We start from the raw sequence: 120,598 nt of genomic DNA on the forward strand, positions 1-120,598 counted from the left end.
TCTGTGAGAAGCCCTGAGGTGGTCTTCATGTCTCTCTCTCTCTCTGTGTGTCTGTGTGTGTGTGTGTGTGTCTGTCTGTGTCTCTGTCTGTGTCTCTGTGTGTGTGTGTCTCTGTGTGTCTGTGTCTCTGTGTGTGTGTCTCTGTGTCTCTGTGTGTGTGTGTGTGTGTGTGTGTGTGTGTGTGTGTGTGTGTGTGTGTGTGTGTGTGTGTGTGTGTAGGCTGATGGCGTCATGGCGTCATGGCAGCGTGGACTCTAAAGCGGAGCTGAGCACTCTGCTGGAGCAGTGGGAGAGAGAACAGCAGGGAGGCACAAGCGAACTGCTCAACATACTGACCAAGTGAGAAATGCTGCACTGACTGTTACTGCCCCGTATCACCTGACCCCACATCAGTTACTGTAGACGAGCCTGTGCAGTGTCACCTGACCTCACATCAACAGTTACTGTACAACACTGCGTTAGACTTGCCACCAGACCTTAAATACATCTCGCTAAAGGACACCTGGGGCCTGATGTGTGTGTGTGTGTGTGTGTGTGTGTGTGTAGGCTGATGGCGTCTGCCGGGGATGGCAGCGTGGACTCTAAAGCGGAGCTGAGCACTCTGCTGGAGCAGTGGGAGAGAGAACAGCAGGGAGGCACAAGTGAACTGCTCAACATACTGACCAAGTGAGAAATGCTGCACTCACTGTTACTGCACCGTATCACCTGACCCCACATCAGTTACTGTAGACGAGCCTGTGCAGTGTCACCTGACCTCACATCAACAGTTACTGTACAACACTGCGTTAGACTTGCCACCAGACCTTAAATACATCTCGCTAAAGGACACCTGGGGCCTGATGTATAAACGCTGCATATGCACAAAATGGGCATGGAAATGTGCATACGCAATTTTCCATGCACATATTGGGATTTATAAAACACAAACTAGACATACGCACTCTTTTACTGGAGTGAGCGAAATAAGGAAGCAAACAGATTGATTTTAAAGTCTGTTTGACATGCACGTTTAGATTCATTATTCAGAGTGTCATATTCAAGTTAAGCACTGAAATACCATGAAATTATTATCCAGATATTACAACATTTGTATATGAATTGAAACAGAAATTTTTGCAGTGGATGTGCTGCTTTCGAACAATTTTCCTAATGTTTTAATCACAGTGAGGATTGCTTGGCGTATGACAATTCTGCTTTAAATTGTGTTCTAAATAGCAAAACTCATGTTCTGAGAAAATACTTTTGCACGAATAATGATCATTGATGTGAACGTGATTCGTCTGATGGGTTCGGAACACAGACGGTAACGACAGACAGAAGCATGCGCTCGCTGATCAAACGGTCCATTGGCTGGGTTGAACAGGTCCGATGATGAACTGCTCACAGGTGTCGCGCACAGACAGCAGCCTAATGATAACCCCTTTGGCGCTCTTCCCAATATTGTGACAGACACCATATTTACAAGAGAGTATTTAAAGGAAAATGTTTTGTTGTTGACGCGGTGAGTCAGACAGCTACACTGCAAAAAAATAATCTCTTTCCATTAAAATATAGGCTATAAACATTCTAAAATACATGTTTAACTTTTAGGCAAATTGCATATATTAGAATAGTGATGTCTCAAAACGCAATTATAGTCCGAATATCATATTTTCCTAATGTGTTGTAGGCTACCCTTAACTGCATTAAACATGGTGTCACATGGATGGGAATATGCATGGGAATGATATGCAGATGACGTTATGCATATTAAAACTAGGTGTTGTAAGCTCCATAAATGGCTATTTCGGGGAGGAGTCGGGGTGGAGATGCACGTACACTCCAGCTCGGTGGTTAACCATGCACAGCTCAACACTTGCACGTTACACACTTTATCCATTTTATGTGAATATTGTTATTATAATAAATATTATTGTTATTATAAGTGTCCAAATGCCAGTCTTTGTGAGTGCACATGTAAAGAATTGGTTATGTCTTAAGTTAACAGACCGTTTGGAAAATAAAGTATCGATGCCAAACATTAAGTCATGCTGGACTAATAAATAAATAAAAGACTAAAATAACTGTTATGGTCTTGTTCTATTTAGTTTGAATCATATTTCTTCTGGGTGCTGTGGCGCTTTATATAAAGTGTCTATAAGTAGATATTTTTGTGTCTTGTCTATATGTGAAGGGCTGCTTAAAGTCTCTCTGCAGTCACCAGTTTTAATTATTACAATTTTAATATTGACACCGACAGTAGGTATATTAGGCTGCTGTCACTTTAAGACCAAATCTGAGCTCCTACATTTGTACAGATCTGTTTACAACCGCTGAAGACATAACTGACTGTGTTTACATGAATACTCACCCAGACAGATGTTTTAGTGTGTGTGTGTGATCGTTCCAAGAGCGATAAGCCATGAAAGAGAACTCAGTACTTGTGCATTTCTTTATCCCTTCTAAATGCCAATAACTACACTGTCCTGCACGCAGAATCCTGCACAGACATTTAATTACCTCGATATGATATTGGATTGATTCATTCTTATTGTCACGTGATATATGTCATCCTGTTGCCTGGCCCTACAAATATATTTTGATGCAGTGTTTGGCTGATCTTGAGTGTTTGGTTTATTTCTGTGCTTTAATAGCTAGTGAACTCATACGTGATGAGTAGCCGTGAGGTGGCGCTGAACACGGCTGCATGCAGACTGCTGCTGAACATCATGCCTGGCCTTGAGACGGCTGTGGTCTTTCAAGAGAAGGTACTTTGAGCCTTGTATTTATCCATCAGAATCAGATCAGGGGTTATGTAGCCTCACAGCTGTGTGTGTGTGTGTGTCCATGGCAGGAGGGGATTGTGGAGCGATTGTTTAAATGGGCTCAGGAGGCAGAGCAGCCCCTCCGAATCTACGCCACAGGCCTGCTGGCAGGAGCCATGGAGAACCAGGACATCGCCGCCAACTATCGCGAGGAAAACTCTGTACTGGTGAGTTCAGGAGCAGTGCACTTCTATACGCTGGAATAAATCGCCCCATGACACGTGTGCATTAGATCTGTGACAGCCCTGAGTCTTAGCTAGGGGTGTGTGATATGACGATTTTCTGCTTTTGAAGAAGTATCGTGCTTAGGGGTGTGCGATATATATCGTCTGTGATCATATCATAATTGTTGTTTTAACTAATAGTCTAGAAGGTTAGACTAGTGTGCGTACGCATTTAGAGAGTGCTCTTTCGCTGCATGATTCAGTCTATTAAAATACACTTAGAATGATCACAAAATTCAAGATATGGGGGCAGAAAATGTGTGTGTGTGTATATGTGTGTGTATATATATATATATATATATATTAGTTAATCAGTATCACACAAAGAGTGCCGTTTCTTTTCTCCAAAAATCAACATGATTTAAAAAATGTGGTATTTATTTTATACGGTTTAATAAACAAGAAGTTCATAATTAGAGATTTACATTTTAGACAGTGTTTTGTTCCTGAATGAATCAAGCGTTTAAATGATTCGGTTCAATCGCAGTGACTTGCTTATTGAAAGTGAATTGCTGCCACCTGCTGGCGGTTTTAATTTCACATTTAAAGTATATCTTCATTTTTTAAAAATAATTTCAAATATCAGTATTCAATATTTTGTTTAAAATATCAAAACATTATTTATGCATTTGTAACTGAGATTCTAAATGAGCTACATTAAACGGTATGTAAATGCATCTAAATGCCGCTTCAGATGCAACTTCTGTGTTTTGTCTGCATTGCAAAGATTAATTTTGTTGATACTGATTTCATTTGTTTGGGAAACAGCCAAAATATCATCATCATTTTCTTTTTCTTCTTCTTATTATTATTATCCTAATTAACTAATTAAATGTAAGCATTTGACTCAAAAGATGATGCACAAAAATTGCTTTAAATGCCCATAAAAGGTAAAAATACATTTAAACTAGTTGAAAAAGATTAATTTCTATCACTGCTGTGAATTGACCAGTACACAGAATATGAAGAATATCAAAACTTTAGGAGTCCCTAAGATATTAGACTTCAGATGCAACTTCTGTGTTTTGTCTGCATTGCAAAGATTAATTTTGTTGATACTGATTTCATTTGTTTGGGAAACAGCCAAAATATCATCATCATTTTCTTTTTCTTCTTATTATTATTATTATCCTAATTAACTAATTAAATGTAAGCATTTGACTCAAAAGATGATGCACAAAAATTGCTTTAAATGCCCATAAAAGGTAAAAATACATTTAAACTAGTTGAAAAAGATTAATTTCTATCACTGCTGTGAATTGACCAGTACACAGAATATGAAGAATATCAAAACTTTAGGAGTCCCTAAGATATTAGCACAACAAGACATTGCACATTTCATTCATTTCATTAAACATTTCATTCGCATGCTGTTCTGACATGCGCTTTTTCTGAGCGCCAACACATGAAGCGTGCACACTAAAAAACGGTGTTGGACTAAATTAATTTTATTAAAAGTTATACTGTCGAAACACAAAGTTTACATGTAGTTGGTTTACATCAAGTCTGTTTTTTTTGCGTGTTTCAAAGCGAAGCGCACACATTGTTCACTCAGGCGATCAGACCTATGAAATATTAATTTTCATTTATTTTACAGTGCAACTGTTTTACAATATGTGGCTATTACTGTCGTTGTTATTATTTTATTCTAATTTGCTTGGCTTCCTAAAACCCCAGTGTGGATGTAATTTAGACTGAGACCGTAGATCACAAATAAAAAGAGGGTCGCCTTTAAAGTTCAGCTACAAGTCAATTCACTGACTTCTTTCTGATTTTAGTTTTCTTAGTTAAGAATAAGGGTCGGAGCTCTTAATTTTGAACTCTCAAAGTGCACTAGATTGTTCATTTTAAGGTTAAATTATACTATTTAAATTTTGTTCCCAGTTCTCCAGACAAACTTCATTTGTCTTTTTTCTTTTTAAATATCGTATTGTAGACTTCATATCACAATAAATATCGTATCGTGAGATTTTGATATTGTTACATCCCTAGTGTAACCAAGCAATAGCAGGTCCACTTTTTGATTTTGATAGTAGGGAAAAAATCCTATGGAAGTGTGTTTGGTCACCCACCTTCTTCAAAACAACATTTATTTTCAGCAGAATAAAGAAACTCTTTCAGGTTAAAATCAACTTGAGAGTGAGTATGATAGTATAAAAACACTATGACAGATTTGACAGACAAATTACCATTTTTGTGTGAACTATCCGCTTAATCTTAATAAAACGGCAAAACACAAAGTAAAACCACTCGCTGCTCATGACCATACAGTTGCTTTAATGTGAATCAATGTATAATTTATACAGTGACGTGTGTGTGTGTGTGTGTGTGTGTGTGTATATATATATATATATATATATGTATGTTTTATATTTGTTCATTCAATGTTTTGAATGCACTTGCTAAACACCTTCTGTATCAGAAAAATAAAGCACTGTTTGATTTATTTGTATATTATGTGTACTTGTAATGTGTATCTTTGTTCATATTTTTCAGTTGCAAAGGTAAAATAATAACAAAGATTATCTTCTCCCACTTGGTATGTATGTATGTTTTATATTTGTTCATTCAATGTTTTGAATGCACTTGGCTAAACACCTTCTGTATCAGAAAAATAAAGCACTGTTTGATTTATTTGTATATTATGTGTACTTGTAATGTGTATCTTTGTTCATATTTTTCAGTTGCAAAGGTAAAATAATAACAAAGATTATCTTCTCCCACTTGCCATTTTTTTAAATGGTATATTTTGTTGCTTTGTTTTTATAGTAAAACCTTATAGTAATAGTAAAACCCACATGACACAGTATCGTGATAAAATCGTGATATTATACATCTAGTCTTAGCTAAATGAGTGGCATTAACGCAATTATTATTTTTTTATTTAAAGCTGTATGGCTTTGTATGTAGAAATTAAGAGTATGTAGTGAATATAAAGATGAAAAAGTATTTATTGTAAGGCAAAATTAAAGAAATTGGATTTGATACGGATGTCTACAGTTTTTGCTTTTGATCATTGTAATATATGAAGACGCATAATACATTTATATTTACGTTTGTTACCGATGCAACTTCATATTGCATGAGAGGAAAGCCTGAGTGCAGTGATGTGAAAGAAGCTAAATTAGCACAGCGATGTAGAAAATGTTATGCTGATGAGACCTCATTATTTAAAAACTTTTGACCTGTCACCATCAAGTTTTCCAGGGATGAGTGCACTAAATAGATGGTAGCCTTAGATAGTGACATTGAATAGAACGATATCCCTAGCTACGGTTAATGATGGTTTGATAAGTGTAAATATAAACATGCTGTTTGTGGGCGGAATACAGTCTTCGCTAAGAAGCTAAGAATTTTTTTGATGTTTGAACTGATGCTATTAGTGCTATTTAGTGTCCATATAATTGAACGGAAGCTCAAAAATCAGTGTTTGTGTTGCAGGTTCCTTTGATGCTGCAGAGGCTGAGGGAGCTTCAGGAAAAGGAGGCAGAGAACAGGAAGGACAGTAAGCGTCCAAGCAAGAGTCTCGCTCCACTGCTGCCCCTGGACGAGGAGGCCGTGGATGGAGAGTTCGCTCCTAACGCTCCTAACTCCGAGAATCACGACTCGAGAAGAACCGACTCGGACGCTGAGCTGCAGCCCGTGTCTGCTGCGAGGAGCGTGGGGAGAGGTAACACAGGCATGAAGGGCCTGATGAAGCCCGCTGCAGCACTCCCTTTAGAGCTGGACGAAACGGACAGCCCAGGTGAAGTCATGAGGAACTGGAGGAAGAAGGAGAACGGTGGCAAAGTAAAGCAGAAGCTGAACTTCTCGCAGCCAGAGCCGGAGCGCAGCTTCAGTGAGCTGTCCAACAGCAGCTGGACTGAGATGAGCCCGTGGGTGATCGGAAATAACTACCACCTGTGCCCGCTCACACCTGGAATAGAGCAGCGCCTCATCCTCCAGTACCTCACCCCGCTGGGAGAATACCAGGAGGTGATTTCAACTTTATATGTAGGAAGACATATAATCATGGTCACATGACCAAATGAAACGATAGGTCTTCTGGGCAAAATAAAAGGTTTTAAAATATATTTGTTTTGGGCACATTACATGTTAAACAAACTAAAACCGAAAGCACAATACAAAAAAGTCTAAACCATCAGTCAGACGACAGAAGGCATGTAGTAGATTGTTTGTGACCGGTTTTCCAGCAAGGCTTGATCATTTAGAGACCTTAGAAATCGTCCCTCGTACTAAGTTATAACAGTGTTACCATGACAAGCCTACTCGGTGAAGTCAGTTTTTTCAGTGATATCGTCTCTCATACTGGTCATAAGAAAAGAAAATACCAAATTAAAAAATAAATAAATTGGCATTTATAAAGCCAGTTAAACTTTGTTTGTATATTAAAACACACGCATTACTGTCAGTGATCATGTAATGGGAGTAATGATGGCCCCAACACCCCCCACATCACCCAGCTTTAGGGGACAGGCATTTGTCAACTTCAAGTCTAAAGATTCAGTATATCTACCGAATATACCTAGGAAGTAATGAATACTGAAAAAGTTTTAGAATCTGCAAACATATTTTCCAAACATTAGTTTTATCACCAACAAAAACTAAGCTAAGCTGTGAACAGAATCTGAGTTTGCGTTCAAACACACTTTATTCTGACTCCGTGGTGTTTCTTCCCCGAGTAGTTCCACTTCTTAAGCGGTCTTTAAATATTCAGTGTAATGTTTTGCACCTCTTTCAGTGCAGGAATAAAATCGTGTTTGTAGACCATGGTGCATCTTTCAAGAGAACGTTACTGGTCACTCTCCCTTCTGTTTTTTTTCATGTCATTACGATTTCTTTGTTTTTACACCTGTGCAAATGTCCTATTTTATTATATTAGGATGTGTGAAAAACAATCAATAGCAGAACTGAGCTTGATGAGCTTAACGAGTTTGATTCCTGTGTTTGTGTGTGCAGTTGTTGGCTGTTTTCATGCAGCTCGGAGCTCGTGAGCTGCTGATGCACTACATGGACCTGAAACAAACAAACGACGTTCAGCTCACGTTTGAAGCCCTGAAGGTACCTGAAGGATGTCACATGCACTGCAGCTCAAAAGTTTGGACATGCCTGACTGAATGTTTCTCGTGATCACGAAAAGATTTATGCGTAAAAATTAAAGTTAAAACACCTTTTAGTTAAGGTGCTGTAAGCATTATATTTTAAGCTCAGTTTTGCCATAAAAATAGCCTTTAGACCCTCTAACTCTAGCACTCTCTATTCTAACTCCATTTGATCTCTTTATTATAAAAAAATCACCCTCTAACACTAGCGTTCCCTATTCTTTTTTTTCTATAAAAACCCTAGTGTACTGCGTTAAGCTAACTGAGACTTGTTATAGCACTTGCATATCATTGCTCTTTTGTTAGTTTTGATTGCTTCTATTGTCCTCATTTGGATAAAAGCGTCTGCTGAATGACTAAATGTAAACGTAAAATGTGGAATATATTCATGCTAAAGAATGAGTAGTTTTGTCCTCAACTTTTGACTGGTATATTAATAAAGATCTTCAGACTTGCACCAAACATACCGTCTGAAAGCTCCTGAGAAACTCTGCTCAAGTGCACCGAGGGCAGAAGCTGCTTTAAACACAAAGGATGCTCACACCACACATCTTGATGACCCCATGATTATTTGACTGATTTTTATTCTGTTCTTGGGTATCCATTTACTTGTCCTCTCTGTCTTTCAGTATCTTGCGTCTCTCCTCCTTCATAAAAAGTTTGCGGCCGAGTTTGTTGCGCATGGCGGAGTGCCAAAGCTACTGGAGATCCCGCGACCCTCCATGGCTGCCACCGGCGTCTCTCTGTGCCTCTATTACCTGGCATACAACCAGGATGCTATGGAGAGGGTAAGATGCTGTGCTGATACGGTGATCACAGCCAGAGCTCTTCTGTGTCTTACTGTTGTCTGTCTGGTTCCTCCGGCTGTGTCAGGTGTGTATGCTGCCGCATTCGCTGCTGTCGGAGGTGGTGAGCTACACGCTGTGGCTCCTGGAGTGCTCTCACGCCTCCGGCTGCTGCCACGCCACCATGTTCTTCTCCATCTGTTTCTCCTTCAGAGCCGTGCTCGAGCTCTTCGACCATCAGGACGGGCTGCGGCGGCTCGTCAACCTGGTATGCACTTCTTTGTGTTTGCATAGGGATCATTACGGTGAGAGAGCTCAGCGTGCTGCAAATACATGCAACACAAACAGAAACATGCTGCAAATAAGCCACAGACCACCTCGGAAATGTTTTAGGGAACTGCAAAGTGATGAACATGGCTGGGACATATTTATCAATGTTTGCTCTGAAAGGTGAGCTTTTTAATTCAACTTCCTGCTCATATGAATCCTTATAGCTGCTGCTTTTTGGATATTGTAAGCCTAAATAAGCTGTCAAAATACACAATTGCTGTACCTGTGAAAGATTATGTAAGCTGGCGAACTTTTACAACTTCCCGTATAAAAATTGACCATAGCCTGTGGTTTTGCTATTAAAATGTATTGATTAATTAATAAATGCATAAAAAAAAAAAAAGGTTGCTATAGTTAAACCATGGTAACCATGCATAAATTAACCATGGATTTACTACACTAACCATAGTTTAACCATGGTATTTGTAGAACTGTGATCATACAAATGGTAATCAATATGGCAAAAAAATAAAAGGGGGTTAATTTTCGTTTTGTTGGGATAATTTTGTTGTGGCCTGTGCTACTTTCACGTTTCTTCATTTGTTGGTGTTGTGAGTATTTGCAGCACAAGTGCTGTCAATCTGATGAAGCCGTTTTCTTGAATTAGAACGACAAAACAACAAAAAGAGATACTCCACCCAAAAACACCAGTTACTTGACACCAAAAACTGTTACTTCAGTGGAACTTATTTTGAGAAATGTCTCCGTTTTAGTTTTTCTACATGCATTGCAAGTCAATGGGCTCCAGTGTTGTTTATCATACAGGTTTGTAAGCACATGAGGGTGAGTAAATGATGACAGGACTTTCATTTTTGGGTGGAGTGTTCCTTTAAAGAGAAGCGGGTGTAGTGAAAGATGAAGGTCAGCCTGGAAAAGGGCTGGTGGTCATTGATAAACTGGGGGGTGGTGATGATATGAGGGGAGGCGGGTCCTTTGCTACCAAGTTCATATTTCTGTACATACACAACCAGTCAAAAGTTTTTGAACAGTAATATGTATATTTTTAAAGAAGTCTCTTCTGCTCACCAAGCCTGCATTTATTTGATCTAAAATACTGCAAAAGCAGTAATATTGTGAAATGTTTTTACTATTTAAAATAACTGCTTTCTATTTGAATATATTTTCAAATGGGATTTCAAAGCTGTATTTTCAGCATCATTCCTCCAGTCTTCAGTGTCACACGATCCTTCAGAAATCATTCTAATATGCTGATTTGCTGCTAAAAAAACCCCATTTATTATTATTATGTTGAAAACAGCGGAGTAGTATTTTTTTTCAGGTTTCTTTGAATAGAAAGTTCAGACGAACAGCATTTATCTGAAATGGAAATCTTTTGTAACATTATAAATGTCTTTATCATCACTTTTGATCAATTTGAAGCATCCTCTTTTTATTATTATTATTATTATTTAGAATTCATATTTTTCTATATTTAGTAGTGTAAGGCTTATACGTTTCTTCCTTTGTTCTAAATGGTATTTGGTGGGTTTAGATTTTGCAAATTGTGTTGGAAGGACAGAATATTTTCCCCTCTCTCTTGTAGTTATGTTGTATGACGTTACCAAAATGTCGTTAAAGGTTTGGGTTTATTTGCACGTACAAGAGTAATAGATGATAAATGTGGATAGTTATTCTAATCTGGTCAAGACTGGTATTGAGACGGACACACTGATTGGATGCAGAGTTTGCCTGAACTCTGCTGTAGTCTGTATGTTTCGTCAGTGTTTATTACTCTCTGTCCTTCTCTTCTCACTGGGTGTTTGTGTTTTGTAGATTAGCACTCTGGAGATTTTGAACCCAGAGGACCAGGGTGCGCTGTTGAGCGACGATGAGATCTTCTCAAGCAGACAGACTGCAAAACATACCTGCATGGCGCTGCGCAGGTATTTTGAGGCTCACCTGGCCATTAAAGTCGAGCAGGTCAAACAGTCGCTGCAGCGTACAGAGGGAGGAGCGCAGATTCACCCGCAGCCTTATTACAAGGTACATCTGTTTAACACACTACTGCTGTAATGCATTACACTGCTAGATCCTTACTACAACAGTCATATCACTGTGTGCCTGATTATGTTGTGCATGGTTTGTTGTCTGAAATGTACTTCGTGGTTTTCAGTGTTGGGGTACCGTGTGTTACGTAATCCGATAACTTACATATACATTTTTAAGTAACTAGTAAAGTGACGCATTACTTTTTAATTTAGAAGAAAATATCTGACTTTTTCAAATAAGTAACGCCAGTTATTTTGTTTTCACATTATATATTGACAGCTGTCCTGTCCTCACGGTGACAGAAATCAGGAGTCAGTGCAGAGCGTTGTGTGTGAACATGATCTTACTGTAGATCTAGACTAAATATCAACATGTGTTTACTCATCTCACTGCACACAAACACATTCAGTGTTCCTCACAATCAATAAAAACAGTTAAAGGCAAGCTCAGAATATGATACAAACCTGCAATAATTAAATGTTAAATAACGGAATAATAAAAAAATCCCATTTTATTAACCCATGTCTTTGCTCCTGACCTTCGATGATCCAATGCAGCCATACTAATGAACAATTTACTTTAGATGAACAATATTTGTTTCTTTTATATTGCTGAAGAGTGTTGAACTTTCGTCTCCTGAGTGCGTCCTTGTCTTTATGTAATTCGGAATGCACAACTGAAAGGTTCAAGCAAACCCTTTACTGTACAGACGTGAATTTACATTTCCTTCAGCCTGAGGCCTATTCATTTCACTTTTGGTGTGAATTTCACTTTTACATTTGCCAACAATAGAACTTTTTATATTAAAACCAACAAGCAAGCCCAGCACTGATGAGAAAAAGTAACGCTATAAGGTAACAGTGCATTACTTTCCATAAAAAGTAACTAAGTAACGCAGTTAGTTACATTTTTAGGGAGTAACACAATATTGTAAATGCGTAATAATGTGTACTCGCTGTGATGTCCCGTGTTACTTTTCAATGAATTGAGGAATTTAGGAAAGAACTTAAACTTGGAAATCTTGTCAGTTTGTGCAAGGCCTGCTTTGTACGCAAAAAATTTGGTCTCTGGGAATGCTTGTATATTGTGTTGAAGTTTTTTTTTCCTTTGTAAATGTTCGTAGGCTTGCTCCTACACCCATGAGCAGGTGGTAGAAATGGTGGAGTTCCTGATCGAGTTCGGACCGGCGCGTTTGTACTGGGAGCCTGCCGAGTTCTTCCACAAACTGTCCTGTGTGCAGCTCCTTTTGCAGCTCATTTCTATCGCCTGTGACTGGAGAACATACTACGGCAGGTGAGGAGCTGCTAAGAGTGGTGTGGGAGTAACGGATGCAAATGGAGCCTCGCATAGTTACTTTGATGCAACAAGTTATTTTGTTTGTTTTGCTGTAAACATAGTGATGGTAAAACGAATCTTCCTGTCCTAGAACTTTTTATATTAAAACCAACAAGCAAGCCCAGCACTGATGAGAAAAAGTAACGCTATAAGGTAACAGTGCATTACTTTCCATAAAAAGTAACTAAGTAACGCAGTTAGTTACATTTTTAGGGAGTAACACAATATTGTAAATGCGTAATAATGTGTACTCGCTGTGATGTCCCGTGTTACTTTTCAATGAATTGAGGAATTTAGGAAAGAACTTAAACTTGGAAATCTTGTCAGTTTGTGCAAGGCCTGCTTTGTACGCTAAAAATTTGGTCTCTGGGAATGCTTGTATATTGTGTTGAAGTTTTTTTTTCCTTTGTAAATGTTCGTAGGCTTGCTCTTACACCCATGAGCAGGTGGTAGAAATGGTGGAGTTCCTGATCGAGTTCGGACCGGCGCGTTTGTACTGGGAGCCTGCCGAGTTCTTCCACAAACTGTCCTGTGTGCAGCTCCTTTTGCAGCTCATTTCTATCGCCTGTGACTGGAGAACATACTACGGCAGGTGAGGAGCTGCTAAGAGTGGTGTGGGAGTAACGGATGCAAATGGAGCCTCGCATAGTTACTTTGATGCAACAAGTTATTTTGTTTGTTTTGCTGTAAACATAGTGATGGTAAAACGAATCTTCCTGTCCTGTCAGCCGCTATTCTGTGCTCGTAGCGCGTGCTGTACAAATGCGGCGGTGCACACTGTGAGAAAATGCGAAGCGTGTCAGATCTGCGTCACGTTCAGCAGCGGCAGCTCTTAAAGTAATAGCAGCCAAATAACCTAATAACCAGCTGCTGTGATGACTGTTCATCAAAGAACAAAAGAAAAAAGGATTTTTTTGTAGCTTTAAGGATTCATATATATTTAATTTAGAATTTAGTGTTTGATAACTTTATTCAATTTCTGTCTATTTCCTACTTGCTGAAGGGCACAGGCAAATATGACATTTATTATAATGGGTTTATGTGAAGATTGTTTGTAGTTCACTTAAATTAGTTATTTTTTTAAAGTCTAATAAATGTAAAAATTGATAGCTCTCATTTATACTGTAATGTTGAATGGCTATAGTCAATGGTTAAATATTAGGAAAAAAAGAAATTTCCGAGAGACATCAGTAGTTTTAGTATCAGTGATACTCGCCTTCAATATATATATATATATATATAATATATAGTGTTTATTTCTACATTAATTTGAAGATTGAATGTGAAATGCAATGTAAAAGTATATTTAAAAACTGTAATGTTAGGTGGGAATAATTGCTATTAATTTGAGAAAAAAATGTGCCATTTAATTAATTTCGATTTACCTAATTAAGATGTCTCAAAGGCTTGTTGTTTTTGTTTTCATGCACAGCACTTTTTGTTGGGAACGCTTAATCGTTATAGAACTGATAATGTGAAATTCCGTTATATCGCCCGCCCCATGCTGAAATATTCTTGTGATACTTGTGTACGTGATTTTAACCTTTTTTTAAAACATTTAAATCATTACTAAATGCAAGTTTTTTTTCTGGTGAATGTGTGTTTCAGGGCTGACACCGTGAGGTACGCTTTGGATATCTTGAGCATTTTGACAGTCATTCCTAAAACGCAGCTGCTGTTGTCGGAGAACGTCGCTGTGCTGGATGAGAATGGCTCCACCATCTCCACTGTTGGTGAGAATCTGCTGTTCTGATGATAATGCACTTGGAAAAACACATGGACAGTGTTGCTTCTACTTAAACAAGCCCATCTTCATGCACTTATGTTCTAAAATATATAGCAGGAGTTAGTTTAACCATTAACAGTCTCCCTGAAAAGGAACATGTCTAGTTTAATGGCATAGACATTTGAGGGAAACTTTTCACGCTGTGCTTAACCGAAGCACAGCGTAACTGAAGCAGTGTTTCACGTCAGTTTGAAAGGGGTTCACACCACTTAACCCTAGGCCAGGGGTGGCGAACGTTGGTCCTGGCGAGCCGCAGCCCTGCAGAGTTTTGCTTCAACCCTAATCAAACACACCTGAACAAGCTAATCAAGGTCTGAACGGTTATTAGGAAGCTACAGGCATCTAGCGTGCCGCCGTTCACTCCCGTTTCTGTCGCGACGCCTCCTTCTCCCGCCGCTGGCATCCCACGGACTCCTCGGCTCACTAACGGAGTCGCGGCCCGTCTGGGTGGCCACACCCCCCACGCGCTTCCTCATCACCAGCCCCGCCCCTCCACCTCACAGGCTCCGCCCCCTCCACCGCCTGCAGTCTCCCTCCACAGTAATGGCTCTCCGCTTATCGGACGCATCGTGTTCTCACGGGAGCGGCCGTCACCGTGTTCAGCTGCAGGAGGGAAGAGGCCAAAAGTGTTGCGGCAGAAATCTGATCATGGTGCTTTCAGCCAGAGTCCGGCCATGAAAAAGCAGCTGGACAGACATCTGCCCTCTCCACCAACTCTAGACAGGTGTGCCTCCCTTCATTCAGACTGTCGTTTCATACCCAAGTTTTTAAGCCCATGTCAAGTTATGAAGTCTGCATTGTACTGTGAAAGCATGCTGTAACTCTTTGAACTAGAAAGTTCCTCCATGCTGCAAAAAAGTTGTTGTTGCAAAAATGCCTCATGAGTTGCGCGAACACATGACTGCCCTTGTTGGTAATCAGCTACTTTGAGAATAGATACTGTTAGTCTTAAACAAAAGGTTCTCCCAAAAATGAAAATCGTCATTGTTTTCTTCGAAACACAATTGAAGACGTTTTTAATATTTTTGCAGTTTTGTTCCTCCATTGAAAGTCCACACTACCAAAATGTTCACACAACAAAAAGTTGATATGATCGCATTTTGATCCAGGTCTTCTGAAAAAATAAGATCACTTTACACAAGGAATGGGTTTAATTTAGGCTTTTTTATTATATAGTAAACATTGATCAACATGCATGCATAGAGCACATCAAATATGGTAAACCGTTTTTTTTTTTTCTATTCTGTTGATACTAACCCACTGCTTTTTCTGTCAGTTGTATGTTACTGGACAGTGACTCTATCCAATAAAATTTGTTGAGCTTGCATAAAAGTAATTATTAGATGACACTGTGGAAGTAGGCACTATTTCTGAACACTGGAAGCAATGTGTAAAATCTGTCAAACCATGTGTGGTTACTTGCTTTTGTAGCACTTGCTGCTTTCCATATCCTTCTGAAGATTTTCCACATTTAAATGAAGTTTTGGGGGGACAAACATATTTTGGCAGTTGAGTTTGGTGTTAATGTATCATGCATAATGGTGTCATGTGTTCTCATTTCCAGTATCATAACAGAGTATTTACGAGAGCAGCACGCCCGCTGCAAGAACCCAGTGACCACATGTCCTCCCTTCAGCCTCTTCACACCGCACCAGTGCCCAGAGTCCAAGCAGAGACGCCAGGCACCCACCAATTTCACTCCTCGCCACACACGCAGGGTCGTCTACCCCAAATACGGTGGGGTTGATGGAGGCTGTTTTGACCGGCATCTCATCTTCAGCAGGTACAGTTACACTGATCACACTGATGCTTTGATCAGATATGAAAATATGAGTCGGTCAGTAGTAGAGAAGTAACGATTACCGGTTTGGCGATAAATCATGATAAAAGTCCCCACGGTTAGTATTAACGTTTCATATTTTAAGTAAACCTGTAAAGTTCATATATTAAGTAAACCCATTAAAACCGTATTCGCTTACTGTGATTTGAACAACTCTGGATTAATAAATACTATCCAGCACAGTTTTAAGTAACAGTCTCACATGTGCACAGCACTCAGAGTAGTTGCGTTTTGTGTGAAAACATGGCGTAAAGCTGCAAGGTTTTGTAAGAGTGCTAAGCGAATTATACAACTGAATATATAAATTAATTATATGAATGTACCTCTGAAGGTTCTGACTGTCTTCAGAAAAGATTTGATGGCATTTTGTTTTCATCTTCGCTCCATGTAATACCTAATAAAGTAGTGTTTTAATCACAATGCTGGTTAACTGGGAACAGCTGTAATTCTGCTGCTCCATCAGCGCCACCTGCTGTCAGAGAGTGGATCTACAGAGACTCGCATTCAGTCTGTGTACAGTTTCCGTCTGGACTAAATACAGACCAGATTTACACGCCCTGCTGTAAATTCTGACCGGATGATGAAAAACAAGCTAATGTGGATTCTACACATTTAAACAATTCGGATAAAATGCGTATAATCATTTATTAATCAGTTATCATTGTGACTTAACCCTTTTCTTTAAAGGCTGAAATGTGAGGTTTACCATTTTATGAAACCTTTTCAAAGTTTTATTGGAACATTTCCTACATGTTATTAGATTAACTTTTGTCAGTCATGTTGTCATCTAAAATCCGTACATTGATAGTTTTTTTTTTTTTTGGTTTGTTTGTTTTAATCATTTTATTTGTTGTTTGTTGATTTTTAAATATAAAGCTTGGTGAAACGATTGTGTCGGTACCGGTTTAACATTTCCAGCACATTTAAACAATACCGTGATAATTTTGTTCACTGTAATCGTGATAAGAAATTTTCATACCGTTACATCTCTAGTCAGTAGCCGGCACGGTCCTATCTGTAGTCCTATCTGTATTGTTTGTTAATGTTGTTGTCATTATTAATGAGTTAAGCTCTTTTTCGCCATCTTGAGTTTCATCTTGCTAATCGAGTGCTGTTTGTGACCATGTGTGCAGGTTTCGGCCCATCTCTGTGTTCAGGGAGGCTGAGGAGGATGAGAGTGGCTTCATGTGTTGTGCGTTCTCAGCGCGAGAGCGTTTCCTGATGTTGGGCACATGCACCGGACAGCTCAAACTCTACAATGTGTTCAGTGGACAGGAGGAAGCCAGCTACAGCTGCCACAGCTCAGCCATCACACACCTGGAGCCCTCCAGAGTAAACACACACTCACTCACTCATGCATCTCGAGTTCTTCAACTTTCTCGGCCCAGGGCTCTAATACAACAACATGCACTGTACAAAAAAAAGGTTGACCAAACTCAAAAAAAAAAAAAAAAGGCAACCTATCGCAACTTAAAAACTTTAGTTCATCTAATGAAAAGTCAGTCTACTGAGTGTTAAAAGAAGAAAAAATATTTTTTAACATTTTATAATGCTAATCTTACCTTTAGAATGATGTTTTTCAAATCCTTCTACATAATATGGGTAGTATTGGCCTCTTTAAACTAAAGGCAAACATTTATGCAGATGACTATTTTAAAAGTTGGGAGAACATTTGGATATGTTGTGAACAAAATACTTGAGTATCTTAGTAAGGTAAACAAAACAACTTTTGCTTTCGACATGTTTAGAGTATTTTTGTTCAGTTCACACGAAAAATGAAACTTGACTTCTACTAAAAATTCTTTGTTCGGGCTACTTTTTTACATTGTAACAAATCCAACTTTCAAAAAGTTATACTAACCAGTGTGCTTTTAGTTGTGCTTTAACACCTTTCAAGTAGTACCCTGGCTATGATAGATTCTGCCTGTTGTTGCATGCGAGTTTTGTGGTTATATAGTTGGCCTGTAATTGCAGTATATATTGGTATTTGGTTGGCATGGTCCAGTAAGGCAGAGCTTGATACACTGAATGCTTTGGCAGTTCAAGTGATTCATGCACATCTGATGGTGTTTTTCCTCTTCGTAGGACGTAATTCTGCATAAAAGCTGCTCTGACCCACATCAGCCATTAGTATCAAAGTTTGCAGTTGTAGTTGCTGTGTAAATGCGTTTTTACGGTAGATGCTGATATATTTTCTGTGTCAGGACGGTTCCCTGTTGTTGACTTCAGCTTCCTGGAGTTATCCTTTATCTGCGCTGTGGGGTATGAAGTCCGTATTCATCATGAAGTGAGTCAGCATGCCCATAAGCGGCTAACTAATTGTTAAAAACTTGAAATTATTATTTTTCATTTTTTGATTATTGATCACCCCTTTTTTTTCTAGGCATTCATTCCTGGATGATCATTATGTGGAGTTCAGCAAACTCTCTCAGGACAGAGTCATAGGAACAAAAGAACACATCGCACACGCAAGTCACCCTTTTACTCCGTTTTGTCTTTGTTTTCCACTGACCTTCCGATTTAGAATATCAGCATATCAATGTGTTAAATAACATGCAACATGCAGTTTTTATGATCCTTTTATGATTGTTAACGTTTTGTGGATTCTGCATGGTGGATGTAACTCTTTGACCTCAGCTGTGTATAATAATTATGTTCCAGCCTGTTGTCATGCATCTTTGTGTATTTCTGCAGATATATGACATTCAGTCTGGACAGAAACTCCTGACCCTCAATAACCCTGACCTAGCCAACAACTACAAGCGCAACTGTGCCACGTTTAACCCCACGGATGACCTGGTCCTGAACGACGGTGTCATGTGGGACGTCCGCACCGCTCAGGCCATCCATAAGTTTGACAAGTTCAACATGAACATCAGCGGCGTTTTCCATCCCAATGGTTTAGAGGTCATCATCAACACGGAGATTGTATCCTTTTCTGCTCGGCGAACCACTGGCTGTGGCTTGTTATTTGATGATGATGATGTTTGTTTCTGATTCTTCTGTTGTTGTTAATGAGATTTTAGTTAATTTGGTAATTACTTGATAAACAATAGTTCATTAATTATTGTACAAAAGGGTGCTAGGGTGTTACTTGGATGATGTGTTAATGAGACCTCTTTAAAGGGTGAACCTCTTCTTGCTGCATTGTTTCTGAAGCGGTTTGCTTTAACTCACGCTCCAGTGGGATTTGAGGACGTTTCATCTTCTTCACACAGTACCAGCGCTAGATCAGTGTCGGATTGTCTTCAACAACAATGGAACTGTCATTTATGGAGGTGAGAGACGCGCTCTCTCTCTCTCTCTCTCGCACTCACTCACTCACTCACTCAATCACACACACGCACTCACTCACTCACTCTCACACACACACACGCTCTCTCTCTCTCGCGCACTCACTCACTCACTCTCACACACACACACGCACTCACTCACTCAATCACACACTCATGCACTCTCTCTCTCTCTCTCTCTCTCTCGCACTCACTCACTCAATCACACACATGCACTCACTCACTCACTCAATCACACACGCATGCACACACACTCATGCACTCACTCACTCTCTCTCTCTCGCACGCACTCACTCAGTCACACACACACACGCACTCACTCAGTCACACACGCACGCGCACTCACTCAGTCACACACGCACGCGCACTCACTCAGTCACACACGCACGCGCACTCACTCAGTCACACACGCACGCGCACTCACTCAGTCACACACGCACGCGCACTCACTCAGTCACACACGCACGCGCACTCACTCAGTCACACACACACACACACACACACACTCATGCACTCTCTCTCTCTCTCTCTCTCTCTCTCTCTCTCGCGCACTCACTCACTCAATCACACACATGCACTCACTCACTCACTCAATCACACACGCATGCACACACACTCATGCACTCACTCACTCTCTCTCGCACGCACGCGCACTCACTCAGTCACACACGCACGCGCACTCACTCAGTCACACACGCACGCACACACACTCTCTCACTCGCACACTCACTCGCGCATGCGCGCTCTCACTCACTCGCTCACACGCGCTCAGGATTTTTCTGCCATTGGTCTCTGCAGATCATCTAAAACCCTTGTCAGGTTGGATGGGGACCTTCGGTGGACATTGTCAGATCTTTCTAGAGATGCTTGTTTTGGTTCGAGTCTGGCTCAAGGACATTCAGAGTCGTCCCCAAGCCACTCCAGTATTGTCTTGTCTTTCTCAGGGTGATTGTCCTGTTGGAAGGCAAACTTTCAGCCCAGTCTGAGCACTCTGGATTAGCTTTTCGTTAGCAATATCTTTGTAATTTGCTATGTTCGGCTTTCCCTCTACGATGACCAGTACCCCTGGTTTCCTCCAGGCATGACACTTGTTGGTTAAACAGTTCATACTCCCTTTCATCGGACTGGAGAATCTTGTTTCTCACAGTCTGAGAGTCATTTAGGTTGTTTTTTGCACATTGCAAGCAGCGTTTCACGTGTCTTGCACTGAGGGAGAGTCTTCCGTCGGCCCACTTTGTGACGGCCCGGATCGGTGGAGTGTTTCAGAGACTGTTGTTCTTCCCAGCTCCAAATAAGATCTCTTGAGCTCAACCAGAGCATCAGTTCTTGGTCACCTCTTGAGGCAGCTCAAGATCCTGCCAGGTGTTGTGATGATGCTGCGGATCTGACTTTTAATGCCCTGCTCTCTGCATGGTTGAATCTGTGATTTATTCTGTAAATTGCGTGCTCTCTTGCTTCGGATGAGATGTCCGTTGCATGTCGATGCCATGACATTTTGCTGATGTTCTGGAGTGTGTTGTAGCCATGTTGCAGGCTGACGATGAGGATGACATGATGGAGCAGCAGATGAAGAGTCCATTCGGATCGTCCTTCAGGACCTTTGATGCCACTGATTATAAACCCATCGGTATGACTCTATCTTCATTCTCTCTTCTCTCCATCTCAGTTCATATATATTCAGCTTGTGTAAAAGTTGCAGAGAATGTTTGATTTCGCTGTCTGTCAAAATATGTATTTCTGTAACTAACAATTAAGCAGACAGATGCATCTTGTAAGATATGCACTTGTAAAGGAATTAGACATTTGTCTTTACAATGGAGAGACAAATTTAAAATGGTTTGATTAGTAGCATGGCACATGCTTTGAAAATGACCTAAAATGTCTCTGTAACAAGGTTTTTGTTAAGATTTTTGTAAGATGGGAGATTTTGATGATGGTCTGTTTGCTTTCTCAGCCACCATTGATGTGAAGAGGAACATTTTTGACCTGTGCACAGACACTAAAGACTGCTATCTTGCCGTCATTGAGGTATGGTGTTTTTCTTTTTTTCATTATTTATTTGGTTAGCTAGTTATTGTGTTATGCCAATAATACCTCCACTCTGGGACTTTGTACTTAAATTTTTTTTTTTCGTGTTCAGTTTAACAACATTGAATAAAAAATGTAAATATCTTTACAGTACTAAATTCTACAAAGCTACGATTCTACTTTTATTTGAACACTGCATCCATGTCATATGTGACCCTGGACCACAAAACCAGTCATAAGGGTCAATTTTTTTAAATTGACAATATTTGGCTGAGATACAATTATTTGAAAATCTGGCATCTGAGGGTGCAAAAAAAATCTAAATATTGAGAAAATCATCTTTAAAGTTGTCCAAATGAAGTTCTTAGCAATGCATATTACTAATCAAAAATTGAGTTTTGGGCTACGATTCTACTTTTATTTGAACACTGCATCCATGTCATAAGGGTCAATTTTTTTAAATTGACAATATTTGGCTGAGATACAATTATTTGAAAATCTGGCATCTGAGGGTGCAAAAAAAATCTAAATATTGAGAAAATCATCTTTAAAGTTGTCCAAATGAAGTTCTTAGCAATGCATATTACTAATCAAAAATTGAGTTTTGATATATTAACGGTAGTAAATTTACAAAATACCTCCATGGAACATGAAATAAAGTAAAGTAATATTAACTTGGACTTTAGTATCCTAATGATTTTTGGCATAAAAGAAAAATGTATAATTTTGACCCATACAATGTATTGTTGGCATTTGCTACAAATATACCTGTGCTACTTATGACTGCTTCTGTGCTCCAGGGTCACACACATTCATCTTGTACACCAAAACTCTGTGTGTTGTGTGAATGTGTGTAACAGAATCAGGATTCAATAAATATGGACACTGTGTGTCGGCTGTATGAAGTCGGTCGCCAGAGACTAGCTGAGGAGGAAGAGGATGAGGAAGATCAGGTGAGACTGATGCAAACCACATCATTTTTAATCTTGTACACCAAAACTCTGTGTGTATTATGTATGAATGTGTGTAACAGAATCAGGATTCAATAAATATGGACACTGTGTGTCGGCTGTATGAAGTCGGTCGCCAGAGACTAGCTGAGGAGGAAGAGGATGAGGAAGATCAGGTGAGACTGATGCAAACCACATCATTTATGTTTTAACCGTTTCTGTGTAGAAAACTGAATTACGAACTCATTAATTGTGTGATATCAAAACTATTTTAACTATTAGCTGTGGAAGCTTTTGACCAGTCATTGCAGTGCAGCCTAAATAGTTAACATGTAATAAGAGAATGTATTGACCTTCGCTATCAGTGGTAGAGCCCGACCGATATATCGTTTTGCAGATTTTATCGGCCGATATGAGCCTGTCGCAGATATATCGGTATCGGCGAATATGCCACCGATATGAATTTTTTTTTACAGAACATAAAGCGCAGATAAAATGCTTGGAAATGAAGTAATTACATGGTTTGTCCAGCAGAGCGCACTCCATTGTTTGCTACTGGTGACCTGGATGAAACGCTTTAAAGCTTAAGTGTATGGAATACCATTGAAACTTTGGACGGTCATATCTCCGTAACGGCGCTGCGAATCCGCACCAAATTCGGGGATCCTTTCAACTCGATGCCGAATTGAGTGTTCGTCTTGAGGCCCCCTTTCGAATGAGACCACCCTCGCGTCGATAGCCCCTGGGGTCCGGGAAGTATGGGCGGTTAAATTCGAGGTCGGGTGCCGACCGATCTGGTTGACCGGGGGGCTACTGACGCACAGAGGGTGGCGTTCGAGAGGGCTCCTGGAGCTGAAGGGATCCCCTGAATTTGGTGGAGATCCGCCGCCGCGTTCACGAGATAGTGACACCAGCCAACACTTTCACTTCAGTAAGGAGGTCTCTTGTTCAGGCAGCAGCATTCACGCGTTGTCTTATTCGACCATAAGTGCCCTGCGAAGTGGACTTCACATGAAATTCCACCATGATTCCAGTTCCAAGGGAACGTACACGTTACATTCAAAGGGCATTAAAGTGCGCGAGACATTAATTTAAATGTGTATTTATTTACAGAGGTATATTATTTCACACTTCTCTAGTAAGTTTCGTCTGTGTGTGTGAAGACATTAGCGCAAATCTGTGAATGAATGTTCCGAAGTGAAATAAAGTTGAATGGAAATAGTTGAATAAACTTCAACTTTACTGTTCAGTGCACTGATGTCAGACTCATTTTGGATAATACAATTTATTGTTAAATGCCCTGCCTCCATTACATGTCTTTGTCACGTCATTATAAGCGTTTCATCACCACATTTGAGTGATCAATTAAAACATTTTTTTATGTATGTATATTCTGTATTCTATATATAGTACCAACTAAGTATGCAATGATAGACTTGATGTTCATTTTAGTTTTTGACCACCTTCACCATTCTTTTTAGAGAATTTAAAATGAAAATTTGCAATGTCTACAAAAAATGCCACTTCTGCTTGTGAAATGCACTGCATCGTACCACTCAAACTTAAGATCCGACTATATTGAGGTTGTTGTTCAGAAGCTTATGCAGAGCAGCAGGTGCTACACAGAGCTGCAACAGTTTGACCGGTTTAAAGTTTTTCTGGAAATCGGGAATAAGAGGATCTGCTCTTCTTACATCAGTGAGGCTGCTCACTTTAAACTTGATCTTAAGACGTTTGTTTCATTCAGGAGGAGGATGATCAGGATGAAGAGGATGACGATGACTCCGATGATGACATGGATGACATCGATACCGACCCGCTGCTGGCAGAGCTGGAGAACGAGAACAACGGCGAGGAAGATGAGGAGGATGGCGAGCAGGATTTTTCTCCGTCTGATGATGAGGAAGTGGCTCGCCTGCTGGATGAAGAGGCGGATGATGATGATGATGACGATGACGATGACGACGAAGATGATGACGATGATGAGGATTCTGATGACAATGAGCGAGATGTGGAGCTTGTACTAGATAACAGTGAGTGACGACATGCACGCACACGCACTCACACTCTCTCACTCACGCGCGCACACACACACACTTTCTCACTCACTCACACTCACTCTCTCACACACACACACACACACAGACATGCTGCTCACTGCAGAAACCCCATGCAAAACCTTTGATTTCTATATCACACACATGTGAGCTCAAAAGAAGCTAAATGAAAAAATAACAAACAATACTGGAGAAAAGTGTCATGCTTTATAAAACGGGAACATTGCCTTGTTAATGAGAGATGTATGTAATCTTGGGGTGAGAGAGGTGAGAGCTGCCGGCTCCCTACTTGAGCTCATGGTGTCTCCTGTGGCGCGCGCACACACACACACTTTCTCACTCACTCACACTCACTCTCTCACACACACACACACACAGACATGCTGCTCACTGCAGAAACCCCATGCAAAACCTTTGATTTCTATATCACACACATGTGAGCTCAAAAGAAGCTAAATGAAAAAATAACAAACAATACTGGAGAAAAGTGTCATGCTTTATAAAACAGGAACATTGCCTTGTTAATGAGAGATGTATGTAATCTTGGGGTGAGAGAGGTGAGAGCTGCCGGCTCCCTACTTGAGCTCATGGTGTCTCCTGTGCAAGTGTATTTAAATTATAAATTAATATTTTTATTAAGAATTGAGTGTTACAATTATGTATGCATCAATATAGGATTTAGCACCAGTAACTTATAAACAACTTGGTGTGACCTTAATTATCTAATTAAGCAAGCCACTGGAAATCACATTTTCTCAAATGAAGACTAGCTGTCACTAATAATATATACAGTACATGCTGAATTATGACACAGCCAGTTTGAATATACATGATTTAAAGTTGCTCTCTCAGGCATGTCCATTAATTATTATTTTTTTTTATTCAAAGGCTTGTTTAAATGACATAACTGTGTGTTTATTGTATACCAACTGTATATTATAATGCTTGCCTTTTCTTATTAAACAGGACCGTTAACTCTTTTTAAAAAGTTGTCATCAAAATATTCTGTGAGCCATGAAAGTTTTGTGAAAATGATCAAAAATGCTGATGTATGAATAATCACTAATAATATATACAGTACATGCTGAATTATGACACAGCCAGTTTGAATATACATGATTTAAAGTTGCTCTCTCAGGCATGTCCATTAATTATTATTTTTTTTTATTCAAAGGCTTGTTTAAATGACAACTGTGTGTTTATTGTATACCAACTGTATATTATAATGCTTGCCTTTTCTTATTAAACAGGACCGTTAACTCTTTTTAAAAAGTTGTCATCAAAATATTCTGTGAGCCATGAAAGTTTTGTGAAAATGATCAAAAATGCTGATGTATGAATATCTGAACGTGCAATAAATCAAAAGAATGAACAGAGCTTGTGCGAAATTAAATGCCAATGAAAACACAAAGCCATAAAAATGCCATCAATGGCGGGGAGAGTGGTAAAAAGACTAATGGAGAGGGAGAAAGGGAGCTTGAAACCTAGGACTTCCAGGGTTTCACTGCAACGATGCTCAGTGGCCTCAAAATAAAAACTCTGCTTTCCACACTTAGTTCATACATTTTTGTGACTGCACCATCAAAGTCATTCCAGTAGGAGTTATTTTACACCACGCAGATTGTGGTCATGTGATTTTAAATGACTTCTGTGTGAGCTGTTCTTTATTCATCTCCACACTAGTGACTGAGCAATAGGCATGTTTGCATGTCCGATGTCGCTGAAATTTCGCTAATGTGACCGCACTTATATCATCTAAACAGAAAAACTAATCTTCGTTGCTGGTGATTAAAGTCATATGTGATGTATCGATCAACCAGTATTGTTGACGGCTACTGTTAGTGCGCTGACGTGAAGTTTTTGCTGCTTTTCTTTCATTACTGTCATTCATTTTCTTGCGGCTTTCATTTTTCTGAAACGCTGTTGTTCTTCCTGTAGCAGACAGCTCCGATAACTCCGACCTGGAAGATGACATCATCCTCTCCCTGAACGAGTGATCCTCAAGTGCTCAGTGAGAAGATCTGAGAGAAATGTCACAGGAGGGCAGCAGCTGATGAGTGTCAGGTCGTGGTGTTGGATGGTCCATGTGCACGCTGCCCCAAACATGACATCTACGCACCTGCAGGAAAATTGTAAACAAACATAGTTTTATATAAGGACATCTCATATGAAACGAATGTAATTTGTCTGATGTTTGTTTTTGGTAAAGTTCTTTCTACAGCGTTGCCCTCTTTGAATATCGGATCATTTTGAAAGAACATGTACTGATGGATTTCGAGAGGGTGGCATCCTTTCAACACTTGGCACATGTGCACCCGTGTTGCATTCATACATTAGCGTGTTTTGTGTTGTTTGACCGCTGTCGAGAGGGGTTCTGGGTAGCTCCGATACACTGTTTGCATGCGCAGATATGAACGTCTGGATGTATGTATGCTCTCCACCTTTGACCTGCCCAGCACTCCTCGAGTTTGATTTCATCTAAACATCTGAAAATCTAGTTGCTTAGACGTTTAGTTCATCCATTTTTGCTTTTTGAATGGTAGTTTTGTTAGCCATTGCATCGGTTTCATTTTACAAGAAAGCGCTTTTAAGGCCCTTTTTGTCAGCTGATTGGATTGATATGTTGCACCACATTTAATGAGCAATAATTTCCGTTGATTTGTAAATTCACATAAAGGACTGTGAAGGCCTGTGGTACCGCTGACCTGTGCTCAGATCTGCAGCGGCGTTGGCTTCTCTTTTGGAGGAAGTTACCAGTTGCACTTGCAGATGCACCTGTTTGCTTCTTAAACTGCATTTCACATGAAGTTAAACATCTTTAAGCATCCGTGTACAGCCTCCATTTACTTTATGGTTTGACTTTTTTGTTCATGCCTTTCCAAAGTAAAGATCCAAGGCAACATTGTGTACAAAATGTATTAAAAATATTTTTACTATAAATGTTATTACAATAAACCAGAGTAAATTGTTGCTTAGTGTTTTATAATTTTTTTTTATTTTGACCCCTTAGATTAACAAAGCTGTCACTGTCATCAATCTCTGTTCACCATACATCTGAAAATACTGCATTACAGTTATTACTTTCACTCTCAATTTGACTAAAACCTTTGCCTGTTGTAGTTTTATCTGCCTGGATCTCTTGCATTTAATCCACTCAACTTGTTTTAAGGTCTTTTGCACTTAGTTTTTTCTCACCTTTTGTACTAACAAAACTAGACATTAGTCAGCATCGCCTGTTTGGGGCTATGTATTCAATTATTTGACACTTAATATTAAACATGTATAAAAGTATTTGAATTATGTAAAAAAAACAAAAACAAGTCACATAAAAAAATATATGGGCAATATAGCAAGCAAACATTTCACCCAAATCAATTCAGGTTACATAATATGAAGCAATGCATATATTGTTCAGAAGGTCACATTCTACTAGGACACCTGTGTGACCTTCAGGGGAAATGAAGACCCATGAAACTGATTCTTTCCCCTGATTGTAGTGGTGAAAGATTCAAAGCATCAACAAACATATAATGCACACCTGTCGCAAAGCCTAGAAAAGTAATGCTTTTTTTTTTCTTTTTTTTAGTCGGCTGAAAATTTGTCTTGAGGATTACATTTTTAAGTTCGGTTTTTCACCTAAACCATAACCAAGTGGAAGCCTTTGGCCAGTGGCTTGTGCATTTTACTAGCAGCATTATGAATTTTTACAAAAGTGGACAATGTGAATAATAATAAACTACTCTAAATAAATTCTGCAATCTACCTCAGGGAAAACGTCAGCACAAAAACCCAATTATTGAGACTGTATTTCCAAAAAAGGCAAACAATTTATAATAATTTATGTACGATTTGTTGATATTGTACATTGATTTGTTTAAATATAAAATACAAACAATAAAATTCCACCAACATTAAGCAGGTTTTCTTATATTTAGGAAGGGGGCCTTCAATGGTTGGGAACGCTGCTCTATATCTCAATATTTGTAGAGATTTTAAACTAATTCAAGTCACATGCTCTTTAAGTACTCATGTTATGATATAACTGAGTATTAAAAATAATATTCAGAAGTAAGTAGCTACAGTGCTGTAAAAAGGTTTGCATATTTGTCACACTTAAAAGATTCAGATCAAACTAATTTTAATATTACACAACGATAATGCAAGTAAATACAAAAGGCAGTTTTTAAATGATGATTTCATTTATTAAGGGAAAAAAGCTGTCCAAACCTAACTGGCCCTACGTGAAAAAGTAATTGCCCCCGCCTGTTAAATCATGAAAGAACTGTGAGTAACCACATTATTTTAGAAAGCTGAGTTATATTTGACTAGCCACACCCAGGCCTGATTACTGCCAGACCTGTTGAGTCAAGAAATCTCTTGAATAGAACCTGTCTGACAAAGTGAAGCATGCTTAAAGAGCAACACATCATGCCGCAATCTAAAGAAATTCAAGAACAGATGAGAAACAAAATAGTTGACATGTATCAGTCTGGAAAGGATTATAAAGCCATTTCTAAGGCTTTGGGACTCCAGCGAACCACGGTCAGAGCCATTATCCACAAATGGAGAAAACTTGGAGCAGTGGTGAACCTTTCCAGGATCGTCTGGCCAACCAAAATTACTCCAAGAGCACAACGACGACTCATCCAGGAGGTCATAAAAGAACCCAGAACAACATCTAAAGAACTGCAGGCCTCACTTGCCTCAATTAAGGTCAGTGTTCATGATTCAACAATAGGATAGAGACTGGACAAAAACAGCATCCATGGGAGAGTTCCCAGGCAAAAGCCATTGCTGACCAAAAATAACACAAAGCCTCGTCTCACATTTGCCAAGAAACATCTTGATTATCCCCAAGGCTTTTGGGAAAATATTCTGTGGACTGATGCGACAAAAGTTGAACTTTTTGGAAGGTGTGTGTCCCGTTACATCTGGCGTAAAACCAACACTGCATTTCATAAAAAGAACATCATACCAACAGTCAAACATGGGGGTGGTAGTGTGATGGTCTGGAGATGCTTTGCACCTTCAGGACCTGGATGACTTGCCATAATTGATGGAACCATGAATTCTGAACTCTATCAGAAAATAGCTATGTACCCAGGAAGGGCTACCGGAAGGGGGACTGACTGAAACTACCCAGACCACAAAGAGTGGACTGTCGACTTACAACCCAAAGAGGGGAGACAGCACTGTCTAGGTAAGGGCTCAAGAGACCGCTACTTAACCATAAGCAGGGGAGCAATAACTGAGCTAGCACATAGCTATCCTCAGATATCAAGGCTCTAGGAAAGGGGACCACTCCAGGAGAGGGCTTACTGCACTGCCAGTAAAACACAGCTAGCCTCATATAGCTGTATTCAAGTAAGCCCATCCTGCCATAACAATGACTGAAATATAACCACCCTCAGATTGATATACTAAGGAAGTCCCCAATCCATGTCAGTCCCACAGTAGGCTAGCAAAGCACCGTGCTATTGACCAGGAGCTCACAAGAGGGAGATCCGGACCATTAGTAAATGATTCGCTAAGGAGCGAACACATAAGCATCATTAATCTGAGATCAAAGCCTGATGCAAGCAGTGGCCATAGCACTAGAGGGCTGGACACAGCTATCCTCAAATACCAGTTCCCTCAGATGAGGCTGAAGATTGCCCAGACCACGGAAGTGGGCCATCTACTTAAAACCCCAAAGGGGAGACAGCACAGTCCAGGCAAGGGGCTCACGGAGACCACAATTTAAAACCCTAAAAGGGGAGCAGTCTCCAAGCTGGAACAAAGCTATCCTAGAATATCAGATTCCTAGACAAAGACTTCAGCGCTTACTCAAGAACTTGTGCCAGGGGAATCCAACCTGGTTATAGAAGCTAGGCTAGAACATAGCTGCCCTCAGACCACCATATTCCAGAGCAAAGTAAGCTTGAGCTGGAGCATAACCATCCGCAGATGGCTACACTCTGGCTTAACACAGGAAGAGACATTCCCCATAACCACTCTAGGTGCTGAAACACCTTGGGAGAGAAAGCTCGCAAGCCTCTCTCCACAGAGTATTTAAATATATTCACGCCCAGCGAGGCTCTCCTCACACAATAACATGCATATTAGAGAGGAACTGCCGAGCTGAATATAGCTCCGGAACCGGTCCGCGAGCCACAAAAGCTTTGTCCTGCATCCCTCGGGAATAGGAACAAACGCGAGCAGAGCCTAGACATCGTGACTCATCATGATGAGTGCGTAACTCTGAACTTGCGTGCTCTTCGCCGAGACAACGCGAAAGCAGAACATGCCCTCGAGTGTTGGAATTCAAACACGGAGGCACACATTCCCTAAGGCGCTGCTCAGCTCGAGTGCTATCCGCGGGATCCGATAACCCAAAAAAACATCTTAAACGGTCTATCACATGCACTTCAAATAGACGGCTCCTGAAGACGGCAAAGAGGAATACGTATTCAGCAGGTGTCCTTTTATACTTCCGGGCACCCTGCCTATGACATCATGAGCCATGTAGACCAATAGACTGGTGTTGTATCACACGTGCTAAAGGTCACCGGTCATACAGGCTGCATTCCCCAATGTGCCCCCTAGGGGGACGCAGCGTGGAGTTCCCTAGAAGGGGAAACAAAATTAAGGTTTTGGAGTGGCCAATTTAAAGTCCGGACTTAAATCCGATTTAGATGCTGTGGCATGACCTTAAACAGTCCATTCATGCTCAAAAACCCTCCAATGTGGCTGAATTAAAACAATTCTGCAAAGAAGAGTGGGCCAAATTTCCTCCACAGCGATGTGAAAGACTCATTGCCAGATATCGCAAACATTTGATTGCAGTTGTTGCTGCAAAGGGTGGCACAACCAGTTATTAGATTTAGGGGGCAATTACTTTTTCCCGTAGTGCCAGGCAGGTTTGGACAGCTTTTTTCCCTTAATGAATGAAATCATTATTTCAAAACTGCATTTTGTATTTACTCTGGTTATCTTTGTGTAATATTAAAATGTGTTTGATGATCTGAATCATACAAGTGACAAATATGCACAAAAAAAAAGGATAGGGGCAAAAACTTTTTCACACCACTGTACATTTTTCAGTAGCTCAGTTTCAAATAGTTTGTCACATGTTAATACATTTTGAGTATAAAAAGACAGCCAACAGGCTGTGGTTTGTTTTTTCTTTTTCTTTTTTTCTTATTTATTTTATGTATAGATTTAGCAATCATTCATTGTGCAGGGTAAAGTCAAAACCCTTGAATTTCATAACTTGTGGATCCCCCTTTGGCAGCACAACTTCGAAACAAATGTTACTTGAAATTAAATATGGCTTTCGAAAGATATAATTGCTATCAAATAATAATTGTTAGGTTCCTAACTGATGACGAAGAATTAGAGCTAGACTCAATAGACTAGTAAATTAGTTTAAATTATTTTTAGGCAGCTAACTTGAAAACGAGTTACATTGTCACATTGTCCCCCTCCCATAATTTCATAATGACATCACCACATAACTTGTAATACCGATGTGCGTATGATAATTGAGAGACTGCCATTTAGCTGGCTCAAACCTCAACACAGGCTGCTGTGAAACATGAAAATGAGCCTCTCTCCACAGAGTATTTAAATATATTCACGCCCAGCGAGGCTCTCCTCACACAATAACATGCATATTAGAGAGGAACTGCCGAGCTGAATATAGCTCCGGAACCGGTCCGCGAGCCACAAAAGCTTTGTCCTGCATCCCTCGGGAATAGGAACAAACGCGAGCAGAGCCTAGACATCGTGACTCATCATGATGAGTGCGTAACTCTGAACTTGCGTGCTCTTCGCCGAGACAACGCGAAAGCAGAACATGCCCTCGAGTGTTGGAATTCAAACACGGAGGCACACATTCCCTAAGGCGCTGCTCAGCTCGAGTGCTATCCGCGGGATCCGATAACCCAAAAAAACATCTTAAACGGTCTATCACATGCACTTCAAATAGACGGCTCCTGAAGACGGCAAAGAGGAATACGTATTCAGCAGGTGTCCTTTTATACTTCCGGGCACCCTGCCTATGACATCATGAGCCATGTAGACCAATAGACTGGTGTTGTATCACACGTGCTAAAGGTCACCGGTCATACAGGCTGCATTCCCCAATGTGCCCCCTAGGGGGACGCAGCGTGGAGTTCCCTAGAAGGGGAAACAAAATTAAGGTTTTGGAGTGGCCAATTTAAAGTCCGGACTTAAATCCGATTTAGATGCTGTGGCATGACCTTAAACAGTCCATTCATGCTCAAAAACCCTCCAATGTGGCTGAATTAAAACAATTCTGCAAAGAAGAGTGGGCCAAATTTCCTCCACAGCGATGTGAAAGACTCATTGCCAGATATCGCAAACATTTGATTGCAGTTGTTGCTGCAAAGGGTGGCACAACCAGTTATTAGATTTAGGGGGCAATTACTTTTTCCCGTAGTGCCAGGCAGGTTTGGACAGCTTTTTTCCCTTAATGAATGAAATCATTATTTCAAAACTGCATTTTGTATTTACTCTGGTTATCTTTGTGTAATATTAAAATGTGTTTGATGATCTGAATCATACAAGTGACAAATATGCACAAAAAAAAAGGATAGGGGCAAAAACTTTTTCACACCACTGTACATTTTTCAGTAGCTCAGTTTCAAATAGTTTGTCACATGTTAATACATTTTGAGTATAAAAAGACAGCCAACAGGCTGTGGTTTGTTTTTTCTTTTTCTTTTTTTCTTATTTATTTTATGTATAGATTTAGCAATCATTCATTGTGCAGGGTAAAGTCAAAACCCTTGAATTTCATAACTTGTGGATCCCCCTTTGGCAGCACAACTTCGAAACAAATGTTACTTGAAATTAAATATGGCTTTCGAAAGATATAATTGCTATCAAATAATAATTGTTAGGTTCCTAACTGATGACGAAGAATTAGAGCTAGACTCAATAGACTAGTAAATTAGTTTAAATTATTTTTAGGCAGCTAACTTGAAAACGAGTTACATTGTCACATTGTCCCCCTCCCATAATTTCATAATGACATCACCACATAACTTGTAATACCGATGTGCGTATGATAATTGAGAGACTGCCATTTAGCTGGCTCAAACCTCAACACAGGCTGCTGTGAAACATGAAAATGACAACAGTTTAAACAGGAAAAAAACTGGGAAACCAGAGACAAATCCATATTCAAAATTGGATAAAAGTGTACAGAGAGGGCCAGACTTCACAGATGTCTTCCAAAAAAGTTAATTTAAGCAGCACCTAAGAGAAAATTAACTAGGAGTTTGAACCCACTCTACTGGAAGAACTCCTAGAGTCAATCCACACTCCTCATAGTCCTGCATCATACCAGTTATCACACCCAATGCAACATTCTCTTTTTCGTGACCAATAGCGCTGTATGGCAGCCACTAAAGCAAAGAAATAACTGATCACATTGATGCCACTGTCTCATGCGGTCATTGCAAATCCTCAAAGCCCTCACAGGACAAAGACTGCGCCCTGCAAACAAGCCTGCGGTGGCCCGTTACGGGCCCACTTAGGGCTAGCCTAAGGTGTGTTTGATTAAGGGTAGAACTAAACTCTGCAGGAAAGTGGATATAACTTTTGAATCTTCAGTCTTTTTTTGGTTACCTCTTCTCTGCCTGTGTGGATTCCCTGTACATCTGTGTATCACGAGTTCAGTTACTGTGGGACAAACAACGTTTACCAGGCCACTGGGTCACAAACATCAGATTAAAGCAGCCCAAATGCTCTTGTTACGCTTCCATGCGATTGTGTAACCAGCTCTATCTGCATCAGAAAAATGTCAAAAAATTCCAACGGCCAAAACACTTTGAAACACTTAATCAATGAATCACAACTTTATAATGATTTTATAATGGTAGATAGTGAGTGACTCAAGTAACATCTTCATCAAAGCACAGAGATCATTCACCAAAATGAGGAGCACAATCAAAGATCCTTTCAGATCCGTCTAGACCTCCTTGAGTTACACAACACCTCTACGCTCAAAATAAACTACACAGCATATTTAACTAGAATTTCCTGTCATGTTTTTGTTTCTGTTGCAGTTTTCTCTCTCCAGAAGGCTAGTTTGATTGCATTTGAAGGGTCTTTGTTGCATTGAGGATTTGTTTGTGTCACATACCTGTTAAGGACTCATTTAGCAATAACATGGCAGACCGCTGGGTAAAGATGTCCATTTTTCTATTTTCCTCCTCTTCTTTTTGTGTTTTATGCAGTTTGTCCACTGGACAGCTACACCTGAGCTGCCACTAGAGCTCACGATCCGGATAGACTTCCCAGCTAAACCGCGTTCACATACTGTTTGCTTTGCTCTGTGCATCCAGCGTGTGTCCTTGAGCGCTTCTGCTGTGAGTGTGTGTGATCTGCGTTTGTGCGCTCTCATTGGCTCCACTGAATGATGCACTCACAAACCAGGAAACAGAAGCAGGGCTGCCTTACATAATACCTCATGCTGAGGCCAGGGCCCCTTCAGGTGGGTTCACGACGGCCCTCTGCACTGTCTCCTGCTCTATCTCTTTTTTGTCTGTGTACCATCAAACATGTTAAAGCAGTTTGTTGACAGCAGCTTATTTGAACAACATGTCTTTTGCTGAGAAGTTCCGCTTTAGCATCTTGAATTTTATTCCACTTATTGCATGGAACAGAAGCATACAGACAGCCGAGATTTGCTTTGTGAGCCCTGGATTCAGTCATGAGGCCCCATATTGAGTTGCGTGCCCTACTTGCATATGGAGTAGGTACATGGTTGATGTTGCTCCATTCACACAGGACACGATTGGTCCAGTCAGGTGCATTGCAATCCTGCGCTGCTTTACTCAAGCCTGTGATTACCCAAGCAAAATGCATTTTCACATAAGAATGACATTTACATAGATTAGAGCTATTGTGTGATTGACTGTACAAATAAGTAAAACAAAAAATCTGAGCTACCTTTTTTTTTTTTTTTTTTTACAGATTGCTGGAAGCTACAGAAAATAGAAGCTAATGGATTGCTGCAATTTGCAGAAACAACTGAAACGTGGATTTGCACTTGCCATTTCATGTCATAATTATTGAATTCTGAATTAAAATCATAGGTTATACATTGTCTTGACTACTCATCAGTTAAATGTCTTGCGTCTTATATTCAACTGTGTTTTGTCAGCATTTAGTGTTCTACAAAGGGGGATGTTTTAGCCAAAACAAACCCAGTCTTCCTGAGTGGTTACTCCACAAAGCTAGTTTAGACAGATGAGCTCTTAATAGACTGTCTGACAGAAACAGTTGACAGATGGCTAGATAACTAAAGGTTTTGACAAAATATATTGAAACAACAAAAAACATTGGTTTTCCTTGTCTCTCTAATTTTGCCAACAAATTCCATCCCATCTTTCGCATGGAAAATAAGGTTTGTAAACTGAATTTAAAACCAGAATACATGAGCTCATAATATAATCAAACAAATTAGGTTAAAAAAAAATTTAATTAAGAGGGTTACCAGCGTTTGAGTTTAGGGTTAGTGGTTGGTTAGAAAATATATATATATCTGTTTAATTTAAAATATGTCTGTTGATATTTTTTCTTTCATTCCAAAAATCATTAGGATATTAATTCAAGATCATGCTCCATGAAGATATTTTGTAAATTTCCTTCCATAAATATATCAAAACGTAATTTTTGATTAGTAATATGCATTGCTAAGAACTTCATAATAATTAAGAGGGTTACCAGCGTTTGAGTTTAGGGTTAGTGGTTGGTTAGAAAATATATATATCTGTTTAATTTAAAATATGTCTGTTGATATTTTTTCTTTCATTCCAAAAATCATTAGGATATTAATTCAAGATCATGCTCCATGAAGATATTTTGTAAATTTCCTTCCATAAATATATCAAAACGTAATTTTTGATTAGTAATATGCATTGCTAAGAACTTCATTTGGACAACTTTAATGATGCTTTTCTCAATATTTTGATTTTTTTGCACCCTCAGATTCCAGATTTTCAAATAGTTGTATCTCAGCCAAATATTGTCCTATGCTATATATATATATATAAAACAGTAAATCATTCCCAAACATTAACAATTCAAATACATAATTAAATAGAATAAAATAGTGCTATCACTAACTGAGGAAATGTGAAGGTGATAAGATGCTATTGTCAAATCAAAGTCAATTTTCACAAACCCATATGTTACATGCATTAAACATTGCATCACACCAGGGGTTCCCAAACTGGGGCTCTTGTGAAAGTGATAACTGGATTTTTAGATTGAGTATTTGAATATTAAAGTTGAGTTTGACATGAAAACATACAATTAAATTAAATCAGTAACCACCTTTTGTATCTGCAATATATGCTGGATGGCTAGAGTAGACTGTGGTGTTAGAAAGAACTCCAGTATTAAAGAGGAAAGCATTCTTCCTTAACTGTGACCTAAATCTGTGAGCAATGCTGACCTAGAAATGTCAGTGATTCATATCTTACCATTATAAACATCTTCTGTTTAGCCAGTGCACATTTACAAATTGTATTTTTGTCATATGGTTTATTTACAATCTTGTGTGTGAATGGCTTTATATTACCTTTGGATTTCAAGTATGCGCTCGCTCTCTGTGTGACGCTAAAAGGTAGCAGGATGCAATGGCGGATGGTGGGTTTTAAAATAGAGGAAAAATAAGAAATTGTAGTGGTCTGTTGTGATCTCCTACTATGGACTTCTGATTGTTTGCTGCTGTAAAATGCTTTTTTTTGTATAAAAAAGCAAATGATTGCACATGTACAGCAAGACTATATGCGACCCTGGAGCACAGAAGCAGTCATAAGCAGCACAGGTATATTTGTAGCAATAGCCAACAATACATTGTGTGGGTCAAAATGATAAATTTTTCTTTTATGCCAAAAACATTAGGATATTAAGTAAAGATCATGTTCCATGAAGATATTCTGTAAATTTCCTACCGTAAATATGTCAAAACTTAATTTTTGATTAGTAATATGCATTGCTAAGAACTTCATTTGGACAACTTTAAAGGCGATTTTCTCAATATTTAGATTTTTTTTTTGTTCCCTCAGATTCCAGATGTTCAAATAGTTGTATCTCACCAAATATTGTCCTATCATCAATGGAAAGCTTATTTATTCATTTAGATCATGTATAAATCTAAATAAAGGTTCTTTGTATGGCAGTGGTGCTATATAGCACCTCAATCACCCCAAAGAACTGCTGAAGAACCAATTTGTGTGTGTGTGTGTGGCTATGGATTTTGCCTCCTTCTCAGACTCGTCTTTTTACATCAGCAGATTCAACATGTTCACAAGAAAGTACAGCAGTGCTTCTGACTTGAGTAATATTTTATGATGTTACAAAAATAAAATTACAAACAAAAAATACACATTCTGAGCAGGGCCGCATTAAGACCGCACTGGGCCCCGGGGCTATGACTTACTGCAGGGCCCCCATCACAATAATGATTCTTGATGCAATGAAATTTCATAATTTTTGTTACCAATTTCAATATCACAAAAAATAATACTAGCCTAAGTAAAAATAAGCTTACTGAAGACAAGTAAACAGTCACAAATTAGGCTACAACAGAACAAAGATCATAAAAAAATGGCCTACTTGAAAAACTTAAAGCATTGAATAATAAATATTATATTGCATAAAGAAAATGTGCAAATAGACTGAATTGTCTTTACAGTATAAATTCAATATACATTAATTCTTAATTATTTTACAAAAGTGATTCAGTCAAGGACAGTAAGTGATTTTCTTTCTGATGTTTGATTTACATTATTGACACAAATGGCAACAGTAGCTATAGTAGGCTGCTTTAGAGGAATAGTTCACCCAAAAATGAAAATTCTGTTGATGTTCTAAACCTGTATGAGATTCCTTCTATTGAACACAAAATAATATATTTGGAACAATATTAGTAACCAAACAATTGCTGGGCCCTCACGAAGTCCAGTGTTAAGTTTCCACAGTCTGTGAAGATTTGGGGTGCAATGTCATCTGCTGGTGTTGGTCCATTGTGTTTTTTGAAAACCAACGTCACTGCACCCGTTTACCAAGACATTTTGGAGCACTTCATGCTTCCTTCTGCTGCCCAGCTTTTTAAAGATGCTGATTTCATTTTCCAGCTGGATTTGGCACCTGCCCACCCTGCCAAAAGCACCAAAAGTTGGTTAAATGACCATGGTGTTGGTGGGCTTGACTGGCCAGCAAACTCACCAGACCTGAACCCCATAGAGAATCTGGGGTATTGTCAAGAGGAAAATGAGAAACGAGACCAAAAAATGCAGATGAGCTGAAGGCCACTGTCAAAGAAACCTGGGCTTCCATTCCACCTCAGCAGTGCCACAAACTGATCACCTCCACGCCACGCCGCAGTGAGGCAGTAATTAAAGCAAAAGGACCCCCTACCAAGTATTGAGTACATGTACAGTAAATGAACATACTTTGCAGAAGGCCAACAATTCACTAAAATGCTTTTTTTATGGGTCTTATGAAGTATTCTAATTTGTTGAGATAGTGAATTGGTGGGTTTTTGTTAAATGTGAGCCAAAATCATCAATTAAAAGAACCATTTCACAATTTGAGTCGAATTACTGAAATAAATTAACTTTTCCACGACATTCTAATTTATTGAGATGCACCTGTATATGATGACAGTGTCTTAATTTTTGGGTGAACTATCCTTTTAAGATCTCATCATATAATCCAGGATCTCATATAGCCTGTTATAGTGTTTACGAGGATACTCACAAAAGATGGCCATTTTGACATAACTTTTTGAGCCCCTCTCTCTCAGAATTGCTGACATTTTTACTTATCGAATATTGTTCTTTGCGCGACCATTTCCAGATTACTCCAGAACGAAGTGAAGAGTGGAGGTGAATGCAGACATACTGGGCAGCGATCACCTGATAGATACGTGTCAAATATAGAATAAATGCATTTGATTGGTAAACCAAATTCAGATTTTACGTTTCAATCTCAAATGGTAATGCATGGAATTTACGTAAAAGCTCAACTAAATAATAGCACTAATAAGTGGGGGGCTCGCTCGAGTCAATCTACTCCACAGCCAATCACGGGCCCCCTCCTTGCTCGGGCCCCGGGGTTTCAGTCCTGCCTAGCCCAATGGATAATACGGCCCTGATTCTGAGACATAAAATGAATTAATACTGAATTGTCCTTCTATTTTTCACCTCAAAATCTTGTGTAGGCTGTGGCTGATGAGCTGCCACTGATAGGATTTAACTCACAAAATAACACCCTGGTCATATTTCACCCCAAATTCAAAAATAAATTAAACAAGATAAAGACCTTAAATGAAGAGCAAGCAAAACCAAAGAATGAGATCTTGGGCAAAGCATGGTGCCAACTAGACTGTCGCTGTAGCATGATGCTTAGATGTACGTAGTTACGGTTGCCGTGATTTTGCCAAGTAAGACATGTTTCCTGCCTAGCCCAATGGATAATACGGCCCTGATTCTGAGACATAAAATGAATTAATACTGAATTGTCCTTCTATTTTTCACCTCAAAATCTTGTGTAGGCTGTGGCTGATGAGCTGCCACTGATCGGATTTAACTCACAAAATAACACCCTGGTCATATTTCACCCCAAATTCAAAAATCAATTAAACAAGATAAAGACCTTAAATGAAGAGCAAGCAAAACCAAAGAATGAGATCTTGGGCAAAGCATGGTGCCAACTAGACTGTCGCTGTAGCATGATGCTTAGATGTACGTAGTTACGGTTGCCGTGATTTTGCCAAGTAAGACATGTTCCTGGATCAACATCTTTTATTGATCCTGGAATCTGGATCAACATTACTGTCCAAAAATATAGACTAAACCCAATCCCTACTGCTAAACCTAACCCTACCCATAATTTATTCCTAAAATCAGAGGGAAATGATAGCTGATTAACAAGAATGTAGAAGCACCTAACCCCGATCGTAAGCCTAAAACAGACATTTCCTGAAAAGTTATCCCTCAATTCTGATTGGTTGGTTGGAATGCTGTTCCATGATCAACAAGGATGTTGATCCAGGAACACGTTGTACTTGGTGAAATCACGCTCACCACGTAGTTACACACACAACAAGAAAAACTTAAGTTAACCAGAGCTGAATTATAAAGCACTCCTTTAAACCAGAGTTACCTGAGTGAGATAAGAACATTCCCACTTGCTTTACAAAATCAAGTCTACACTTTGTGCAAAACATGACAGGCTTCCATAAGACATTCAAATCAGTCAATAATATTCCTGAGCTAAATCTCTTACTAACAAACCTGTTCAATGCTTACCTGATGTATAACATTTTTAATTAAATTAATGTATTAATTGTATTTATTTATTTACATCTATGTTTGAATGGGATGTCCTGTCGTAGCCAATTAAGGATAAACACTGGCAATCTATGAGGCCATTGCAGAGCAATTGTTTCAAATCCCAACCTCTATATTGTATTATATTATGCTAACTCTAATCTGCAATCTTTCTATGTGCTGCGCTTACACTCTAAAGTGCGTTTGTGATATGCATGGTGAACAAAATGAGTTATTGCGCTCGGCTAGACATAAAGTGCTGTGCCAGTCAACACCATCATGGTGCTGCAAGCATCCTGGGATTCAGTCGGTTCCCACTCTTCACATGGAAACTGACGTGCAGGGTTTGAAAGCTGATGCTTTATACTGAGAAGAAGAAAAAATGCTCCTGTGAGCCATTACTGAGAGTTCATAAGACCGCAGTAAACCACAATGACTGAGCTGCAGAAAGAAGACTAAAAGGTTTCTGGGTGGATTGCCAGCGGTAATAGCTTAATAGGAGAAGTGAGATTTTCTGCTCTAGTTTTCAAGCAGAACACGACCAATGTGACTGTAGCACAATACGAGCGCGAATCTCTCGTTCTGGTATTTATCTCATGTCACCACAAGCGAGAGCTGGAAGTATAGCCTAAATGTTGCGCGTATATAAATAAGTATATGGCTTAAGATACATTAGAGGCGTGCATGTAGTTGCTGATTCTGTGTCCCCTCCCACCCGAGCTGGAGCGCACTGAATGCGCAGGAGAGAGAGAGAGAGAGCGAGAGAGAGAGGGTGATGATGGCGGAGGAATATCGGCGCTGAGCGCATCTTTATATAATTGCGTCCACTGAGTTTATTGTAATTATAAAACATAATCGGCCTGCTCGCTAGATCCAGCCATGGGTAACGAGGCGAGCCTGGAGGGCGGTGAAGGGGCCACTATGGTGGGGATGTCGGTTTCAGCACCGAGCTCTGGACAGCTCCTGAAGCCCGTCAATGGCGCGGCGGCCGGCGCTGGAGCATCCCTCGAACCCATGGCGGGGATGAGTAGGTAAGACCAAGGCTCGCTTTCCTACCAGATTATTCTACAGCATACGCTGAAAGGCCATCGTGTCTGCATGCGTTTTCCTCCTCGAACGAGATCTACGATTTGACGGCGAGAAGCCGAGTGATTGATTGTGAGCGGAACGGAGGATGCTCAGCATCGCTTTGTGATGCTGTGATGCTTGTTTCTAGGCTACGGTCTCTGATCACGAACATAAGTGTTCAGTTCACTGCGGAGGGGAGTTAAAGACGGGGTTTCTGATGTGCTGACGTGTCAGATCCGAGAGATCGACACACCTGAGCCTCAAGATGACAAACCGAAAGGATGCTGAGAGAGAGAATTGTATATGATCGTGTCAATGAGAATTGTGCTCACATGCTTTTACTGCCACGCGCTTGAATATTTTCTCCACCGAGAATTACAAACAAAGCGTCATATTTGATGGTGGTTGTTCGTGAAATTATCAGTCATCGCTCCTTATGAGATTCGGCATGCATGCTACAGAAGTCGTCTTCAAACACATGATTTCATTTCTTAAGATTCTTGTCGTTATTGCTGGCTGCTGAAGTGTGTCTGTGCACGAGTCGATTTCTCCGAGAATCCTCATTCTGACTTTACGGATGCGAATATCGCTTCTTTCTGCAAATGGCTGTCGGTATGTGATGGAGGGTAAGAGTAGCTACAACTGTAAGTGCTTTCACATGAAGAATTGATAGCACTGCAAAACACGCACAGCAGCTCATTCATCCGTTCATCAGCAGCTCGACGGAGGAGTGACTCATATTTACATCCGAGGCTATATCTGATCTCTGGCGTAAGATGCTAAGAATAGGATGGTTATTTGTGTTTTCAGATCCCGTCACTCACTACCACAGCACATCTGTGTTTTTATTCCGTCGAGGATGGCGTGGAGAAGTGTTGATTTTCCTTTGCACTCCAGCGCGCCTGCTTCATTCATCCTGGTCGCTCCAGTTTTGTCGCCATTCAGCTTCAAAGATGGCCCACGAAACTGGTTTAAACGCTTTCATTTATGCGAAACTGTAGTGTAATCTTTTGTAAACTGTATTTGTATTGTATTGTAATTATGAATCATTCCATTAGGCACTTTAATTCCGTTTTAATAAGCTATTTTTTATAATGTAATAATAATGCAATGCTGTCACCAAATCAATATGGTATTGTCAATTGCACATATGAAGTTGCATGTCAATACAACAGTGGGTTGCAGGGATGCAGGCTCAGATCCTTGCTGTTGTCTTGCCATCAAATTTGCAAATACAATTTCAGATGTATTATAGCCAGAATTGTCTGATGATGATGATCCGAGCCAAATTTGGTGGCGATCCAATGAACACTACACTGGCTGTGTCAAATTTGCTAGTGCACTAGGCTATTTGAAGGGACAGACATTTTGTAGTGATGTCCGAACCATAGCTAACTCTACTGAGTGCACTTATTCGGTCCCATAATGCACTGCAATGCTGAGTGTACAACCGATGAACACTAGAGAAAGCCAAGAATGCAGTGTGTGGGTTGTGGCAAATTAATTCCTGTCTCACCAGAAGATGGCGTCCACAGCTGAGTCGCACAGGTGTAAGTTCCCCAATAATTAGTGTTGGGGAAAGTTACTTTTAAAAGTAATGCATTACAATATTGCGTTACTCCCTAAAAAAGTAACTAATTACGTTACTTAGTTACTTTTTATGGAAAGTAATGCATTACATTACTTTTGCGCTACTTTCGCGTTACCTTTTAAATATAAGCAGGGCTTGATTGTTTTTAATATAAGAAGTTCTATTTATAGCAAATGTAAAAGCCCTTTCACACCAAAAAGTGTAATGAATAAACCTCAGGCTGAAGCAAAAGTAAATTCACATCTGTACAGTAGAACGCAGGAGAAGAAACACTCTTCAGCAATAAAAAAACAATGAAGCTCAATTGTTAGTTTCTCTAAAGTCATTTTTGCTTATTAGTGTGGTTGAACTGGATCATCAAAGGTCAGCAGCAAAGATATTGGTTAATAAAATGGGATTAGATACATTTGTGCTATTTAACATATTTAATTATTGCAGGTTTGCGTCATATTCTGAGTTTGCATTTCACTGTTTTAATTCATTTTGATGAATGCTAAATCTGTTTTTTGTGAGTGGGATGAATTAATGCACATTCACATTTAGTCTAGAAGTACAGTAGCATCATGTTCACACAGCGCACACAATTCCTCTGCACTTACGATTTCTCCCAATATGGGGACAGGAGACTTGTCAGTCAATAACTGGGAAAACAAAGTAACTGGCGTTACTTTTTTGAAAAAGTAACTCAGAGATTTTCTTGTAAATTAAAAAAGTAATGCGTTACTTTACTAGTTACTTGAAAAAAGTAATCTGATTACGTAACTCGCGTTACTTGTAATGCGTTACCCCCAACACTGCCAATAATGTATTAATAAATGTATTAATTACAATTTGTACAAGCTAGTTTCCATGACAGATTTCAATACAGATAATTTTGTTACTCCCGGAGCTTACCACATAAGCACTGCAAGCACATCCGCATTAACAGCATTTCCATTGCCCTTCAAATTGTGCAAACTGAAATTACGAATTGAAAATATGGCTAATGGAAACGTAAATTTCGCAAAAACTCGTACATATCGCAAAAACGTTTTTTACGCTCACATCAGGTGGTTTTTCAGGCAATTCGAAAAAGGAATATGTTGCAAAACTGCAATGTATACAGTTTTTCCTCCCCCAGCATTTATATTACCTGGTGTGCATAAAAAAAAAATCACATGATCATTCTTTAACTCTTTCCCCGCCAAACACAGAATTTTTGAGACGACGCTTCCATGCCAAACATGGAATTTTTTGTGTTTCCGTGATTTTACTGTTATACACTGTTTTACACTGTTTCACTGTTATATGCTATTACGCATCTCCTGAAAGAGTTTAGAATCACTCGATCAAAAACACAGATGAGGAAGACGCAGAATCAAGCGATCTCGTATGTAAGCTTATGTATATGAAAAATAATGCGATTATCAACAATAAACAGCATATAAATGAAAACTGCCTAATGTTACAGAGTGCAATGTTGATCCAGGAAGTGGTAAAGGACTGTGCAAGCTTAGGAAGTGCTGATGGAAGCCATCTACTGCATCTTTGCTTTGATCATCGTACTGAATATTATCCAGATGTAGTATTTGATAAATATGCGATTTTCTCAGCTTTTTGCTTAAAATTTTTTTTTGAACGAAACCTATACCAACATTCAAGTATTTATAAAAAAAAGAATGCTTGAAGCTAGCATAAAAAAATATATAAAATTATTATTTTTTGTTTAAAAGTAGAGGGTCTGTTCTTTATTTTGATGTATTGCATGTTCAAATATTCATACAACAAAATATTCTAGGGGCCATGAAATTTTAGTCAAATTGCTCAAAAATGCTGATGGTGGCTGGCAACTTTTTTCCAAAAACGTTTGGATAACCCCTTTTTATACATTGCACACGTCTGCGGTGCGTTACGGCTCTGACACGGCCACTGAAGTCAATGCTTGTGTTTATACCAGCTACGCCGAGGCACACAAGCATCCCAGTAGTGGCTCTCCGTGCTGCTTTACTAAAGATACACGCATATGTCTCCTTTGATTAAAAACAATGGCTAGTGCGGTGGCTGTGATAAAGCTACCAACATTTGTCACCATGACTTATCGTGAGAGGAAAAAGTTAAATTTTAGTCGCATAACATCGTTAATGGAAACACTGCCATTTTGCAATAGTTTTAAATCGACATTTATAAAATATCACAAAAGTTTTGCGCAAATCTGTAATGGAAACGCACCTTTATTAATAAACAGCCAGCATAAAGTATGCAAAAGCGGCACCCCTTCCAGCACACTCAGTATCCAAATTCGCTCATTTTTTTCATTTGCTTAAGTGGACAAATGTGGGAAATGTTGGAGTGATTTTTGATAAGCAACTGACAATAATTCAAAATGGTGGACAGGCAGTCACAAAGGTTTGGAGGGGATTTGAATATCTCATCAGCCCTGAAAATAACTGAGTATGAGAGACCGACAATGCATGCAATGGAATAAAACAAAACAAAACAAAACTAACTTATGAAAAACTAGACTTTTCTTACTCAAATACGGCAAAGAAGTGTGGTGCTAATGCAACTCGAACACTACTCAACTTCATTTAATTCAATTTTTTGATCTGTAAAACAGGCTAATTTTTCCTGAATAAATAGGAAGAAATTCCCATTTAATGAATTGTCGTAGAGTAGCAGTAAGTTAGCTACAGACAGGCTCATCAGAATGTCATGCAGTAATTGTGCATATGCATATGTGTGTGATCCTTTTAGTGCAACCTATAATATTTAAGAGTGTGTATGAGCCTGTGTTTAAAAGGGTTTTGCATGTGTATAATAATAATAATAATAATAATACATTTTATTTATAATGCGCTTTTCTCAACCCAAAGCGCTATATGTGTATAGATGCTTTTCGAGACACATGAGAATCGGTTTGGAGTGCGGAAATGCAAGCAGTTGCCATAGTAACAAACACTGTGGTCTGCTTGTGCTAGCGGGTGAAAACATCCTGCACCTGATGCATTTACTGTATAAATATTGTATCAGCGTGTCTATTCACACTAAGTGCAAATAGCCCACTTTGTTGGCAGAGGCTAATTACACTAACTCTGCCCACCATTGCCCGGTATTATGGAGAGTAAAAACACAGATTTAGTTTTTGACGCAACCGACACAAGTTTGAATCTGCCTTTTCTGGATCCCAATCTTCTCTTTACTCCCACTGCATGTCAGCTTTTTTTTAAATGTAAATGAAGAAAATTGGAAAAAAAGAGTCTAACAATTATTTTATAGATGTATAATTAAAATCTCATTGGTCAGATGGACTGGCATATTGACCGCAACATATGAATCTCATTTTGTCACCACGCTCAAAACCATAGCTCCCTTTCTGCACCTTTGAGAATCTGTTGCTAATGCTAAAATAGCTTCTGCCATATTGTATGCTGTGTTAAATGACATGCATTTAAGCAGTTGGCTTTTATTGTGATTTTATAGTTGTTACACTCTGTTATTCTGTTAATCGGAGCATAGCTAAACTAAATTAACGTCACAGGACAAAGCATAGTCCTGGTGTATTATAACCACATAAATTAGAAATATCGTTTGATCGGTAGTGAATAAAGGCATCTCTGATTGATAAAAGACATGCTGAGGCTGCAAAATATACAAGGGCTGTCCAGGAAAGTATCCAGCCATGTACTTAATGTACAAAATATGAGTTGAGAGATGCAGTACAACCAAAACGGCCACAGCTATGGGCAGCTTCATCACAACAATGCATCACGTCTCGTGCAGAGTTGTTTTTGGCTTTTCCCAAAACTAAAATCACCTTTGAAAGGGAAGAGATTTCAAACCGGTTCTGATTCCAACAAAGTGTTTTGAACAGTGGAAGAGACGTTGGCAGAACTGTGTGAGGTCCCAAGGTGCCTACTTAGGATAAGGACGCCTCAGTCCCCTTCAGTGTACAATGCTTTTGTAATTTATCTCCATAAATATCGATTTTTTTCCTTTTACATGGCTGGATACTTTCCGGACAGACCTCATAGACTCTTTTTGTCTTTCGTGGCAGGCACCTCTAGCAGTCATGCATGATAAATCAGCATGATTCTGATGAACGAGCTTGGCAAGCAGCACAATTGCACGTACAGTGTAAAACAGTGATTTCTAATCCTGGGGGCCCACCGCTCTGCACATTTTGTACTCTTCTCTTATCGGACATACTCAGTTCAGTTAATAGAGCTTTCTCCTAATGAACTGATGATCTAAAAATCATGAACTAAGACACAAAATGTGCAAAATGGTGACTCCTCAGGGCCAGGAACTGAAATCCATTGGTGTAAAATGCTCTTAATACCTTGTATATAGTTATAACCCGATATCATGAAAGCACGTTTCAATGGCACGATTTTCTGTTTCTATTCGGTGTACTATTTATACACAGAAACCGACTTTGCCGTGCATATTATACACAATGGGTAGGATTAGGGGTGTGGAGTAGATGCATATTATATGTACGCCAAAATGCATATCATATGCACGCAAAAACTGTATTATAAGCATGTCAAAGTCAGTTTCTATGTGTAAATAGCACGCAAAATACAAAAAAAATTGTGCTATTGGTATGCATTTTCATGAGACCGGGCTCTCAGTTCACTCTCAACATTGCTTGATGTATAGCTTACTGTACTATGAGTTTTGGATAAAATAACCTGTTATTCTATCAAATAATTAGGCTGGAAGGCTGTATATCATGTATGATGTGTAATATTCATCACCACTGATAGCAGGACATCACTGTGCCCCAAAAACCCCTCAGCATCATTCACATGCATTCAAACATGGCGTGCCAAGATTTGGGTTAAAATTTATTGCGAAAAGTGTCTTTATCAGAGCAGGTCTTCTTTAAGGAAATTTGGAGCTGTGTTAGTGTGTAGCTTACAGTAAGGATTTAGCACATAGACAGCAGACTTCATTTTTTATGTGCATGATAGTTTACCACATTTTTTCCTGTTTTTATAAACTCAGTTAAGTTAGGTTTCAACACCTAAGTTACAGCTTTGCAACACTCCATGAGAACAGACTTACCTTAGAGTTGCTGGTTGAGACTCTACAAAATAATGCTGTTCTCAAGATACTGTAGTCTTACTGAGTGCATGCGACAGAGGTGGCAACTTGAGCTGCGTGAAAGAAAAGCGAAGCGTAATAAGCAGGCTGGTGTTTGGGCAAGGCTAATGGCTGGACCCAGCAGACATTTACATTTAGTCATTTAGCAGACGCTTTTATCCAAAGCATCTTAAAAAATCAGGAACATCACAAGCAATTTAACAGTACACAATTCCAAGATATAACAGTAGGCTAGAGTAGAGACGAAGTAAACTACCCATCTAATGTACTCTATGTTTCTTGAACAATACAACTGAAGCTGTGCTGCATTTGAATTCTAACTGAATTGCGGCTGGACAATAATATCCTTAGTCAGGAACTCAGCTAGACAGACTGGCTACTTTTGGCAGGAACAGAAATTGATTACAGTATATCAGCCAAAGGGTCTGTAAACAAAGACTATTGAATATTCATCAATGACATTTCATCTCACTCCCTACCAAGGAAATTCTGTTTACATCCCTCTAAAGCTGTCAGCTGGCTTCCCACCTAATAACCCCTGGGATTTTTGGTTGTAACTGAATTCAGTGACACTAATCTGAAGAAACGTCCATCAAGTTGAACTGAGCTAAGCCTTTGGCCTGGATGGCATCTGTGGACAAAGCTGATGATGTTAATGATATGTTCAACATATTGCTCAAACAAGCTTCTTTACATACTTAAAACTCACAGCTATTCCCAGTAAGCGAACATTACCAAGTAGCAGTAATTTTTCACACCAAAGTCACCATTCCATAAAAACACAATGAATTCTTGTTGGTCACAAAAAGCATCTGCATCTCGTGTTTCGGTATAATGGATCTCTGATGTTGATGGGGTGGACATGTAATATCTTCAGAAATATTCAGACAGCAATGAGCCAAAAACTTATCATTTTTGCTCTGATTAGGGGATTTAAATTCTTGAAATCTGGCAACCGCATCCATGAAAGCTTGTAGAGGCGTTACCAATGCAAGATAATTCAAATGCTGAATTAAAATAAAATGTTTTCAGGATAAATAACCAGTGAGCAAATATCACAAACAATTATGCCTAATAATTGTTCATAAATTATGCTTAATAATAAATTAATCAACACTTTTCTCATGATTAGTTCATATTGGTGGCTGTTATAGTAAAACCTCAGTAGCCTCAGGTTTCAAACAGATCCACATTTAATGCTCATCTCATATGCAAAGTTGTTAGCCAATCATAGCAGTGCAGTGGGCTTTTACATTAAAGTCTCACAGCAGACACCAAATTGCCTTCCAATAGGGCGTTTAAATCAGAGGCTAAAATTCAATGACCATTTATATCAAAATTATAACACTTTTTGATGGAAAAAAAACCAACAACAACAAAATACTAAGATTATAAGCGCACCACAGGAAACATGATAAAAAATGCATTTCATGCATGTTTTAAATTTTTACAGTATTTTTTTTTTTTTTTTTAAGTAAGATACATTCACATGGGATATAATTTGAAAGCATTACAACTAGATGTTTAAGAAACATCAGTAGATCAAGTTCCTTTTTATGTAGCAGTTCACAATAAGAACAGTAACATTAAAGAGGACCTATTATGCAAAATTAAATCAGCAAAAATGCAAAATCGCTCGTGTCTGCAATCCAATGTGACATTATATTGTGATAGGCTCCAGCCATGACTGGTTACAGAATTTACCCTATTAGCTAACGCTGTGTTCTATTTGCCTCGCAAGTCAGATTTCGGTGCTGGAAATTACGTCACAACTGACTTGACCGTGTTCCAGCACACAAGTTGGAAAACCAAGATGGACACAACCATTGATATCAATACCAATTGATAAAAGCACATAAAAAGTGGTATTTTGCACCGACAAGGCCAACATATCATGCACACCAGGGGTTGGCAACCTTTGGCACACGTGCCAACAGTGGTACGCAGAGGGATAATCACTGGCACGCAAGCAATAGGGAAAACTGCACAGCCTGTTAGGAGCTATAAATACTATTAAAGTATGAGAATTAACTTGCGCTAATCTACAGATGCGCGTGGCTCCAGCAAATCATGCGCGCGACTCCTGCTCATACGAGGATCTTCAGATCAATGCCTCAACGGTCTAACAGCTCTAGTCAATGTCAAAATAATTGAGATCTCCAATCAAATCAAAGTAGGTTTACTGTTCACCACAGCAGAGTGCGAATTCCAGCGCGAAGCATCAGTTTAGCGTTGAAAGAGAGCGAGGTGAGATGGAAGTTGCAAATCATTTAATATTAGTCAACTGTTTTACGATAGAAATGTTAAATGACCGACAGCTATATGCAGTGATGCAAACTACTCGAAGTTTTTCTCAAATATGGCTATTTTGAGAGAGAGAAATTAAAGTTGCATGTGAATTACCTACATCTGTGTCTCTCTTTACAAACAATAAAGCTGTGAGTTTATTTCAAAAAAAGCAATTTTACCTCCTCGTTGATGAGAAATATAATGTAGTGATTTAGTATCGACTCATAAAAGTCGCAGGGCAGCATCGACAACAAATTTCTGAGCTCCTGAATGTTTCTGTGTTTGCGCAGCGCAGTCTACGATCTTTGTGTGCGAGTGATGAGTGTGTCAATTAAAGCTCAGTGATTAACCTGCAACATTTCAATGCACGATTGGCCTGTCACACACATACAGTGGTGCTCAATAGATTGGCACAGCCATTAAAAATGCCATTTCATGCCCAAAAGGGTGCCGACCCCTGATGTACACAAATAGAGGTTGTATAGTATTGTGTGCACCACTGAGTTTAATACAACTAACAGAAATGCTAATAAACAATATATTACTACTGTTTCACTTCTGTTGATGCACTGAACAGCCATATTGGATTCTGAATTCATTGTTCAGTTTATCTGAGTTTCCGAGTTGGAACCCTGACTTGAGGCAGTGTTCCAGTTATTAAGTTCCTACTGGAAACTTGCAATTTATGACTTCTGAATACAAATGGAACGCACCATTAGATCCTCCTCTAAATGAGCTGTAAACGGCTTGCTATGTTTATCTACTCACTAGAGCAACTAGAAAAACACAAAAATGACTAATTTATATGGTAAACAATCAAAAGGTTCTGTTGTTGGCTGTAAGAATGAGCATAAGAATGTTCATTTACTTGTGGCAATTAAATTTGAAGGGAATATGCCGGAAAAAATAGGCAAATAATTATATGTTATGTTAACAAATTTACATCAGACTGCTTTGTAAACAAGGGTCAATACTAGGCAGGATTTGCACCAAGTTATTCATAAAGGACAGATCTACTGTATATCAACTATCCACGATCCAATTTCATATCCAGAAGATATATTGCGTTTTATACTTTGTGCATGTTTGCAGATCAGTTTGTGAATGTGCTTATCAGTATGTTGCACGGCTAATGTAAATTAAGCGTTAGCGTTAGTTCTGGCAGGTTTCGTGAGTCAAGCTTGCATCAGCTGATTCTCAGCTGATCACATCTACCTATAGGAATACGACACCTATCGCGGCATTCCTATATAAGCTCTATTCAGTATTATTCAGCAGCTTTACAGCTTGCTCAGGAGAAAATTACCCTCCTCCATCCCCAGCTCCTCCTTTCGCCACAGTCAGGACTTGGCTTTCTGATATTCCTTGCTAATCAGACTCCTTTATCTTGAATAAAGTGTTACACTTAAATATCAAATACATTAATGATATCTGCCTTGTTCTGTTCTGTTAACCCTAGGGTGGTTATTATTGCTGCTCTCCCTGCTCATTCATGACAGGCTGCATAGATGGGCAGGGAGTTTTTTTGCCCAGAACAGAACCATACCGCCAAACCAAACTTTATGCTTAGTATCTATAATTTTGACGATAGTGGTCCTGGCAGAACGTCTCGGTTCCCTCGTGACTTTCGTCGCCCTAAGCGCGAGGTCCGTCGCCGTGCGCAGTTCCTGCTGTACACCTGGGTCAGCACCACCCTCGTGCAACTGCTTCAACGCCTTGGCCTGCTGGACTTGCAGGAGGGCCATGGCGTGCAGAGCGGAAGCGGCCTGTCCAGCAGCACTGTAAGCCTTAGCCGTCAGCACGGACGAGAACTTACAGGCCCTGGACGGAAAGCGTGGATTACCTCTCCAGGCGGCGGCGCTTTGTGGGCAGAGCTGCATAGCAATTGCGCGCTCGACTGGGGGGATGTCCACATACCCTTGGGCCGCCCCACCGTCGAGGGCGGTGAGGACGGAGGAGGCACCAAGTCTGTTTCAAGACTTAGTAACCTCCTCATGCACTTCCGGGAAGAATGGAACTGGAGGCGGCTGCCAACGCCCGGCCTGCGCCCCCCAGGAACCAATCATCCAGCCTCAAGCGTTTGGGAGAAGGAGGAGGCCTCCAGTGCAGCCCGACACTCTCGGCGGCCGGGGAAAGCATAGCGGTCAGCTCTGAATCCTCATCTCAAGAGCCTAGCTCGCCCTCCGATGCAGCGATCAACATCCTGTCATTCGCCTGTGCTCCGCACAAGATGCTGGACCCCGCCCTGTCCAAGGACCCAGCACACTCGTCCGGGAACACCAGGTGGTGCGACATGCCAGAGGAATGAGAGGCCCGTGGAGACGTACTCGACGGGGAAGCTCTCTCCGTGATCCCCTGACCATGAACCGAAGTAGCCCTCCGAGAACCGGTGGAACTAGATCGGGGCATGGCAAGGGGGATACCCCCCCGTTTAATGAGGAGGTATCTAGACCGCAACGTCTCAATGGTCATGTTCCCGCACTGAGAACATGAATCATCCATGAGCGCTGCTTCAGCGTGCTGTAAGCCCAGGCACGAGACACAGCGATCATGACCATCAGATGAAGCCAGGAAGCGACCACATCCAGAAACGCACGAGCGGGAAGCCATCTTTAAAAAGACGCCTGTCGCTCGTGAAGCTCTTTTAGAAATTCTCTCTTTTTTTGAAAAGGAAAAACAATCTTTTAGAGAGAGTGCTGAAGCGCCCAGGAAAGGTTGCGGCGAGACCGCAGAATGGCAGCTGCAGCTCGCCGAGGTTTCAGCAGCCTGGATGGCAACCCCCGCTGACACGCCGTAACACCAACGCCAGCTGTTTCCAAACACTCGCGGAGATTCGTCTTGAGAAGGCTCGGCTCCGAAGCGAAAAGCTGATGTGCGTTTCCTTTTATACCCGCACTGCAGGGCGGGGTGCGTGTGGCGAAACACGCACACCAACTGTCATTGGCTTGTTTAGTTTACACTCGAAGGTGATTGGGCTCTCGGGCGAGATCCCAATTCGTCAGTCACGACTGACGTAACGTTGAACGTGACTGACTGAAAGGGAACTAAAGTTACCATTGTCTCTAATTGTATTCACAGAGACCAGAGCTATGCCGTCATTTTAATGCTTAGGAGATTTAAGATTTTCTCAACTCAACTGATCTAAACAAGAGAATAACAAAGAGTGGCCTGGGCGCTATATGTGTCTGAGAGTCGTCATGGCAGAACTTCATTTCCCCCTACATTTACAGGAAAAATAAATTATAGCAACACGCTAATATGGACTGAATTTGTATTACTGCAGAACTCCTCTGACCTGTTATCACTTAAATTGTGTGCCTTTGTTTTGATTTTCTATAATTTTGAACTTAATCTTGCATCCAATTTCACTGTGGACAAACAAGTTAAATGCAAGCAAAAGAAAAAAAAAGACCAAAGAGATGAGAAAGATTAAAGCTAGGTGTTTGAAGCCCCATCTGTGCTTTATTCTGTACTCATGCATGGAAATCAATGAAAAGCAGGCAATTACAGTGTGTGATGTAATGTGTGTATCAGGTTAGAAGCATTCATGCCCTTGAAGCTGATAAGAATGACACAATGATGCGCTCCTGTGGTCATTTTCAATTGCAAAATTAGATTGAAGAAGTAAATAGTTGAGGAAGATGAAAGTTAAAATGAGCTGATGCTGCTATTGTTGGTCAAAATAAGCGCCACACTCATGAGCTTTCTCAGCTCATTAGGTATTAATTTTGTAAGAAAAATATCCATATTCAAAATGTAACAATCACTTTAATCTAGCTTGCGTGCACTGTTGTACACGGAAGCAGTTCCGGGAGAATCCCACACACCTGCATGATATTTGTTAAGATGACTGTTTTTACATAGCCATTGTGAATTGTATGGTTACCATTTCATTTGTATTTATTTCTTTTTACATTGTCCCCAACAGCCTGTAGCGACTCAGCTCATGGGGAAATATGAATAATTAATCATAACTAGTTATAAATATTTAGATCCGTTGTAGATATTTAGCTGACCTCTCAGGGTCAACTGTCTGTCAATTCTAAGAACGTTAATTCCCTGGTTAAGGGAAATAACTTTCTTACTGTACAATTCTACAAAGAGCTTGTAGCATTAATCTGCATGATTAAGTGACTCCAGTTATGAGCAAACAATGAACCACGTCAAGTGTGATACAGATACGAATTAATAGAGACCAAACACGTCATATGTAAGGTTACATGAATGAGTGGTTCTATCATAAGCATGCATAAAATAGTCTACAATACAACAGATAATATACAAGACAGCAATAATATACACAATGACCTAAAGAGTATGTGTGTTCATTCAAAGAAAGGTCTTCCTATGAATTAATTAGTAGAAAAGTCAATTTCTACTGTGCATCTTGGATTTCCTATGGAGATTGTAGTGAGAAAGGTGTTTCTCAACATGCCATTAGGTCGTAAATGGATCTGGTCAAGCAGAGGTGTCGTGGTTACCATGGGGACCAGGGGCCTGTTCGGCTTCCTGGGGTGTTACGCATTTCGGGGGGAGGGTCCATAGGTCCTCATATGGCTTGTTAACTGAGGGGGGTTACAGAGTATTTGTTAAATATAGCTAACAAAATATATATTGTGTGTTTGATTGGTCCAGATGCTACAAGCCTAAGCATTTACATTTAAGTTTTTAGCGTATTTGACGCGTTTATTCAAAGTGACTTGCATGGTATTCAAGGTACATATTTACAATTTTGCAGTACTTGCTTTCCCTGGGAATCAAACCTATGATCTTGGCATTGCTATCACCATACTCTAAATAATTAATAGGTTGAAAAGTTGTAAATAAATCTGATCAAGGCCATAGGGTACGGGTGTCAAACTCGTGGTTCTGCAGAGTTTGGTTTCAACCCTGCTCCAAAAAATAACATACCTGTAATTTTCAAATAATCATGAAGTGCTTAATTATCAGGTGCATTTAATTAAAATTCAAGGTAAATTCGGCAGACTGTGGCCCTCCAGGAAGAGGTCTTCACTAGTCTACCCAAAACTAAGGACCCATATTTTAAAGGGTCAGCCGTGTCCAGGTCCCAGTCTATTATTTTGGCTCCCGGTTCTGTTAACATTGTGTGTAAAACCCAGGTTGATCCACAAAAACCTGGCTGTGATGATAAATCATGGAAGTGATGTGTATGTGTTTTGTAACTTGAAAAACTGTGAAATTAGGATAAGAGAGTCCAACCTCAGCCGTCAGAAGCAAAGGGGGTTATATAAGTTATAGCAAAAACAGTGAACTTCTTTGCTGTTGTTAAAAAAAGCTGAAATAAAATAAAATTTTGTGTGCAACATGCATAATTGTTTCAAATAGAGACCAAACAATACTTAGTACATGTGAACAGTATACACTTGGTTTTTGGGCTACCTTTTGGTTTGTAACTTCACTAAATATTAGTAAACCGCTGTAAGGTCCACACACTTGGCCCAACGAAGGTATCCAGTGGCGGATGAAGGTTTCTTAACTCAGTCTGACTCCATTTTAGTATGACCTCGAATTTTGGTTGAAAGGCAAATTGGTTGTTTGTTGGTCTCTAATTATTCTTGCATTTGATTATTGTAGTTAACTCTTTACTTTGTATTTTACCCGTTCATTAGGAATCTATGTCGTTTAGGATGCCTCACGGCGGCCACTATGCGTGGGCTCCACGATCACAAAACTCGCCATTCTAATCCTTATTCAGAGGTTTGTGGTTAATACTATTTAATATACTTTAAATAGTAGGTCTGTTTAGCCCCCTACAGTTACCCATGTAATACTCAAACATTAATCAGCGGTTCTTCTAGACCACCTTTGTCTAGACCCCGACAGCTAATATAGCTATGTACAACTTAATTAACACTCAAAGTATTAATCAGCGGTTCTTCTAGACTCCCTTTGTCTAGACCCCGACAGCTAATATAGCTTTGTACAACTTAATTAACTCTGAAATCATATACATGGTTACCGTAACTGAGTACAACTTAAACTATAAGGTCAAGCTGTTAGTCAGAAATCTAGAATCTCACCTGATGCGCCCCATGCTTCATCTAATCCTGAGATCTTAGTATGCACATAACCCTGGATGCAGATTTGCGGAGACATACACATTCACTTAATCTACTTGAAAAAATTATTTCAGAGTAAGTCAGAATAAATCAAATGTAACAATTTATTATCAGTCAGGTAAATATGTATTATGCCAATTATCTCCATAGCCAATTCAACGATATCAAATCAATACAAGACATCAAATTCTCAAAGACTAATCTAAGAGTAAAATACATACCTGACTTTTAGAGAAAAACATAGTGTGAAGTGTGTGGACACCCTTCACACTATGGGCTCTCTGACTACAGAATCGCCCTGACCCTTTTGCTACAATCCTTTAAATACAAAACCAAGATAAACATCCTCCAAATGAAGGCATGTAATTTACATTAACCCAGGTCTCAGACCTGGGTGGTTTTACACCTCAATGGGAACAGAAGGTAATTTGCATGGAATTGCTCTCTACGGTAATCAAAGTATCTCTTAACTCTTAGAATCTGTATTATCTTTTAGTAAGATTAAGACCATTGTACCACTTGCCCTGAAACTATTCAAATGAATTGCTTATTTGCATTCATATAGAACATTATATTCTTGACCATTATGAGTGAGTCCAGTGGAGGGAGGAGATGAAAAGGCACTGATGCATATGTGAGCTGTGGGGTGTCTTGAAGATGCCAGTGTATTGTTTGTTTCTCAGGAGATCAAAGTATTTGAGTTTCTTTTATCCTTACACCATAGTAGATCACATATTTATTTAGAGCAGGTATTCTTGATTCAAGCCCAAACACAACATAACACAATGCATAATCCTCATAGAGTGGCATTACATGCTGCTTTGCTAAAGCTACAGGACATCCGGGATGCAATCATGTCATGATGCGTTGTTTTCAAATGGCATTTGAAAACGTTGGGAAGTTCAACCAATAGAAACTGGATCTTAGGTATGGTTGATATAATGCATAGGGATGATGAGTAAAGACAAACTGGGGAGCACACTTGGATTAAAATGATTACTCAGGTTGACAGGTCTTTATGCCAATCCATTTGATTCCAATCATTTGATTGGGTGGATCAGCCGTTAAGCTGAGTGGCACCCTGACCCTCATGTAGACATAAACGTTTTATTTATTTTTTTAAACAACTTTTTTGGCAAGGGGGAAGGATTATCCAAGGTCAGTTACAGGAAAGAAGACTACTAATGTTACATTACACAAGAAACAACGTTTTTGTTAATTAACTTGATAAAAGCAATTAGCTGTGGAATCTGTGCCGGTCGAATCCAAACGGACAGGATCCAGGTGCAGCTTTCAAATAATAGACTGTCCTGGTTGGCTCTGGGTAAAACATGTATGGCATTTCTTAGTTCTGCATGAGTCTGGGTCCAACTTTCAAATAACACACGGATCTGGGTCTGTTCCGTGTAGTACATTTCTGGGTCTCTTTCAGTACGGGCATGAATTTTTGGGCCTTTGAAGAACTCTACCTCCAGGAATTGAGTTTGGCATCCCTGGCTTAGGGTGCTTCATTCAAACCCATTGCACAGGTTCAGCCAGGAGTAGGCACTCCTGCAATGTAAGCAATGAGGTTCTTCCCGATTCAGCTCTTCTGGATTGTTTCAATTTTGGTGTCCAGGACACTGTGAGTCCGGAGACTATATATGTACACTGTGAGTTTTTAAAAGCTTAGCTTAATTGTGTGCTATAAATGAAGTGCTGTTGAGAAAGTATTCTCAGGAAACAGACTAGAGGCTTGGGCCCAGAAATGGTATCCCGTGACATGACTTAACAAGCAACTAGCATTTTCTTTAGATCTCAACAGCCATTTATAAGCACACATACACTCACAGACCACTTTAGGTTCACCTGTTCAACTGCTTGTTAACGCAAAAAATCTAATCAGCCAATCACATAGCAGCAACTCAATGCATTTAGACATGTAGATATGGACAAGATGATATGCTGAAGTTCAAACCAAGCATCAGAATGGGGAAGAAAGGTGATTTAAGTGACTTTGAACGTGACATGGTTGTTGGTGCCAGACAGGCTGCTCTGGGTTTTTGAGAAACTGCTGATGTAATGGGATTTTCACACACAACCATCACAAAAAAAAAAAAGTACAAAAAGAGAAAATATCCAATGAGCAGAAGTTCTGTAGGTGAACATGCCTTGTTAATGCTGGAAGTCAGAGGAGAATGGCCAGACTGGTTCGAGCTCATAGAAAGGCAACAATAACTCAAATAACCACTGGTTACAACCAAGATTTTCAGAAGAGCATCTTAGAATGCACAACATGGCGATGAGCTACAGCAGCAGAAGACCACACCGGGTGCCACTCCTTTTAGCTTAGTAGAGGAAACAGACTATAATTCACACAGGCTCACCAAATCAGGTTGTGTTTCCCAAATGCCTCATAAGTTCCATTGAGCTCAATTGGTAATGACAGAACTTGCGACCATAGTGCTTTTGCAACCCTGGACAAGAAAAGATGGGAAAAAGTTGTCTGGTCTGATGAGTCTTGATTTCTGCTGCAACATTTGGATTGTAGGGTCAGAATGTGAAAGTATGGATGCATCCTGCCTCGTCATCCTGCTATCAGTTGTTCAGACTGGTGGTAGTGGTGTAATAATGTGGTGGGATATCGCAGTGTATGCCCAGCTTAAGATAAGGGAGTCAACCTGTGTCCGTTCACAGAAGAATGATAGTGTGAAAGAGCTAATGATGACTTCTTTTTTTTTTTTTTTTACCTGTACTTTCACAGCAAATATTGTAATATTCTCAAATACGCTTTGTACCTCTTCCTTTTAGATTAATGTCCTGTACATTTTTGGTGATCGGTCTTTTTAGAGCATCAGTTTATTTTTGTTTATTTGATCATTTATTATAATTATCCGAAAGCACTAAATTGAGGGAATCATTTTGGCCATGAATTGTTAAAATGAGGAAAGTTTACAAATCCATGACACAGTTCCACTGTTCCAGTTCACAGGCAGACATGTTTAAATGCATGCAAAGGTTGAGAAGTACACTTTCCAGTGCTAAATCAATTTTAATGATGATCATACATTGTACATCAATACACTACTACTGCATTTATTTGATGTAAAATACAGCAAAAACAGTAATAGTGTGATTTTTTTAAATACAATTTAAAATAACTGTTTTCTGTTTGAGTATTTTTAAAATGCAATTTATTTCTGTATTGGCACATTACTCCAGTCCTCAGTGTCAAATTATCCTTTAGAAATCATTTATGACTAATATGTGATCGGATTATTATCAATGTTGAAAACATTCACATTCAGATGTACATTCACATTGGTTAACTTACTTATAACACTAAAGTGTTGAGTTTTAGTGTATCTAGCATGCAGTAGCCATGGAAGTTTCACAGATGTCAAATGCACAATACCCAAATTTGAAAACATTGGTTTTATATTGAGCTTGTTTTCCAGATTCTCTATAGAGAGAGACTACTAGTTGACAATTTCTCTCTTTCCAACACTCTGTGATCACTAATAACAAAAATCCTCACTCTGTGTTTTCTCCATGTCAATAAAATGTGCTTAGTTACTGCTCCACTGTAAAATCATTTCAGAAACACAAGATGTTGACATAAATAAATGCACAATACTATAATCAAATAAAACGTAATAATTCATTACATTTATATAGCGCTTTTCTAGGCACTCAAAGCACTTTACATAGAAGGGGGGAATCTCCTCAACCACCACCAGTGTGCAGCATCCACCTGGATGATGCGATGGCAGCCATAGTGCGCCAGAACGCCCACCACACACCAGCTGCATTTTAGTCTTTATTTGTCGGCCATTGTCTTTACAAATATGTGAACCTGTTATGTTTCCGCTTGCATTTTTCCATGTTGCATCATCTTCTTGGATATTCTTGGATCCACTTCTGTCTCATTGCCTGACTCCTCAATAGTGGTGGCGAGATGAAGCTTCATGAAGCTTTGAAGCTTTCCAGCCAGGGTTGCATTTCCCAAAAGCAATTATGGTCGCAAGTTCCGTTGTTACCAACATAGTTCAAAGGGACTTGTGACTATAGGTAACAGTGCTTTTGGGAAGTATACCTAAGATGTATTGAAAAGTAGTTCATTTCTTGAGGCTTTAAATGCACGCTTGGGACACCTGCTGGTCAATGCATATATGTATCCTTCACATCCTTTAATCACCCACAATCAGTTGCACACATTCCAATTTGTGAAAAGTAATTAGCTGAAAATGATTTGCTGTTGAGCTCTTCCAATTTCATCATGTATGCAAGACAAAAATTATTATTGAGGTGAAGGCATTTTTTAAACCACTGAGAGTGAGTGCATTAATGCTTTTGTTGAACAGAGGGAAACAGAGTTCTTTAGGCTAGTGTTGGGAGAAACAAACCTTTCAAAGCTTTGAATCAATTGCTTCACAAAATGATTCACTGTTTTGAAGTAGAGGTCTGTGCGGGACTGTTTTTTTAGTCCCGCTCCCGCAAGGTTCTATTCCTCACCCACCCGCTCCCACTATATATTCACTCTTTGTTCACCGCTGTCCGCTTAGAATAATTTTCTTCCCAACCCGACCGTTCCCGCTAAACTTAGATGGTTTCCAGAATCTCACATTTCCGCTACTGAAAGAAAGAGAGATAGGCTAACAAATAAAAGTGTAGTCTGCACAAAATTGTGTTATTTTATTCATCTTGTCAAGAGTCTTGAATTTATTGACTTTGACTTGAATTATCTTAAGACACAAAATTCGTTTAATATTTTATGCAACACAGTAGGAAAAAAAGTGTCAGAGATTGGATTGGAAATTTTATTTCTTAACTTTATTCGTCTTGTAGGGATACAATTCATTTAACTGACAAAACAATAGGGAAAAAGTGTCGCAGAGAAAAAAAAAAAAAATGTAGGTTGTACAAAAATAGCCTAGCTATTATTATTCGTCTTGTCTAAATGCACATGCTGCGCACAGACCACGCAAATAAAACGTGTGACGTTTAAAGCATGCCGCGCGTGCATGACAGTCCTGAGCGCAAGCTGTATCAGTGGTTAATAAGAATAAAGCACAGATATGCTGTTCTGAATGGACATCAGGAACGGGATATTGTTAGACCACCCACTCCCGTTGAAATTACACCAGAGTTACTGACCGCTACCGCGTTTATTCGGGAATTTAATCCTGCAGTGCAAAAAATCCGGTCGGGTCCTGCGGGTCCTGCGGGAGAGCCGCAGGAATGCAGACCTCTATTTTGAAGTGCACAAAACACCACATACTGATGACGCCTGCCGGCCAACTCAGGCCAAAGCATGAATAAAAAAAAAAGCTTTTACTGCAAATGTTATTATTCATCTGCCAACTGTCATTCTGACTGTCATGACAAATGATGATTTATTAACAAAGTTCGGGAGGAGCATGTAAGATACTTAGCCTAATTAACACAAGAGTGTAACGATCGACCTTATCGGCCGAATTACATAGATTTAAAATGGGGTCAGATTAAACTGTGTGAGGTAAAATAAGTGTTTTAAAAAGATGAGACAACAACAAAATAGAATTAATTCATAGTGTATTTACAAAATTCACAAGGAACTTAACACAATAAAACTAGAAATCCTAGGCTGTTAAAAGCACAAGAGTCTTTCAGTTCCATACCATTAAAACAGTCCTAAAGAAATCCAGCGTGCTGTAAGTTCCAATGTAAAAGTGTCCATCGGTGTATATACAGTCCAAAGAAAGTGATAATCCAAGATGTGTGAAAATACTGGAGTGGTAAATCCATAAACAACTCCACAATCCAGCGTGTAGGTGTTTGGTCAATGACCTTGTCTGTTTGTCATGCTGCCTCCTTTGTACTGTTCAGTTCCTGTTTTTTGTCATGTGATGCGTCACATGACAGGCTGACCCAGAGTCACTTAAAGATATACACACATTTAAATAGTTAAGAGGAATAAAATGGCTAAGACAACATGAAAACCTATTAAAACTCAAATATACATAAAATCATTATAATATATTGAGCAGGTTAAAACATGTGTCCTGTGTGACAGTGTCACAAGAGGAGCGCACTCAAGTTAATCAACACCAAGAGGTATAAATACAGCAGACTTACCTCTATCCATCGACGGTTTATCTGCATCCCTCCAACGCCCCATCTCCTCACTTCGAGTTCTAACTACACTTATACAGGGGGAGTACTCTGGATTCGGGCCATTCCTGAGCTCGGAGCCCTTCCCCGGACAGCACGCCAAATACGTATCACTTTACCTCAGCTAATTATATGTTTATTTGTTATTTATTTATTTAGTCATTTAGCAGACGCTTTTATCCAAAGCGACTTACAAATGAGGACAACAGAAGCAATCAATTGTAGTATTAAAACAACTAAAAAGAGATCCAAAATTAAAAGCTAAAACTTTATAAATACTACCTATACACATTTAAAAAATAAAGAGATTAAATAAAAATGACAAATGCATACAACAAAATTTCAAAACTTAACATTTAAATGAAAAACAAAAAATAAAGCTAAAAACAATTCAAAATAGTAAAGAACAAAAGGTATAAGAGTATAATAATGATTCTAACATAACACTAAGCCAAACACCAAAAAAACAACAACATCTACATATGTGTATGTACAACCACACACACACACACGCACACACACACACATATATATATATATACATACACACACATGTATAAATTCAATATATATATATTATTTCATTTCCATTTAGTTTGTTGAAGTATTAAAATAACTCAAATTAAATAAAGCTAAAAACTTAATAAAAGACCTATACAGACATAATAATTTCAGACATAGTTTAACTAAAATTAAAATAAATAACAAATACAATTAATACAAATCAAATGACAGTAGTTTATCAGTAATCCTAAAAAATAACACTGCCAAACACACATGCTGGTCTTTACACTCTTTGGTCTTCACACGAGCAGGCTGCGGTAAACTAAGCTTTTTTATACCCTATGTGAACCAGGGTTCCGGTCCGGAGATATTCAACTCAGTGAGGTGCTTTATGGGGCATTTCTAGACTTTTTTTTCATGTCAAGTTTTTATTAATGAAATGAGAAATGAGAAAACTTTGTCTTTGTTCTCGAGTACAAGTCCCGGAGTCTGGTCTAGTGCCTTTTTGACCATCAAATTGAGCACATATGCAGTACAGATGGGGTATATACATTGAACTCCTTGGCACAGGCCACCATATTGGCTGCACCATCTGTAACTAGACATGTTACTTTGTGCCTACTTCCCCATTCCTCCATGATAGCAACCTTAGCTGTTGGCAAATTTTCAGCAGTGTGAACTTGGGGAAATTTCAGCAATCCTAAAACCACAGTATTAAGTGACCCCTCATTTAAAGAGTGGCATGTGAACCTAAGATATGCATCCATAATAACTGAGGTCCACATATCTGCTGTCAGGCTGACTGTCACAGCTTTTGTGACTTGGGCCTTGGCTTCCTCCTTGGCCTCCAAGCACTCTGGTTCCACCCAGCTTTCTGGCTTCTTCTCCACCAGTTTCATCCAGCCTCCAGACTCTGTTGTCCTCACTTTTTCTGTCCAGCTCCTCAGCTTTTCCCCTTCTGCTGGCTCTTGCCCTTGGTGCATTGATCCCATGCTTTACCTGGGGCCCACAAGTCCATCTAGACCTGTTGACCCATCAGCTCCACCTTGGTTCCACTCTCCGCCGTGCTCCCACGTCAAAACTTTTAACACTTGTGTGCCTTACACTGTGCATATTTGTTTGCATATTTCTTTTTAGATTGCTCAAGAGTAAAAAAAAAAAATGCCAGTAGTTTTCTGTGAGGGGTAGGTTTAGGTGTAGGGTTATTGTAAGGGGATAGAAAATACAGTTTGTATAGTATAAAAACCATTACGCCTATGGAGAGTCCCCGTAAACCACATATGCAAGAGTGTGTGTGTGTGTGAGAGTTTGTGTTTTGTTAGTAATAAGGTTATAATGTAATAATTGACTGTATTTTTGTGTATATATTACAGTTTCTTTATATTTGTCTATTTGATTAATTTTCTTCTTTTTGATATTTATGACTGTTATTTTTTCTCTTGGTATCTCTGCTCTTAAAGGGGTCATATGATGCAATTTCAAGTTTTCCTTTGTCTTTGGAGTGTTACAAGCTATTCGTGCCTAGATAAGATCCATATATTTCTGAAGTCTTGAACCCAAAGAGATATTCTGTATAAAAGACTCGTCCACGCCTTGCTAAAATGCCTCATTTAAACACGCCCCCACATATCTACGTCACTGCATGGGAAGATTTGAGTAACACCGGCCAAATGTTTACGCAAAGAAAGAAGGCGTAACCTTTATTCTCGCTGTAGTATTGTTGTCGTGGATACGCTGTGTTTCCAATTAGGGTAAGGGCGTAACATTTCCGTCACACGCTTGAGGTATTGGGCCAATCACAACGCACTGGATAGCTGGCCAATCAGAGCACACCTCGCTTTTCAGAATAATGAGCTTTTTTAAAATTGACATGTTTCAGTAAGAAGAGCAACAATAATGTACTGTATGTGGAAAATAACATCTTTTCTTAACCCTCTAAGTGCCAAAGTCACAAAACTTGCAGCGCATCTTGCAGCCCGGTACATCATTGCAGCGCAATGGTGCCGCCGTGCAAGGTGTGAGTGTTCATGAAGCATGAAGGGTGGCAGGGGAGAACATGGTCGTAGTGTCCATAGGAGAGCTGTTGCTAGAGGTAGAGGCAGCAGGGGTAGGAGAAATAGGGCTGGAAGTAGCACTAGCTGCACCAAAGAGGTGGGAGTGGCGGTGGTACACGTGGCCGGGAGAGCCGGGAGACGTGGTAGAGGCAGCAGGGGTGATCTGGATCTAAATAGGGCTGGAAATAGTGATGACAATGGTGGCTGGGTTTATTTGAGAAATGAAGAAGTGTATCAGAACTGGATCAAATGCTTCGATGAGCCTGTTGGTAATTTAGTACTTTCTCCTGTTTTATTGTTGGTTTCCTTTTTTCTGATCATTTGGAATGAGGATAAAAAGATTAAAAAAACACATGCAAATAAGTTCAAACATCAATTCAATATCTACTATTTCCTGAATATTACTGAACCAAAAGTAGGCTACTGTTCACATGCGTTTTACTACTATATAGTATAGTAATATAGTAATAATTTAGCACTTTCTCCTGTTTTATTGTTGGTTTCCTCTTTTCTGATCATTTGGAATGAGGATAAAAAGATTAAAAAAACACATGCAAATAAATTCAAACATCAATTCAATATCTACTATTTCCTGAACATTATGAAATTCAAGATGGCTGCCTCTGATGACGTCATAATATGCAAATTAGACGAGTATATTTACACCCCACATAAACTTTCGGTCATGCCCAATATTTTTCTAATTTACAGTAGATCTCTGTCTTTAAGCCCTTTCAAGACACAAGCTTTTGAAATCTTGATGTCAAAATCCTGCATTTTCCCCAAAAATCCCTGGCGCCTAAAGGGTTAACCTTAAACCGCATAAACTCATTGCATTACACCAAATACACAAAATATTGCTATTTTTAGCATCGTCATATGACCCCTTTAATAGCAAATTAAATGATCAAATACGCTGGCCAAAACTGTTTAAACTCTTCAAAATCATCCTGAAGTTATGTTCTGCTCTAGCTTTTGAAATACTGCCTTTTTCCTGAAACTTGGTATTGTGGTACTGTAAATATTGTCGGTACCTCTTTGATAAACTCTATGATAAATTACTTGTGGTGTCCTTTATTTGTGCACTGGATTGGCTAAAACTGTCTGTTAAATGATTCAGTGTAAGTGTAGTGTATATTGATAACTGAACTGAGCTTTTTAATGCCATGGCCCACTCAAAACGATACTTAAATGAGTTTCATGTTAAGAGCAGGCTAGTTAAAAAGGTAAAGGTTGTGTCAAAGAATAATCAGACATTCTCATTCTCTCCTGCTCTATTCAGGCTGGCTGGAGGGGGAGGCCCACCATCAAGCCCAAAACTAGGCTATGGAACCGGTAGTGATCGAGGGCCAGGTGGTGACTTTGGTATGGGCGGCATTCAAGCAAGTGGAAACCCTTACAAAAAGCCAGTCCATGATGGACCTAGACATTCCCAGACTTCTTCTACACATCAATCTCAAATTCAAGCTTCATCAGGGGGCATGGGACCCACCCAAAGCCCAGGACAACATGCCTCCAGACGCAACCTCCAGGTGGACTTCAGCAGCAGTAGTGGTCGAACAGGCCGCTCACCGTCAGTGTCTCCCGATAGAGCCAGTGCACCAACTTCACCATACTCAGTACCCCAGATTGCACCGATGCCAAGCAGTAAGCTCTGTCCAGTTTGCAATACTACAGAGTTGACAAATTTTGATGGGTCACCAAACTTCAACAAGTGTACACAGTGCCACGCTACAGTGTGCAACCAGTGTGGCTTCAACCCCAACCCACACCTTGCAGGGGTAAGAATTTTGAATAAATGGGATTCTTACTAAATACTTGTTTATTCTTATTGAATATGTTTTAGTTTATGAAGATTATCTTTTAATACTCTTTTAGTTTAGCATGTGTGTTTTCTGTGGCATTCTCCTTTATTATGTTTTTCATTCAAATCATTGTTATTGACACTAAAATAAATACAATATGCAAAAGAACTTAAAGGGTTAGTTCACCCAAAAATAAAAATTAGCCTGTGTTTTACTCACCTTCGAGGCATCCTAGGTGTAAATGACTTTCTTATTTCAGACGAATCCAATCGGAGTTATATTAAAAATTGTCCTGGCACTTCCATGCTCTATCAGTGCAGTCGGCAAGTGTTTTTTCGTTCAACAGTCCAAGAGACGTTAAGTAAAGTGCGCGCATCCATAATAAAACGTACCTCACACAGCTCCGGGGCATGAATAAAAGCCTTTTGTAGCGAATCTATGCGTTTTTGTAAGAAAAATATCCAGATTTCAAACGTAATAAACAATTTTCTCTCACTTCCGGTATCGTACGTGGAAGCCGTTCTGGCGAATGTTGTAGGACGTATGCGTCGCATGCACCTCTGAGATATGCTAGTCTCACGAGTTTGATTAGAGGAGCAAAGGAAGTTTCCTTACTTTAGCAAAGGAAAACCAGTCCCCTCTTGGCTTATATCGAAATCCTCCTACATTTTTCTTTACAAATCCTCAGTTTGTACTTCTAATTCGTGACCGGCGTTTTGTTTTGTTCTCTCTCCGTGTTCATCACTAATCACGCAATGTTGACGTCCTACGTCATCCTCCGGAACGGTGTCCGTGTACGACAGATACCGGAAGTGAGAGAAAAGTGTTTATTACGTTTGAAATATGGATATTTTCCTTACAAAAATGCATAGATTCACTACAGGAGGACTTTATTCACCCCCCCCAGAGTCGTGTGAGGCACGTTTTTATTATGGATGCGCATACTTTATTTAACGTCTCTTGGACTGTTGAACAAAAACACCCATCAACTGCAATGATAGAGCTTAAAAGTGCCAGGACAATTTTTAATATAACTCAGATTCGTCTGAAAGAAGAAAGTCATATACATCTAGGATGCCTCGAGGGTGAGTAAAACACAGGCTAATTTTTATTTTTGGGTGAACTAACCCTTTAAATATTAGATGGTGAATGATATAGATGGATAAATTTGAGTTTGAGGTGTTGAGCTGTTTGATCATCATAAGTCTGTAAGAAGTGCCCTGCAAGTCAATCGTACCTGTGGGAGATGCCGCAGGAAGCATGAGATGAAACTTCACCTGAATATCCTACTAAATTCACTGCTATAATGCAAAAGGTCTGCACAGTGAGAAGGTAGTGAAAAATGCAGTATTTATTTGAAATCAAAATAATATTAAAAATGTACTGTGTATTCACTGTAATTCTTAGACATTTAATGTGTCCTTGGTCAATTTTATTTTTCAAAAACCAAATTTAGAAATAAAAAGTGATACCAAGCTTTTATATTGAGTGTATATCTGTTGCTGAGTAATGCGCTAATATGTGTTTCTTCAACAGGTCAACGAGTGGCTCTGTTTAAACTGCCAGATGCAGCGGGCTTTGGGAATGGACATGACAACACCACGTTCCAAGAGTCAGCAGCAGATACATTCTCCTTCTCATCAACCTAAGGCTGACCCTATACCCAAGACCCAACCCTCAGCTCATCCCATGCCGCAGCTACAAACTCAAAACCAGACACAGATGAAAATTCAGCCTCAGACTCAAACCCAAGCTTTCCAGAGACAGATGGGTCCCACTGGACCTAACCAGACTGGACATCACAGTGGGCCACAAACTAGTCTCCAGACACAAAAAGAACAACCACAAGCAGGAAATACACAATCAGGTTCCCAGTCAGGGCCCAAGAATACCCAGAGACAACGAGGCGAGATATTGGGACCAAAAAGTCCCGAAAGGGTGGCCCAAACAGTCCGGATTCCTCATCCAGGGGCAGTGCCTTTACCTGGCTTAGCTAAGGCACAATCACAGTCTGATCTGGGGCGCAGCACTCCAGTACGGTTTGGAGGTCAACCCGATAAGATCCGAAGTGCTGGAAGCTCCCCGGCTCATCACCCAACATCCCACGAGGCTCCTCAAGATGGTTTAACTAAGCTGTTTGGTTTTGGGGCATCTCTTCTAAATCAGGCAAGCACCCTTATTTCTGTTGATCCTCTTCCTGGATCCTCACCGCACCCCTCGCCTGCCCGTAACCAGAGTGCCCAGGGGACAAAGGTGATCTTTAGTGATGCTAATGCTGGAGCTAGTGCTAAAACTAATGCAGGGCCACCCGGCACTGCCAAAACAGGCCCAGGCGGAGTGACATTCCCCAAAGGTCCTGGAGCCCCTCTCCAAAAACAGCCTCTGCAGCAGCAGTCACCAGTGCACTATCAAAAAGGGCTGAAACAACAGCAGTCGCCGACACACCATCAAACAACACCGCAGCAGTGGCAGTCACCACTAAAGCAGCCTCCACCTCAGTCAGTTAGTCAGAAACCAGACGTTACCTGCCCACTATGCAAGACTGCATTCAATGTTGGAACAACAGATCCACCAAACTACAGGTCATGCACCCAATGTCGTACAGAGGTGTGCAATCTTTGTGGTTTCAATCCCACACCACATCTGGTGGAGGTAAGGAGCTGCACAGATCTTACTCATATACTGAATGTAATGGACTATTCCTATTCCTTTTTTCTCCCCTCGGAGAAGAACCCATTTCCTCTCTTAAATCCTTGTTTTATAAATCCTTGTCTCACTTAAATCCTTGTGAGAACAAGTGCCAACCAAATTCCTTTCAGAAAAAAATATCATAAATACGTTTCATTCCACCTCTTTTTTTTATAAAAAATGGGCAGAAAGCAGCTTTTAATTTTCTGCTGGCAGTAATGTGCGTTGTGTGAATCATAGGTGATGTGTTCTTATGGAGCAAATTTTGTGCCAATATTAATCAAACAAATCCAGTGTTTTGTAAATAAACACAATCTGCTTTACAAAGAAAAACTCAACTTTCAAGCAAACACAAAGTGATTTGCAAATACAAAACTCTATTTGAGAGAAAATGCAGGTTTGGACAAATATATGTATTGTGTGTTACAACTGTGAGACTCATTTGCCTTTTTTATGAGGAAACTTGGCTTGATTTTCTCACAAATGCGTGCAGGCAGATATTCTTACATGCGTCAAGGCAGATTTTCTCACAAATGCAATTGAGCAACTTTCTTTTCCAAAAACAGCAGATGGCGCTGTCGGTCAATTTACGCTAGTCTCCCGAGACCCGAAACACCTGTTTACCTTTTCAGAGTATACAGCAGACCAACATGAGTGGGGAACAGGTGAGTTTCTGTCTTACTATATCTATAATTAACCATTTAGATGTTTTAACAAAGCGACCCTACTACAGTGTCAGTGAAATTCACAATAAGTGCTGTAAAGTTGTTAACATGATTGATTAGTTCAAAAATCAGTAGTGACATGGCTAAACATTTAACTAGGCAGTCTTTCCCAATAAAAACTGATCCATTCTCCGTACCGCTTATCCTCTGCTGGAGGAAAACAAAACTAGAGATATTTCGTATTGCTTGGCGGGAAAGTACCCTATCCTAAAGAAAAGCATTACAACTGCTAGATCTGATTACTTTTTGTCTCTTTTAGAAGAAAACAAACATAACCCCAGGTATTTATTCAATACAGTGGCTAAATTAATGAAAAATAAAGCATCAGCAGAAGTTGACATTTCCCAACAGCACAGCAGTAATGACTTTATGAGCTACTTTACTCCCAAGATCGATACTATTAGAGATAAAATTGTAACCATGCAGCCGTCAGCTACAGTATCACATCAGATAGTGTGCTATACATCCCCTGAGGAACAATTCCACTCATTCGCTACTATAGGAGAGGAAGAGTTGTATAAACTTGTTAAATCATCTAAACCAACAACATGTATGTTAGACCCTATTCCATCTAAGCTCCTAAAAGATGTGCTTCCAGAAGTCATGGATCCTCTTCTGACTATTAATTTGTCATTGTCATTAGGATATGTCCCTAAAACCTTCAAACTGGCTGTTATTAAGCCTCTCATCAAAAAACCTCAACTTGAAACCAAAGAACTAGTTAATTACAGACCGATCTCAAATCTCCTTTTGCTGTCCAAGATACTAGAAAAGGTAGTATCCTCACAATTATATTCCTTCTTAGAGAAAAATGGTATCTGTGAGGATTTCCAGTCAGGATTTAGACCGTATCATAGTACTGAGACTGCTCTCAGTAGAGTTACAAAATGACCTGCTCTTATCATCTGATCGTGGTTGTATCTCTCTATTAGTGCTACTGGATCCTAGCGCTGCGTTCGACACTATTGAACACGACATTCTTTTGAAAAGACTAGAAAACTTTGTTGGCATTAATTGAAGTGCATTAGCATGGTTCAAATCGTACTTATCTGACCGCCATCAATTCGTAGCAGGGAATGAAGAAGTATCATATCGATCACAAGTGCAGTATGGAGTACCTCAAGGCTCAGTACTAGGGCCGTTACTTTTCACGCTTTACATTTTACCCCTGGGAGATATCATCAGGAAACACGGTGTTAGCTTTCACTGTTATGTTACGACCTATGCTTTCAATGTCAAATGCAGAAATGTTAATTCATGCATTCATGACCTCAAGGTTTGATTATTGTAATGCTTTATTGGGTGGTGTTCTGCACACTTAATAAACAAACTCCAGCTGGTCCAAAATTCTGCAGCTAGAGTTCTTGCTAGAACCAGGAAGTATGACCATATTAGCCCGGTTCTGTCAACACTGCACTGGCTCCCTATTAAACATGGTATAGATTTTAAAATCTTGTTTATTACTTATAAAGTCCTTAATGGTTTAGCACCTCAGTATTTGAATGAGCTCTTATTGCATTATAGTCCTCCACATCCGCTGCATTCTCAAAACTCTGGCAATTTGATAATACATAGAATATCAAAATCAACTGCGGGCGGCAGATCCTTCTCCTATTTAGCGCCCAAACTCTGGAATAATCTACCTAACATTGTTCAGGAGGCAGACACACTCTGTCAGTTTATGTCTAGATTAAAGACCCATCTCTTTAACCTGTCTTACACATAACACAAGAAGACATTTCTAATATTCAAATCCATTAAAGGATTGTTAGGCTGCATTAATTAGGACAACCGGAACCGGGAACACTTCCCATAATACCCGATGTACATGCTACATCATTAGAAGAATGGCATCTAAGCTAATATTAGTCTGTTTCTTTCTTATTCCGAGGTCACCGTAGCCTCCAGATCCAGTCTGCATCCAGATCAGATGGTCACTGCCGTCACCCGGATCCAGTCCGTATCCAGCCCAGATGGTGGATCAGGACCTAGAGATGACCTCGACAGCCATGAATGTCAGCGGAGACCAGGACAACTAGATGAGCCCCAGATACAGATCCCCAGTAAAGACCTTGTCTCAGACGGCCACCGGGACAAGACCAGTCGAGTCCTCTGCTCAATGTGACTTTGCTACAGCCTGGATTTGAACTGCTGGTTTCGTCTGGCTAGAGGAGAACTGGCCCCCCGACTGAGCCTGGTTTCTCCCAAGATTTTTTCTCCATTCTGTCACCGATGGAGTTTTGGTTCCTTGCCGCAGTCGCCTCTGGCTTGCTTAGTCGGGAGCACTTAATTTCCAGCGATATCGTCGACTTGATTGCACAGATACTATTTAAACTGAACTGAGCTGGATGATGACATCACTGAATTCAATGATGAACTGCCTTTAACTGAAAATTGAGTGTTTACCATTGTAATTTTGCATTAATGACACTATTTTCCTAATTAATCCTGTACAGTTGCTTTGACAATCGGTATTGTTAAAAGCGCTATATAAATAAAGGTGACTTGACTTGACTCTGCTGGATCGCGGGATATAGAGTGTATACATATGTTGATACAATTGTTCAACATTCAAAACAATGCAGGGGTATAACAATATATCATGTCACAATATATTGTAATATTTAATACACGAGTTTCACAATTTGAGTTGAATTACTGAAATAATCTAAACTCTAATTTATTGAGATGCACCTGTACAATATCTAAAAGTTTTTACATGTTGTAACACTGTGCAATCATTTGTGTCTAAAATAATTATGTATTTTTTTGCTAAGCAAAATTATGAATATTTCTCTTCTGGTGTCACTCTTGTCCTGTAAATTGGGCAGAAGGATCAAGTTCACGCTGATATAATACTAAATTCAGCATTTTAATAAACAGTGGTTTACCAGTATTTCAGAATGATTTTAACAATGTAATGATTAGAAAATAATCTTTGGGGTCGAAGCTGGCTCGTTTGGTCACGTTTTCTTGATGACCACGAAAATAATGAAAAATGCAGATATGAGTATGGCATCGATTGAAACTGCAAAGGGTCTGCTTTTATTTGTGTATAGTCATAATAACAACAAAACAATGTGCTTTTGTAAAATAAAAAAATCAAACAGGGTGCACTATCTGCCGTCTCGGCCTCCCTGAACTTACTTCACAGGCACATGAATAAAACAACCTGAATCTTAGTGAATACGTGCCTCACGTACATGATACTTATATGTATAGAAGGCTTATCGCTAATGTGATCCCGCCTCAGCAAATATTCTCTGCTTTAATAATCCGTATGAAAGTAAGGAGAGGTAAAGTTTCTCCTGTCTCACCTCATTATCGCTAATGTGATCCCGCCTCACACTGAGCGCTCTGTTCACATGTTAATGATCTGAGATCAGCCAGGTAAACATGTAGATGCCCCCGCAAAATGGCATCAAAACGTCAAGCTTCATCATAGAATTTAGCCTACTTTCTTTTTCTGCGCGTTGGATGATGGCGTGCTACACGGGTGAAGACACACTCTGGACAGCGAGGACTCTTCTTAGAGTGACTCAGATGATGAACGTTTGCATTTTGAAGAGCCACTAATATAATTCCTGACAGTAGCCTTTTATTCTTAACTTCATGAGTTAAAATGTTGCTCGACCATATATAAACATATTTTTAATTGGATTTTTCCGAACAGGCAATTGTCAGACTAAAATCTCCTTACAGGTCGCTTTTAGTTTTAAATGTTGTACAAGGCGTGTATATAAACTATGCTATATATAAACATAAATATGACAATAAACTGTGATATCCCTTACGAAAATTAAAGTTGGTTTTGCTATAGTAAAACTGTGGTTACCATGTTTTTTTTTCAGGTGACCATTTCTATAATGGCAGCTTTACTACAAATACCATGGTATTTATTTAGTAAAACCATAGTTAATTTTTGTAAGGGATATTAATGTTTAGATTATATTTTGGTACATTTATATAGCTGAATCACAATAAAGCTCATCTGAACTTAAACTAGTTTGATTATAGTAGCCTATTTGTATAATTAGATTAGCCTACTCCTTTCAGTAGGTTGTCTATGTGTAGTTTTATACTTGTTTAAACTTTTACTGCAGAGGTAGTTTACAACATTTCTCTCCACTGTAGGCTATGTCTCAACATATATAGCAGAATGACAATAAATCTTACTTGACCTAACGTAAAAATAAAATTCAAAAAGCTTTTATTTTTGCTACAGAGTTGACACTATCCACAATATATTGTGACACAAGATGCAGTGTAAGATTAATTGTGCAGTGTAGTCAGATTTTTATTAACGGGAGTTTTTGCGAGATTAATTTCTGATTTGAAGTCTTGATTTACTACTAATGCGTAAAATAGAAAGAAAATGCATAAACGCATCTCCGACGGTTTTGTCTGTGTAGCCTATAAGAATAGGCCTAAGTTGTGCAATAACGGTTTTAATATATTCTATTCAATAACATTGTTAACTGTTTTTATTTATAACATCTCCTGCTTTGCTTCTGTGAAAATGAATAGAGACATCAGCCTTAAACTTTGTTTTTGTCATTTACATCAGTTATAATTTTTATAAAATACACTATATATTTTTGTGTCAGTACATTAATGGCACATTTGAGCAGCATTAGTAAACTGTGTAAATATAAAGAAATGCCAAATCACATGCAGGTTTTTTCAGACCGGAGACCATAATTGTGTAACAATTTATTTTATTATGATATGAAACATCCAATTTTTCTTTCAATAATGTCTTTTAAAGTTTTGCAAGAATTTCATGATATTAAAAGTTTTATTAGTTGTCATAGCAAGTTATTTTAAAAGTAGGATGGCTCACTTTTTATAACATGACTGAAATTTTTACTTGAATTCGTAGTTTATTCTTACATTTGGAAACCTAATTGTTTTATAATTACTATCATTATTATTTTAGTTGTTTCTAGAAGTAGTAATTTTGATAATAGTCAACTGAAAAAATATAACAACACACACAGTTTGTCCACAGAATAATTACACATTATTAAATAAAAAGCAGCCCCGCACGAACCTCTACCTCCGCCAGCAGGACCTCAGTTTCAGACTCAGTAAAGTTTTTTTCTTCTTCTTCTTTCTTTGTGCTCGTCATTCTCAGGCATAGCAATTCGGATATTGGCGTGTGCTCTTTTATATGGTAATGATATTAATTAGGGGGCGGTTACAAGGCGGAGATCTGGCACCAGTCAGCTGCGCACAATTTCAAGATCATTTGTGATTTATAAATGTCACATCTGGAAGAGAGGCATACGCATGTGTTCTTGCGCGCACGTTCGTTTTCTCTGAATCACACTTACGCACTTTTAAGAAATGATCTTAGAACAAATTTAGGATGGTTTATACACAACATTTTATAAATGAGGCCCCAGGTGTTTCGGGTCTCAGGAGACTTGCGTAAATTGACCGACAGTGCCATCTGCTGTTTTTGGAAAAGAAAGTTGCTCAATTGCATTTGTGAGAAAATCTGCCTGCACGCCACGTGCATATTTGAGAAAAAATCAAGCCAATTTTACTCATAAAAAGGCAAATGAGTCTCATAGTTGTAACACACAATACATATATTTGTCCATACCTCTGCATTTTCTCTCAAATAGAGTTTTGTATTTGCAAATGCGTTTGTTTGAAAGTCGAGTTTTTATTTTTATTTGCAAAACGCTGGATTTGTTTGATGAATATTGGCACAAAATTCGCTCCATATGTTTTGTGTTCACAGAGAGAGATTAGCAGCTTTACAAGCTGCTAATGATAATGCATTTGTCATTTTCTTGTGTTATGATGTGAGCGAGCCCAGCTATAATCAGTTTGTCTAGATGACTTATCATGTGTCCATATGAGCAAGTGAAAGGATGTGGATATCAGACCTAACAGTATGTGCATGTGTGTGCAATGTTGGATTTAGGCATCTAGGGAGCTGCCCAGGGTGGCATTCAGAATGCAAATTTATGCAATCAGGTTTACTCATAATTTACGCCCATTTACACATCATGTGATTTCACCATGTGGGTCACCTAACTTTGTCAGAGTGGGCACCCCATTTCTAGTTCATGAACTAGACTGGCCACTGCTCTGTGAAGCCAGAGGTAGGGGGACTGGGGGAACAAAAATGACATTACATATTAATAAACAGTTCATACAGTATACAATTATTTTATTATTAAATTATTATTATTAAGCATCTTTTTAAAATGTATTACATACAATAGATTCTGACATTCTGGCATTCATATTTGTTTCTCTTCATTGGTTGGTATTCCCTACTTTTGTAAGTACCTAATAAAAAATAAATGAATGTAGTTCCTACAAATGTAGTTTAGCAAAACTGTATTTGTAACACTTTGTAACAAGTAATTGTTAAACTGGTTGTATTGGCTGAATCACTTTGCAGTGATTTTTAGTAACACTTTACTTAAAGCCTTTACATATAATGCATTATAAAGTTATTTATAATGTGTGCTATAATGCTTTATATCTTTTTTATAAATAATTATAACCAAAGTTAAAATGCATTGCAATATTAAGTTTGTTTGTCGTGTGTTTTAATGCATTATACTTTCTAAAGGTGTAGCAATGAATGAGATAAGTGTTATAATGTGTTAAAACTGTGGTTACAAATATTCATGAGATCATACAATGCATTATAAGGTGCATTACAGGGCATAATTCATGAATTAAATCTACTTTTATAAAGCATTATATATAAAGGCTTTAAGTAAATGTTACCTACACTCTTAAAAATAAAGGTTCTTTATTGGCATCAATGGATCCACAAATAACCTTTACCATCCATGGAACCTTTCTATTCCACAAAAGGTTCTTTACAGTGGAAAAAAGGTTCTTTAGATTATTAAAATGTTCTTCACACTAAGAAAAAATGGTTCTTTTAAGAACTGTTCACTGAAAGGTTCTTTGGGGAACCAAAACGGGTTTTTCTATGCATCGCTGTGAAAACCCCTTTTGGAACCTTTAAGAGTGTAATTTTTTCACACCTTCTCAGCATGTCTTATAATGTGTGCCATGCTTGTAAGAGATCGCTTGGCAGAGAGAGAAATGCTTCTTGCGTACTGGCAGCTGGTCTGCTCAAAAGACATTGAAACTGAATCTGCAGATGTACTCTGTCTGTCTCGCTTTGCATGACGCATGTGTTATTGGGTAAAAGGAGTGATCCAGGTTTCTTTGTATTTTGTTCTCTTTTCTTGAATTCTTGGAAACATATACCTCTCTCAGAGTAAGATCTGTACCTCATGTAGACCTCAATGTGGAGGATGTGCTTGTAATTGGTAAACAGTTTTCTTTTGATAATGATGTGCCAGCTTCATGAACGAACAAGCCTGTTGTAATCATTATGAACAAAAACATTTGGCCAGTCAACTGATTTGAGAATAGGTTTGGAAGAGTAATATTGGACATTAAAAGTGCATTATTGTTAAATGGAATAAAGAAGAATTTAAAATATTTTTTTAGGAACATAAATGGAAACCTTTTAAATCTTGAACTGTATGACAAAGAATAAACAAACCTTTAAAGGGGTCATATGATGCGATTTCAAGTTTCCCTTTCTCTTTGGAGTGTTACAAGCTGATTGTGCATAGATGAGATCCCTGAAGTTGCAAAGACTAAAGTTTCAAAACCAAAGAGATATTCTTTATCAAAGTTAAGACTCTGCCACGCCCCCTTAAAACGGTTCGTTATAACATGCCCCCACATATCTGTGGAAATATTTGCGTTGCCGCCCAAATGTGCATGCAAAGAAAGAAGGCGTGGTTTCAGTAACCGCAGTTATTGAAGCAGCATGTCAGGGAGACGCTGTGTGTTTCTAGGTGAAAGCAAAAGCACTTTATTTGGCCTTCCGAAAGTAGATGCATTTAGGAATCTTTAAGATTACTTACAACAGAACAGCAATGCATTTTATGGACGACCGTTCGTGAACCTAGGAGAGGAGGTAATTCTGACTTTGCTATGACAATCTGGCGCTTCTGAATCAGCTACTGTAAGTATGTTTTGTTATTAGTTTAAGTATTTACTATTGACTGTTCAAATGGGAGTTTTGGCATTGTGTGTGTGTGTGTGAGAGAGAGAGAGAGAGCATGCGACTCTGTTCCCCTATGATCATAATAATGATCTTTAAAAAAGCATCATATGACCCCTTTAAAAAACAGTTACTAGCACACATGCTGAAACAACCGAGTTTATAGACAATAATGATACGAGCTAAATGAGCAAAAATAGACGCAATAGAGGAAATGTGTCAGGCATTATGTCTGTGAGATTCACTCAATTTCAACTGAGACTGATTAACTTTTGCTTTCAACAGTGACAGAGGAGCAGCTAGAAGAGGGATTGATCCTTAGTTCTATGACTCCAGAGTTTGGCATAAACTGACCCTAACAAAAAAGAAAGAAAGGTTTCTGTTAGTCCTGTTTTGATGAAGAGAGCTCTTGTAGACGCATTTACATTGACATTCTGAATGTTTATAGTAACATATAGTAACAAAATCATCCCCTTACTCCATGCTTAGATCTGTTGTGAGCAGAAAAAAATGCACATATGAACATCATTTTGATGTTTTATGCATTCCAAATGCATCAGTGCTTTGAGAGAAAGAGTGCCAGTGAATTTTAAGTATCAGGGCCAGACAAGATGCAGTGTTAGACACATACTGAACCCTAAGCATACGTCGATCGATAGTTTGACTGTATTTGCATAGCAGCTTCATTCATCTGAACTACAGGAATATATTAAACTAAATAAAATCCCCCACAATACAAAGACATGCAAGGCCGGTCAATTGGAGACTGTAAATTGACCACACTTGTGAGTAAGTTTATGAGTGTGTCATCCCATGTTTCCCTTCCTATGGCTCGAGATTCTGAGATATGCTCCAGAATCCATGCAACCCTACATAGTACAAGCGGTTTGAAAAATGGATTTCATATATTTTAGCCAAATTTGCTTTACTGTCCATGTTGTGAGTAACCACTTAACCTTGTTGACAGAGATATCACTAACATTTCTGAAAAACATGTTCTGATAATTAAACTCTCCCTGTACAATTTTGTTTATTTGCTGTGCTGTGCTTTCATTCACACACATCCTAGACATTCTTAAATGCTAAATGACATTGCAGTGAACTCATTAAGAAGATACACTGAATCTGGCTCGGTTCACACAAATTTGATGGCAATTGCTGAATCAAAGCCAGTTTCTTTTTTTTTTCTTTTTCTTTTTCTAAATGTGTGTTTTTTTTATTATTTGAATTTAATTGAATAACCGTGATAGTCCTAATTTGAATAGAAAAGAGGTACATTAATTTAGAAAATAATGACTTAATTTAAATAAGTAAGGATATGCAACTTCTTAGTCAATATTTTCTTACTGTATATTTCTTCTCTATAGTTGCATGAAATGAAAATTCACCTGATTTTGTTAGTGTATGTTATAGACCTTGTGAATGATTCATCCATACAGTATATAGTCCATATATAGTGTTCAATCAGAATAGCTCAATCTTTCTGTGTAAAGTCTTGTCTCTAATGCTGTATGACAGACTTCTCCAGTAATTTAGTTTGCTTAAAGCCTGCCTTGACTGCAAACTTGCATTTATTTTTGAGTGCATCTCAAAATGTCTGCCAATGGATAGAACTAAGTCCCCATGTTTTTCTTTCTTTCTTTCTTTTTTTGATAATCTGTTACACTCGGATGTACAATACAGAACACAATATGGAAGAAACTGTTATCAAAAAACATTCACTGAATAATTTATTCATTCATGTATTCACTCAATATGTTGTTAGCAACATTGTTCTTAGTTTTTTTAATTACTTTTTTATATTTGTTACTTTGTGTGTGTGTGTGTGTATATATATATATATATATATATACATGCACACACATTCCAGTTTCATGATTTCTAAGTATTGAACTTCCCTGTTATTTTGCAGAAGAACGAATGGCTCTGTCTGAACTGTCAGACTCAGAGACTGATGTCTGGTGGACTTGACCCTCTTCCAGTTCTACCTTCATCACCCAGCCGTCAACCAGCGGGTTCACCTCGGCATCAACAACTTTCCAGCAAGCAGCAGCAAGGGCTTCAGACAATGTCATCACAGCAGAAACCTCCTGTTTCTCAACAGAGTGGTTTCTCTTCCCCCATAGCCAGACCAGCAAGCGATATAAAAACTTTTACACAGCCTGCTACAGCTACAAAACCTCCGGTGTCTACCACTGCTGCATTTGCTGGTAAAGAAGAGAGGAAGGAAACTGCACCCAAACTAGATAAATGGCCTGACCCTGGCGATAGAGACAATAAACCAACTCAAAAGAGAGGAACAACAGAGTCAATACAGATACCTTCTAAAGATGAAAAGAAAGAATTACAGAGTATTACCAAATACTATGAGGTAAGCCATCGGGTCATAGTAATTTACCCATCATCTTTGCAAATTATACATTTACGTAAATAAGGAGTGTAAGAAATGTTTTTGAAAATTTGTTAATCTTAAACATTTTAAAAATTAAAATAGCTTTCACAAAGAGGCCAAAGTGAACAGGTATATCTTTTCAATGCTTGTTGCATTGTATTATCAGATTTTCAATGAACCAGGCAAATGTTTTTTTTTTATTTATAAAGAGAGGGCTCAGTGCACTAATTGATGGAGTATCACTCAGCCCAAGGAAGGTGTAGTTTTTAGAATCTAGTCAGCTGTTTGTGCTTGATTTTATTGTGTGAACTGTCTAAGTGTATTTGTATTTGTAAATTTGTATTTATGTGTTTTTTGGTCTCCTAGGAAACCAGCAAGACAAACAGCAATCATGACCTATCACGAAGTCCACAGAGTTTGAGTGATACTGGCTATTCCTCTGATGGAATCTCCAGTTCACATAGTGAAATTACTGGCCTTATCCAGGAGGAAGAGCTAAAAATGAGCGAGAGAGGTCTGACTGGACACCATACACCACCAAGTCCATCTGAGCTGATTAAGCTGGAGAGCTCCATGCGACCTCTTCTAGAGTCTACATTTTCATCTGAAGGGGAAAGAGCACAGGACAAGAAACGTGGAAAACAGCAACATGGTGACATCAGGAAACATCAGTCTCGCTCAATATCAATTAGTCCAGAGGAATATGACTCAGATGAGGACTTTGAAGGCATTATGGAAGAGGAGGAAGATCCAGCTGAGGAAGAGCTTAGAGCAATTGCTGCTTTAGGGGATAACAGTAGCCATAAAAAAAGAAATTTAGAACCTGAAGAGATTACTGATGAGGAGTTTATGAGAAGGCAAATTATGGAGATGAGTGCTGATGAGGAAAATGAGGATGAGGATGAAGAAGAGGAAATGGAAGAAGATGATGATGATGAGGATGAAGGCTATGGCTACAAAAAGCTAAAAAAGACTCAAAAGCACATCAGTGACTCAGGAAAAGAAAAGCGCCGTCTAACTTATCACTCTAGTAGCTTTGAGGAGGATAGTAAAACAACTAGTGATGTATACAAAGGATCAGCTGAAGAGGACCTCATGGCCTCGCAAGGAGGCTTACGCAGATTTAAGACCATAGAATTGAACAACACTAACAGTTATAGTCGAGACATGGAGTTAAACAATGACAATGACCTGAATCTCGACCGAGAGCCTGAGCTGGAGATGGAAAGCCTCACTGGTTCTCCAGAAGAACAGTCAAGAGGGGAATATTCCTCCACCCTCCCACCAACCACCTCTAGCTATACCTCAGGGATATCCCCTACTTCCATATCATCTATGGAAGATGACAGTGACAGTAGTCCTAGTCGGAGGCAGCGGCTGGAGGAGGCAAAGCAGCAGAGGAAGGCCAGACATCGCTCCCATGGCCCTCTCCTTCCTACCATTGAGGATTCCTCAGAAGAAGACGAATTGAGGGAAGAAGAAGAACTTCTAAGGGAGCAGGAAAAGATGAGAGAAGTGGAGCAGCAGAGAATACGAAGCACTGTCCGGAAAACGAAACGTGACAAAGAAGAGCTAAGAGCACAAAGGCGCAGAGAACGATCCAAGACTCCCCCAAGCAATCTATCCCCCATTGAGGATGCTTCGCCAACAGAGGAGCTAAGACAGGCAGCCGAGATGGAGGAACTCCACCGGTCCTCTTGCTCAGAATACTCTCCTTCAGCTGACTCAGATGCTGAGGGCTATGAAATTTCATCAAACCTGTACAAATCTGGTAGTGAGTATAACCTACCAACCTTTATGTCACTTTATTCTCCTACTGAAAAACCACAAACTACATCATCTACAGCTGCTATAACAACTTCCTCTAGTGGCAAACAATTAAAAAGTGCAGAAGAAGTATATGAAGAAATGATGAGGAAAGCAGAGATGTTGCAGAAACAACAAAAGCAGCAGACACAGCAGCAATCAGGCTCAGGTCTGATTTTACAACAGTACAGCACAACCACCTATCAAGAGTCAGACATTAGAAATAGACAAGATATTGAGGATGAATATGATTATCCTGATCAAGATGATCTCCACTATGAGACTGAGGAGACAGTTGATATCAATGAAGAGATCCGCCAGACCTCACAAAACATTTCAAAACAGCTGGATGACCAAATGGAGATGGATGTGTCCTATTCAGAAAAGCAGTTACTAGATACAGGCTCAGCCTTTGCCAAGTTACTGGAACAAAGCAACGCTTTACTGACTCCTGGCACAAGTCCCACCCAGCTCTCAGCACCAGTATCATTTGCTGAAACTGGGACAGGAGGACGGATACCTGATGTCAGAGTAACCCAACATTTTTCAAAAGATGGGTCCAAAGATAGACTTAGAAGTCAAACTGGTAAAAATGGTATTACACCAAGAGTTGCTGCCACAACTATTGCTGCTTATGGAGTGTATGCCAGGGATACTGTCACTGTCTCTCATACTAGTGCCAGTCAAACAGTGTCCACCACACAACCCAACTTATATGATCGGCAAACTACCACAACCACCGCTGGTGTTTCAAATGTGTCTCATAAAATAGCTGCAATCACTCAAGCCTACAACCAAAGAGAAAGTGCTGCAAGGAAAATGGCAATCAGCAAAGGAGTCCAAATGAGGGATAATTCAACATCATCAGAAACTATAATTGAATCTGGCCCAAGTTCAATTAGGTGTTATACTTACCATGAAAGGAGTCCACCGCTTTCTCCCACTTCATCTCCTCTTCATAGTCCAACAAGATCTCTGTCTAGGAGAACAGCTGACCTTTCAACTCAAACGTTTAGCCCTTCAATGTTAGCTTCTTCAGGGAATGCTTCTCACACCACTTTGGTTATGGCACAGGGTACTCAGACTTCACATGGGGTTGTTTCACCCAGCCTTTTCAGACAGCAGTCTTCTCAAGATACCTATTTTATTGTTAGAACAGAGCCCACTAGTCCACCAAAGCCAGTTACAGTTAACACAGCAACATCTCCTTTGTCTTCACCAACAAGATTTAGCCGCCAATCAACATTTGATGCCTACTCACCTTCTGTCAGCCCTCCTGATACTCCACCACATCAGTTATCACCCCAACATGGTTTCTACAAAAACTATGGAGCTGAAAAAATTCATGTCGGAACTAGCATGGTCACCACTGCTAGCATGTATACACGTGGATCACTGTCAATGGAAAACATATCACTTTGTCGGATTTCGACAGTTCCTGGTACTTCAAGAATTGAGCAAGGACAACGGTTACAGAGTGGAAGTGTAGTAGATCTACGAACTGGAATAAAGCCAACACCAATTATTATGACTGACCAAGGAATGGACTTGACTTCCTTAGCCACAGAATCTCGAAAATATTCTGGGTCTGTTGAAGGAAGCCCCATTCGTCAATCCACAACTATTCAGCCCTTAATAATGAACCTGAATACGCAGGAGCAACTGCATGTTGTGACATCAACAGCAACAACTGTCAGTGTTACTGTAGCTGCATCTATGTTCATGTCCCAGCCTAAGCACCCTGTGCTGTATTGTGATCCTCTTGAAAACAGATTTGATTTTGGCAAAGATATGGGAACAGTAGTTTGCCTGGCACCAAATAAGCCACCACCAGTTGATCCATCCATACCAAAGATCGATGCTAAGCTGGAAGACCTGAGTATCCAGCAGCAGCAGTTACTTAAACAGCAGCAGAAGCTTCAAGATCAACAACAACTTCTTGAGCAGCAGCTTCAACAACATCATCAGCTTCAACAACAACAAGCTGCCTCTTTTGCAAAGTTGAACTTGTCTAGCCAACTACCTCTATTCAAAAAGGATATGCTTGTCACTCAAAAAAGCACTGCCACAGAGGTCAATGTCATCTCGCCGGGTATGACATCTGAGGTTTATAGTGTTGGAGGTCCACTTGAGTTAAGGGGAGAGCAAGCAGAGACAAGTATCATTAATCTAACAAACGTCAAGCCTCAAGGGATGATGGTCCAGATAGATGGCACTGCACAAGGAGCCACTATAACACAACTAATCAAACCAGAGGAAGGCCAGGATGCAATGAATTTAACAGGGCAAATAAAATCAGAAAATCAAGTAACTTGTTGTGATATGGTATATAACTTGCCATTTGGCGGCAGCTGTGTGGGTGGTCCATTCTCCCAGAAACCAGTCACAGATGAGACTTCTAAGCCATCATCAAGAGCACCTTCCTCACTACCACAGCTCTATCAACAACATGGTTTATGGCAAGATGGGCAGACATACCAAGATTACACAATTAAATCATACACATTGCCTCTCCCTGGACGACTACAACCATCAATGTCTGAAACAAACCTTGCAGAGGCAGGGTTGTCATCATATTCAGCAAAGCTTGATCCCCAATTTCATGCCTCTGGGGAATTATTCACAGACACAGTAAAGGATGGCTATGATGGAGGTTACCTTGGAATCGGGCTTCAGTATGGCTCCTACACAGATCTTCGTCAGGGTGATGTTGCAGATCTTCCAATTAGAAGGTACAGCTCCCTGACCAACATCAGCTCAGATTATGGATATTTCTCAGGTGATTTTGCAGAATCTAATCTTGCCCAATACAGTGCTACAACTGCCAGAGAGATAAGTCGCATGTGTGCAGCCCTTAACTCCATAGATAGATATAGTAGTAACCCTGACATACTACAGCTGGGCAACGGAAGAAGTAGTGGTCCACCTAGTAGAATTAGTCTGCCTCAAAGTCACAGACCTGGTTTCAAGTACAGCCCAGATGGAAAGCCTCTTTCCCACAGTCAAGCGCTAACTGATCTAATCAATGCAAGACAAGCCAGTCTTCGAGCTATGTATCCATCAGCTATTAGATCAGCTGACGGCATGATCTATTCAACTATAAACACACCAATTGCATCAACAGTTCCAATAACTACCCAACCTGCACCTGTGCTACGGCCTTTATTAAGCGGGGTATATAGACCTTATCCTACACCAAATATGACACCAATACCCCTGGCAAGCCTAACTAGACTGCCACTAGATCCAAGGACTGGGCAGGCACCTTTCCAATGTTCTACACCTAATCCTCTCCCTGTTACAACATCAACAAAAGTTTCTGAGTCTCCAGCTATCACAACAGTCCAAGATGCCCCATTGTACCTTGGTAAGTCTCCAGTAAGCCTAACAGTAGCTGGAACAGTAACACAACCAATTCAGCCTTCTTCTGTACCTGCTGGTCCTATCACATCAGCACCTATTTCAACACCAGTGGCCATGGCAATGAGCCAACCTGATATCCAGTTGCAACCAATAAATCTATCTCAGCCCCACCTTCAGGCCAAGTCCACTTCCCAGCCTCCTATACAACACCAACTACCAGTGCAGGGTCATCCTATTGCTTCCAAAACACAGCCACCCCCATCATCTCAAGGAGGTAGAACCACTGCTGCTGCTATCAGAAGTATTGCTCCAAACCAAGAAAAAGGAACAGAGGAAAGACTGCATCAACAGCAGGAACAGCTTTTGCAGCTTGAGAGAGAAAGAGTGGAACTGGAAAAATTGCGACAGCTAAGGCTTCAGGAGGAGCTTGAGCGGGAGCGTGCAGAACTGCAGAGGAATAGAGAAAAAGAGCAGATGCTAGTGCAGCGAGAAATTCAGGAATTGCAGACTATAAAGCATCAAGTTTTGCAGCAACAACAAGCTGAGAGAGAAAGCCAGTTGGTCCTACAGAGAGAGCAACTAGCTCAACAAAAACAGCAGCTTGAGCAGATACAATCTTTGCAACAACAGTTACAGCAGCAGCTTGAAGAACAAAAGAGACAAAAGACTGCCACACCTATTGCTGCAGCCAGTGCAAATACTCAAATCCTCAGTGATCAATCTGGCAGAATATTTCAGCCGCAGGAATTGGCCTCTGATATGCTGTATAGTGATGTTCAGGTTTATTTAAGACCACTACCAAATTCTACATCAGAGATATGCTTGAGAAATAGTGAAAATCAGACAGAAATCAGGTCCATGCGTAAACAAAGATCAATGCCTCGACTGCAAGATGGAAATGATGGAGAAGTGGCAATGTTTTCCTTGCCCCAAAGGCTTGTAGACTGCAGTGTGCAAACTGATGATGAAGATGGAGAGGAGAGGTACCTGGTATCAAGAAGACGACGGACTAGGCGCAGTGTGGACTGCAGTGTTCAGACAGATGATGATGAAGACAAGGCAGAGTGGGAGCAGCCAGTTAGACGTAGACGTTCCCGTTACACAAGACATTCTGGTGAATCTGGTGTTGACCATAAATCTGAAGCACCTCCTTTTACCAATTCAGCTGCTAAGACAGCATCTTCCAGCATTGCCATCCAGACAATTCGAGACTGTTCTTGCCAAACTGAGACAGAGCAGCTGGTTAGAGTATCTCCAAGCATACATGTCACCATGCCAGACCCCAGCAAGGTTGAAATTGTCCACTATATTTCTGGTCCTGAGAGAACACAGAAGGGTCAAAGCTTAGCTTGCCAAACTGACCCTGAGACACAGTCTCAAAGCATAGTTATTCCACAGATTAGCATTGCTACCACTGTCAGTCCCACCAGTGTCCAGTTAGTTGATTCTGCAGATCCACTCTCTCCAGGTCAACAGAGTGCTGTGAAGTTTGGAAGGCGGAGACCTGATCCTTTGGAGTTTGGCTACCAGCAGCATCACCTGCATAATGAGTCTTTGTCCAGCTTGATCCGGCAACAACCTAAATCTCCACAGGTGCTGTATTCTCCTGTTTCTCCTCTTTCTTCTCCACAACGCATCATAGAAACATCATTCTCTTCTAGTGAGAGGCTGAATAAAGCACATGTCAACCCGCAGCAGAAGTCCTGTATTGCTGAGCCATCACAGAGACATCAGGCCCTTCCCCGCCCAATGAAGAATATTCAGAGATCTATGTCAGACCCTAAGCCTCTCAGCCCAACTACTGATGAAAATACCAAGGCTAGGATTTCACTTTATCAACAGCAAGTCCTTCAGAGTCAGGTATGGGTAATTCAGTATCTCTTTGATTTTAAACTTGCACTGGCTTACTACAAAGGACAATATGAACTTGTTAGAACAGTATGACTTGGATTAGAACAGTATGACTCAGGTGGTGTTGTTTCCATAGTTTATATATTGCATATACAGACAGTTTAATTATTTCTTGACTATAAGGTTGTAATGTGATATGAAGTATTCTGTCTGTTTTTGCAAGCCTGAGATGCTAAGAAATGGCCAGCTTTTATATCCCTTGGACTCTACTTTTTTTTCTTGTAGTAAAATTGGTGTTGTTGATTGTTTTGATGTTGTACAGTATTTACTTGTGATGAATAAATTACTTTTTGTCTGCTTGTGTCACAGACAGTTTCCTTTTGTTTTGAGAGAAATTGTATTGTCGTATATATGACCATCAAGGCAAGATAATATACTTCAGAATCACATTGATTTAGATAAGAATCTTTATAGATGCATGCCCTTACATTTTTCTATAACAATAAACCAGTAGTCTGAGCAATGCTAATAGTTATGTGTGAAACTCTAATATATAACATTGTGTTGTCCTCTGTATTTCATGGTCCTGGCTCTTTCACTCTTCCTGGACCCTGTGTCATTGCAGCTGGCAGCCCTGCAGCAGAGCTCCCTCCTAAGGAAGGTGAAGAGGACCTTGCCCAGCCCCCCACCAGAGGAAACTCATCTGCCTATGGTCACCCCTAACCTATCCCACATGCTTGTGCCCTCTATGCCCTCTCTGAAAGGGGGTTCTCGTTTAGCTGCAAAGGCCAGTCTACTTAAGGACTTGACCCATGAGCTGAAGGCTGTTGAACAGGAATCTACAAAGCTACGTAAGCAGCAGGCTGAGTTGGAGGAGGAAGAAAAGGAAATTGATGCCAAGCTTAGATACCTGGAGTTGGGCATCACACAGCGAAAAGAAACATTGGCAAAGGAAAGAGACAGGAGGGAGCTAGCATACCTGCGCTGCATGGGTGATTCGCGAGACTATATGTCAGACTCTGAACTCAACAATCTTCGCCTGACAGCTGGGGCCACATCCTTTGACAACAATGGGCTAATGACAAGACCTAGCACGGCACCACTCAGCCAGTTTACCTGTGAGCTGAATACTGCTGCCCAGTTTCCCCCCACATCATCTTTTGTGTCGTACCAGTACCCCCAAAGTCTCCAAACGGCACCTACCCCACAGGCCTCTACACTGCAGAGCACAGGTTTCAACCAACCTCCCTATCCATCAGTAACCCAAGCTCAAGCTCTCCCCCAACCCACCCCTTTGCAGACTTATCCAACCCTATCTTATCAGGTCCAAGGGCCATTTCCTTCCCAAGTCTTCCCACAGAACCAGCCTCCATATCCAGCAGACACTTCAGTGCCACCTCCAGCACAGCCAAGCCAACCAGGGTTTCAGCCTACCCTACCACCTACTGGTCCAGTCCCTTATCCAACCCACAGTACACCATACCCAAGCCAGGCACCCCCCTATCCGGTCAGTCAAGCGAGCACTTATCAGCCACAGACAGACACTCTCACTTTTCACCAAAAGCCACGACAGACATCGCTTGCTGACCTTGAACACAAGATGCCCATAAATTATGAGGTTATAAGCAATCCTACAGTTGTAGTAACAACCACTGCCCAAGATATCACTTACAGCCAGTCTGGTTTGGGTCCATCTTATGGCCAATACAGTACAACTATGGCAAGCACTTATGGCCCCTACTCCTCATCTGTATCAAATACATATGGTGGGTCTTTAACAACCTCTGCAGCCTCAGGTTATGGGCCATACACAACAAACTCATCCAGTAGTTATGGGCAGTACACAACAACTATTGCAAATACTTATGGATATACAGTAACTACAGCTAGTTCCTATGGGCAATATAATACCATTGTTACAAATACATATGGGCAGACACCACTATCTGACCATACACACTCAATGGAGAGCCCCTCTATGTACACCAGTGAAGGCCTATACGGATCATCCAGCCTCGAGCAGAATGTCCCAAGGAACTATGTCATGATTGATGACATATGTGAACTCACCAAGGAAGGCATGGGCACTAGTTCAGACTCACATCGCAATGAGGGTCATGGACTATATGGGAGTGACGGACTTCACACTCGAGGGGGGAGCACCTTTGGCAGACCAGAGGATGAACGTGATGCAGATCTGTACGACCAGCATCATGGCAGGGGTAAGAGCACCTGCAACTACCAAGCACAAGGGGCATATACGCATGGCCGGGTAGTGGGAAGTAGTAGCATGGGTGGGGGATCATCATATTACTATGATGACTGCAGTCACTCAACACCTACATGGGCAGCCCAGAGGCACTCCTCAAAGAACCAGTGCCCTTCAGCCGTCATGTCCTCCAGGAGGAGCAAACATCGTAAACAAGGCATTGAGCAGAAGATATCCAAGTTTTCCCCAATTGAGGAGGCTCATGATGTGGAGGCTGATCTGGCCTCTTACACCATGAGTACCTCTACAACCAGTGGTTATGACTCAGGTTCCCATTACCATAAACTTCAGGATGGCATCTATGGGCTACGGAGTACTTACAGTCCACAACAGGGCTACTATAATGATGAACATCTTTATGGCTATGGCAGGTCCCGTTCAGCTGGTTATGGAATGGACAAAATCTCTCCCTGCGAGAGGGCCTACAGAAGCAGGTCATATGAACGGGACCGTATAGACCGGTCATACTGCAGCAACTATGGCCACAGTGTGTGCCCTGCTTTGCATTCTCAATATTCAGAAAAGGAGAACTCCCACCTCATGACGAAGCTCATCGGTGTTGGGAGGGCTTTCGGCTATCCATCAAATTCATATGGTTCAAGTCACTCTCTACCTGATGTGCAGGACCATATTCGAGACCTGCCCCGGACCATTGTCTACAAACCAGATGATATGTATATAATTGACGATATGCATTGTGCTGTTTCTGACAGTGAAGGTAATTGGGAGCTGAATGCCAGCGTTACTGCCCACTTTAAACATCCCCCACCCACCCAGAGAAAGAGAGTGAATAGCTGAAGTAAAGAAATGAAAACCAAGTGCATGCCCATGTTTTGTCTTCAGGCAATATGCAGCTTTCAATAAATCTGACTCTCAACGTTGTGCTCAGTTCCAAAAACTGCATGAGTTGTTGTGTGGTCTCTTTATTTTTTACCCACTCTTGTTTTTTGTTGTTGTCCCCCCCCAAGGTGCTTCATTTGTGTGTACTGAGTGTATGATATTGAAAAGTTTTGACTTCCAAACCTTTAATGAAAAAAAAAAAAATCTTATTTGAGGTCATTTTTATATGCTGAATATTGAGTTTGAGTGCATTGCATGCTTTTTCTTTAAGTTTGTCTATTTTTGTTCTTCTTTTTCTTTTGCATGGTCTCAGTGTGCAATCCTCTTTCGCCATCAGACATGGAGATTGATTGTGATCTGCTTTTGGTTTCCAAAGCATACCATCTTGGTCAAGAGGAGACAGACTGGTTTGAGAAGCCTCGTGATGTTCGTGGTTCCCGTCACTATGGCAGCAGTGGTCATTCTGGGAGGCGAGGCCATGTCAAGCACACATACCATGATTATGATGAGCCACCAGAAGATCTTTGGCCACAAGATGATTATGGTCACACCCGCCAGATTTCCTCTAGAGAGCACCGGCATCACAGCAGTGGAAGTTCCGGTAGGCACTCCTCACGCCACACGGATGAGCCTCGTTCCTCTCGATCATCACGTTCCTCGAAGGATCCATCTATGCGACATGACTCCCGCTCCTTGTCATCTTCAGGGAGGAGGGGAGAATCTCGTTCTCAGGGCTACCACTCATCAGATTATTCCCGTGACACCTCAGGCCACCACCATAGCTCCCGTTCTGGAAAACAATCCTCCCACCATCAAGGGTCCTCCAGCAGGAAGCAACAGGACCACCCCTCATCATCCAGACAGCTAGGATCTCTTGGGCCTGGACAGAAGGGTCCAAGTGGACCTTCAAGCTCAAGCAGGCAAGCTGTCTCTCAGCCACCTGTTGATGGGCAGCAAGGTCAGCGAACACAGCTTCAGCAGCAGGCACAGATATCAACTGCCAGGCCAGGCTCTCAGACATCTGCCACAACACAACCACAGTTAGTACAAGCCCAGCAACTGCAAGCTAAACCAGGCCAGACTGGTCCAAGTTCTCGTCAACCCACCTCAGCAGCACATACTTCCCCAGCTGTAGTAAGTAAATATTTTAAGATGTAAAGTGATTAATTGAAAAGCCAAATTTTTTTAAGTGGATTCTCCTATTCTAGATGTTCCTGAGCATAAACATTGTGGTTGAGATTTATTAAAGCTTGCAGGAAAGTGTCACAGACTTTTAAAGTATTTAATATTTAATCTTGTGTAGAATATAAAAAAATTGATCTGTTTCATAAATACCCTTCAATTTAAATATTTAAACCTTTTCTCTGCATTTCTTAAGCCTATAGTTAGTCAGGTTGAGCCATTTTGGTAAGTAATGTAACTTTTCAGAGCTTCAGGGTCCATTAGGAGCCAGTGTAAAGCAGTCTGAAGATTCAGATTACTGTGGCCAGGTTCTTTCCATCCATTTGTGCACCTGGTTTATTACAGGTCTTGCAAGGCAACATTGTATTGATGCTCCTCAAATATTCTGGTTCATTTTGATGAAATATAATATTTCTGCAATTAATGCCATTAAAATGTTTTGTAGATAATTTCCGTTTTAGCTGCGAAATTTAACATTAAAGTTTGAAAATCTCCCAATGATGTACATTGATAGAATGTGCTGCAGCATTCACAATGAAGCCAACATTATGTTTTGTATACTGAATTGTGATTGGTCTTACTTCTTACACGTGTTATCTTATTGAAATGTTATCTTGACTTTATTGCATGCATTTAAAAGGGTGGTTGATTGCGATTTCACTTTTTTTCAAACGCTAGTTAGTGTGTAATTTTGCTTTTTGAACATAAACAATATCTGCAAAGTTATTAAGCTGAAAGTTCAATGCAAAAGAGATACCATCTTTTAAAATTATGGCAGATTAATGCCTACAAAAACGGCTCGTAGGGACTACAACGAGTTACTTCCTTGGTTTGTGATGTCACAAACCCTGATAAACCCCGCCCCCGGGAACACGCAATGAAGGGGGTGATGCCATGTTGCTGCTTTAGAGAAGAGGAAGAGAAAACTAGGGGTACACGTAAAAATCTATTAATATATTAATCGCAAATCTGTCTTCTAACGATTCTAATGGATTCACAAGTTTCAAAATCAATGTTCTAAAGCAGCGGTGCTCAATCCTGTTCCTCGCGTCGCCCTGCTCTGCACACGCTCTGCTCTGCATCTCTCTCTCTCTCATTCAGATCATCAGCTCAGCTCCAACAATGAACTGTTCCAATTATACACTTTATGTGTATAGACAGACAGATATTTTTCACATAGCTATGAAATGTGTTAAACATGGACGCATGGCATGGCGCGTGCGGTTGGCATGCTGTATTAAAGCTTTAATCAGGATAAAACCGTATATTAAAAGCTAACATAAGCAGTAGCATTTACAAATAACAGAGTTTCTAAAAGAATGAGACAACAACAAACAAAAAACATACCATTAAAAGCTGTGCTTGCACAGGTTCTGCACGATCCTCTTCACTAATATCCTCTGCGTCTCAATCGGGCTCAAATTGACAAGCAATATTGACGATGCAATTGTTTACAACACAACCGGAGCACATTCTGAGCTGAGGGGCATGACGTTTAGACACGCACTAGCGATTTAGCGAATCACAACACACTGGGCCAGCTGACCAATCTGAGCCCATCCCGTATTTCTGAGGGAGGGGCTTCATAAAAACAGGAAATCATCAGCGTGTTTATAGGAGAAGGGACAGAGCGGTGTAGAATAAAGATAAATTATGTGAAATATAATGCGTTTTTTTTTAAACAAAGCATTAACACATGTTAGACTGCACCCCATAAACACAATCAAGCCTAGAAAAAAAACAGTCAACCACCCCTTTAACCCTATGGCGCTCCTCATTTATAAGTCACACTCATACTCCTCACTGAAACATAAATATAAATTTAAAGGGATAGTTCACTCAAAAATGAAAATTCTGTCATTAATTACTCACCCTCAAATTGTTTCAAACCTATAAGACCTTCGTTTATCTTTGGAACACAAATTAAGATATTTTTTATGAAATCCAAGAACTGGAACTTTCTGACCCTCCATAGACAAGGGTCCTACCACGTTCAAGGTCCAGAAAGATACCAAGAACATTGACAAAATAATCCATGTGACATCAGTGGTTCAACGTAATTTTATGAGGCTACGAGAATACTTTTTGTGCACACAAAAAATGTAAATAATAACTTTATTCAAGAATTATTCTCCTCTGCGTCACCCAAGTGCAATTTTAGAGAGTACCATGATGTATCCGCGTGCTTTGATCTGCACATAAATGTGGTAGGACCCTTGCTGTCTATGGAGGGTCTGAAAGCTCTCGGATTTCATCAAAAATATCTTAATTTGTGTTTTACGGGTTTGGAACAACATGAGAGTGAGTAATTAATGACTCACTAATAAGTAATTAATATAATTTTTAAAAATAAATTTTTGGGTGAACTATCACTTTAAATAAACTGTAACTCAAAATATAAGAAGCAGTTTTAAGATATGAATACAGTAAGTGTGATTTATGACAATGTGTCTCTTGTCTCCAATAGACTAAACCAGAGCCCACCCCTGCCATTGCTATTGGAGCAAAAGCAGTCCCCAGCCAACCTGCCAAAACAGCCCAACCTCCACTTACTGGAATAGGTAATTGTGCTTAAACGACTTCAACATGGCCTAGATATACTCAAAGCACAATCAAAGAACAGTAAGATTTTTTGCTTCTGAAATATAACACATTGTGTATACACTTCATGGTTGTATTGTGCTGTTTTTTGTTTTTTGTTTTGTTTGGAAAATTAGAATTGGAAAAATATCTAACCTTTTCAAATGGGTCATAAACATTTGTTAAGGGGGGCTTTAGTTTGTTGTAATTGTACCAAATATTTACCGTGGTGCTCATTAATGGCTCTCACTAAATACCAGGAATTGAAAAAAAACTTCAATGACAAAGAGACCTATAAGAAATAATGCCACTTATGTAGTTTAGTCATGCAACTAGATTGCTACATCCAATCTACTAGCAATCATATAATTTACTAAATGCATAAGGTGAATGGCCTCTGTTGATCTGGCAGCGAATTAGCTTGCTTGCTTGTTCATTTAAATTGTCTGGTTTAATGTTTGTTATTAAGCTGGTCATGCAGCACGCTATCAGAGCTTCTCTAAAGCCTCCCACCTCCCCCAGCTCCACCTGTCTACATCTGCTACTGTATTTATATACAGCTATGGAAAAAAATTGAGACCACTGCAACCCTGAGACCACATTTCTCCCTAATTTCAAATAAACATATTGTCATTTAGAGCATTCATTTTCATCAAATGACATCTGTTCAAAATAACACACAAAAAAAGATGCAGTATTTTTAGACCTCAAATAATGCAAAGAAAGCAAGTTCATTTTTTTTTAAAACAATACAATACTAATGTTTGAAATCAAATTATTTCTTTTGGTGGAATAACCTTGATTTTCAATCACAGCTTTCATGCATCTTGGCATGCTCTCCACTAGTCTTTCACATTGCTGTTGGGTGAATTTATGCCAAGAAAACAACTATTTATTTTGAGATCACAAGAAAACAAGGGGGACAAAAATAGTAATGCATGGCTTTTTAGGGCTTCTGTACTGTCACTCACAAGTTACTTTGTTGGGAAAAATCACATACAGTGGTAGTTTTTGCTGTGTGTGTGTTTTACTATGAATTCTGTTTTTAATAAAGAGAACAGAAGATTGAAACGGCTGGAATATCAAGTCAGTTTGTTTTTGGCTATAAGAATATGTAGGATATTGAAGTGTAAGTGCCTACTCACTTTTGCAGAGGTCCAGCTAAAAATAATATTGTGCTTATGCCACTGATAGATAATATAGACATTCACAATAAAAAGCTCCTACAAATTGAACACCAAATGAAAAATAGTGAACAGAGTTTTGGTACAGTATGTAAATAATAGCAAGATAGTAATATAATGACATTATAAACTAAATTAAGAAAATAATGGACGTAGAAAGCTGTCTAATATGTCTAAGTCTAATTATACTTGAAAGTCTTGATATTTAGTAAGAGCAATAAAAAGCATATATGCATGAAAGGAAACATTTGCAAAAATGGTTGTGGATAAATTCTTTGTATGGCAAAATTTAATCAATAAAGTCACGTCAGTAAGAATCCTCATGATGATGAAGCTTACCTAATGGAAATTCTTCTGTACATATTCGGGTTCAAGTTTGGGGAACTTGCAGTGCTGACCAATAGATGTTTCTTAAGTTGGCAGTTAGGCGGTGCTTCATTAAAGTTATGCTACACATTCACAATGAATGAGGCAATCCTTCAAGTGGTGTCTACTTAGTCACTTCTTTATTACGGCACTGGCACTGTTCAAGAATATAAAGTGTTGCAGAAAAAGGCCTCACAACTCACATCCAGTCCCACCTTTTTTTGGCTGTGGAATTTTGCCGCATAAAATGTGCTCTGTACTCGGCCTTTAGCATTAATAAGTGGCCACTGCCTGATCAGTATTTTCTTGGATTACTATCCAAATTTGCCATGCTATCTATATACCTAATTGAAGAGGGATATATGTATCTGTTGACAGTGTTTCCAGTTGTAAACATAAATCTCTTCTCCATAATTCTCTAGGCTCCAAAGCAGCTCCAAGGCCTGGTGGAATTGGCAGTGCAGCTGCAGGTCAGCCGGGTGTAGACGGAGAGAGCATGCTGACTAAAATTTTGCCTGGAGGAGCTGCAGAGCAAGCTGGAAAATTAGGAGAAGGTGAGCAGAGAGTTTCCAAGGTATAACTAGCATTTTTGCTATATTGTTATGCCACAAAGTGCACTCCCTTCATAATCACTACAATGTTCATTGCGATCTCACAAAGTTACATTATAATCAATGACATTCTCTCTGCTGCACAACGAATCTCTTATTTACATCATGCCAAACGTTGTTATAATGAGATGATTTGTGCTGAACACACCTGAATAAAAACTTGGCTACACTACTCAATGCTGCACAAACACGTTGAAATAGAAACCAATCTCCAGAGCGCAAACCATAATGCTCTGGATATTTTGCCAAATCTGCAATGAAATGCCATTATTACAGCTCTGACTGAGGGTGCAATTGATTTTGTTTGAGGGTGCTTATGACCCTCTAGCACCCCCGTAGAACAGGGCCTGACATGGGTCAATATTAACTATTGTTCTTTTCTTAATTATTTTTTTCTTACAAAAACAAATGTTTATTATTTGTACAGACACAATGCTTTTTATAACCAATGTTATTCTCACTGTTTTCTCTTTTACTTTGTGATTTGCACAGCCATCTCTGGATTTGGCAAAAAGTTCACCTCCTTGTGGTGAGGTAGTACAATTAAAGGTGGGTGCAATTGATTTTCAGTTATTAGAAACTTAATATTGCCCATGTTGTAACTATAATAAATACACATGCTTTAAAATAATCTACCAAAAAATTAACACCTGTGTGCGTATGCGTGTGTGTCAGAGAGAGAATGAGAGAGAATGAGAGAAAGAAAGAGCAAGAGAGCAGCTGACTGAGTAGAGTGCATTGTAACAAGGTGGCATATTTTTAGCTTCACAGTGATTATTCTTATTGTTTCCGTGTTATTTTAGGGTGTCTAAAATGACAGAGGATGTTTTTGCACTGGAAAAACCTATGAAGTTTCCCTATTATGTTTTAATTTAAAGAGAAGACAACTCATGAAAGAAAGTGAGAGGGAGAGAAGCTGTCTGGTTGTTCTGGTAAGTATATGATAAAATTTGATATAGCATATTAGAGTTGGATGGTTTGGTTACATTGGTAACCTCTTGGTTACATATGTAACCTTATTTCCCTGTGTCAGTAGCTGTCATTAGGTGCACATCCTCTGGTGTGATGATTGACTGAGACCTGTATTAAATCGCACCAATTTATTGGCATCTAGCAGGAAGCATCTCCAAAATCAAAGCATCTAACAGGATGTTTTATCCTTAGCCAGAGATAGCATTCAGTCCAAACCCACCATCAAAAGACCAATAGCATTAGCCATGTGCTTAGTGTCACAAAGCGATTTCTCAGATTGCCTTGATTGATTTGATTGCCTCAGGGGACAAGCAGTCACCATCTTCCATCTCCTTAAGGACCTTCAGCTGGGAACCCTTCAGGACTGTCATGGTGTGCAGCAGCACACTTGCTCAACCAGCAGCTATACAGGACTTTCTGATCAAAGCAGACATAGTCCTACACATTTTGAACAGTATATTAGGCCTCAGTTTCCATTAGAGGGCTGACGATGGTGAGAGATGAGCCACTAATGGCTCTTCCATTGCCAGCATCTCTGAATACCCCTGTTCAGCCATCTCAAAAATGGCTGTGAAAACAGAGGCAGTCGAATTAGTAATCCGTGCAGGGAAGGCTTGGTTCCAGGACCCTGAGATCTCACAATGGATCCTAAAATCACGGCAGTGGCTTACAGAGCAAATACGTGCCTGCTAACAACCACTCATCCAACTTGGAGTGAGCCCCTGGCTGGACAGCCTCATCCCAATCCAGCTAAAGCCTGTCTACAGCATGAGAAAGTACATGCAAAAGCTCTGTATAAGCTAAAGAAGGGCAAAGGGTGGCCTGAACTCCTCGAAGTCAGATGTGGCGACTGATAGCACATTAAATCTAAAAGAGATCACTTTATGAGTTTCTGAACTCGGACACAAATCCTCATATGCAAACTCCACTGAGACATATTAAGCACGCAATCAGGAGAAAGCAAGAGAGAGAAAACTGAAGGCTTGTGCTCCATAGCTTCAGGTTGAAATGCCAGCCCATGCGGTGCCTCTGCAGCTGCAGAGCGAGCAGCATGGAGAAGAGACCGTTTCAAGCAATATATGCCAATGAATTGGTGTGATTGTATATGGGCTTCAGCCAATCGTCATGCCAGCTACTGACACAGCGTTGAAGTGAACCTATGAAAGATAAACAAAAACATACATGACATTATGAGTAATTTTATATCATGAAAACAAACTCCCCTAATACTATAAAGTACTCATTATTGTTTGTGATAGTTGGTGATATTGCAATTTTTTATAACATTTACAATTTAATTTGTATTGTTTGTGTGTGTGTGTGTGTGTGTGTGTGTGTGTTTTAAAGCCAGCCAGGACTGGAATCACAGGACTTTAGGTCTGGGTCATAAATCAAAGGCGACAACACTGTTCGCTCTGAAAGCCAGACAGTAAGTAACTTTATGATTTGAAATTCTGAAATATAAAAATGATAGTCTTAATCAAGGGGTTGGCAGCAAGACTGAGTCAAGTTACTTATTCACTTACACTTAAACTTTTTCACACTGTCCATCCACTTTAAAATACATGCTTTATTCACATGGAGATAGCTATGTATGACTTCCCATTAATGGGCTGATGCTGATTAGCCGCAGAGTTGAGAGCTGAGAATGGTGAGACTGGGGATGTGATGATAATGTGTCATCCTAGGGCACAATGGTCCTGCTCATTTGTAACCAAAGACTAGGCATCTAGTTCTTCACTGGAACAACTGAATGCTGGTTTGCAGCTGGTCAAGGGTGAGGCAGGCAGGCACACCCTCACGTTCCCTCATTCACATTCCAATTGGTAGGAGGAAAAGGGAATTGCAAATAAGGCCTGAATGTCCTGAACTGTGTTTGTAGGCCAATGTAGCAGAGGTGGTTCATGGGAATCCATAAAATTCACTGGATCTGAGCAGAGAGAGCATGAGACAGCTATTGCTTCCTACACTAGTCAATAGGGGTGGGAATCTATGGGTATCTCACGATTCGATTCGATTCCGATTCAGAGGCCCACTATTCGATTACGATTAACGATGCATCACAATGTTGTACCATCTATGTAAAATTCTACTACTTTTTAAACAACCACAGAACGTCTCGGTTATGTATGGTAATCCTTGTTCCCTGAAGGAGGGAACGGCGACGTCATATCAGATGACCAACGAAATTGGGATCTCGCTTAGAGAGCCCAATCCACTTCGAGTGTACACTAAACGAGCCAATGCACATTGGCATGCGATTATTGCATCCAGCTGCTGCTGATCACAGCGTGAGTATAAGTAGGCAGCAGATGCAGCGCATATTCAGGTTTTCGCTGAGGTTGGAACAGAGACGTTACGGAAGCTCCAACCTTCCCGAAGGAGGTTTCAGAAGCAATGCACATATGGACATTCCTTAGATGCATATGGAAGAATGGAGGTGATTGTAACCCTCTTGGAATGGCAGAAGTCTGCCGGGGAAACACGGGCTCAAGGCTATACCGTGGACTTTACACATATGGAACCCAGCCTTCTACTGGTTCTCGAGGATTCCATGAGTGAAGGCCTGGCGCCGGACGCTCCGCCACATCTGGCTGCCGAGGGGACGGAGGAACTCAACAGGGTCTACTATATGGACTCTCTGGAGTGGTTTTTGCAAGCTGACCCGAAGCCGGGGTCTCTCAGTGCTTCTACCCGTTTGAGGTGAGAACACAGGAGGATACCGGCTCCACACGAAGGCTATAGAATCTAGCGAACGTGTTAGGGGTCGCCCAGCCCGCAGCTCTACAGATATCTGCCAGTGAGGCGCCACGAGCCAGTGCCCAGGAGGATGCAACACTTCTAGTTGAGTGAGCTCGCAACCTGAACGGGCAGGGCACACCCTGTGCCTGAAAAGCCAGGGTGATGGCATCCACTATCCAGTGGGCCATCCTCTGCTTAGAGACGGCATTCCCCTTCTGCCAGCCTCCGTGACAGACAAAGAGCTGGTCTGAGGTCCTGAAGCTTTGCGTCCGGTCCACGTAGCACCTTAAGGCACGGATGGGACAGAGCAAAACTAGGGCTGGGTCTGCCTCCTCCGAGGGCAGCGCTTGGAGGTTCACCACCTGATCCCTGAAGGGGGTAGCGGGAACCTTGGGCACATAGCCGGGCCGGGGCCGGGGCCTCAGGGTTACCTGGGAATCAGCCGGCCCGAACCGTTGACCGAAAATGCATGCAGGTCCCCTACCCTCTTGATGGAGGCCAATGCCAGCAGGAGCAAAGTCTTCATCGAAAGGAACTTCAGTTCAACCGTCTGCAAAGGCTCAAATGGGCCCTGCTGTAATGCCGTGAGCACTAGAGTCAGGTCCCTAGAGGGTATAGAGGGGGGCCGTGGAGGATTTAACCTTCTCGCCCCCTTAAGGAACCTGACGACCAGGTCATGCTTCCTCAGTGACCTCCCTTCTACGGGGTTGTGGTTAGCAGCGATTGCAGCGACATAAACTTTAAGGGTGGAGGGAGACAGCCTTCGCTCCAACCCTTGCTGCAAAAAGGACAGCACAACTCTGATCGGGCATATTCGGGTGTCTTCTCGGCGAGAAGAACACCACTCAATGAACAGGTTCCACTTCAAAGCATAGGCGTGTCTCATAGACGGTGCTCTCGCTGAAGTGATGGTGTCGACTACCTCTTGAGGTAGGTCACTCAGAACCACTGCGTCCCGTCCAGGGACCAGACATGAAGTTTCCAGAGGTCTGGACGTGGGTGCTAAAGGGAGCCCCGTCTCTGAGTCAGTAGATCCTTCCTCAGAGGAATCGGCCAAGGAGGCTGTCGCGAGGAGCACTAGTCCAGGTCCGGGTAGGCCAATAGGGTGCCACCAACAAGACCTGCTCCTCATCCTCCCTGACCTTGCACAGCAACTGTGCAAGAAGGCTCACTGGGGGAAACGCATACTTGCGAAGGCCCCGCAGCCAGCTGTGTGCCAGTGTGTCCGTGCCGAGTGTTCCCTCGGCCAGGGAGAAGAACAACTGGCAGTGAGAGGTTTCTGGAGAGGCCAACAGGTCTACCTGAGCGGCTCCGAAACGTCTCCAAACCAGCTGGACCGTCTGGGGATGGAGTCGCCATTCTCCCGGGAGCGCAACTTGGGACAGCTCATCGGCTGCCCGGTTGAGCAGCCCAGGAATGTGAACAGCACGAAGCAACCTCAGATGCTTCTGACTCCAGAGGAGGAGGTGGCGGGCGAATTGCGACAAGCGACGGGAGCGCAGACCACCTTGTTGGTTGATGTACGCAACGGTCGCTGTGTTGTCACAGGGGAGATGGCCGTCTGCAACACACACAGGGGTAGTGCAGCCTGTTGTGTGCAACCCACTCGACACGGGAAAACCACCGCCGCTGAAGCGCCGTCCACCAGCACGAGAGCCCACGAAGAGCGTGCTTGACTATTGTTTTTACTTTACGTAGAAGGTCAGGAGCAGAACGATAGAACCGCTCGGCTCCGAAGCAAAAAGCTGAATATGCGCTGCATCTGCTGCCTACTCATACTCACGCTGTGATCAGCAGCAGCTGGATGCAATAATCGCATGTCAATGTGCATTGACTCATTTAATTTACACTCGAAGTGGATTGGTCTCTCCAAGCGAGATCCCAATTTCGTCGGTCATCCGACGTGACGTCGAGAGTGACCGACTGAAAGGGAACTCAAGGGCGAAGCAAAAAAGATATTTCACACTATTACTTTATTAACAGTGTGCAAGTGCAATATTCAAAAAGTGCCAGTAGCAGCATTTGCTGTAATAGAAAACTGATAGCATTAACATGGCACATGCACAAATCCCCCCAGCTGAGCAGCAACGACCATGTTTGATGCGTTGTCGGTCACTAACACCAAGTCTCTCGTAGGAAACTGCCATTTCACACAGGTCAGCTATATTAGCGCCTGTGTGACTCTCGTAGACAGCCCTAGTTTGCAAAACATGGGACAACAACCGCCAGTCATCCGAGATATAATGGGCTGTTACAGTGATGTACGAATCTGTAGCAACAGATGTCCAGGCATCACAAGTCAATGCTATTTTACCTGCTTTTTTCAGCGACTCCAGTACTGTTGTTTTGGTGCTTTGGTACAGATTTGGTATTACTGTCTCTGCGAAAAAACGACGTGAGGGGATTTTATACCGTGGATCCATTGTATGCATCATTGCACGAAACCCCCTTCCTTCCACCATGAAGTAAGGGCGCAAATCCGATGCAATGTACTCAGCAATGGATTTAGTTAATTTCCTTGCCCTTTGCGAGTTTGCAGGAAGGGTGGTTAATATTGAAGCTGGAAGATTTGGTTGGTTAGCAGCAACAACGGGTCCTTCTGCGTTCACATCTGCGTGGCAGCGTTGAAGGTGATTCCTCATGTTTGTTGTGTTGCCAAAATATTTTATTTTCACCTCACACATCCTACACATAGTGTAGCTTTTATCAAGTGTCTGTTTGCCGTCTTTCTCGGTTTCTAAAAAACCGAAATGCTTCCAAACGTGGCTTTTAACATTGCAGGTGCCGCTCTAATGTGTGTAGCTTCGGCCATTTTGTCACGTACTAGCGCCTCAGCGAACGCAGACGTACTACGTCTGATGTAAGAAACGCACGTAAACGTGCTAGTAGCACATGCACTCATCTCTGTGGCCGTGGGGCTGAAAATTCAGATTGAATGTATTACAAACGAGCACAAATCGGACTTTTTTCATTTAAACTTAAGACATCGATTATTTAAATCTCTGCATCGATTCAGAATCGTTTAATGCGGAACAACGATGCATCGAAAAAACTTTTTTTTTTCAAACCCCTACTAGACAATGGAAACTGGTCAACCATCCCTGCTAGAAAATATGTTTGAATACTAAGTTTTGAAATTTGTGAACATGTGTTGCTGTTGTGAGAAACAGCTATTAGTGGAGACCTGGGAGTGTTCTTCTTCACATCTATCTGCAACAATTGTTTTTTTCCTATGCCAAAATTTGAAACTTTTTTTTTTGACCTGTATATCTTTTATAGTTTCCTACAAAGACATACAACTTCTAGGGCCCTATTTTAACGATCTATGCGCATGGTCTAAAGCACATGGCGCAGGTGCACTTAGGGCGTGTCCGAATCCACTTTTGCTAGTTTAACGCCCGGCGCATGGTCTAAAAGGGTTGTCCCTATTCTCTCATTGGGGTTTATTTTCAATTCGCAATTTCAATTTGCGCACTTTGAAAGGTAATGGAAATGCAGCTACTGACAGTAACATTAACTTAACATCTTGCTGGCACTCCACTACAGGACCTGACAGGACACGACTCGTGAGCTAAAACATTCAGTATGGGTCGCAATAAAATTAAACTCTTCTTGCATTGTTACAAATGACTCAGTGTCTCAGAAATGTCTCTTTATGCTTCACATAAACTAAAGATCAACAGCAGACTGACTCTTGGGTCCCTGTTCAGAACATAGAAGCCACCTATAAACTGTCTGTAATACAACATTTAAGGGTGAAGTGTTTATTTTTTCCCAGCTCTTATCCCAGTGTAATACACAGATTTAACCATAAGTAAGTCATCCTTATGTTGACCCCTGAAAAGTATGTTCACTGCACACTGGGTGGGTAAGATGGTAAAGAGGGGAAATGTTAGGTTTGAAAATAGTCATTATTTTTTTCATTCCATTTGTTTATACCAATGGAACAGACATTACACACTTTACCTTGAAAAAAATGTCTTTCATTGGATTGTAATGCTTTCTTTGTATCCCATATTGTTCTTCACAGATTATTTGGAAATTCTGTATCTGTGTTCTAACCGAACAGCATGGCCAAAGATATTAACAGCTGACTTTGAGCATGACAGCTCCAAACAACCTGCTCCTCCTGGCCTACAGAACACAGTACATGAAGGCAGCGGAGAGCGATGACTCCAGTCGCACAATATCAACAAACTCAACAGGTCAATCAGTGTAACTTGATAATGCCTACAGTAAATCTTGAAACCTGTGTGTGCATTACTCTGAAAACAAGCTGACATGTTCTCATTAGAGCAACACAGCGAGTGACTTACGGAGAAGTGTGATTCCGTGTTTCTCTTGTTACTTGGGAAATACTTTTCACTCCCCTCTCAGGAACGGAAGAAATAGCAATGTTAGGACACTTAGAAAAACTTCATAGGCTTTTCCTAAAAGAAGAAGAAGAAAAAAAAAGGAAAATCATGAACGTGGTAACTATAACACACATCTCTATGCTAAGTCCTTTAACTCAACATTCCAGAATGAAAAAAAAAAATCCTGTTTGTTTTTGTTTTTTTTTCTTCTTTCTCTTGCTATGTGCTCTAAAAGTGTAAAGTGGACAAGGAATGCATGCAATCCAAGACCTTACACTGTTCACGATATCACTGAGAGATTGACAAAGAGGATTTGTGCATTTATACTCCAGCAGAGAGAATATGAAGAAGAGGACGAAAGAAATTCTAGAACAAGCCCAAACATAAGACTCAGATCATCACACAAGAAATCACTTGGAAAACAATGTCAGGTTCTGACCAATCAGGTCTTTTTTATTCATTGTCCTTTCCAAAGTATTAAGAAATTGCCCTCAGGCTGCAGATGGGGTGTTTTTAAAACCATTGCACAGCACTGGCGAGTTGGAATCTTGTGCATTATCTTTTTGTTTTGTTGTTCTATTGTCGCCTTGCTATGTTTGTAGAGTGTTTGACATATTTTTCTATTTATGGTATTTATTGATTTTTTTCCACATTGTTTGTATATAGAAAAAAAATAGACTCAAGTTTATTTATATTTTTTAATTCAAGTGTTTTTTTATTTTTTAATTATTGTATTGAGTTCCTTTGTTTGTTTATTACTGTTTTAAATCCATTGTTACTCTGTAACTTGTTTACAGCCTTTTTAATATATATATATATTTTGGTTGAATTTTCTGTTTGACGGTTTAAAAAAAGATAAAAAGCAATAGTGGATGGCCGTCAGTCATTAAAGAGCACAATTGTTAGATGTTTTTACAGTAGTGGTCAGAAGAGTGATAGCTGTCTGTAAACCTGTAATATATCTGTAAGGTTCAGGATCACTGTAGATTAAGTCATTAAAAAGTGATGCCCAGTCTCTCATAATAACACATTAGGTGTCAAAGCCATGTTTTGTTTTAAAATATTTTTTTTATTAAATAATTATAATAATGAAGAAAAACACAAGGCTAGTTGAAGATAAAGGAGCTGCTTAGTGGAATGTTGGAACTTTTAAACAAGTAGAGATTGCATGTTCTGAAAAAAAAAAAATTATTGATATTGCTGTATGTTCTAATGGTATGTGTGAATGATTTTCGATGTGTGTATGTATGCATCTACATTTGTTATCATTCAAAAAAGGAAAAAAAATCTGATCAACAACAGGAAAAGAAATGCTTGGTCAGTGAACTTTTAATTTCAGACCTTCTATGCAATGATTTTCTCAGCTGAGAAAAATGGTTGTCAGAGTATTGAAACAAAATAAAACAACTAAATCCAAGAATAACTAGACAGCAGCTTCAAAAATGTTACTTGGGGGCTGATTTGTTTGTATAAGATAAACTGTAATGTAAATACTATAAATCTGAATGGAAATTTTGTTTCCCATATTTGTGGCATTTTTCCCATTTTGTGGCACTGTTTTGAAATGGAGCCAATAGCGATTAACATAAACGTCAATCATTTCTCACTATCCATGGATGGTTGCTGCAAGATGAACGGCATATGATGGGGTCACCATCCTTCATGATGCTTAGTTGGTGCAATACTTAAAGGAAATTACAAATCTAAAGCATACTACAAATATAATAACAATAAAGCAGACATCAAGAAAAAAAATATATAAGGAGGTTATATTTGAGAAATATTAAACAAAACAGTTAGAAGGGCTGCCCATTTATCTGGTCTTAAATGATCCTCCTCTGTGGTTGCCCTTCCACAGGCTGTGGGAAATCTTGAGTTATCGTACAATTTGAAGACTTTGGGAACCCCGTTTGGACCCCTCGCTGCATTACCACACACTGTAATATCTGTGCGGTCAGAAAAGCTCTTGAGTTGAGAGGAAACCCAACGACACGGCCTACAGCTACTGAGTTACGTCACAAATTACATTGGTTTACATATATTCGGATATATTTATTTTTTCAAATAGATAATAAATAAATAGCACTATATTATGTAAATGGATTGGAATGTATACGAGATGGCATATAAGAGAGTGTAAAACGAGCAGTTATATAGCAATGTATAGCACCTATAGGCCACCTAAAACACTCAATGGAAAGCAAATCGAGGAGTCTGTTTGTACTGCCTGCAATATGAACTATATTAGCTGTCATTCTGTCTTGCGTCTCAGAGATTTTTTATTTATTTATTTTTTCTGTGTGTGTGTGTTTGATCCTATTCACCTCAGGAAAGCATAGCGTTAACGCACCAAGGGGAGATATATGCATCGCTATAAGGGCTTAATTACAATACTAAGAAAGCCATTCATTCTAACACCCTAGGTTTGTAATTCATTAGGGCTGTTGACTGTGATGTATGTCAGGGAAACCAGATCACCTGCCATTATCTATGCTATTTAGTTATTCGCTCATTCATGCATTGTGATCCTTTTTACTAGAAAACAGTTACTCCTGTAGGAGTAAGTATGTGGCACAAAGAAAGAAATAGATGGCAGAGAAAAAATGACTGCTGTCACTCTGTCAAAAAGGAAAGAATCAGCTAAATTTGGTTTTAAAATAACCTGATAATTGCATGCCCCCCTGCTGGTCAGTTGCACTGGCAACCATTTTCACCGTTAAAAGGACACGGATATATCTGTAAAACATGTAAATTGTACTATACTTCTGCACACGAAACATTCAGAGCAAGGTGTAAAATCACCTGTTGTTTTGTGTAAATTACATCTAAAAAAGAGCATCACGACATAAACAGAAACCAAATAAACACATAAATATTCAAATAAATCACACTGTGTATGTGGTTGGCTCATGTGGACTGTTCGGAAATGTAAAAAAAAATAGCATTGAGACACATTCTTGGTCTATGGTCTATACTTGTTGTGATTGTTAATGCAGATAAAAGACTCTTTAAAAAGAGAATATCCATATAATTTGTGGGCGGGGAAATTTAAATGGACAAATGTACTTTAGAAAAAAAGAAAACAAAAGACAACAGTTTGAAGGTGTTCGGAAAACACAAATAATGTTACATTCACTGTTGTGAGAGCATATCCATATATCCATTGTAAACTTTGTGTTTGTTTCAGTGTATACCTGTAGTAGGCTTGATGTAACGTCATGTTGTGTGATGAAAGTAATGATGACTCTTCAATACAATCAGGAAAAAATAAAAGAGGATTTTAAAAAACACCTGAATCAAACTTGTCTTTTTCACTACTATGACAGATACATGAATAAATGCACTTATTTCATTTGCTAACCAAAATGCCAGAAAAAAAAATCTGTGGTTTTGAGAAGTGCAAGCATGGTTAAATGCAAGTATTGCCAATATTTTGATTTAAATATATTGTGAAATTACTAAGATAAGCTGTCCTTTTAATGAATTCAGTTGGATGAAAATGTGGTCCATTTGAATACATAAACAAATTGGAGCCAAAAAAAAGCAAACTAAGTAATGTTGGTCGGCTTATATCTACAGTATATTAGTGGCCGTGACCTCTGACTAGAAATAATGTTGCTTTATTCAAGTGTGTACAAATCAATGGGGGCTAAATAAAAGTACATTTAGAATGAGCAAGCATAGGAGCGGCCGTCTTAAATATTAGCCAATTACCTCTGGCTAATAACCAAGACTGACGAAAATGTGACCGTAAGATACGCTAATGGCCGAAGCGATATCTTTGAACGACATGAGCACCTGAATGAACGAGTACAATAGTATTAAAGAATAAATAGAATAATCAGATGTCTAGATAAATTATCCTATAAATGATCAATAATAATTGGCATTCTAACTCAAGTGCGAGGTCATAATAAAATGGAGTCAGATTTGAATTTAACCTAAATTTAATAACTTTGCGTGCTGTAATGACCGAACACGCAGGAAACCTTCATCCACCATTGGATACCTCCGTTGGGGCAATCGTGTGAACCTTAGCTTACATAAACAAAGTTTTTTTTTATTATTGCATAATAAGAACATTAACACAACATACATATATAGAGGATCACAGTGTTTTCAACTATTATCAATTACATTCATGATAGTATCAAAGGAACTAACCGAAAAAAAAACTACTACAGGGGATAGCTTACAATAAATTTCCATAAGAAGATGATTCAAAAATTCCATACATCTTTTGTGCTTTATTTCTTAGATCTTTTAAGGCTTCAATGTAATGCTTAAGTTCAATTTTAAATAATGTAACGTTAGGTTTATTATTAGACCATTTTTTTGTTTGTGTAGGCCTATATGGTATTTTCCTTACATACTTATTAAAAATTTCAAATTATTTTTATACAACAAAAATATATCTTTACCAGAGAATTTAATCTTTAATTTTATAAATTTAAATATTAGATATTCAAAGCTGCAGTCCACAAGTTGTGCCTCTTTGTCGCCATCTCTGTTTGAAAACCTGGAATTGCAGCTGTGTGTGGAATTATCTCCATTACGTGGGTTGTGCCTCCAGTTTTGAGGAGTATGTGTAGCAGTCAGTCACTGCACTGGTGTGAATTCTGTAATTAATAATCACAGATTCTCGCCTACGTCTTGGAATATATGACTCAAATAAGAATTTTCACCGTATAGTGTCATCTGAATAAGTAAGTAACAAGTCTGCCACGTTTGTTCTGACTAACTGAGGAAAAAGCATTACAATAAATCGCGCTACCAATGGGGATTAAATCTAAAGCTCATATCAAACCGTGCAAATTATTATTATTGTTATACTTTATTCTCAGATTTTTAATGTTAACAACATCAGCATTGCGTGGCTATGAGTATAGTTTGTGTGTAGATTTCAATTTCTGTACTAATCTCTAATTGTCATACCATTCGAATTTCATACCAAGAAATTAATTTAACCCAAATAGCAAACTATGCTCCCTTCGAACTGGTTAGGGTGCTTTCACATTAGCACTTTTGGTGCGCACCCAGGTTCAATTGACGTCAGAGTTTGGTTCGTTTGGATGATGTGAATGCTGTCTTCTGAACTCGGGTGCGCTCCCGCGAACCGTACCCGAGTCTACTTAAAAGGGTGGTCTGGGGTACGGTTCAAGTGAACTCTGGTATGATGCATTATTTGATAAAAATCTATGTTTGTGTTTCCTGACGAGCGTGACTGACGCGCTGCAAACAGAGAGCTGTAGGCTTATATCTCATTTCTGTTCGCCTTCAGCGTTCTTTAGAGCATTTGCAGTACATTCGTAAGACAGAAGTAAGTGCCCTTATGTACCGAAGCTTTGGAAACAAAACGAACAGTTCAAAAACTTAAATATATAAAAGTGCAGAGAGCAATGTTATGCATTTGCCCCCTTCTCCTGCGCCGTCGTTACTAAGCAAAACAGCTGCTGGCTTGATGATGCAAACGAACAGCGGTTCGGACCCAAATAAAATAATATGAATGCAGTCCAGCGGGGGCAGGGGGAGGGGGGAGCAATCGACTTCGGGTTCGGACCAGGCAGGCGAACCAAGTGTGAAAGCACCATAAAATACAAATCTTGTGTAGGCTAATCCCAGGCTATCTGTAATCAGAAGTACATTTAAAACTGGAATATAATTTAATTTCATTCACATAGCTAAACTCTGCAGGACACCGGCGCTCCAGGACCGAGTTTGGACAGCCCTGCTATAAACGATGCTCCACCTGCAGGATCCTCACATGCGATATAGCCTAGTAGCCGGGACAACTTCTTTATGTTTACAGACGTGACGTAATGACGCAGCAGCATGCTCGAATTTCCCGCAAAAACCTACCCGTACCACTCAAACTAGAAAACATTATTATAAGCTAACCGTTGTGAATCGGGCTAAAGGCAATCGTTTTGAACACTGGCTGGTTATGTACTTGCTCAAATATTGATTTTGGATCATTTTTAACCCAAAAAAAAGTTACGGACTGCAGCTTTAATATCAATCCAAAACATTTGGGTAAATAGGCATACAGTCATAAAATAAGTGTTTTATGGATTCTTCCTCTAAGTTACAAAAGATGCATGTAGACTCCATGACTCATGATTTTTGCAACTACTTGTCTCACTGGGTAAATCAAATAAATAACTTTATAAGTAACTTATTTTTTATTGGTGAGACTATTTACTGGGTAAATTCCAGACCTCTTTTCATTCAGTCTGAGCATATAACGAATTCCAAAAAGGTTTGCATTTAGGCAATAATGTGGTTCTACATCATTTTTAAATATAAAAGTTATTAAATTCATTATCTATAATTTTCATACCCATTAATACTTAACTGATTAGCATATAGGGGATAGACTCAGAACATATATTGCCAGACAAAAGCTTAATAAGGCCACTAAGAATGGCATCAAATACTACTGCAATTTTTTTTAGCAGTTATAGGGATCTTATAATAATTAAGGAATTCACAGTAATTAAAGAGATTTCCATTACTCTTGAATAACTGTCTCACCAAGATGTAAATAACCCACGCGTCATCGCCTCTGACCAATCAGAGCGAGCTACAGTTGCCTTGTGCTCCGCCCCCTCAGCTCATGTTCAGTCGTAGGATTCCTCTCTGGTCACACTGCGCTGTCATGGGCTCAACGGTACAGCCAAACGACTGAACTATGGAATAAAATCACTGTCAAAAATAATCGTACGTAGTTCAAAGCATCTGTGTGTCATTTTAATTTACTCGTGCGTAATTTAAAAGTATTGTATGTAATTCTGTTTTTTGTCAGAGTTGGATTCCAAAATGGTCAAATGGCCTTTTTCAAATTCGGACATGTTTAAGGGTTAGTTATCACTAAGGACAGAGAGGAGTAATATTACAGAGATAGTTTAACTATAGTATGTAAGATTAGCTCTTAGTGTACATTTAGGTGTTTAAAGAATTAGAATACAGCTGTTTAGGTATGGAGGACCAAACCTGCAGAAATTAAAAACAAATAAATACACAAATAAATAAATAAATGTGTGTATAAATAAATAAATAATCAAATAAATAAATACACGTATTCTTGTTTAAATACGTATATAAATATTTAAACGTGTGATGAAATATAGGCAAATAAATAAAACAAATTGGTGGGCAAATGGAAAATGTTTCAGGAAATGCTAAACTCATCCTAACTGTTTTCTTTTAATCACTCATTTATTTCTGAATGTAGTTCCGCATTTATTTTTCCTCTGCACAGCATGCTAATGAGAGGGTGTCATTCGACATTGGTTTATACTTTTCTAACTTCAATAGCATTTGAGGAAAATTACTTACAGTAACACAACCAACTGTGAAGTGTTCATGTAGTTCTCAGTTATAATGCACACCTTTATGTGTTTCTGATTAAATAAAGCAGTAATTGATGTCATAAAATAATGGGTATGTTTTGATTTAAAGGTCAGAAGCCATAGCTTACATGAAAAAAAAAATCACAAACATGACACTTGTAAATTAAATAATTTTATATATGCGGATTTATTCATCAATGTGTAATATGTTTGATTTATTAAACTAATCATAAGCTCTAAAAGATTTTCAGAATTTTTACAACTATTTTGCTTTAGACCATCTACAAATGTTAAATCTTAGGGTTAACACTGCTTCTTTCTGGGGAAAAAAATGCAGCGATTGATATATATATAGTTTATTTATAGTTATTTTCAAAGCTTCAATGTACTGTCAAAAAACCTTCATTATTGTTTATTTAATTCTAACAAATAAGTTCTTGTTAAAAACGAACCAAAATTAAAAATATGTTGCTTATAATTTCTGCTCAGGAGAGACTTGGTGTTCTTTCCAAACAAAAGGAAATATTTCAGTATCGGCCAAAATGAGTTGAAAAATATCGGCATATCGGATATCGGCAAAAATCCAATATCGTGCATCCCTAATCTAATCCCCTTTCACCTAATATATTTTTATTTGAAGGACCCCTGAGATTTTAAATTATTTTAATGAAGCATCACAATTGCATGTTCCAGGTTCTCTGACATTGGTTATGGTCACATGACATGCAGGTAAACACATAAAATATTTCATTTCAGCGTTTTATTTTCATTCATTTTAAAATTATTTGTTTTAATTTAACATTTTTATTATTTAATTAATTATTAGCCTTTCATTAAACTCATAAACCCCCTTCATTTCCTTCACACACCCAGTTTGGGAAACCTTGATGTAATATAATGTTGTTGATAACAACAAATGGAATGCGTTTTCTTACTCTTTGTATTTTTACATCAATATGGTACAAGGTTATCCTATTTGGAAAACGAGATAGGTCAAAAGTAGTCTGATTATATTACCTCAAATGTGTAATTTAATGGATTACGTTACTAACTACAATTTTTGTCATGTAATTTGGAATCGATTACAATTTGTAAGTATCTACCCAGCTCTGTCTACAGATATATTTAGGCTGTATCAGTAAAATGCAGGTTATGTGCATCAGTCCAAATTCCAGCGTCATTATTCCAACACATTCTTCTGTTGTGAATAGTGTGTGGCTCTCTATGCACACTGTCCTGCAACTCTTAAATAGATTAAGATTCCTCTCCTCGAATTAAGGAGCAGCGGTCAAGTCAACACTTTATCAATCACACTCATGCTTACGTCTAGGAATAAGAGTCAAATAATGTCATTCTTAACATTGTGACACATTAAAACTAACATTTTTTACATACAGCCCCAAATTTATACCCAGTGGTATAATCTGGTGTTCACTAGTTACCATGCCTAGTGTGCAGAAAAGCTCCATGTCCCTCCTGTACACAAGTACTCAGATTCTTTGCTGTGACTTTTCATGTTAATTTACCAATGACAAACTTAAGTCTCTGAGGATGTTTACAATAATGATACAGAGAGACCAGACGTAATAAAGTTCTCGAACTATTCTTCTGGCACAATCATTTTGCATTTAGCAAAATATCTTCCCACCTACTGGTGCGTCCTGGTTGCTCAATCGCTATCGCTTGTATAGTATAATATGTAATTGCCCTCATGTTTTGCCACAGGACAGAGAGTAAATGTTCTGTCATCTTTGCATGAGTGTAATATGAAGATTGTACAAAGTAACATATCTAGAGCAACACTGTGAAAGTGAACGGCACATAACACGCACATGCTGGTATATAACCATAGATATCTGTCGGCACAAAATGCTTCACATGACTAAACAAAAACCTGCATTTTCACGTTCCACGCTACAACACGTTTTCAAATGTATCCACTTGAGAGCAGGGTTGCCAGGTTTTCACAACAAAACCCGCCCAATTGCTACTCAAATCTAGCCCAATCGAGTTTCGAGGGGAGTCCCGAGGTAAAAATTGCGCTCCGAGGGGTAAAATACATGTTTTTTAGGCAGGGTTCCCCTGGTAAAATTTTCATTTTAGGGGTTAAATGTCATGTTATTGGGTTCGTTTAAACCCGCTGTCAAGAAAAACAACCCGCGGCAACAGTGTTAAAGTAGCCCGATTCCGCGGGAAATCTGCAAACATGGCAACACCATGTTACTCAAAATGCTCAGTTTTCACAGAACAAACACGCAGTCTTAGTGTGGATAAAAAGCTACAATTTAGAGAACAAGATGTGTTTTAAAATGTATTGGAATTAGTGTAGATGTAGCCTAAATGACCTCGAGTGGCTCAGAAAACGCTTGGAATTTAATCTGGTTACACTTTATTTCGATAGTCCACTTTAGACATTCTACTAACTATAAGTAACTTTGTAACTACATGTCAACTACATGTCAACTAATTCGCATCCATTTGCAACTACATGTCTACTAACTCTCAGAGTAGACTGTTAGGGTAGGTTTAGGGTTAGTAGAATAAGTTGACAAAGAAAGTGTTAGAAGATATTAAGCAGACAGTCTACTAATACTCTACTAACTGCCAGTTGACATGTAGTTGCAAAGTAACGTACTGTTAATAGAATGTCTAAAGTGGACTATCGAAATAAAGTGTTACCTTTAATCTTATTGAATGATTTGTGTTGGAACTCAGATTAACAATCTGATCACAAGTGCTCCTCATCTACATGAGACTCTACATCAGGGGTGTCCAGTCCTGCTCCTGGAGGGCCACTGTCCTAAAAGTTCAAGGTCTTCAGGATTACCAACTAGAAACTTCTAGGAGAGTCTGTAGAGGCAGGTTGGACGCTGGCCCTCCAGGAGCAGGACTAGACACCCCTGCTTTACAACGGTGCTTCTCAAACCTGTCCTGGGGACTCCAAACTACTGCACATTTTACATGTTTCCCTCATCAGTCACATGCAATTCAAGTCTTTTAATCTCTAATCAGCTGGTGAGTTGAATCAGGTATGTTAGATGAAGAAGACCTGGTGGGTCTTCTCCAGGACAGGTTTGAGCAGCACTGTTCTACAGGATCTGCAAGGAAGAAACTTTCCAGTGATTTCTCTTTTTAGCAGTTTGCGCTCTCTCTGTCTGTCTGTCTAGATCTGGCATAAGAACAAGAAGCTGAAGTGTCTTAATCTGACGACTCTCAACAAACATGGCAAAGTGTATGAAGATGGTAAGAGGAAAACATCCACAACCTGTTACCAAAAACAGCATATCAGGGCTCTAGACTGACTAAATGGTCACATTGTAAATAGTGGCACAGTCTTAATAGTGCAGCACAGGGGTGATGCAGAAATGAAACTTTGTGAAGCACAGAAGGCATTCCTCTCAACTGTATCACAAAGAGGGTCATTACTCAAAGCTTTTACAGCACTGTCTGCGCTGTGGCCATATTGCGGTCAAAAGAATCAGTAGCACCTACTCTGCCACATGGCTTTGTCTCACTACAGCCGCTTATTTCACATCTGGTTCTGCAGCTGAGCAGTCATGTGGTTCTCAGCTGAATATAGCTTTGGATGTCATGGATCACATGCTTTAGGCAAAAACGTATTATGCTCAGCTTCAGTGTTTTTGCTGTTTGTTTTTCTAACGCAAGCTTCAGCGTCGAGCGTAACATCGCTACAGCTCAGGCCATTTTGAACATTCAAATTTGACAGGTTTTCTCTTCCACTATTCTAATTTGTGACCCTGGACCACAAAACCAGTCATAAGGGTAAATTTTTTGAAACTGAGATTTATACATCACCTGAATAAATAAGCTTTCCATTGATGTATGGTTTGTTAGGATAGGACAATATTTGGTGAGATACAACAATTTGAAAATCTGGAATCTGAGGGTGCAAAAAAAATCAAAATATTGAGAAAATCATCTTTAAAGTTGTTCAAATAAAGTTCTTAGCAATGCATATTACTAATCAAAAATTAAGTTTTGATATATTTACGGTAGGAAATTTACAAAATATCTTCATGGGACATGATCTTTACTTAATATCCTAATGAATTTTGGCATAAAAGAAAAATTTATGATTTTGACCCATACAATGTTTTGTTGGCTATTGCTACATATATACCTGTGCTGCTAATGACTGCTTTTGTGCTCCAGGGTCACATATTATTCATGTAGAGCCCTGAATGTGTTCATTCACCCATCAGATTACCCGACATACATTAACACATTATAAAAATGACTGATAACGACATATGGAGTGTGATACAGTATGAGGAAAGTCAAACAATGACAAACAAAATATGAATTTTTAAATAGACAATTGCCTTTATCTTCCTTGCTTTTGTTAGTTGATGGCAGGGAATATAAAGGCCATTTTACACTGTAGAAGTCAATGACAGCCCATAGAACCATTCGAAGGAAAATTATGAAATTTTGCATATGATCATGACCAAGTTTGTATTTATTTTGTTTGTTCTTACTTGTCTCTTCATCATGGCTTACGTTTCAAATAAATGTCTGATTATTTTATCTTACAAAAAATTGGCACAATACATTGCTGAACTGAGCCACATAAAAATGACTGATGATATTTTTTTTATTTTTCCCTACAGTTATGAAGTAAATATCAATATAGACCCTAAACAGGAAGTGAGGCTGTATCTGGACCATGCTTTGGTCTGTTTAAATTAAATTGGTAGACAATATTTGGCACCATAATCTTGCTGAGTGTGCTTACATTGCCACCTACAGGCCAAGAAACTTGAAAACCTTTGCATAGCTTGTGTCCTAAAATCAAGCTCTTGTGTGTTAATGTAACCGCATTCAGCATCAGAAGCAGACACGGTCTGATAATCTTGATAATCAGGGTTCTCTGTTCTCAGATCAGTTTGGCTGTATGGTCTGGTCTCATTCAGAGACTCACCTCCTATATGTAGCTGAGAAGAAACGACCCAAGACAGAGTTGTACTTCCAGGTCACGAATGCAGATGATTACACAAAACCCACATGCTTTCTAACGATTCATTCTATGAGTACATTCTTCATCTGACCTCATGTTCCCTTAAACTGCAGGGGCCTGAGACGGGTTTGCTCGCTGATGAAGAGGAGACCATTAAGACAGACTAGAAGGAGGAAACAGTCCTGGTACAAGTTTGTGCCATCTTCTTTTACTGTAGTTTGGTTAATAATTTCAGGTAGATTTGTGTTGGGAATGACTGTGTATGTGTCTGTGGCAGGGTCAGCAGTTTGAGTATTATGAAGACTGGGGCGAAGAACTTGTGAATAAAAGCAGCCCAGTGCTCTGTGTGCTGGACATCGAAGGCAGTAACATCACTGTTCTGGAAGGAATACCCACCAACATCTCCCCAGGACAGGTACACTCTCTGTGTTTGTGTTTTAGACATGGGTTCAAAGTAAGGTGGCACAGATTTGCTGAAAATGATATTGTGGTTATTTTGATATTTTATATTGATTTCCCCTGTAATAAGCTTTAAAGTGGTCATCGGATGCCCATTTTCCACAAGTTGATATGATTATTTAGGGTCTTAATGAAAAGTCTGTAACATAGTTCGGTTAAAATCTCTCAATGGTAGTGTAAAACAACACCGTTTTTACCCTGTCAATAACTGCTCTGTCGACAGCACGCTGTTGTACTGCATTTCGCTTTAAATGCAAATGAGCTCTGCTTGCCCCGCCCCTCTCTTTCGAAGCCACTCTCTGAGAGACGGTAAACTTTAGCCACATTCATCACAAAACTCGCTAACTAGCACATTATTAGGAAAGGCGATTTGCAAAGATTCATAAAAACCCTTATACTCGCTTCTTCTGGAGGTGAAGCTGGATCACGAATGATTCGCGCGAACATAAACGCATTTACTGTATGTAGATCGGGGGGCGTATTCCCTTCAGAAACAAATGTAATCCACTGTCTTCAGCGGCTCAGATGTCGGGAGTAAATGATGACTGCTATGTTCATTATTACATCCAACAACAGAACACCTCAATCGCTTAGGAGTCATTCTTGTCTACATCTGCTCTGGCGTCGAAACAATAGGCCTATTTCACAACGTGAAAGCAAACCGGAAGTAGGGAAAAATATTTTCCGGTGAAAGCGCTAGCCGAACAGTGGCGGAGTCCAAAAGTAATCAGTCGTGTAGTGTACCTTTGTGTTCTAATTCAAAGAAAAAGCAACCTTACTTATCATTTCATAGTTTTCCCATCGACGAAAATTTAAGAAAGCGTTGGATGTGGGCCATATGGAGAAAAGATGGGACATTTACTGTGAGGAAAGGTAGCACTTTTGTGCTAACTGTTAAGCACTTCACGGATGATGAGCTGTGCCTTCCAGGTTTGCATGGAACAGTTGGGGAGAAGTTAAATCACGCTAGACTCGGACATCAAAAGGAGGTGTTCGTGGTGCAGAGAAAGCAGTAAATGTCGAAATGGAGAGTGTTGGTGCATGATTACAACAGCCGTCCAGCCCCGGGTGAGTATAGCGTTAACTAATACAATAACTAAATTAAAATAAATAAATAAAAACATAAAATTTTAATAAAAATCTAACTCTTTACTTGTAATCAGCAGTATCCTCTCAGATTCTGAACACATCAACCCCTCCTGACATGTCATCTTTCCAGTTTAGGATAGGTATGTTACAACAATATATTTTCAATATTTGGAAATAAAGATCTGAGTAAGACCTATCATAAAGCTTAATCTAAATCAAATGGTTACAAGTTATAAAAAAATCCCGCAGTCTACAGTGAACATTATTTACTTTTAATGTAATTAATTGAAGCATGACTTATAGGGGTAGTTCACCCAAAAATGAAATTTGTCATTTACTCACCCTCAAGTTGTTTCGAATTTGTTCTGTTGAACGTAAAAATATGTTTTGCCTATTTTCTTCCTAGCAAAACATCAATGTATGTGCCAAAGTAGAATTCATCAACTTTAGCCTTGATCTCTTTGACCAGCTCATCGTCTCTACACACCCTATCTACATTGAAGTCACCCCTTGTATTTGTCACCAGATCACACCAAGCTAAGCCAGTAACCATCAGCTGACCTTGGACTTGCCAATGGTAGGTGTGTTTTTCTTAGTTTTGCTTGGCCCCCAACAAATTCAATGTGTGATGCCTCTCCAATGTCTTTCACATCAGGGCACTTAACTTCTACCAGGCCATAGGAAGGTTCTTCATTTGGGTGCACCACTTTGCCATCTGGACTTGCACTAAGGTGTGGAGCATCTGGGTGGATGATGAAACCAGATGGAAGAACATTAACATCAAAGGTCTCAGCTAGGGCTGAGCGATTTGTCAAAAAATTTAAAAATCTATTTTTTCAGAACATTTGACCGATTCTCGATTTTTTTACAATTTTTAACTAGTCAACTTGAAAATGTAGCTACAACATGATTCAAGTAACTTTTTCTTTATTAACCCTCTAGTTAAAGAAATTATATTCCAAGTGCAGCACACAGTTGTCAACATGATGTAAATGTTAAACAAATCACTTGTTAAATATCTTTGCAGAAACGATGCATTGCTTTGGTGTGGGGGGCACCTTTAATGATCCGGCCAGCCCGTGTCATTGCAGTGGATTCGGACCTCACATGAGCTGCTTCATAGAACTTGCTTGCTGTAAGTCAAGGGCAATGCATTCTAACCCATAGTGGGCTTTTTGATTGATCACGTGTTCCCCCCTAAATGATCCCTGTCATTTCAGATGTCACCTCCAGACTC

At 39.7% G+C, this 120,598-nt stretch overlaps 2 protein-coding genes, 1 long non-coding RNA gene and 1 pseudogene across 11 annotated transcripts in view; all 4 read left to right on the forward strand.

The window, feature by feature from the left end:
* The first annotated feature begins 2,606 nt into the window (after positions 1-2,606).
* On the forward strand, positions 2,607-27,478 carry LOC107569566 (protein VPRBP-like). Its single transcript, XM_016255682.1, has 21 exons — positions 2,607-2,747; positions 2,834-2,971; positions 6,470-7,003; positions 7,988-8,089; positions 8,760-8,918; positions 9,004-9,183; positions 11,019-11,228; positions 12,358-12,527; positions 14,178-14,298; positions 14,694-15,079; positions 15,920-16,138; positions 17,329-17,527; positions 18,400-18,482; positions 18,579-18,663; positions 18,890-19,123; positions 19,380-19,473; positions 21,011-21,115; positions 21,443-21,516; positions 22,377-22,469; positions 24,214-24,499; positions 26,462-27,478. The coding sequence occupies exons 1-21, from the start codon at positions 2,652-2,654 to the stop codon at positions 26,518-26,520; spliced, it is 3,627 nt and encodes a 1,208-aa protein (XP_016111168.1). The 5' UTR covers positions 2,607-2,651; the 3' UTR covers positions 26,521-27,478.
* Positions 27,479-41,630: 14,152 nt separating this feature from the next.
* On the forward strand, positions 41,631-106,119 carry LOC107569571 (protein bassoon-like). 5 transcript variants are annotated; one of them, XM_016255687.1, is made up of 14 exons: positions 41,631-41,912; positions 66,970-67,468; positions 69,029-70,144; positions 80,883-81,341; positions 81,729-88,124; positions 88,227-88,391; positions 89,008-91,369; positions 91,868-92,625; positions 95,141-95,234; positions 97,226-97,357; positions 97,907-97,963; positions 98,218-98,346; positions 99,734-99,815; positions 105,159-106,119. In XM_016255687.1, exons 1-11 carry the CDS (start codon positions 41,761-41,763, stop codon positions 97,945-97,947), a joined length of 12,174 nt encoding a protein of 4,057 aa, XP_016111173.1. In that variant the 5' UTR covers positions 41,631-41,760; the 3' UTR covers positions 97,948-97,963; positions 98,218-98,346; positions 99,734-99,815; positions 105,159-106,119. The 5 variants fall into 5 exon arrangements, with proteins under 5 accessions (XP_016111173.1, XP_016111171.1, XP_016111172.1 ...); XM_016255685.1 differs by having other exon boundaries at positions 81,729-88,391; XM_016255686.1 differs by having other exon boundaries at positions 81,729-88,391; positions 99,738-99,815.
* A 9,747-nt stretch (positions 106,120-115,866) lies between these two features.
* The window catches only part of LOC107569567 (acylamino-acid-releasing enzyme-like), a 31,342-nt pseudogene continuing 26,610 nt past the window's right edge, over positions 115,867-120,598 (forward strand).
* LOC107569572 (uncharacterized) overlaps positions 119,195-120,598 on the forward strand; it is a 2,278-nt gene continuing 874 nt past the window's right edge. The window contains exons 1-6 of one of the 5 annotated variants that reach the window (XR_001606913.1): positions 119,195-119,340; positions 119,439-119,501; positions 119,768-119,938; positions 120,017-120,147; positions 120,389-120,496; positions 120,582-120,598. This is a non-coding gene — a long non-coding RNA (uncharacterized lncRNA). The remainder of the gene's footprint in view (positions 119,341-119,438; positions 119,502-119,767; positions 119,939-120,016; positions 120,148-120,388; positions 120,497-120,581) is intronic. The other 4 variants (XR_001606914.1, XR_001606916.1, XR_001606917.1 and 1 more) reach the window with 4 other exon arrangements.

This window comes from Sinocyclocheilus grahami, unplaced genomic scaffold (genome assembly GCF_001515645.1).
Source record: "Sinocyclocheilus grahami isolate Dianchi unplaced genomic scaffold, SAMN03320097.WGS_v1.1 scaffold1360.1, whole genome shotgun sequence".
NCBI classification, from domain to species: domain Eukaryota; kingdom Metazoa; phylum Chordata; class Actinopteri; order Cypriniformes; family Cyprinidae; genus Sinocyclocheilus; species Sinocyclocheilus grahami.

Coding starts and splice junctions, on each gene's coding strand:
- LOC107569571 (XM_016255685.1), top strand. CDS start 41,761: ATGGGTAACGAGGCGAGCCTGGAGGGCGGTGAAGGGGCCACTATGGTG. Junction 67,469..69,028: donor CCAACCCACACCTTGCAGGG/GTAAGAATTTTG, acceptor TTTCTTCAACAG/GTCAACGAGTGGCTCTGTTT. Junction 95,235..97,225: donor ACCTCCACTTACTGGAATAG/GTAATTGTGCTT, acceptor ATAATTCTCTAG/GCTCCAAAGCAGCTCCAAGG.
- LOC107569566 (XM_016255682.1), top strand. CDS start 2,652: ATGAGTAGCCGTGAGGTGGCGCTGAACACGGCTGCATGCAGACTGCTG. Junction 19,124..19,379: donor TCATCATCAACACGGAGATT/GTATCCTTTTCT, acceptor CTCACGCTCCAG/TGGGATTTGAGGACGTTTCA. Junction 21,517..22,376: donor GCTATCTTGCCGTCATTGAG/GTATGGTGTTTT, acceptor TGTGTGTAACAG/AATCAGGATTCAATAAATAT.